Source organism: Hyperoodon ampullatus (assembly GCF_949752795.1).
Source record: "Hyperoodon ampullatus genome assembly, chromosome: 11".
Taxonomy (NCBI): Eukaryota; Metazoa; Chordata; class Mammalia; order Artiodactyla; family Ziphiidae; genus Hyperoodon; species Hyperoodon ampullatus.
This window is the reverse complement of record NC_136924.1, coordinates 62330759-62474937: the sequence shown is the minus strand read 5'-3', so window position 1 is coordinate 62474937 and position 144179 is coordinate 62330759. Positions and strand designations below refer to the sequence as shown.

At 39.2% G+C, this 144179-nt stretch overlaps 1 protein-coding gene across 1 annotated transcript; it reads left to right on the top strand.

Annotated features, from left to right (window-relative positions):
- Positions 1 to 78885: 78885 nt before the first annotated feature.
- On the top strand, positions 78886 to 125465 carry LRIG3 (leucine rich repeats and immunoglobulin like domains 3; the record flags this gene model as incomplete). The annotated part of the gene is made up of 19 exons (XM_079715418.1): positions 78886 to 79121; positions 84834 to 84905; positions 85125 to 85199; positions 105704 to 105835; positions 106611 to 106754; positions 107791 to 107934; positions 108245 to 108388; positions 108795 to 108938; positions 109888 to 109968; positions 111203 to 111274; positions 113693 to 113764; positions 114282 to 114445; positions 116527 to 116847; positions 118653 to 118934; positions 119916 to 120368; positions 121150 to 121308; positions 123164 to 123307; positions 123398 to 123673; positions 124929 to 125465. The coding sequence occupies 19 exons, from the start codon at positions 78886 to 78888 to the stop codon at positions 125171 to 125173; spliced, it is 3360 nt and encodes a 1119-aa protein (XP_079571544.1). The 3' UTR covers positions 125174 to 125465.
- Between the last annotated feature and the right edge of the window lie 18714 nt (positions 125466 to 144179).

Genomic DNA, 144179 nt, shown 5'->3' with positions numbered 1-144179 from the left:
AGAAACTAATTCCTTTCTATTTCATTGTCCGTCATTAAAGCATTTATTAAAGTGTGCTATTTATTAGAGTTAGTTGTGTTTGAACTATCTCCCAACTGAACCGTAAATCATCTTTACCATTTCTAACAGGGCCTTGCACATTGGTGCCCAATAAACATTTGCGTAATTGAATACATTAGTGCACAGAAGTACCTTTATGTATTTTATGATTTTAAAACATTGATTATGTGACTGCCATCACAGGGAAAAAAAGATGATTAAGACAATATATGCCAATATATTTTGAGATCAAAGATAAGCGTTAATATATAATATTAGTATGTTGTGATTTTTATTATTCCCATTATCTTAATCAACAAAACAAAACTGCTTCTAGCTTCTATGGAATTACCTTGCTTTGAAAGTACTTAACTCTTTTTAGCAAACTAATGTCTTTATTCTTTTTGGTACTCGTTTTACAATTCTGCATATTATAATATTGCTATAAACTGAATGCTTGTGTCCCCCTAAAATTCATATGTTGAAATCTAATCCCCAATGTGATGGTATTTGGAGGTGGGACCTTTGGGAGATGACTAGGTCATGAGGGCAGAGTCCTTATGAATGGGATTAGTGTCCTCTAAAAGAGACCCAAAATAATCCCTCACCCCTTCTGCCATGTAAGGACACAGTCAGAAGATGGCCATCTATGAACCAGGAAGTAGGCCCTTACCAGACACCAAATCTGCCAGCATCTTGAGCTTCGACTTTTCAGCCTCCTCATTGAGACATAAATGTTTTGTGCTAAGCCACCCAGTATTCTGTTAGACCAAGACAAGTATACAAAATGTTTGTATCACCCATTCTAAATACTTAATATCTGGAATTTTAAGTGATATGAAACCTTACTTTATATTTCCATGAATATTATAAAGCTCTCCCATCATGATTTCTTTATAGTATAATCATTTTCAGCACATATGCAAACAAAGGTAACACTTTGAAACCTTTATGCTATTTGATTGAATATTTTGTTGTAAAGAAGCAATTTCATTAGAACTTTGAATGGATTTATTTGCTGTAAAGTTATCTTTCTACATCTTTGGTACATTTTAAGGAGATACTGTCATGTTCAAATTATTATTAACTTCATCCTTAACTACAGATTACAGATGAAATGCTTGTATAGATTCATCTCAGAGAAAGAGAGACCTGCCCCCCCCCAATTTTGTTAATTACCAGTTCAGCCAGATGTCTAAATAAACATGTGTGTCTTGAGACATTGCCCAAGGAGCAAGATAACCTGGTCTGTGTAGAACTGTAGGAGTGTATGCTCTTATCAACAAATGACACTGCATATGGACCTGCTTAGAACTTGTCTCTGAGAATACATGGGAAGAATTATTTTTTTGGAAATAAAATACAAAAGAAGAAAAAGACAGCAGTAGAAGTAGTCTGAAATTTAGATTCCAAGTCATTCTGGACTTGAACAGAACAAACCAAGACCTTTACCACGACACAGTAAGTAGGAAGTTAGTACGGACTACAGGTTAGTGTAGATGATTCAGAGCCCTCAGTGGGAAATAATGGCTAAATCCAACCAGGAGACAGGAAGCTGGGTGTCTCTACTGAAGACTGTTAGTACCATTCAGGAGAGCCCTTTGGAGAATTTGAGCTTAGAAACCATAAAACCAGGCAATCCTCAGGTGTAGGTGCTATTCAAAATTTTGACTTCTTTGCATTACTCTTAGGCAGTTTATGTCTGTTCAGTCCTTTCCAAAGAAGGCTCTTGACTGAAACTGAATCAAAATTCTCACACTGCATTCTTCAGTTCACCCTTCTCTGACCTTCACTGTGAAGACTTTTAAAACTTAAAGCCTGAAAAGTTTTACCTCTCCTGAGGCATGGTTATGCTTCCTCTGATCTGATAATGAAAATTAACTGATCAAGACTCCCTTTTCCCTCAGAGCCAAACCTGAGACTGAATAATAGTGACTATTTAAAATCTAATCAACTGCATATCTCTTTCCTACCCTGCACTTGACTTCCTACTTCTGCTTATGTTTCCCTTCCTCCTTATTTTCTATGTCTACTTTATCATTATTATGAATATGTATTCCCACTGTAAGGATTCAAATCCTTTGTGCATCAAGGTGGTGAATATGTAAGGAACTAAATGAATATTTATGATCTGTCTCCTTAATACCTTGATCCACCTATTAATTTCTTTATCCTCTGTCCCAAGGCAACCTCTCCTCAGTAAATGGCTCCACTGTCTACCCAGATCTCGTGCCAAAAACCTAAGAATTATCCATAATTCTCTTTTCACCATCCGTCACATACAATTCATCAGTAAATTCTACTGGCTCTTCCTCTTAATTACATCCTGTTTGATTTTTTTGGATTTTCCCCCCTCCATCTCTATCACTTCTGCCCTGGAATACCAGCTCTCTTCTGGAGTGCAAAAAGAAATCACTAATGATTCTCTATTGTTCCCCTCTTATTCCACTACAATTACAATTTTAAGACTCTATAGTTTTAGAGCAGTTTTAGGTTCATGGCAAAATTGAGAGGAAGGTACAGAGGTCCCCATATACCTCCTACCTCCACATGCATAGCCTCCCCCATTACCGACACCCCCACTAGAGTGGTACAGGATGAGCCTACATTAACACATCATCATCACCCAAAGGCCATAGTTTACATTAGGGGTCACTTTTGGTGTTGCAGATTCATTGAGTTTGGACACATGTATAATGACACATATCCACCATTAGTATCATACAGAGTATTCTCACTGCCCCCCAAACCCTCTCCTCTCCACCTATCCATCCCTCGCTCCACTCCTAACTCCTGGCAACCACTGATCTTTTTACTTCTCCACAGTTTTGCCTATTCCAGATTGTCATATGGCTGAAATCATAGAATATGCATCCTTTTCAGATTAGCTTCTTTCACTTGGTAATACGTATTTAAGTCACCTCCATGTCTTTTCATGGTTTGATAGCTCATTTCTGTTTGGCACTGAATTATAAACCACCGTCACCACAGTTTATTTATCCATCCTACCTACTGAAGGACACCTTGGTTGCTCCCAAGTTTTGGCAATTATGAATAAAGCTGCTATAAACATCTGTGTGCAGGTTTTTGTATGGACATAAGTTTCCAACTCCTTTGGGTAAAAATACCAAGGAATGTGATGGCTAGATAGTATGGTAAGAGTATGTTTAGTTTTGTGAGAAACTGTCAAACTGTCTTCCGAAGTGGCTGTGGTCTTTTGCATTCCCACCAGCAATGAATGAGAGTTCCCGTTGCTCCATACATAATTACTTTTTTAATAGAGTGATCTTTTAAAATATAAAGCAGATATTTCTCTCTGAGAACATCCTTCTGAGGGGTTCTATTGCACTTTAAATAAATTCAAAACTTCTTTCTCTGGCCAACAAGGTACCACATAATCTGGCCACTGCCTATGTCTGTCCTTCCAATCACAGTGGTCTCCAAGCATGTGGGCCATCCTTCTTCTTCCTCAGGCATGCCAAGCTTACTCTCATGTTTCCGCCTGCTGTTGCTTCTGGCCAGATCACTATGCCCCAGAATGTCTCGCAGCTGCCTCCATCTTTCAGGTCCCGCCAACCTACCTCAAGTTCTATCTTCTCAGAGATGCTTCCCCTCACCACACCACTCTTCCCCCTCCCCCTGGCATCATTAACAAGCTCACATTGCTATCTCCCATCACTTATCACCTCTTTCCTCAGTTTTACTTTTTTCCATTGTACTTATCTCCATCTATGTCATTATATTTGTTCATTACTTATTTATCTTCTGCCTTCCAATATGTTTCTTGAAAACAAGGGCATTGTCTTTCATGAGTATTGTTTCATCTCCATGTCTAAAAACACATATACTAGGTGCTCAATAAATATTCATTGAGCTAATGAATATTTAATGTTTCTTAAATATAAAGCTCAACTACTTGAACTAGGCCAATGAGAAATAATAGAGAATAGTAAGACACACTGCCTTCTAAGAGCTAAGATCTCTTTGGAGGGACAAGCTCACAACACAAATAGAAATACAAGGACAATCTAGGGAGGGTCAACACTGTGCTACTGTAAATGAGCATGGCAAGTTCAGTGCACAGTGGAGGAAAGCAGCCTGTCTCAAACTTACGGTGGCCCAGAAATTGCTGCTCCTTGAATGCTAGGCTGAAAAGCATGGAGATTAATCTTTAAGCTATCTATCCTGTGCCAATGGTAGACAGGCTACATGTGTCAAAATCCTGGTTCTGCCTTTCACTTTCTGGGTGCATGTCTCTGTTTCTTATTTTCCGTATTTATAAAACAGGAATAATGATAACTAACTCATTCTCTCAACATGTTCACTCATTCATTAATCTAGAAATAGTTTAGTCTTTCACTTCAAAAGACAAGGGTTCTTGGGGCTTCCCTGGTAGCGCAGTGGTTAAGAATCCACCTGCCAATGCAGGGGACACAGGTTTGATCCCTGGTCTGGGAAGATCCCACGTGCCCATGGAGCAACCAAGCCCCTGCGCCACAACTACTGAGCCTGCACTCTAGAGCCCACGAGCCACAACTACTGAAGCCCACGTGCCTAGAGCCCATGCTCCACAAGAGAAGCCACTGCAATGAGAAGCCCACACACCGCAACGAAGAGTAGCCCCTGCTCGCTGCAACTAGAGAAAAGCCCACGTGCAGCAACAAAGACCCAATGCAGCCAAAAATAAAATAAAAATTAAAAAGACAAGGGTTCTATTCTCATTGAACTTCCTTTCTAATAGGTTAATTTTATAATAAATATCACATGTGTTTATTATGTAAGATAATGCATGGAAGTGCTTGGCACAGTATCTGGCACCAAATAACCACTCAGAAATTTAGCTATTATCATTTTTATTAGGCATTAGGTAACATTGTAGGTTTCGGAGCAGGAAAAAAGTTAAAAGCAGTGTTTTAGAAAGAAGAGTCTATTTACAAGAAATAGAAATTATTAGAAAGGATTGAAATCAGAGGCAGAGAAACCAGTTATGATTTCTATAATTTGTATGGCCTCCTACCATTCTGCCTAAAGTAAGTATAACTCAAAACCACATCTTCAGTTTTACTGGGATTCTGATCATCTTCCTTGGGGCAATTCAGTTGCCTCAATCTTGCCAATAATAGATTCTGGCAATGAACTTCATCTTGGTAGCACACTTAGAACCAAGAGTAGATAATAAATATAGCAAAAACCATGTTATATCATGGCATGCTCTCAATTTTTATTTATGAACTAATCACAGCTGTCTAATATACTGGGTAGTATGCTGTGCCTTCTTCCCAAATTAAATAAGTTCTGATATCTGAGAGTTCAAAAGTGAGCAGAGAAGAAAAATACACAAGCATATTCTTGGAAAGTGGTGGAATTTTAATATGAAAGTTCCAAAGAAGAGCAAATGGCCATCAGAGAAGACTTCATGGAGTGGATAATGGGATATCCAAGTAGGGGTTTACCAGTCATAAGTGGAAGAAGAAATAATAGCATTCTTTATTGATAATAATGATTATCACTAACATTCATTGAGCACTTACTATGTGTCAGTTACTATTCGGAGTGTTTTATAAGGATAAACTGACAATCCTAATAATAAACCATGAAATGGCTACTAGTGTTATTCCTGTTTTGCAGATGAGGAAACTAAATCCAAGACTTATTAAAAAACTTGCCTATGGACACATAGCTCTGAAGCAATAAAGGACGTATTTGAATCTGAGGAATCTAATTCTAGACCCCATGCTCATAATCATCATGTGCTCTTTCTCTATAGCATATATTGCATTGCACTAATTTCCTATCTAATTAATGTTCTTTAGCAAAAAGATGTGTATACACATCATGTATACACTAATGTGTATAAAACTGATGACTAATAAGAACCTGCAGTATAAAAAAACAAACAAACAAAACAACTAATGCTAAATTTTCTTTGGGTTATTTGTATGGAAATATGTTAATATAAACGTTTCAGACATGAAATTTCTAAAAATCTTACATGTTCTGGTATAATGTTATAAGTCATAATTCTAGTTATTACTTTAAAATGTATATCTCATAAATAAATAAATTTCCTTGTCAATTGCATTATTATGAACTTTCATCAAATATTTAACTGTGGTCATTTTTAAGTCTTTTGTCATTTACAGCTCTGGGTGTACTCTGATGCTTTTGCAAATGTGTTCCTATAAAAGGGTTTCATCTTCAAGGAATTCATGGAAAAGACTCTGACGAGTACAGGTTTCTGGTAACTGACTATACTGCTGAACTGAATAAATAAGCATTTTCAAAACTCCAATGGAAAACTGGTGAACTCATAAAAGTGCTAACAAAAGATCAAGATGAAAAAAAAATTAATTACGTGGGACTGAGTGAACTGATGAGGATGATTATAATTTTTGTGACTTTCTGTTTGCATAAAAAAAAATCCCACAAGGACTCAGAGGCAAAAAATATACAAATCAATTTTCACTGCAAAGTAAAGGAGCTGTTACAGTGGAGGATTACTGGACTGAATGTCAATTTTATGACATAGTATGAGTGTGTTTCGTGTTTGGTAATTGCAATCATTGTTGCTTTTGTTGTGGTCATCCATTTACAATGCTTGGTGCCAGTCTATTTATCTCTTGTAAAAATAAAATACAGTGTGTGTGTGTGTGAAAAAAAATTCACAAGCTAATTCTGAAATACAGAATTGTGTATGGAATTGTAAAGGACTCCAAATAACCAAAACAATCTTTCAAAAGAACAAATTTGGAAGACGAACTTTCTGACTTCCAAACTTACTACAAAGCAACATTAGTTGAAACAGTGTGGGACTGGCATAAAGAAAAACACATAATATTGAGAGTCCAGAAATAAACCCATGTATGTATGGGTCAGCTAATTTTTCACAAGTGTACCAAATCATTCAACTGGGAAAGAAGAGTTGTTTCCAAAAAAAATGGTTCTTGGACAACTGATATCCACATGCAAAAGAATGAAGTTGAAACCTTACCTTACACCATATACAAGAATTAATTCAAAATTGATCAAAAACCTAAATCTAAGAGCTAAAATGATAAATCTCTTAAAAACAATCTAGGGGTATTCTTCATGACCTCCGATTTGACAATGATTTTCTAGGTATGACTCCAAAAGCATAAGCAACAGAAACACATAGTGGAATTTCAACAAAATTGAGAACTGCTGTGCTTCAAGAGATATTCTAGAGAAAGTGAAAAGACACCCACAGAAAGGCAGAAAGTATCTGCAAGTATATATCTGATAAAGGGTTTGTACCTAGAATATACGAAAAACTCTTCAACTCAGTAATAAAAGACTAAAAATAAAATAATAACATTGGATTTTTACCCAATTTAAGAATGGGCAAAAGATCTGAATAAACATTTTTCCAAAGAAATATGCAAATGGCCAGGTAAGCAACTGAAAAGACGTTCATCGTAATTAGTCATGAGGGAAATGCAAATCAAAACCACAGTGAGAGGGGCTTCCCTTCCCTGGTGGCGCAGTGGTTGAGAGTCCGCCTGCCGATGCAGGGGACACGGGTTCGTGCCCTGGTCCGGGAAGATACCACATGCCACGGAGCGGCTGGGCCCGTGAGCCATGGCCGCTGAGCCTGCGCGTCCAGAGCCTGTGCTCCGCAACGGGAGAGGCCAAAACAGTGAGAGGCCTGCGTACCACAAAAAAAGAACAAAACAAAACAAAAAACCACAGTGAGATACCACTTCACATCCTCTAGGATGGCTGTAATCAAAAATTCGGAAAATAACAAGTGTTTGGAGGATATGGAAAAACTGGAACCCTCATAACAATGCTAGTGGGAATGTAAAATGGTGTAGCCATTTTGGAAAACAGTCTGATAATTCCTCAAACAATGAAAAACATAGAGTTATTATATGATCCAGCAATTCCAATCCTAGGTGTATACCCAAATGCAAACCATATGTCCACACAAAAACTTGTACAGCAATGTTACCAGCATTATTCTTAAGTATTCAACAGGTGGAAACAACCCAAATGTCCATCAGCTGATGAATGAATAAACACTGTGTCTATCCATACAATGGAACATTATTCGGCCAGAAAAAGAAATAAAGTACTGACATATGCTACAACATGGATGAGCCTTGGAAACATTATGCTACATAAAAGAAGACAGTCACAAAAGACCATTAATATGAAATGTCCAGAGTAGTCAAATGTATCAAGACAGAAAGTAGCTTAGTGGTTGCTTAGGGCTGGGGGAGATGAAGGTTGATAGCTCAAGAGTATCAGATTTCTTTCTGAGGTGATAAAAACTGTTCTAAAGTTGACTGCAGTGGTGGTTGCACATATATATCATTTACATAGACTTTAAATCGTACAGTTAAATGGGTGAATTACATGTTATGTGAATTACAATAAAGCTGTTAAAAAAAAAAACAGAAGTTAAAAGGGAGAAATAAACAACCCTATCTCTCTAGCCACCTCCACTGTGGATGGTTCCTCAAACACTGATTTCCCACATGTTGTGAGAGCAGAGGGTATAATCTCCTTACCTCTTCCTTGGTCATGGGACAGAAACATAAAAGGCTTTTGTGCCACAATCAATTAGATTTGGAACAAGATATCCATCCCTGGGAATCACCTGTTACTTCATCTATCAATGTCACCAAAGTATTGGTGACCTGAAAGAGCAAGGTCAGGTAAGTAAACACTGGAAGAATTTGGGAGATGCCCAGTTTTATCAATAGTTTTCCTTTTCAAATTGGTACAAAGCAGAAGTTAGAAATGCATAGTCATTCACAGTAGACGTGTCACCTGACTGTCCATATTGGATTGTCAGAAATGAGAAGGGGATTTAAGGCAAACTATGGATATTTTGTTTTATTGGGGGAAGTAAACCCTCTAACAATCAAGGAATAAAACCAATCTTTCAGACTAGTAAAATATAATTTCTGTTATTAAAAAATGGTGCTTCTTTATCTTTCTTCCAAGAGGGCACCAAAAAAAGGATAATATTTTTTACAGCTCAAGCCAAGTACAAAGACTTCCTTAATATTGCACAAAACTCCTGGAATATAATAAGGATTTCCTAGTAACTAAACTAATTTTTATACCTATCCTAATATGGCTGTCCAATATGTAATTCACTGATTTTAGAGTAAAATAATCAAGTAAATGTTAACTCCAAAAAGTAGTTAAACCTTGCCTGTTTCCAATCATTCCATTTCCATGCAAGACATCATTTTGTAACACATTTTGTAGGCCAATTTACATGTTCATGCATGTGTTAAAATAGCAGTTTAGCAGAGTGGTTACGAGAATAGATTCCTGAGGTCGACTGCCAGCATTTGAATCTTAGCTCCTCCATAGTCATGTGACTCTGAGTTAGTCACTTAGCCATCCTGTACTTCAGTTTTCTCTTCTGTAAACTGGTGAAAATATAAGTATGAACCACATAGAGTGGTTGTGAAGATTAACCGAGTGAACGCATGTGGAGTTTGTGGAACAGAGGCTGGCACACAGTGATTCTCAGTACGTGTCTACTAGCACTCCCCAATTTTGTTTTCACACATTATATCATTTGATGTTCAAATTAGCCAAGATATTTAAGTAGGACAGATATAAGCAGTCCTAGTTTTTCTTTATGCACTATATCCTTGTAGACTGTATTTTATGTTTGTATGTGTGTGTGTTATAATCCTGATTACACACATGCCCTGTATCCTGATTATGAATTTCACGGTGCTCTGCACAGCATAAGCATTCATTAAGTATGCTATGATAGCAAAACAGATGAAAAAGATACTTACGAGTTCATGCATCCATTTGTTGGACATTGATAGAAACTTGCAAATAAGTGGATAAAAAATAACAACAGGGCTTCCCTGGTGGCGAGGTGGTTGGGAGTCCGCCTGCCGATGCAGGGGACACGAGTTCGTATCCCGGTCCAGGAAGATCCCACATGCCGCGGAGCGGCTGGGCCCGTGAGCCATGGCCGCTGAGCCTGCGCGTCCGGAGCCTGTGCTCCGCAACGGGAGAGGCCGCGGCAGTGAGAGGCCCGCGTACCGCAAAAAAAAAAATAATAATAACAACAGGGCTTCCCTCGTGGCGCAGTGGTTGGGAGTCCGCCTGCCGATGCAGGGGACGAGGGTTCATGCTCCGGTCCGGGAAGATCCCACATGCCCCGGAGCGGCTGGGCCCGTGAGCCATGGCCGCTGAGCCTGCGCGTCCGGAGCCTGTGCTCCGCAATGGGAGGGGCCACAACAGTGAGAGGCCTGCGTACCGCAAAAAAAAAAAAAAAGAAAGAAATCTGCTGAAGTTTGACTTATTGGAAAGGAAATATAATCAAAGGTACTGAAATTTCGATAGGGAGATTAAAAAGTAGTAGCTTCTCAAATAAATATTCTTAGTTTTTGGCTTAAAGGATACAGGAAACAGGGAATTCCCTTGCAGTCCAGTGGTTAGGACTCTGTGCTTTCACTGCCGAAGGCACAGGTTCAATCCCTGGTTGGGGAACTAAGCTCCCACATGCCTCTCTGTGTGGCCAAAACTTTTTTTTAAAAAAAAAAAAAAAGGATTCAGGAAACAATTGCAAGACAGTTTGAGGCCATCGCTGGTTTCTATTTTACTCAGAGCTGATCTAAAAATATCATAAGTATTTGTGACATCTTTAAACAGATTTTTTTAAACCCAGCGTAGGGAAAGCAACAAAGAAAACTAGAATTATGGATGAACTTCTGAGGAGCTCCGATGGAGGCTGACATTCCACCTCTCACATGTGGTGATCATCTGGAGGCTCATGTGCTCCTTCGCCAGGAGAAGGAGCTTCTGGCATGAGATATCTGCCGGCTGGTGTTAAGCAGCTGCCAGGCAAGCCTCCAAGTGGTTGCCTGCCTCGCTTGAGTGAACCTTTTAAAATATTTATATGTACATGCTAATAAAAACCAAACAATGTACCCAGGTACTTTTTTTTTTTTTTTTTTTCCGGTACGCGGGCCTCTCACTGTTGTGGCCTCTCCCGTTGCGGAGCACAGGCTCCGGATGCGCAGGCTCCGGATGCGCAGGCTCCGGATGCGCAGGCTCAGCGGCCATGGCTCACGGGCCCAGCCACTCCGCGGCATATGGGATCCTCCCGGACCGGGGCACGAACCTGTATCCCCTGCATTGGCAGGCGGACTCTCAACCACTGCGCCACCAGGGAGGCCCCCTGGTACTTTTAAAAGTCACGAAAATACTGTGCCACTGTGCTCAGGGAATTGCTGAATTTTACTTTTGAAAACCCAGTGCTTCACAGGAGTCATGCTGAAAGAATTTGTGTATGTAGAAATATGAAAGTCAGATTGATCTGCAGTGGTAAACTACTAACATGGTCTCAAATGTCTAGAATGCAGTTGTGAATGTAGATCTATGTGGGAAAGGTCATTTAGCCTACACAGAACCATCTCAGCTTCCAGGACAAAGCGGAGCGGTGTGCTTCAAAGAAGTCCTTAGGCTAGAGATGATTTACCCTGGCATTCAATTCACCCAACATTTATTGGATGGATACTCAGTGTCTTGAAGCAACTGGGGTTATAAAGCTGATCCAACAGCAAGGCAGGTGGCATAGTGGGTGGAAAAAACATTAGCTTTGGAGTCAAGTTCCAAATCCCCACTGTGCGGTTCACAGGCTCTGCTGTCCTGGCAACTCGGCCTCTCCTAGTGTCAATGTCTTCATCCGTGCGCTCGTCATCACGTCAACCTCACAGGCTGTTCTGAGTATTATCGAATGAGGCTGTGCATGTAAAGCACCTAGCCAGGCCTTGCATGCAGCAGCATGTCTCAATAAATGTGTCTTTCTTCCTTTCCCTCTCCAATTCTCAACCCCTCCTTGATAGTAACTTTGGTTTTATGTAGGTCCTACCGTACATAAAACCCCCAACACCGCCTGAGCAAGACTCATGCCATCTCTCCTGGTCCCCGAGGCAGAGGACTACATGACACGTTCAATACCTCTGGACTGAGCATAAAGAGGGGGCCCCTGAGACAAGGCTGGTTACACAGTTGTTGAGATTTGTAGGTTACGTTCAGCATTTTATATTCTTTCATTGTAGTAATAGGAGACACAAGAGTTTTAAATAGGCTTTCACTGGAGACTGAACTTTGGGGACAGGTGGGGATGCAAGGAGACTTTTGCAGTAGTTCAGTAAAGAGACAGTGGGATTCTAGATTGGGGGGACAGGGCAGGTGTCAGTGGAGAGAAAAATCATTGGATGAATTTAAGGGAAAACGCAGGTAAAATGGTGAACTGGAGACTGATTAGATATGCAGTAGAGGGAGAGAAAGAAAAAAATCAATGTCACAAACATAATTGCAAGAGCTTAGAATAGCATCTGGCACATAATGAACATTCAATAAATGTTAGTTACTATTATTACTATACTTAATATACAATATGTCAAAATACACTAAAGCACACATAAATATGATTTTTTGTTAGTACAAAATCATGAAAGGATTTTTATAGTTTTGGTTGGTTTTTATATATATTTGGTTGGTTTTTTATTTTATAGTTTGGTTATAGTTATAGGTTGGCTAGGCATCTCAGTGAATTTACGATTTGTTATATTTTTATTATAAGCAACTTGCATATTCAGGAATTCTTACAAAAAGGGAAATCTAAGCTACAGATCATTTCCAAATATGAAAATTTTGTGAATGCTAATTTCAACAATTAATGAAGTTGACTTAATATTATGTTCTGAAGACATTTAATTATACATTTATCAATGTTAGTTTTATGGTTTCCTTTTTCAGATTTTGGAGCATATCATTTGTTTTTAGGACTCAAATATTTTCAAAGGGCCTTAAAAAAGCTCTCAGGCCCTAAGTCACATGCCTGTTATACCTAATTAACAGAATGGACCTGAACCAGTGGACAACTGAGAAAGAACAAAGTGAAGCCAGGATCATAATACATCAGATTCTGCTAAAGGGGACAATTTGGAGAAAATGACATCACTTGATCTAATTTTTCTCAACTTTTATTAAATGGTTCCCAGGCTATCTCCTCCTTAACTTGGGGAGTTTACTAAATGTCATTGTAGTTTAATACATACCATTTACCCTTTTATCTTACTTATGTGTAAATAAGAGCTTATCAAATTATGCCTTTCATCAGACTGTTTAGGATCAAAGTCACTGCATATTAATGATTATCCTTGTGAAAGTATGAGGTTTTCAAAAGGCAGCAAACACTACCTCCACAGGATAGCATTTTTGACCTTAAAAGGACATTAAATATCATATAATTCAAAAAGGAGAAGTGAGTTGCCCAAAATCATGTAGCAGCTACTGACATGACCAGGGAAGTCAGTCACTCTGGAAACACTCTGACTAGTTCTTACCAGAGTTCTTACTTGAGTTCTTACTAGTTCCTTAAGAGACAGATGAATGCTGGTCAGTGACTTGTAGCCTAGAATCTCCATATCAGCTCACAAAGCACTCAGAGTGTTCATACTCTGGTCCCATATGTAAAGGTAAAACCTTTAGAACTCACTCTGAGAACAAATTAGGGAGATTTAAAATGATTGAAACAATCTGGCAGGAAATTGGTTATTTACTACGAATTCTACTCAAGGAACTTGAATGCATTTAAGAATTTGCCTGCAATGTACAATGGCAGAAGAAACAAAAACAAAAAACACTCTACCTTTTCCATCTCTTCCAGTGGAAATCGTTATAGTTAGTGGGATTTTCCCAAGTGATTCACTTAATGGCTCGCAAGAAATGACCAACTGAAACTTGATTCATATAAAGAGTAACTTTTATTCCAGACAATTCCTACCTGTTACTGCTAGTGGGAAATATCATGAGAAAAGTGAATGCTATACTGATTTTCCAGAGGGTAACACTGGTCATACTAAAATGTTGGAAAGTGAAGCACTACTTTTCAGTAGTGCTGTGATAAAGGAATTCTAACTACCAGAATAATTATTCCTTTTCATTGAAGCTACTACTAATTGAGAGCTTACTATGTACAAAACAAAATCATTTAAACTTCATGACACCCCAATAATTAAATATTACTGTACCGCTTTTACAGATGAAGAAACTGAGTTTCAGAGAATTTAAACAACTTATCCAAAGTTACAGGACCACTAGGCTTCAAACCCACGTCTGTGTGACAGCGCGGCCTTGATGTTAAGAAGTATGCAACTCTACATTTGAATTACAAGGTATTAGCCAGTTGTTAGGCATTTCTAAAACCATCCCTGTAATTGGTTACAAGAGCCTAAAGATGGAGCTGGAGTTCTGACAAGAGGTAGAGATCTGAAAGTCATTGGTGTGTGGATGGTAATCAAAGGAGAGGATACACTGTTTCAGTCTTTTGAGGTTTAAATTTGAGACCATCTCATTCCAAAAATATTTAGGGAATATCTTTTCAGGCCAGGCACTGTTCTAGATGCTCGTGATACATCAGTGAACAAAGGAGACAAAAAGATCTCTGCCTTCCTGGAGTTTACATTCTTATGGGGGGTGGAGGGAACAGAGATAAAAACATAATAAATAAGTAAATTATATAGTATGTTAAAAGGTGATAAGTGAAATGGTGCTAAGGTGACTACCCGAGGAAGAAGAGAAGCAGAGAGAGCACCGGCCCTTACTAAGACTCCTGAGAAAATTCCTATCATCTGCTTAGTGGACACATCAGTAAATGGAAAGTGAGTTTCCTATCAGCTTTAGTACTATTAATATATCTGAGGTGATCCAGAGAGTCTGGGTAAAAATTAAAGTTTTGTAAATGGCTGACTAATAACTCTGGAAGCAGGCCATTGCCCCTATGTACCCCAGGGATGCTACCAGAAACTAGGAAATCCCACAACCCAGGCAAATACAATCACAACTACAACTCTGGTTGTAACTAGCCCAGTGCCCTAATTGAAACAAACAAACAAAATTATGGCATCTGTGTTGGATGGTCTCATCACCATCTATCCACCCAAGTTTCTCCTTGCTCTGACCAAAATCACACAGTAAGAACCATTGCTCAGGAATAGACCCAGAGCTTCTCAGACTCCCAGGGTCATTATAGTTTCTCACTCCAGATTTTTCCCACCCATTCAGCAGCAATGCAAAGCAGGCAGGATGAGCCTTTCTTGTGTATGAAGTAAACAGAGCAACAATGAAGTGTGACTTCAGGGGAAGGAAATGGTTTCCTGCCTACATGAAACAACACATCTATGGAGGAACAACATCTACAAGTAGTAAAATACTCAACTGTAAAATGAAAACATTAATTAAAGCAGACAAAGGTTCATATCATATACAACCCTACAAATCTTATCTTTGATTATTTTACCTGACTTAAATTTAAAATGTATGTGCCCAGACAGTCTCAAAGATATGTCCATACTACGTTACAAGGATTTAAATAGCTGTATCTTGAAATTTATTCTTTTTAATGTGAATCTGCATGGTAGAGTGAATACCTCTTGTTGTTTTGTTGCTTTTTTTAAATCATAGTAAACAACACATTGACATAAAATTTACCATCTTAACCATTTTCAAGTATACAGTACAGTAGTGTTAACTACATGCACAGGATCTCTCGAACTTTTTCAATCTCGCAAAACAGAAACTCTATACTATTGAACAACTCTTTTCACCCTCTCCCCCAATGCCTAGCAACCACCGTTCTACTTTCTGTTTCCATGAGTTTGACTCTTTAGATCCCTCATATAAGTGGAATCATGCAGTATTAGTTTCTCGTGAGGGTCTTTTTTTTTTTTTTTTTTTTTGAGGTACGCGGGCCTCTCACTGTTGTGGCCTCTCCCATTGTGGAGCACAGGCTCCGAACGTGCAGGCTCAGCGGCCATGGCTCACGGGACCAGCCGCTCTGCGGCAAGTGGGATCTTCCCGGACCGGGGCACGAACCCGTGTCCCCTGCATCGGCAGGCGGACTCCCAACCACTGCACCACCAGCGAAGCCCGTGAGGGTCTTATTTCACTTAGCATAATGTCGTCAAGGTTCATCCATGTTATAGCATATAAGAAGATTTTCTTCTTTTAAAGGCTAAATAATATTCTATTTTTTTAAATAAGTAAGTTTTCTATAATAGGATACAGGCTAAAATATTTAAACTTTCCACAGGAAATTATAATTATGCAGGAAAAAAGAGACTTCTAATAGTCTAGGAAGGTATTCTTCAGTGGTTTCCCACATCACTTCCTAAACCAAAAGTCTTACTCTGTGTTAAGTTTAAAAATATAAGCATTTCAAACGATATTTTGACATGTCACTCTGGCTGCCCGAGTGTGAAAGAGGTAGGCATGCAGAATGGGAGCAGGGTAACTGAGCTTCTCTTGCTTATTAAGTTTCAATTAGGATGACACACTAATTTATTAGTATTTGAGTAAATCTCTTTCCATGGGAAACACATGACACAAAGTATTATAAATATTAAGTCATGTAGACAAAAACTAAGATAAAACAAAGCTGTTTCCTTTCACACTTAGGATTTACTGAAATCCAATTTTTTCAATGCCTAAATTGTTTTCTCCTTTAAAGCCAGCTAGAAATGTTGACTTTATATAAATGTAAGAAATTGCTATGTTAATTTTGATCAAATATGTAAAGCTATCAAAATCTTTATTATTTCAAATACTTTTTAAAAGACTAGGTGTACATTATTAATAAATGCATAAAGAATTAATATAAGCAGATATAATAATCCTAGAAGAATTCAATATGTGGTCAGGAAGTACTGGCTAGAGACTCCATAATTTTGGTTTCAAATTGCTGTATTTTTCACTCTTCTATTCTATAATACTTTCAATTAACTACATGTGTGGAACATTGATCACAAGTGTCAACCTGCTCCCTCATAAACTTTTTGTCAGAGTAACTAATAAGTAAAAATCAGGCAGAGAAAAGAACTTTCATTGCTTAATTCTTGCCTTTCTTTTCCATACTCCAGCTCTTCCCAGACAGATGGTGTACTTCACTCCTTGATGCCTTCTCAGACTTCTCCTTTCAAAATATTCTTCTCTGCCCTGCTCTTACCAAACCTGAGTTCATTACTCAAAACTCAGTTCAAAAGGTACCTCTTCGGGGAGCCTTTCTCGACTCCCTGAAGCAAAATTAGTCTCTATTTTAGTACTAACACTTTTTATTATAATGATTTATTTGAAAATCTATCACCCCATCACACACATAATTCTCAAGGATAGAGACTATGCCTCATTCATTTTTATAGTTCCGGCATTTATTACAGTACCTAGCACATGCATAATAGGTGCTCAGTACATGTTTGTTAAAGTCTTATTATACACACACACACACACACACACACAGATTCTGATCATTGTTAACACACTGCACTGTCTCCACTTATTTCACCACCTGCAATATGGATTAGTAAATTTTTACAGTGAGCTTTTTAGAAAATTGTACCAGTATTTAAAAATATTCATTAACATACATTAACTGATCTGGGGGGAAAGTACTTTAGGAGAAACTTTGCATCTTTAAAAATATACATAGATGATGCCAACAATTATGCATTTGATAAATATAACTCTTGGGCACTAGGCACTCACAGAGTTCTCTCTTGTATATTATAAAACTTTCCCTAAGCTCTTTAAATTGTAGCTAATTAATATTACTTATCTTTAAAATGTGATGATGATAGTAATGATAAGGCTGATGGCATTTATTTCATTCAAGAAGTGACCCAAATAATTACAGACAAGGGTAGGTAATGCTAATACAAAGAAGGGCATTTTGTAACAAAACTACTTCAAAGTCCAAAGGAGTTCCAATTTTTAACAGTTAATGGTTAGTGTGGTTAAAAGAAATAGTTCAAAATAAATAGTGCCAACCAATGAGAGCTCCCCAAGTTTGCAACGCATTCACTGTTTCCAGACGCCACAGTTTCTTGTCTCTTTTGATCTGATAGGAGTTAACCTCCTCCACCATTTAGTTTTTCCCACTTCCAACATCCTAGCGAATTGGTCAGAAAGAGTAAAAATAAAAACAAAAACACAACTGACCCCCCATGAAACATTAACATATTACCAAAACCATGCACTGAAAATAAAAAGACCTCAAACTTGGAGCTGGAAAGGGGCTGAGAGAGAATGTTCTTAATACTCCTCTCTTTCCTGAAATCTGCAGACAGCACTTTTACTTCCTAGCTAATGCAATACAGAAAAGCTAAGAATTAGCCCAGCTTCATTTCTTTAACTTGCAGACAAGGAGCTTGATTTCTAGCAATGATTTTATTTTAAGAAAGAACCATTGCAAGAAAACAATTTGGAATTTTCACGGGGATCATAAAATTACATTCCATCTTCTTTGTCCCTTTTCTCCTCTTCTTCCCCTCTCTCTCCCTGTCCCTTCTTCATTTCCTTTCTCTATGTTTGAAAGAAATCTAACCACCCTTGACCTTGCTTGTTTCAACAAGACCATTTCTAAATTTTCCTTTGATGGATCTAAGTAAAAGAAAATGCATTACCAGCTGTGTTTCCCCACTATTTAGCAGAACTACCTCACTGCCACAGTTCTGGGATGCCAGTAGTGAAGTCTCACCAGTGACTGCCAACACCCCTGAAATACCAATACAGTAAACTAGCAGGCATCAAAGGGATTCCTAAATCACGCTGAGGACAGTTTTATTACCCATAAAGTAGAAAACCCACACAGAAGAGAAGCTGTCCTGGCTTTACTGTTTATTGGCCAGGTGGAACTGATTAAGAATGTGAGAATCTGTGGTACCAATAATCATGGGCTTCTTGTGTTCAACATAAGAAAGGGTTTCACATAACCCAGCAATAGCAGGGCATTAGTGCTCAAGAAATCCAAACTTGGAGCTATTTATACTCAGGACTGGGCTAGACAGGCTGGCTCAGAGAAAATAATCTTAAGAGACGAGTGTAGAAGACACAGGAATGACTCTCAGAAACCACAAAGAAAGCACAGCAGATTACAATTCCTTTGCAAATGATTGTAAAGATTACCCCAAGTGAAATCAGCAAAGGCTATATTAAAATGGATGGGTAGCTTATAACCAGGCCTGGCTTTATTTAAAATCCTCTTTACAAAGGAGGCCAAAAATTGCATTCCCTGCAGGAGATACTTTCTTGTCTGCAGGCTGCTTTACCAGATGTTGAAATGGGGAAGGATGCTACTGAAGAAGTTAGATCAGGGAGAGAGCAGCCTTTCATCTCTAATCCTTTCATAGAGAAAAACAGCCCTGTTTTATGGAAATCCTAAAGGAGAAGAATCCAGAAAGATAAAACAAATATAATAGGTGGTCTGTATTCATAGTATGAATATTCTTTACATTGCAAAATGTTTTGCGGCAGCATTGCTTTTAATGTGTCCCTAGTACATTTTACAAATGGTTTTATAATTTTTTTAAAAAACCAATATGCCTTTATGTTTCCAAAGGCATCTATTGCATAATCTAAATATACTGTGTGAAGATTATGCCTAAAACCTATATAGTGCATTTACCATACAAAACCAAATGATGACTACTGAAGGCCAAAAAATTACAATAAAGTTTGATGATTTTTCATGGAATAATAAGTAACTAAGATATGAAGACAACAAGACAGATTTACAGATTCAGGTAGAAGTTTGCTTTTAATGAAATCATTCAGTCTATATCAGATAAAAATTCTCACCAGGAATTGAATTTTCAAAACTCTCATAATTTCACAGTTATTCCATAAAAACTTTATAACTTGATTCTTGAATTATAAATGATTATCAAAGAAAATAAACTTTACCCTAAATATGTGGAATGTAAGTCACTAAAAATAGCTCTTTTACTAAAGAAACTAACACTAAAACTTTAAAGAAGGGAAATATGAGCACATATGTGCAGACAAAAGTGCACATGTTCATAAATCATGTATCAGTCATCAATAAAATAAATGTGGAAGCACAGCAAGTAAAATTAGAGCTTGGAATTTGATTACTATGGTATATACTGTGCCAAAAGAAAAATGAAACAGCCAAACATAACTGTATCAGTATGCATGAGAAACCATCCATTCCCAGTACATCTGTGATTACTTAGAGCATAATTCTTTGTGATTCTGAGTATCAAAGATCATCAAAAGCTCTACAACAAAGCAAGAACCTTTCATGCACTTGGTACATTCTCAGTGGTGAGTCCTAAGTCTGGCTTAACATTGAGAGTTGAATTTCAGAATATCTAAATTCTGTTCCATTTTAAGACTAGAAGCAACTTATTTCATTCAACGATTGCTTTCAACTTGAAGGATTAGGATATTCCTAGAACGAAGCGGCCTTCTGCTCCCTTTATGTTATTTTTTCACTATACACATGTAGAGGATTAGACATGAAGTCATGCAACAGCTGTCTGGTCATGCGTGTGCTTTGGTCCCAAGGAAATTCATCACCCACTTGCATTGCAGCGGTTAATCTGCAGCGGACACATGTTGTCTAATCAGGTTCAAGACAACCAAATGAAGAGCTTAAAGGATAGAGATTATTTTACTCATTAACTTCTAGACTTCTAACTCAATCTAAAAAAAGGGTTTTTTTGTTTTGATTTTGATTTTAAATAACTCTCAAGATTTTCTGAGCTATATTGCAATTTGTCAATATCTTATAAATCTTGAAGCTTCATTTAGAAAGTTGATTTCAGAAAGGAAAATTTCTACAACTGTGCAAATGTGTTGCAGACCTGCTCAGAGAATTGGGGGGTCATGAGACAAGACAGCAAAATAGGAGGCAAAATCTCCTATGGAAGAAGAGTTCTGTTTGCTGAGTGAAGGTCTAAACTGATCACAAGTCAAAACATGGGCAAGTCAGGAGAGGCACCCTGCCCGCAGGGAAGAGAACACTCAGGAACTTGAACATCTGACCACTCTGCAGCCAGTGAGGAGGGCCTCCTACACCAACCTGCCTGACAATGAATGAGCGTCTCCCCCGGACCCAGGCTGAGCAAGGCCTCACAACCGTCCTGCTTCCTACATGCCCACATATGGACTGACATGTATGCATTCAGTCCTGCATTTCCCAGTGCCTTTATGTGTTTTCACCTGCTTGAAAGGATCTGAGCTTCTAGAAGACTCCCCCCTCAAGAGCTGGGAAAAGGTCTACCTTCATCCTGTGTGACCCCACCCCCAAACCCAATTCATTCTCCATGGGATGATTTTACAAAGTACAAATTTGATCACATTCTCCTGCTATTTGCCAGTTTTCAAAAAAAATTTTTTTTTTTTTTTTTGCGGTACGCGGGCCTCTTACTGTTGTGGCCTCTCGCATGCGGAGCACAGGCTCCGGACGCGCAGGCTCAGCGGCCATGGCTCACGGGCCCAGCCCTCCACGGCATGTGGGATCTTCCCAGACTGCGGCACGAACCCACGCCCCCTGCATCGGCAGGCGGACTCTCAACCGCTGCGCCACCAGGGAAGCTCAAAACAAAAAATTTTTTAAAAAACAAATTTTTCTCAGCAAAGCCTTCCATCTTTGCCCTGTTAGATTGACTTAGGTGTCCTGGGCATAACTCTAAAATATTGGTTATAATTTCTTATTATTTTTGTTAATACTGTTATTCATATTATTATCATTCTTATCATTTCCACCTTCCTCTGCTAAAGTATCAGCTCTGTGAAGTCACTGCTTTTTCAGTGTTACTTCCCTAGTACAGTGTCTGGCATTCAAAAATCGTTGAGTGAATGAATGAAATGTACTGCTCTTGGTTATTATGGCTCATTTCTGTTTATAGAAGCTATATTTTGGAAGTGGAATATTTGCCCTGGAAAACTAAAGAACAATACTTTATAGACTATTTGATTTCAGGTTTACATCTAATATAGATAATATGCTATATTGCACGTGAGCATTGTGTGTGGGTGCGTGTCATACTCAGACTCAGGACTGCTGGGACTTTGCCATCTGTAAACGCCCAGCACACCAGAGCCTGCCCCTTCTTGCCACTGTGGTCTATGAACTCAGTACAGTAACGTAACCTTGATGTGGGGTTACTCAGGCAAAGGAAGCTGCTAGGATTGCCACAAATTACCCCTGGTGGGTGAATGTTCACATTTTTGAGGTCTTGACACTAGTAAGAAATAAAGAGCATTAGAAGAATGGCATAAAGACACCCTTGCTTAAATAGTTGAAAGGTTCAAAACATCGAGTTGGGGGCAGATGCAAATTATTATTGGCATTTGTCAGCTTTGCATTTCAGCTTTCCTTTTCCTCATTACAATTTTGAACTAAATTTATTTTTCTTTGGCTTCTTCCCTACACCCTCCCAGACCCTTTTTTGTAGAACAAATCTATTTCCATATGGTGCCTGTAGCCAGGACAGGAAGACCATCGGCTTCCCTCGGCTTTCTGTGTTCTCCTGATTGATACAAACTACCCCAGTGAACTGGATTCCCTTGACCTTTAACTTCCCTCTTCCTGGTCTCCGAAATGGAATCACTTACAGATGAAGCAAGGCTGAAAAATTGCAAACATTTGGGTGCGAAGGTGATTGAGGCTCCCTCCAGAGTAGCTCTGTGCATTGTGTTTTCTTGTCATTGATTTGATTTGCAAGCCCTTGATCTGGCCTGAAAATTACAAAAGGAAGCCAGGGAACTTAAGGTTAAAAATGGAATTTTTTGTTTTTAGAAAAGGAAAAAATTGCTATTACATCAAAGTGTTTTATTTCTGAAAATTAATTCACAAGCAACTTCATGTATAGACTTTAGATTCCAGGTCTCAAAACACCTAGATATATATGTGTATATACACACTCACACATACACACATATATATATATGTGTGTGTGTGTGTGTGTGTATGCATGAGTGCATGCATAGAATTTTCTCTAATTATCATAAGGTCCTTACAATACACATGTTATTATTAAATGAAGAGGTTAAGAAATTTTCCCATGGTCACACAAGTAAACCAGCAATTGTCAGAGCTAAACTTTGAAGTTTGGTCTCCCTAATTCCAAAGTTGATGTTCTTTCCACACACCATTCACTCATAAGTACTATATATTATACAAGCCCAAGAAGGGCTTCCGTGGTGGCGCAGTGGTTGAGAGTCCGCCTGCCGATGCAGGGGACACGGGTTCGTGCCCCGGTCCGGGAGGATCCCACATGCCGCAGAGCGGCTGGGCCCGTGAACCATGGCTGCTGAGCCTGCGCGTCCGGAGCCTGTGCTCCGCAGTGGGAGAGGCCACAACAGTGAGAGGCCCGCATACCGAAAAAAAAAAAAAAAAAAAAAGGCCAAGCAAAGTGAGATATTATAGGAGAAAGAAAGACAAATAAAATAGAAACAAGCTACAGTCAACATAAAGATGAGGAAGTCATTGATGTTTATGATAAATCAAGGCACAAAAAAATCTTTTCATTTACAAGTTTTTAACCTTCAGCAAGTCAGTTATAAAACTCAAAGAAAGAAATAAGGAAGGGACTATTATCATCTCACATATATCAACTTACCCTGGACATCAACTGGCCCTTCATAACTGTGTTGTCTGTGATTGCCTATTCTTAAAACTTAAATTACTTGAGATTTTACCATAATTAAGCATCTCCAACATTGTATATAACCTGGGCCTGGTATAAATTATAATGAACATATATGTCATATTATTTTGTGTATCAAATACTAAATATTCCAATGAATACAATGTTGTGCATCTCTCTCACAGGTGCATTGAGGACTTCCCAAATTAAACAGTGGGCCCTCCAATAAATAAGAGAGGGCATAACATTTCCAACCACAAAAATCAGGTCTCTGCTAACACAGAAAAGTTATGAATTGAAACACTTATCTGGAAAACTCAAGTTGCAAATTCAACTATGACAGAAATTGAGAGCCTGAGGCAAAATACGTCATAGAGACTAAGTTCAAACCCATCTCAACCAGTGTGTAATAGGTCAGATGCTCAAGACCTTCAGGGTTCACATGGATTCTCAATAGAGAAATCTCCATGTGGCCACTTTCCCAGTCACCATCAATTACTCCAAATGAACAACTATCTATACATACTCTTTCCAAGTAATTACAACCACCTGATTAACTTAGGCACAGAAAAAAAAGCCAAGACACTTAAGAAGTCAGAGAAGAATCATCTAAGACTAGAGACCATGGCTATGTGAATCCCCCAAGACTAAAGCTCTGAATACTGACCCCCTGAGATCCATGGGGTAGAAATATATGGCCTGCGATGGCTCAGAACTCTAGGAGTCACACTGAATGTTCCCAAATCACCCATTTGGCCACAAACAACCACTAGTGAAGGGAGGAAATGAAGAGATTCTCCACCTTCGCATTTCCAAAAATTCATTTTTGAAAGCAAGGATTCCCCTCAGAGATGTACCAATAAACTTAACGGCAAATACATGTTATGACCTTAATCATGTGGCATTATCTTATGTTCAAGCTTCCCCCAAATACTTAGTTTTATGTTAGCACTGGTTCGCCTTAAATGAAAAGCCTCCTGAGAGGACATGGAATACGCACCCATCATAGTCCCGTGGGAAGACCCCCTAGTGAAGAAAGCATATGTTTCTTTCCTGGCATCTCCTGCCAGCAAGGGCTACAGGGCAGGACATATCCTGAAAGGACTTTCTTCTTCGTCGCTCTCTGGGTCCCCTATGAAGTTGACTTGCCAGTATATGTATCTACTGACATCAAAGAAGATCTAAAGTAGAGCTTTGCCAAAAGGAACAATTTTGTGAAATTAAAAATGTAAAGACAAACCTTCATGAATGCATCATTGCCTAGTTCCAGAGCCACTGTTTCAGAAAATGAGAATCAGGAAAACCAAGTGAGAACAGAACAAGACAGCAGCCCCACTCAAGCTCATGATCAAGAAGCAAACTCAACAAAACCTGAGCCTTATGATCAAAACCCACTGTTGGTTCAAAAACTCGGGAACTTCTCAGGCAAAATCTGAAACTGGCTGCTACAAAGGGAGGGCAAGGAGAGACCCAGGGAGGGCAAGGCAGACCACTCTAGATCAGTAGGTGGCAGTTTTAATGAGCAAGGGAACTTACATAGGAGACCTGTCTTTGAACACCACAAAATGAGTAGATCTCTGCATCTGTCCACCAGAATCTTAAAGTTCATATGGAGGCCTGACCAGGATTCAGTCACATATTCAGTCCAGATGGTCTCAGCAACACCTTACTTTCTCAAGACTGTATCCTTGAAACCACCTCCTGGTGTGGGAATGGTAGGTGGAACATACCTTCCAAGGACAGGGGAGTAAGTTGAGGAGTCTCTGATTGCCCAGGTCCAGCTCTTGGGTCAACCAGTGGTCATGTCCTCTCAATGGCCTCCTCCAACACCAATTCCCTTCATCAAATCAAGGTGACGGTTCAGCTTCTCCACAGAGGTCCTGAGGGGGCAGTCAGGTTCCATCTAGCTCTTATTTCAATGGGTGCTTCCAACAGTGTGTCTTCTGCTCAAACTGGTGAGATTGGAGTTGAAAATACTAGCATGGATCTCTCTAGCCACACTTGTTTTATCTGTGTATTTTCTTATTACTAAGCACAGTGCTGAGAATAGAGTAAGTGCTTAATACATGTTTGCAGAACATAATTGAGCCTAAGATTTGAAAACAACTTGAGAGATGTGCATTCCCACTATTCACACAATTAGGGAATCCAGTCTACACCATCCCTGGTGAGTTTTCATTCACCATCTATTAATACTTCAAGGAATAGGGCTATCATTTCTTGTCCAAGTAATTCACTGTATTATTATCATGATGGGGGAAATTTCACGCATGAAAGTTATAAAATGCCTCCTCCAATTTTCACTCACTTCTCCCAGTATTGACTATATAAAGCAACACAGAACACAACCATTTCTGCATGACAACCTGTCACACATTTCAAGACAGCTACCCAGTCTACCCCAAATTTCTATTTTCTGGGCTAGACATACCCTATACCTTCAGCTATTCCCTTATGACACAGGTTCCTGTAAGTCGAGAATGGAACTTTTCAGGACTTAAGATCTCCAGACAGATCTGAAAAGTAGGACACTGGTTATAAAGTAGTAGATGAAGAAGTTCCTGAAGTCTGGCTTGCCCCAAAACATCTCCTCACATCTGAAATTCTGACCATTAGACATTCCTTCTCTAGGGGAACTACCCCCTGGATACCTGTTAAAATAAAAATACTCAATGGAATCAAAACACACTTTCCATCATTATTCAGTAGTCCCTTTGCTTGGATTCCTTTATCACATAGCAAAGCATTCCCTTGAAAGGGAAAAAACAGAGCTCTGTTTGAATAGGAAACTGTTTGATATTTGATAAGAGAACAGGAGAAGCCATACAAGCTGGTGTGTCTCTATTGTTATACAGTTAGTTTGATTCCAACTTTGTGGGGGGTTTTGGTGGGGTATTTTTTAATTTATTTTTCATGGAAAGGCATTTTATTTTAAATATAGCAGTGTGTTTTAATCAATCATGCTGTAACGAACATTCTTTCATATAGACGTGTATATCTCTGGTTCCATAAAATACATTACTACAAACTGAATTTACTGGAAAATGCATAAAGATTAAATTTTAAACTTTTTAATAAATGAGTAATACATGAAATGATTCTCCTTGAGAAGAAGGAGGTGGGGGGAGAGAGAAGGCAAGAAGGAAAGGAAGAGAGACAGGGAGGAAGGGAGGTTCTAGTCTGATGAAGCTGAAATCCCCTTGGCCACATACCTTCCCAATCCAAGGCACATCCCCTAAAACAGCCACTGTTACCAGTTTGATGTAAATCCTTCCAAACTTTTTTTTTCCTCTACATTTGCATACAAATATGAAATCACAGAGAATAGATATGCATTTTAAACAAATATTATATATTATTATTTATTCTTAAATGTACTCCACTCATCTGCTATATCATACATGTAGTTGCACGTCTACACTACTCTACAATTCCTTTATGTTTAGACATTCCTCTACTGATAAAACCAAAGGAGTTTCTCAGTCTTTCAAACAATGGTTCAGAGAATATCTTTGCAGAGGCTTCTTTGTGCTCATTTCTCTGATGTCTACTGAGAAGCATACTGGTGGCTCAAAAGGTTATGTGCATTTTATTTATTTATTTTTTCTTGAGAGTTATGTTTTATTCAGGGGGAATTTTTAGGACTTCAAGCCCGGGAGGCAGCACCTCAAGTAACCCTGAGAGAACTGCTCTGAGGAGGCCAGGAGGGGAGCCACATTGCTCTCTCAGCTGTGCTGTGTGTTACTGCCTATTTCCCCATACACGGGTCCAAATGTGCTTTTAACAAATATTTAAAGCTTGCCCATCTGGTGGTTATGAAGTAGCACCTAATTTTTGTTTTGTATTTTTCTTGATTATTAATGAAGTAAAACATTTCTCTTTACATTTATTATCTATCTGTACTTCCTTGTTTATACATTGACTGTTAAATACCTGCCCGTTTTTCTGTTAGTTGGTCTTTTTCTTATTGAAATTTGGAAGTTTTTAAAATGTGAAATATAGGTACCAATCTTTTGTTATATGTGGTAATTCTCCAGTGTTTCATTTGTTTTTTAAACTTTGTTTAGGGTCTATTTTTCAAGTTGATTTTCAGTTTGCTAATGCAAGCTTTCCCTACCTCAAGGTAGGGAAAATTACTCCATATTTTTTTCTTGCAAGTTTTTAATACACTTGACTTTTATTCTTTAACTGTGGGAAGTAGAAACACATATTTTTTCAAAATATACAGTTGTCCCACAACATTTTCCCATTAATTTGAAAGGCCACATTTATCATATCAAATTATGACTTACCCATAGTCCATTTCTGGGATTCAATTGTATCCCACTAATTCATTTGTCTAACCCCACACTGTTTTAATTACCATTAACTCTTTTTATATGTTATCTTGCCTATAGATAAGGCAAGTGCCTCTTTTGTTTTCTTCTTAAAAAAATGCCTATTCTTGGATATTTTCTCTTTCATATCAGATTTAGTTTGTTAATCTGCATGAAAAATAATTTTGAAATTATAATATAAATAGTATTTAGTTACTAATTTTGGGAGACTTCACAATTTTTTCATGATTTAGTCTTCTTATCCATGATCTTTATGTCTCTATGTTTATTTAGCTCTACTTCCCTAAGCCTTGGTGAAATTTACTTTAATTAATTAACTGATTTAATTGTATTCATTTATTTTCCATTTTAATACCTGATAATACCATTAATACCTAGTTGGCTATTTACTACTACTACTACCCCATTACTACTCCTTTTCAAAAATTTTCTACCTCCTCTTGCTTATTTTATTAAATAATATTTAGCATACTCTTACCTAGTTCTAAAGTAAAAACCATACTTTGTCTTCCTCATTATGAAAAGGCACATCTATTTCAAGCAGAGGTGAAAAAAAGGGACACATTGAGGGGAGTACATTCCAGCAAAAAGGAAAAGCTTCTGCAGAAACAGAAAAATAGGAAGCCACACGGTATGTTTGATGATTAAACTGTGATGTTAGGAGAACATGTTGAGGGGTGGCAGGTAGTGACAGGAGGTCAATCGAGAAATGGAAGAGGGGATCAACTCATGGAGAGCTCATGTGTTCCAGGATTATAGTATAGGATTTGATTCTACCGTATTTACCTAACTGTGTGATACACAAATTTAAACCTAGAGTTCCATCACTAGCATCTAATTACCATATATATATATATATATATATATATATATATACATAATAGAAGTATAGTTGATTTTACAGTGCTGTGCCAATCTCTGCTGTACAGCAAAGGGACTCAGTTTTACACATATAGACATTCTTTTTTTAATATTCTTTTCCATTATGGTTTACCCCAGGAGATTGGATTCCTGTGCTATACTGTAGGACCTTGAGCAAACAGAAGCTCAGAATTTAGGTAACTTTACAAGGTCAAGTGCTGACAAATGATGGAGCTGGGCTTGGAACCTAGGTTTGTCTTATAAGAAAGGCCTAGAAGCAACTATTTACCTGTGACTACCAGAGTCGTGTCAAAGGGACCCAGGGGCCAACTTGAGGCAGCTCCACTGGCCAGAGATGGGGTGATCTGAGCACCAATTAGCACAACTCAATGGACTTGAAACAATATCAAATATATGTGAATCCATGAGATCATAAAGACACAATAAAAACTTGGTTTTATGCCTTTAAAAAAATAAATAAATAAATAGATAAATAAATAAAATGTAATAGTTTGTATCTACCAACCCCAAATTCCGAGTCCATCCCTCTCCCTCCCCCTTCCCCTTGGCAACCACAACTCTATGTCTGTGAGTCTATTTCTGTTTTGCAGATAGGTTCATTTGTATCATGTTTTAGAGTCTACATATAAGTGATATCATATGGTATTTGTCTTTCTCTTTCTGACTTACTTCACTTAGTATGATAATCTCTAGTTACATCCATGTTGCTGCAAATGGCATTATTTTGTTCCTTTTATGGCTGAGTAGTATTCCATTGTATATATGTACCACATCTTCTTTATGCATTCCTCTGTCGATGGACATTTAGGTGGTTTCCATGTCTTGGCTATTTGTGAATAGTGCTGCTATGAACATAGGGGTACATGCCTCTTTTTGAATTATAGCTTTGTCCAGGTATACGCCCAGGAGTGTGATTGCTGGATCATATGGCAGCTCTATTTTTAGTTTTCTGAGGAACCTTCATACTGTTTTCCAGAGTGGCTGCACCAATTTACATTCCCACCAACAGTGTAGGAGGGTTCCCTTTTCTCCACACCCTCTCCAGCATTTGTTATTTGTAGACTTTTTAATGATGGTCATTCTGACCAGCGTGAGGTGGAACCTCATTACAATTTTGTCAAATCACCATATATTTTAGTTGCGATTTCAAATATAGAGACTCCTAGCACAGCTGTGGGATGCATGCTCATGGCCAGGCAAGTCATGTTCTAGGTGAAGAAATCTATCTTAGGAAGGGTGTGTAAAATCAGCCAATGAGCACCATCAGAGAATAAAGAGTGAGTCAAGTCAGGTGGATAGACTTTTCCCTTCTTTGCGGAAATTAGAGAAATAAATGCCCTATAGATTAGCAAATTTAAACAGAGCAGCAAAAGCAAATCAGTTTTTTAAATGGGGGAGGGTGAAGAATAGGAAGACTGGGGAACAGGGCAGAGGTTTCTGAGAACGAAGGGTCAGTCAGAAATGCTAAATGTTCCCAGGTAGCCCCCTGCTCTTCCTCTTTCCTTTACCCCTCCCTTAGGTAATTTCTTCCTCCTGTGTGTAGCCTTCCTTTTCTCTGGCCTCCCGTAGCTATTTGCCCTGTCATTGTTCAAGCAAAGAATCTTTATTTACTTCCCTCCTCTAAGAAAACATTCCTGGCCCATTATTATGGGGCTGTATCCTCTGCTGGAAGGTAAGAAGTGGTCCTCTATTCATGAGAGGAAGAGATCCTACTATAAAATGATTCAGTTCTCTGCTGCTCTGGAGCTCTACTGGAGCTCTCCCAGATCAAATGCCCACTTTCAAGGACTCCAGAAGACAATTTTGGTCAGGGAGGCTTTTAGCATTTCTGGAATCAAAATGAGCCACTCAGCAGAATGGTCCTGGTAGAAATTTTTGAGCAGAAACATTGTCAAGAGAAAAAAAAAAAAAAAGCTGAAACCTAAGACACTGTCTTCCCTAATGCAGGACATCTGGTTACCTTATCCTAAGGTAGTCAGTGCATCAGAAAAATATAAAATGCAACACACTGATGGCCAAGTTAACTCTGCCATATGAAGCTTAAGCCTGGAATTTCCTGTATTTGTATTTCAATTATAATTCATTTTCTGGATTGATTCTCCTCATTCTTCCTGAAAAGAGGTTAGGGAGAGGGTTGTCGGGGAGGAGAGAGGGAGAACAGAAAGGAGAGAGAGAGGAAAAGAGGGAAGGAGATGGGAGAAAAAGAGAAAGTGTTCAAAAGATTTGTGAAGCTGACATTTAAATGATCATTCCCTCCCACACAGGAGAAAAAAAAAAGTCCTTAGCCTGAGGAAGAGAGATTTTAAGCAGACATTTAAGGAATCCCAGCATTCAAAAGAGGTGTGAAGCTTATATGTGTTTTGATTATAGCAAACATCATAAAACACTTAAATGAATACGCTCATAAATAAGACTATTAAGTCACCATCCATCAAGTTTATCTTCAGGGTCTTTTCCCGTCAAATGCCAGAAGAGTAGTTTTAGTGGCTCCTTAGTCACACACATTTTGGATCAAAATTCCACAACTCTTAGGGATCCAATTTTGAAAACAGTAGTAAAAAACCTTAGCAAAAAGGGATGACATCTCAATCCTAATCTACTTTTGTGCAGAAGGTTGTTCTTAATGTTCCAACGTAGACAGGCATGTCTGTGAAATCGCTGGGTTTGCATGACTGAACCTAGGAAGCAGGCATTTTTCTGTGTGTTTATGACTCTGTGGTCCTGAGTTTGCTGCCTGGTCTTCCTCTTTCTTCATTCACATCCTGGGTATAATCAGTGCTATGCTAGAGCTTGCTCGTCTCAGCTCCTGAGAGCTGACTGCACACCTCCCTCCTCAGTTCCACGTACAGGAACCCTGTTAGTCTGCAATTGGTCGTGGTGGGAATATTGACACCATGGACATGGCAGAACACTACAAAAATCACAGCTTTTCTCCAGAGAGCCAGCTGTTAAACATTTACCGCAAAACAAAGTGTAAAGTACAGTATCCATATTGTCAGTGTGCTGACAGGCTTTAGAGACATTGTTAAAAAGTGTTTGATTTTGCTATTTTCTATGTAGATTGTAAATATTCTGACTGTTTACCAAAGCAGTCTACATGTTTATTTGAACAGGGTTCATTATACACCATTAAAACCATTATAGAAAATCATTAATAAAGAGTTTGATTCCCTGTTACTTTGAAAAACAATGAACTTTCAGGTTGGGATTGATCCCAGGCTAGAATTTTTTTTTTTTTTTTTTTTTTTTTTTTTTTTTGCGGTACACAGGCCTCTCACTGTTGTGGCCTCTCCCGTTGCGGAGCACAGGCTCCGGACACACAGGCTCAGCGGCCATGGCTCACGGGCCCAGCCGCTCTGCGGCATGTGGGATCTTCCCGGACCGGGGCACGAACCCGTGTCCCTTGCATCGGCAGGCGGACTCTCAACCACTGTGCCACCAGGGAAGCCCCCAGGCTAGAATTTAACTGAAGTGACAGGTGCTTATTCATGACACATCAAGCCCATCACAAAGCTCCATTTGCCTCTCAGTATAATTCACTGAAGGTGTCATGAAGGTCCCTCAAAAGTAATCTCATCTTGGACCTTAAAGGGTTAATCAGAGCTGGCAAAAATTCCAGAAGGAAGGAGCTAGGACATTTGCAGTACAGTTCGGAGTCTGGGTAATTTGCTCCTCCCTCTTTGGTCCGCAAGGATGACAGAATGAGCCAGACCACACTGATGTGAACCACCTTTGTGCGAAGCTAGATGACACTCCTTTTCTGATCCGGGCCAATCTGTCAAGAGGGCCTCCCAGAAGGAATTGTGTACTTGCAAAACCACAACCCCTGAACTTGAGTCTGTTTCTATTAGAGAATTCTTTCCCAGACATTATGTCACTCTATTTTTCTTTTAATGTTGTTTATGAACAGGTCTGCAACTAGAGTACAGGAAATGTGTTGATTATACTTATCACAATGAAACTGTTTTTCCAAACACTTTACAGTTTTCATGCCAGTAAAATAACTTGGAACATCTTGAGTAGATAGACATTTTATTCATTAAAGTGTATATGTATTCATTTATGATGTAATTTTCTATTTCAAATATTCAGATCTCATAACAAAACTATTCTCTCCTTGGGGATTGAAGCAGTGGTTTTATCTGGTTAAGAAATACAAAAACAAAAATGTATCCATTTTTCGAAGAAATGATTAAGCACTGTGAAACATTGACAAGTTTTTTTCCAAGCTGCAAAAATGTATACCCAAGCATTTCCTGAATTTTCAAAGGAATATCGGCACAATACATTTACAAACAGTGTATTAGCAATACAGAATCAATGGCTTTATAGATATGAAGGATGAAGTCCCCCCCCAACAAAATCAAAGAGCTACAGAAATTAGAAACTAGAGTCTTAAAAATCATGTCTGATTCTCTAATAGAACAGAAGAAGCAGCCAAATGGTGAGATTAAATGATTTATTGGGGGTCATACGTGTGGTAAGGTAGCTGCAGCCTTGGCACTAAACCAGGCATTCTGATTTCCAAGAGCATTCTCTGTGGTACCACAGTCTTTCCAAACTTTGCAGTCAGCGTTCCAACAGAGCATTTGCAATGTGACAGTTGTGCCTCCACTTCTCTAGTTTGTTTGATGTCTTCATTTTTAAACTACATACTGTAATGAAGCACCTTTACTAGGCATATGTTGAAATAAAGTATTAACTCTTCTGGGTTAACCATGTTACATCCCGTTTTGCCAAGCGTAGGCATTGTATTTCTGGACATATGTTCCAAGTCCAGTATAAGTCAATCCATGTCAGTAATGATTATAATCCACAGTTAGAGAAATTAAGGCAAAATAAGTTACTTAACATATCCAAACCACAGAGTCATAGTTAGAGTCAGGTCACTGCTTTCTTTCAAATTAGATTGCTTTCTAATTAACTACACATCAATTTAATTTTTTGTAACACAGAGGAAAACCACAAGAGCAACCCAGTGGCTTCAATTACCCAGAGCAAACACTCACTTACAGATGCCTCTTCAGGGCTGTAATGTTGGGAAAAGTCCCCAGTGTAATGGAGATATTCTGAATTCAGCCCCCATGTAGGAAAACCCTAGTACTCTCTACAGTGGAGGTTGCTATTTGGAAAGTTGATTGTTTCTATTCTTGGAGCTCTACCCAAATCTCATATTCGTCTTGTATGTGTGACTTTTTATTTGTTCACTTATTAGTTTTTGACTTTTAGAATTGAAAGGGGTCTTGAAGATCTTGTCTAATACAGGGATTCCTTCAGCATTGCAAACAATCATCTAGCTTTTGCTTAAATGTCTCCACTGGGAGGGAACACATGGATTCCACTGTCAGAAATCTTATAAAAGCCCTATTGCAATGCAACGAGAAGGGCTGTATCACATCTGTGGTATACTTCCCCCAAATTAGTAACATTGGTCTAATCATAAAAAAAAAATCAGATAAACCCCAAAATGAAGGGACATTCTAAAAAACACCTGACCACTAGTTTTTGTCTGTTTTTTGTTTGTTTTGGGTTTTTTTTTTTATTCTTCCATTCAGTGAAAGTTTATTGAGTGCCTACCATGAGCCTGTCACTCTTTTGGGTGTTTGGATATAACAATGAGAAAAATCCCTGCTTTTATGAAACTTGCATTCTAGTAGGGGGAGGGAGATAATAAGCCAAACAAGTAAGTAAGTTGTGTAGTTCATTCGAAAGTTTTACATATGGAGAAAAGTAAAGCAGAGAAGGGAAAAGGAAACAGTTTATAATTTTAAAAGTTTTTAAAACTTTTTAAAAAAAAGTTTTTAAAAGTGTCAAAGTCACAAAAGACAAGGAAAGCCCTAGAATCTGTCACACAGTGGAGGAGCAATGATGACTAAAGGCAATGTGGTATTGTGGACTGGACAGTGGAATAAAATAATACATTAGTGGAAAAACTGGGGAAACCAAAACGTCAATTTCCTAGTTGTGATAAATATACCATGGTTCCATAAAATGTTTATGTTAGGTATTACATTACATAAGCTACTGACATTAGAGGAAGCTGGGTGAAGGGTATATAGGGAGCCTCTGTATTCGCTTTGCAAATCTTCTCTAAGTATAAATTTATTTTAGAACAAAGTTAAGTAAAAAATATCCTACAAAGATATTATTTCCATTTAATGGTGAAGAAACAGTTTGATTAAGTAGTGAGAGTTAAAGAGCAAGTTTTTAACTTGAGCCTGTTCATTACCTTTCTGTGTGCCTTAATCAACCTTTTGTTGAGAGGGTCCATAAGAATGAGTGCTCAGTCTTCTTTTGAACTCAGCCTCCGCCACTCACAAACCTAGACAAATTTCCTCAGCTATAAAAGGTCAGGGTTATCGGCACAGCTTTCACGCTCAATAACTGTTAGCCTCCTACTGAATACCCACTGAAGGCACAGAAACCAACTTAGCTAATATCCAAGCAACCACTTTAACAGGAGTCCTCAAACCTAGCTGAGCAACAAAATCAGTTGGAGAACGTTTGGAAAATATAAATTCCCAGGCCCCATTGCATTTTTATAAATCTCCTCAGGTGATTCAAATGTGCAGCCAAATTTGGGAGCCACTGCTCTTTAGTGTTTAGAGGTTCACCAAGGGGGAGTTCTTTATGCAGTGTTCCTTGAAAGTCAAGAATTTAAAGCTAAGCCTCTGAATAAAGCACCAATAGATCCTTTATAATAGGTAACATTATACACAGTTCTACCTTCCCTGTGGGAGCATTGGAAATGGGGCATTTGTACGTCATTTAAGGCAAGGTATAACTGCAAAAACTTAATCTCCTAGCCAGCCCTAAATGCAATTACATATTTATGTGTTCTCATTGTAATCATATTGTATTTAATCCTCTTGCTTTCATTTGTCAGTTTACTAGAGCAAGGAACATGCCCTTTCGTTTAGCTTGAGTTTGCTCATTCAATTATTCAGCTGTCATTTTTCAGAAAATAGTCATGACAAATTTGGGCCAGGTGGGTAAACCTACCCTGGGACAGAGGACAGTAAGAAAACACTGAACAAAGACAAAGAATAAAGAGGGGACATTGAATAATGATTTACATTTTCACCTAGGGGGCAAGCCTCTTGGTTAATGAAGACAATATATAATTAAAATATCCCCAAATATAAGTGTGTGTGTGTACGTGTTCATGTGTGCGTGTGTATGTATACACACATACACACACGTGTACATATGTATATGCAAATGTATACATGTATATAAAAACATAGATAAAGCCAAGTACATGGTTTTCTTTTGGAGTCCAGGGAAGGATAGATAGCAAGATTAAAAAAAAATTTTTAAGAGAAACTACCAGGGGCAAGAAGAGAACAGCGTGGTGAGTAAATAAGATTGAGATTTGGGGATAGGATTGATTAGGCCAGGATTAAAGATAGAAGTGAAGCACTGAACAAGAAAATAGTGAAGAGCAGGCAGGTTACCAAAGGAAGCTACCGCATTTCAGTTACTGAATCACACGACCACCACTTGAGATCAACTCACTTCACTGGTTCTGGCTTCTGCTTTGGGAATAAAGATGTGTGCAGAAGACTCATCCTGCTTTTATTTCATAATGATCTTGAAATTCTCATATTCATGCTGAATACTATTTTAGAACAGAATTTGATTTTATTTTATATTTGTCTTACAAAGAATTGTGATTAAAAACAACTAAGCATTTGTACATGCGTTGCAATCTTTGGCCTAATTTCTCTTCTTGCTGTATCCCCCTTAAAAAGCTGTTCTGAAAACACAGCTTATTCAAAATCAATGGGCAATCTGCAGGTGGATTAGCTCCAGGGGTTGCATACAGAGATAAGGCCATGGCTTATTAATGAGCAAAGGTCAGGCTTGAGTTAAGAGAATGGCTTCCCCATTGCTTAGCCCCCTGCCTTCTCTCATCACGTCATAAAAGCTTCTAAAATGTAGGCATTCCCATTAATTAACTCTTAAAGAAGATTTGGAGTTTATTTGTAGATGTGGGTTTTTTTTCAAAATTGACTTGTACTCATTATAATTTGGAAAAGTGTGACTTTAAAATGTCTTCAGAGCAATAGTTCTACTTCTAGAAATCTATCCCAAGAAAAGGATCAGAAATGCTAAGATCTATGGAAAAATAACTTTATCATTGCATTGTTTATAATATCAAAAATCTACAAACAATCTAAATGCCTCACTTAAGGGGAACAATTACATATAATATGATAGTCATATAATGATGTCTAAGTGACTAAATTATGTTTATGAAGAATTATTAACATAGGAAATCCTTATGATTATAAGTTTGTAGAAAAAGCAAAATGTTACATTATTTCTAAAGAATGATTTAAATTAAATATAAATGAGCATGTATATGAAGCAGCAGAGGGTGATAGTTAAATGTTCAGACTCTGGGGTTAGACTGTTTGAATCTGTATTCAAACGCCCCACCACTTTACTCTGTGTGCTTTTAGGCAAGTTACATAACCTCTCTGTATTTCAGTCCCCTGTACGCTGGAGACTAACCTACCTATCCCATAATATCTTTGTGAGGATCAGATGAAGAAAATTATATAAAGCACATAGAATGTATATAAAGCACTACTCTGTGTACTTTATATAAATTTCCTCATTTAATAAACTCAAAATAAACTATGAATTTATCGGTTCATAATCCTCAGTAAATGTTACCTGTTGTTATAATTATTGTTGCTTTTAATATTATTATTATTTTATTATTATTAATAACTTTCTTTAATCAAGGAGAAAAGAAGACCCAAATTGTTATAATGGTTATCTCTACACTGTAGGTTTAATATGGGACTGTTAGTTTCTATTTATATCTTTCTGTTTTTTATAAATTTAGGAAGAGATTCATGCAAGGCTTTTAAAATGAAAGAAAAATGAAATCACCTGATGTAGACATGAAAAAAATATTGCTATGACAATTTTCAAACCTTGAAATGCTGAAGTGTATGCACTATAGTGATTACCACTTCAAATAAGGAACACATGTCACACACTGAACTTCTAACACATTAGTGTTACTTCCAAGTTACTGACTTCAGCTTCTTAGAATAAGAAGGGTTTCCCCAACTGCTGAGCTATAATTTAAGCCTGTTCCTGCCCACATAATTGTTAAAGTTAGACCAACCTACTGCTAATTGATGCACTTTATTTATGTCTTGTCTTTGAAGAAATACCCTTAAATGTAACATAGTCACCAATGGGGATTGCTTTGTTTTGTTTAGTTGTGCTCCGGCTCTACCATCAAAAATATCATTCAAATGAAAGACAGAAATCCATGGAAGAGAAAAGAACTTCTGAAATAAGATGGCATCAACCCAAACTAAATAAGTAGGATTATTGCCACAGAAGAGCTGAAAAACTACCATGGGATTTAGATACCAATAATGACACATCTTAATTTGCTTTACATGCTGTCACCCTCCAGAGTGTAAATAAGATTTGATAAGACCTATAAGCTTTCCAAATCTCTGAGTTATTTGTCCCTTCAGTCCAACCACCTAACACTGTCTGAAGAGCTCAGATTTCCACTCTGGGAATCCCACGTCATGTTTAATTCAATTGACGCATGCAGAACCTCCTCTTCTCAGAAAAGCTTAAAGGTTCAATTTCAAAAGAATCTCTTCATATGTTTTATATTTAAATGTATAAAACTAGAAACAACCAAATTCAGGGGCAAATAACATACCAGTTCTAAGACAGGTTTGCTTGTTTCCATTTTTATTTTTTATTACTCATGTACTACTCAGGACATGGTACATCATACCATGCAAATGTGAAAGCTGAAGAAGTCCTCCAAACCAATTCTCTTGGCAAAGGGGATAATTACAAAATAAACCAATTACAGCAGTTGAGGTCAAAGGAAACACTATTTTATTTATTTGGCAACCCAATCCTGTCACGTATGTAAGTAGCAAAACTTTCAAACAGACCCAGATTAGATCATCTGCAGGAATAAGAGGATGAGCCTACTGTTTGAGGGCAAATACAATAAAGTATGGATGTACTTTTAAAGAAAAAGAAGTGAAAGCGGGAAAAAGCATCCCTGTGCTTAATAATGGAAAGTTCTAACTGTATGCCACAGGATGAAGCACCAGATCTCAAGGCAGGAAGCCTCACCTGTAGCTCCTGTTCTGTCATCACAAGTTACTAAGTTACTTCATCCCTTCAGATCTTAGTTTTTTCCTTCATTCTGGAAATGACGGTTTGACGCAATATATGCAAAATATGTAATGTATGCTTAATTTTTTCTCATTTTCTGCCTCATGAACTAAAACAAAAAAGCAGCTAGATGAATTTTTACAAAATTTGGAGTGCTCTGACTTAACATATAAGCTCCATGGACTATTTATGTTGGGGGTCTAATGTCATCTCAAAAGTAAGAGTCTCCATGCCAAAGGATGGAGAGGAAAGAAATTGTGATTTCAAAGTCAAAAGGGCAGATGATCCACATTTCAGGAGTTGATTAATAATGGAGCTGCTCTTACTTGGGTAACTCCAATAGCTAGCTCAAGGCTGAAGAGTGGTCGGGACTTATTCATTTGAAGATTGCTAATTATTTTTCTGGAACAATGACAGTCTAGTTGTAACATAGATTTAGGTTGGCATGGAGAGAGAGGGCAAGAATTATTGCTTTAATGTGTGTTTGCAAAGCACTTCATGGTGGGCTTCTCAGAACAGTAGGTATCCCTATTCTTTCCATGGCAACTCCACTTCCACTTGACCCCCTGAGACCTTCTCTAGGACCTACTTTATCCATCATCTCCATATTGAAGTATTTTCAGCCATTCTTTCCTCTCTGGCTCATTTTCTACATTCTAAAAACATGCGGTGCATCTTTTCCTGAGTCTAAAAGACTCAGCACCTTATATGTACCAACATTCTTAAGAGGGTGGTCTGTCTTCACTGTTGTCATTCCATCTTCCACATTCACTACTCAACCCAGTGCAACAGCACTTTTGATCCTATACCCTGACCAAAGTACCAATGACCCTCCCACAGCCAAATCAGTGGCCCCCTCTCATACTTTGTCCTGATCGTCTCTGCAGCATTGGATGCTCTCTGACCTATTCTTTCTGGGATACAACACCCACTGCCAGGGTTTTCAACCACCATCTCCACACTGACCCTGACCTCACTCATGAGCTCCAATCAGATCTACCTGCTGACTGGCTGTTTCTTCCCAGATATACCATAGACATTTGAGACTCAAAATCTAGATCCACGAATTTTCACTAAATCTGCTAATCCTCTATTCCATTAATCAGTTGGTGACACCACCATTCACTCAGTCACTCAAACCTGGAGTTACCTGGAAGTCACCCTCATTTCCTGTCTTAATCACCTCTCTAACTCAGATTTACACCTAAATACTTTTTACTTTCAGTGTCTGAGTCCATTCCTAATGCCCTCAGTAACTCACAGAAGACACGTAGTACTAGCCTCTGAAACAGACTCCACGCCCACAGTCTCAGCTGCTCCATTCCTCCCATCTGAGTTTCTCAAGGTTCTTTCTTTGGCTCTGTTTTCTCTCTGGGATCTTTTCCTGGACAATTTCATACACTCTCAGAATTGCAGTAATTATGCATCAGTAGCTCCCCTATGATAATCGCTACTCCGAACCTCTGACCCAAACACTGGTATAAAATTACCAGTTGTCTGGTGGATAGTCAGCATATAATAAACTTAACAAAAACTTAACAAATATTCTTCCCCCCCAAATCTCCTCCTCTTTCTCCTGCATTCGGTATTAGGGTTAATTGCAACACTCTACAATGTCTAAACTGAACTCAATTATCTTCCTCTCCACCTGCTCCTCTTATCTTGAAGAGTGCATTTCACTCTTCAGAAAAGCTAGGAATCAACATCCTCAGCTCCTTCTGCTTCATCATCAGCCACAGCCACAGGTCAAGAAACCCCATGGATCTCAAGCCTTGAATGTCTCTTTCAAATACATTCTTACTTTCCTGTTTTGGTTTCCTATTTATTCATTCTTTTCTATTATGACAATAATTTACATTATTTAAGACTCATAATTAGAGAAAAATTAGTAAGTAATTAGCATTTAGCATATTTCTGGGTTTTTTTAAGAGTGCCTTTTAAAATATAGCCATAATTATAATGTATGTGCAACTTATATTTGCCTATACCATTAATATTCTCATCATTTTTCTTTGTGATACTATATAGACTTTAAGTTATCTTAAACGGCTGCATTAATTAACCTAGTGCACTTTCCCACATTTATTTCACAGCCTCCCCCAAACGAAATCTTTGGGGACATCTTTATTCTTATATCCTTGCTGACCCTTCATAGGCACTTGGAAATTTGACAGATGTTCATAAGCAAATGTCTAGTAAGCAGGTGGAACTTTCAAAGAATGCTTTCTTCAGCTTACCTAAATTATAACAGGCAATATTTATTCACGGGGTTTTCTTTGCATTTGTTTCAATGATCTATTGCTTTTTTATTGAAACATAATTGATTTACAATATTGTGTTAGTTTCAGGTGTACAGCAAAGTGATTCAGTTATATGTATCTTTTTCAGATTATTTTCCATTATAGGTTATTACAAGATACTGAATATAGTCTCCTGTGTTATACAGTAAATCCTTGTTGCTTATGTATTTTATGTATAGTAGTTTGTATCTGTTAACCTCAGATTTCTAACTTATCCCTCCCTCTCTTTCCCCTTTGGTAGCCATAAGTTTGTTTTCCATGTCTATGAGTCTGTTTCTGTTTTGCACATACGGATTCATTTGTATTATTTTTTAGATTCCACATATAAGTGATAACATATTTGTCTTTCTCTGACTTACTTCACTTGGTACGATAATCTCTAGGTCCATCCATGTTGCTGCAAATGGCAATGTTTCATTTTTTTTTATAGCTGAGTAATATTCCATTGTGTGTGTGTGTGTGTGTGTGTGTGTGTGTGTGTGTATACATCTCAAACCAGTCATCTGTTGATGGGCATTTGGGTTACTTCTGTGTCTTGGCTATTGTAAATAGTGCTGCTATGAATATTGGAGTGCACATATCTTTTCGAATTAGAGCTTTCTTCTTTTCCAGATGTATACCCAGAAGTGGGGTTGCTGGATCATACGGTAGTTCTATTTTTAGTTTTTTAAGAAACTCCATACTGTTTTCCATAGTGACTGTATCAATTTACATTCCTACCAACAGTGTACAAGGGTTCCCTTTTCTCCACACCCTCTCTAGCATTTATTATTTGTAGAATTTTTATGATAGATAACAGCCAATATTTCTTATCAGATCTTTCATATTTATCATTGGTCACACAGAAGGCATAGGTATTATTACTAGATCCTCAAATCAAACACTTAATCCTGGTCTCACAGTAGAATCTCCTACAGTGGGAGTCACTTAGTCTTACCTTACCCCAGAACCACAGTAAGGGGTTTAAAATATGGGCTCTGGAATCAGAGACCTAAGTTCAAAACCTAGTTCATTTATTTATTTAGCTTGTGACTTTGATCCAATTTATTTAGCTTCCCTTGGACTCAGCTTCCTCCTTATAACATTGTGATAACAACAGTAATTACTACACAGTGTTGTCAGGAGGATCGAGAATCAAGAGATGGCATAAGGTATGTGAAGTTCTTAGTCAAGTGTCTAGTGTATCACAAGCACCGAAGAGTACTGGTCATTATAATCACTTCTCAATCTTGTGGAATAAAGTTTACACTCTGCCATTTGTGTTCTTATTGCTGTGGAGTTAATAAGACTGAGGCTAGCCCTCATTTTTCACTTTATTTACTAACACACTCTTGGGTTTTCCTGCCAGTCATATACCTCCATCCTTCATCATTGAGAGACAGCTAACGGCCTGAGCAAACAGAGATTCCAATTCAGTCCGTGGCTTATCATATCTTGTGTCACCCATCAGAGAGCGCTGTGGGCACTGTAACCACTTGCTTCACTTTGATGATGATGCATATACTACCAAACTGACATTGAGATTGGCTCCTGTCTACACAACTCTCGAAAAGCAAAACATTTGTTCAGATCATTTATTTTTTTAACAAGTTACAAGAATTTACTTTGGATTTTACCAAACTGAAAAATGTTTTTAATTGCTATGATTGAATGTAGCCATGCTTTTAATCTATGTAAACGGTGCTTTGGTCACTACATATTTGTCCTAGTTGTAAAGGAAGTTGTGAAATACTATTACTAAATTTTTCTAATGAATGAGTTCCTAGTCAAGAATATCTCTGATATTCCCTGTGTATTTATTTGATCTTTTCTTTTTTCATTACTTACTTAAATTGACATATTAAAACCTATATAAGAAGAACAAGTGAATGAAAACAAATTATAGTTAGAAGTGACCAACCTACTTCTCCCCCCAACCCACCTCCCCAGTTGCAAAGACTAGCTACACCTTTAGGAAAATCTAACTTTTACTCTTATGTAAAATATACCGAAACCACTTCCAAATAAGGCACTGTTTTGGTGATTAGTAACTTACTATTAAAATATTACAAATATGACAATTAACAGACCACCTGCTTGATCAGCTTGAGAAAATTACTAGAAAGAGTTTTCAGGTTTTCATAAAGAAGCCAAGTTTCCATTTTCTTTCTCTTTATTTTCTTTTAAAGTATTTCTGAAGTTAATTTCTTACAGTAGCTGTATATGGCCCCAAGCGTTAAACAGTCTAATTCAAAAGTCAAGTAAGATTGAAATAGTATATCCATAAAATATAATTAATAATTGAAAGGCAATATTTCACGTTTCACCTTGAAGGTTGTGTGTTTTTCTCCCAAGGCAATGCATATTTTTAAAATCCTAAAGTAATCCCCTTTCATGTAAAGATATGACTTTATTGCTCTTACTATTAAATGAGAAAAAAAAGTTTTGAGCCATTAAAAGTTGAATGTACCCAATAAAAAATACAGCAGGAAATTCAACTATTATCAGTGCAATTTGAGTTGTATAGGCAGTTAATGTAAATCATTCACTCCAAACAGTGACTGTTGTCCTTCCTGTGCAAGGGCTCTCACCTTCCTTCCTTTTACCCACTCTATTTTTTTTTATTATAACCGAGTTTCCCACAGAAATGAGAAGCTCAGAACTCAGAATTTCAACGCACGTAAGCCCAGCTTTTACCCATTTCTCTCTTGCAGATGGCTAGGAGTGAGACGGGTATGTTCAACTTTTTTTCTCTAAGGATACACTCCAAAGCACAGAAGTGTGAGATACGTTTTGTGAAATCACAGCTACACTTATTCAGTGAATTTGCCCTTTCCAAAGTCATTGAGAGAAAAGTAACTGTATCAAAGTATGAGCTAAAATAAATCCAGTTGTATCACCCCGCATTTTTTCAAAGTGTTGGAGGAAAAGAGCAACACCAGCAAAGCAGCAAAGACAGGCAGCTGATGGTTCCACTTGTAAAAACATTATTATTGATATAAACAGGTCAAGATAATGTTAGGAAAAAAAATTTACCAGATATTTCTTTAAAAGACACAATGTCTCCTATGTTTTATATCATTATAGTTCTGTTGTCTGTCATTTACCAAGTTTTTCTCATGTGCTATGCAATGTAGTAAGCACATGAAAACACTACGTCAAGTCCCACAAAAATTATCTGAAATAGATATCATTACGCCCATTTTACAGATTGGAAACTGAGTTTTAAAACCATTAAAAACGTTGCCAAAGATCACGCAGGGTTTGAACTCACAATCTTAACAGCCACGGTAAGTTGATCACATTTCTTCCTACCTTTTCATGTTCAAAGTAGCTACTATTTATATGGTGCCAACTGTTTGGTCATTATTCATTAAATAATATTACTATGAGTTATTCTTTCATCACTATGTCAAAATAAATGCTGTTTAACTTTTCTTGGGAATTTTTACAATAAATATTTGTTTTGTTTCTTCTGTTTTGTGTTTGTTCCAGTAAACATTTCATTTAGGCTCTTCTGGGGCAAAATTACTTGGTTAGATCACTCAAAAGTTCTTCATTAGTTTTTTTCCTCATTTTCTTAACATCTTCAACAAGCACTCAGAAAATATAAAAGATGTAAACAACATCAACAATGAAAAAAGTTTGCTAGCCTTATCCATGCTTCCCAAGCTTCCCACCTCTACCCAAGATCTTTACATGTGTATCTTAAAAGTTTCTTAAATTTACTTCTTTCTCTCAAATTACATGACCAAGGCTCCTTATGCATGGAGTACTCTAACAATCTCTTAACTAGTCTGCCTAATTCTTCTTTACATCCCTCTGGTTAGTACTGAATACCTGTACCAGAGTCATTGTTCTAAAACATTAGTTAACTTGATACAACTCAACAACAGAAAAACAAACAGCCTGATTAAAAAATGGGCAGTGGAGCTGAATAGATATTTTCCAAAGAAAACATAGAGACCAATAGGCACATGAAAAGATGTCCAACATCACTAATTATTAGGGAAATGCAAATCAAAACCACAATAAGATACCACCTACACCTGTTAGAAAGGCTATTATCAAGAAGGCAAGAAATAATGTGTTGGCCAGGATGTGAGAATATAAATTAGTGCAGCCACTATGGAAAATAGTACAGAGATTCCTCAAAAAATTAAGAATAGAACTACCATATTATCCAGCTATCCCACTTATGGGTATTTATACAAAGAATACAGAAACACTAATACAAAAAGATATATTCATTCCTCTGTTCATTGAGGCATTTATTCACAACAGCAAGATATGGAAACAACCTAAGTGCCAGTTCATGGATGAATGGATAAAGAAGAGGTGGAATATAAACACAATGGAATACTACTCAGCCATAAAAAAGATGGAATTCTGCCACTTTTGACAACATGGATGGACCTTGAGGTTATCATGCTAAGTGAAATAAGTCAGATGGAGAAAGACAGATATTGTATGATTTTACTCATATGTGGAATATAAAAAACAAACAAAAAACCAAAATAAATGAACAAACCAAACAAAAACAAACATGTAGATACAAAGAGCAGAGTAGTGGTTACCAGCAGGGAAGAGGCAGAGGGGAAGGTGAAATGGGTAAAAAAGGATCAACTTTATGATAATGGATGGAAACTAAATTTGGGGGAATAAGCACACTGTAGAGTATATAGAAGTAGAAATACAATGTTGTACACATGAAACTTATATAACATTATAAAGCAATGTTACCTCAATAAAAAATAAATTTAAAAATCTAATTGCCTTGATCACACACTGTCGTTGAATTGATATATTATTAGAAAATATCACATAGATAAAGGAACATAAAATATATATTTAGTATTTAAAGAATAAAATGAAAGACACCTCCAAGGATCTACCAACTGCATTAAGGAGAACAGCACCAGTACCTTAGAAACCCTTGTGTGACCTTCCCAGATTACATTCTGTCCCGCCCGCAAGAAGGGAACATAGTCCTGCATTTTATATTAATCATTCTATGGCTTCTCAATTTAGTTTTGCCACCTAGCATGACATTCTAAAAATATGTATATTTTTAGTGTTGCCTCTTTTACTCCTCAGTGACCTTTTTTCTCAGCACTATGTTTTTGACATACATCCACGTTACCGCCTTTAGCCATGGTTCATCCATATTCTCTGTTATATAGTATTTCTTTTACTGAATATTTAAAAATTCATCTCCATGTTATTGGTGATACATATTTGAGATGATTCTAGCATTTTGCTGTCATGAATATCCTGTTATGAACACTTTTGCACAGGCCATTGGTGTACACGTGCCGGAGTTCCTCTACAGTAACGTATGTAGGAGTGGACTGTGCATGGATTCTTCTGGTAGATAATTACAAAAGGTTTACACAAATTTACACTCCCATGTGATTTCTCTTTCCTTTACATCAAGGACCAGCAATCTACAGCCCATAAGACAAAGCAAGCCTGCTGGGTTTGGGGTTTTTTTTTTTATTTGTAAATAAAGTTTATTGGAAACAGCCACCAATTGGTTACATATTGTCTGCAATTGCTTTTGTGATACAATGGCAAAGTTGAGTCCTTACAAGAGAACTCCTTGCCTGCAAAGTCTAAAATATTTACCTTCCAACCCTTTGCAGAAAAAGTTTGCCAACCCGTATTCTATATCCTTGTAAATACTTGGTATTTTCTGACTTTTAAAATCTTTGCCAATTTGGTGCCTATGAAATACCTCATTGTGATGAGGTATCACCTCACACCAGTTAGAACGGGCATCATTAGAAAATCTACAAACAACAAATGCTGGAGGGGGTGTGGAGAAAAGGGAACCCTCTTGCACTGTTGGTAGAAATGTAAATTGATACAGCCACTGTGGAGATCAGTATGGAGGTTCCTTAAAAAACTAAAAATAGAATTACCATATGACCCAGCAATCCCACTACTGGGCATATACCCAGAGAAAACCATAATTCAAAAAGACACATGCATCCCAATGTTCAATGCAGCACTATTTACAATAGTCAGGTCATGGAAGCAACCTAAATGCCCATCAACAGACAAATGGATAAAGAAGTTGTGGTACACATATACAATGGAATATTACTCAGCCATAAAAAGGAATGAAATTGGGTCATTTGTTGAGAAGTGGATGGATCTAGAGACTGTCATACAGAGTGAAGTAAGTCAGAAAGAGAAAAACAAATATCATATATTAACACATTTTTGTGGAAACCAGAAAAATGGTACAGATGAACTGGTTTGCAGGGCAGAAATTGAGACACAGATGTAGAGAACAAACATATGGACACCAAGCAGGGAAAGCCGCGGGGCAGTGGGGATGGTGGTGTGCTGAATTGGGCAATTGGGATTGACATGTATACACTCATGTGTATAAAATTGATGACTAATAAGAACATGCTGTATAAAAAAAATAAATTAAATTAAATTAAAAAATTTTTTAAAAATTACCAACAAAATAGTAGCAAACTGAAAAAAAAAAGAAATACCTCATTGTGGTTTAACATGTAAATATACCAAGTTGAATTTGATTTAATTACAAATGGTGTTTATCATCTTTTCATATGCTTATGAGCTTTTCCTGTTTCCTTATCTGTGAAATGTTTCTTCATCTCTTTTGCCAACTTTTGTATTAGTTTTTGTTGAGTTTTCCCTCTGCCTTTTTGCCCATAGGAGTTCTTTATACATACTAGTCAGTAATAATTTTTTAGTGAAATATGTTGGAAATATTTTGTCCCAGCCCTTGGCTTATCTTTTACTCTTTTTATTTATGGTTATCTTTTGCTAGAAAGAAGTACTTAATTTAAATTAACATTAAATACCTTAAGAGACACTTCCATATCCAAACACTAGAATATAAAGATACTCTGTTATATTGCCTTCTCAAAGTATTTGTTTTAAATATTGCATTTCACTTAATCCACCTGGAATTAAAATTTGTGTGAGATGAGATAGGGCTCCAACTTTATTTTTTCCACAGGGATTATCACTGTTCCCAGCATCATTTATTACATTGTTCTTCCTTTTCCTATTGATTTACAATGCCTGTTCTTCTAAAATTCAAATTCCAAATAGCAAAGGATCTGTCCAGTGTCTTTATTTGTTCCTATTGGTCTAACTGTCTTTTTCTATGACAACACACACTCTCCCAACATCTGGTTGAGCAAGTAACACCACATTGATCATCTCTGCTCTTCCATATACATTTCAGAATTACTTTATTCAAGCCCATGAAAAACCAAGTTAGAATTACTTTAAATTTTTAGGTAAAATTTGAGAGAATTCACTTTTTCATAATGTAAGACCTGAGAACATAGTATACATGTATCTGTTTAGGTCTTATTAATATCATACAACAAAATGTTATAATTTTCTCCATAAAAGGCATGCATATTTTGACAAGTTTTTTTGGTGGTGGTGATTAGCGATTGTTGTTGATTTGGGGGATACTAGAAAAAATGTATTTTTCTGTTTTATTTTAATTACATTTCATGATTGTTGTAGGTACATGGATATAGAATTGAGTCTGTGTTTTTATTTCAGTATCAAATAAACTTGCAAAACTCTCTCATTGATTTCACATTGGTTAGAAGTAATGACAGTAGGCATCTTTGGCTTGTTCTGGGTTATGAAAAGAATGCTTCTTACATTTCACGTTGAGTATGACACTTACTGTACACTTTTGTATAAGACCTTTTTCAGGTTAAGAAAGTTCAATTTTATTCCAAGCTTGCTAAGGCATTTTATCATGAATGAATGCTGAATTCTGTCAAACTTGTTTTTAACTGTTTTTATTAATATAATTAAATACTTTTCTCCTTTAATCTGTTAATACAGTAAATTATATTAATTAATTTCTACTATTAAACCAACCTTATATTATTGGATAAACAATCTAGCTCATTAATTTTGAGCCTACTTCTGATGAAAGTATTTAAGGAGATAAAACTCATTCCAAAGTTTACTTTAGTTTCTACCAAAAGTTTTACTATATAATATTTTTGTTACCATTTACTTCTACTTATAATTTTAATTAGGTTTTTTAAAATCTATGAGTTCTTTGAAATTGTGTTTTTAAGTGTTTTATGTGTTTTAAGAGTTTGAAACTTAGATTCAAACTTGTTATCAATTTCTAAGTTCACTGGATTGTGTTTAAGAAATATAAGCTATATGATACCAATCTTTTGACATTTGTTGAGAGTAACTTTATGCTTTAGAATGTAGTCAGTTTTCATAAGGTTCCTGGTATGCTTGAAAAAAAAATTTTTTTTCAGTTATAGAATACAATGTTCTCTGATAATGTTAAACAGATCAAACTTGTTAATCATACTTTTCAAATCTATTTCCTTGCTGATGTTTTCGTTTGCTTGATCTATAAGTTACTGAGAGATGTATTATAACATCTCCTAGTACAATCTGAGACTACATTATTAGGTGCATATAAAAGATAACTATTATATCTTAGGATTGATTTAAAGTCTTCATCCCTAGGAATGCCTCTTGACTTAAAGTTTACTTTTTATGATAATAAAATAACCATACCAACTTTGTTTTGTTTACCACTGAATGATAAACTTTTTCTGTCCTTTGACTTTAAAAATTTATCCAAAAGTTTTAAGTATATATCCTATGAGAAGAATATCGCTGGAAGGTTTTTGTTTTAAAATTCAACCTAGGGCTTCCCTGGCGCAGTGGTTGGGAATCTGCCTGCTAGTGCAGGAGATGTGGGTTCAAGCCCTGGTCCAGGAAGATCCCACATGCCGCAGAGCAACTAAGCCTGTGCGCCACAACTACTGAGCCTGTGCTCTAGAACCCGTGAGCCACAACTACTGAGCCCATGTGCCACAACTACTGAAGCCTGCATGCCTAGAGACCGTAGAGCCCGTGCTCTGCAACAAGAGAATCCACCGCAATAAGAAGCCACACCCTGCAACAAACAGTAGCCCCTGTTCTCAGCAACTAGAGGAAGCCCGCGCACAGCAACAGAGACCCAACGCAGCCAAAAATAAATAAATTTATTTTTTAAAAAATCCAATCTGACTTTTTTTTTGAGTTTTTAAAAAAAATTTTATTGGAGTATAGTTGATTTACAATGTTGTGTTAGTTTCAGGTGTACAGCAAAGTGAATCAGTTATACATATATATACATCCACTCTTTTTTAGATTCTTTTCCCATATAGGTTATTACAGAGTAGTGAGTAGAGTTGCCTGTGCTATACAGTTGGTCCTTGTTAGTTATCTATTTCATATATAGAAGTGTGTATATGTCAAGCCACATCTCCCAATTTATCCCTCTCCCCCTTTTCTCCCCAGTAAGTTTGTTTTCTACATCTGTGACTCTATTTCTGCTTTGTAAATAAGTTCATTTGTACCTTTTTTTTTTAGATTCTACATAAAAGCGATAGCATATATTTGTCTTTCTCTGCCTGACTTACTTCACTCACTATGACAATCTGTAGGTTCATCCATGTTGCTGCAGATGGCATTATTTTGTTCTATTTTATGGCAGATAAATATTCCATTGTATATATGTACCACATCTTCTTTATCTACTCCTCTGTTGATGGACATTTAGGTTGCTTCCATGTCTTGGCTATTGTAAATAGTGCTGCTATGAACATTGGGATGCGTGTATCTTTTCAAATTGTTTTTCTACAGATATATGCTCAGCAGTGGGATTGCTGGATCATATGGTAGTTTTATATTTAGTTTTCTAAGGAACCTCCATACTGTTCTCCATAATGGTTATACCAGTTTACATTCCCACCAACAGTGTGGGAGGAGTCCCTTTTCTCCACACCCTCTCCAGCGTTTATTGTTTGTAGATTTTTTGATGATGGCCATTCTGACCAGTGTGAGGTGGTACCTCAATGTAGTTTTGATTTGCATTTCTCTAATGATTAATGATGTTGAGCAGCTTTTCATGTGCTTCTTGGCCATCTGTATGTCTTCTTTGGAGAATGACATTTGTCTTTTAACTGGAGAGTTTAGTTTACTTATATTGATGGTGATTACTAATACATCTGGATTATTTCTATATTCTTCCCATATGCTTTTCACTTTTTGTCCTTTTCCTGTTTCTTTTTTTAATCAAGGAAATGGGAATTATTGAAACTTTAAAAATATGAAAGGGAATTAAAAAAATTTTTATATAAGCAAGATGTACTCATTGCAGAAAATAAGAAAACACAGATAAGGAACAAGAATTTCTAAAATGCAATGAAACATTCCATATTCATTACCTTCATGTATATCTGTCGATACTTTTATTATTTTCCATATGTTCACTTAGATTGGTTATAATGAGATTTGTACACATATATAGTGTTGAAGTTTTTCAGGAGGAAAATTATACTATTAAATAATATTTAAGGACATCTCCTTAACACTATAGGATAGACTGGAGGAAAGAGATTAGCATCATAAAATGCAAAACAAAGAGGCTATTGTAGTTTTCTAAGCATAAGATAAAAGCATGGTTAAAGTGCATTTGAGCACTCAGCACCTACTTATCCTTGATAAATGTCACTAAAAGCCAAAAAAGTCATACTAAGTTTTAAAGAAAATCTTCATATCCCACGGTTATTAATGTAAGACATTAAGTCATAATTCAAGCATAATTTAAAGTCACGGAACCTTAGCTCTTTAATGATATCATAAATCTCAGCTGTGTGAAACAGAAATCAGCCCACTTTTGCAACATCTTGACAACTGATTGGAAGATGAATTAATCAAACGTCTGTTCATCTACATGTCGTCAAATTACGTTGGGGAGATAGCTTCACTCAATCAACCAATTGTTTAAATGTTGCAGAAATAGAGCTGTTGGTTTTAAAATCAGAACTGGCAGCATTTCTTTTGAAAGTTGCCAAGTCTGGGGCTATTAAAGGTTGTCCCGTCCCAAGAACTTTCCACTTGTAGCTGTCAAAGATCTTTTTTCTTAATTAAGCCAAAATAGCTGGATGTCTGAGCTACTTCCTGATTGCAAATTAAGTGTCTTTGGAAACAATTCTACGTCTTTCAGGCCTAGAGGCCAATCCATGGTGCTCTTAAGATTTATGTACTCTCTGGCGGGGAAAGCAGGAGGAGGGGATGCCACAAGGACAGAAGGCACTTTTCAGGGAGGCAAGTATTCCTGGGTGGGACTTACCAGAGGAGGAGATGTGTCCGCTGGTGGGGGTGGGGGGGCGGTGTGCTGTCATGAACGGTTTCTGGAAACTGCAAGGTCAGCCTTGTTCCCACACTATGAGGACCTTTAAGAAAGGCAACCAATATCCTTACCCTGCAAAGTTCATGTCTTCATCCTGAACACCCACACTGATCTGTCCTGTGCTCAACAGCCTCGTTCTTCCAAGTCAGAGTTCTGGGTAGTTCCCTGAAAATGGCCACATACTACCTTTTAGACCTGACACTTAGCATCATTTTCATTTTCCCACCTTAAGTTTCTTCATTTTCCTTTTATTCATTTCAACACACACACACACACATTCTTCTGAGTACATAAAATGTGCTAGGTGCTAGGCACTTGGCTAGATTCAGGAGATATTGTGATAAATCATCTAGAAATAATTTGTGCATTCTCCGAACTCGTGAATACATGAGCTCAGAACACAGATGGCAAATGCATTATTCACATTCACTCTTGAGCCTTCAACCATCCTGGATAACCATCACCCCCAGACAACCCCAACCCAGGAGTCTTTATTTTTGAAATGACTCAAATAAATAGTTCTTCTGAAAATGTGGCCAAGTAGGACCCAGACAGAGAGATGTCTTGGGCAAAGGCTGCAATCTGCTCTGAGTCACGTCACATCTGATCTGGACATACAGGTGAAGGACAGCACATAAAAGGGATAATTCACTTTCTCTATGCTAAATACAGTTGCCTGTTTTTGGTTGCTGGGTGTTGTTTTCCATTTCCCATTTTGAGAAACTCTCTTTCTTCAATGAAAATTCAGTGGTGAATCATTGAGACCCCACAAGGAGAGAACTGTGCTCCGTGGAGGACACCTGTGGAGAGGGCCACCATGGCAGTTCCCGCAGAGTGGGTCTGCTGGGCACACAGCCATCCCCCCCAGGCTGGCTCTGACCCAGGTTACGGTAATGCTAAAGATCTGCTTTAATCCAACCAAAATAAGAGCAGGCAGTCTTAAAGCTTTTAAAGAAAAAAAAAATCTAGTTCTACCTTTGACCCAGGCTATTTTTCTTCAAATATTTAAAGTTCAAAGGCACTGTGTGCTTATACTTTTATTTCAAACCAGAAAGTCACTCTTACTGTATTTGATTACCCTCTTATTTTAATTTGCACACTTGCTTAATAATAAAGTATGTGCTGGACTTTAGCCTAATATATCATGTGTATAATAATATCGGAACGCTTTTTCTTACTTATTAAACTAGGAAATACATAAAATGCTGACCTTGTGGGTAAATGACTTTTGCATCCATTTTTAATCATTATTATGTTGCTAAAGAGTTGCATGGGTAAGGTTTTAACATGGCTCCTGGGAGACTTATACCAGTCTTTATGGAACACATTGCTCACAGCTGTGGTGAAATATCCATCACTAAAAATCACAACACTTTTGATTCCACATCAATGACATCACTGGTATAATTTAACCTTAATTCACATGTGGGAAGCAGTTGTCTACCAATGCGAAATTATCCTCAAACTGATTCTAAGGATGAGGGAGAATTGCAACATAAAGCAATCTTATGATTTTATTTGCAATCACCGTTAATGTCATTTTCCAAATGTTTTGGATAAGATTCTCAAAGGCCATACTTCTCCCCCTATGACAGCAGATGATAATCTCAAGACACTTCTTAAAGTATTAATAGCAATACAGTTTTCCATAAGACCACTGTACTGCCCAAGATTCCTCAGTTTTTTAATTACCCATGTTCTAAAGGGTTTTTTGTCCCATAAAGACTTTCTGTTTAGAAATGTGACAGTGAGGCTGTTAGTGTCTAAAACCTAAACTGGTATCCTCTGAGAATCTTGATGTGGAATCTGAAATTGTACCAGGAAGAATACCAATAACAGGTGGATTTTTATAGGCTATTTGGGTTCTCACTGATATAGAATAAGAAAGAGAGAAACAAATGGAAAAGGCCCATTATAAAGTCTCTGTTGTCTTATCTCTGATATTGACTTGTTTCATGATAACTTGAATGTCACCCTATATCCTTCTGTTGGGCGGCATCAGATTATCCTACAGGATGAAATAAGCCCCAAATTCCTTTTCAGTTAATGAGAACTAGCCTTCTCCTTGACTTCCTTCTTCCAAATAGGAGAAAATAAATGTGTTCCAATGGGAGAATATGATCAAGGAGGCAGAGGGGAGGACCATGTAAGGGCACTCATCTGCAAAGAGCACATTCTGCTCCAGGGAAATATTTGCAACCAGAAACGCAAAGCTTCTAATAGGCACTCATTTAGACATTCAACCAGGTACACACACCTCAGATTATGTGACAGCTTTGGGGATGCAGACCTTCAATGAAGTCTGACTGATTATTAAGCCATGCCAGACCTTGCTCTAACATGGAGTTTCAGTGGTCAACAGAACCAAGCTGAGAGCCAGAGGGCTTGCCTTCTGGTGGAGGACGTAAGCAGTAATATATATATACATATAGAATATATGTACAATGTAATTTCAGAAAGTGATACTACAAACATGAAAAATAGGTCTGGTAAGGACTAGAGATTGCCCGGGGGCAGGGAGGGGAAGGAAGCTATTCTGAATGTGTAGTAAGAAAAGTTTCTCTGGCAGGTGAAATTTGAGCGGAGACCTTAGTGAGGCAAGAACGAGCTAGAGGGTGAACGAGCTACAAGGAAGCACAGTCTAGGTCCAGTGAACAGCAGCAGAAACCGTCCTCAGGTGAGAAAAACCTTGGTATGTTCCAGAAATAAAAGGAAGGGGAACAAGGGTGGTGTTGCCAGTGGGAGAGTGGTTCAATATCAGCGGAGTGGTGGGAGATGAGGTTGGGGAAGAAAGCAGATCCTGTGGGGCCTCGTGGACCACGGGGAAAACTTTGGATTTTATTCCAAGTGTGAGAAAAACTACGGGAAGATTTTGAGCAAGAGAGGAGAGGGATCTGGTTTATCTTTAAAAAGAAGATTTGGGCTGCTTGGTGAAGAACTGATTATGGGGATGCAAGAGAGGCATCAGAGATTGGGTAATAGGCTCTTCCATGAATCCAGGGGAGAGAGGATTATGGCTGGAACAGGCGAGTGGGGGTAGAGGTGCTGAGACTAGTGAGAATCAGCACACATTCTGAAAACACAGCTGACAGGACTTGCTGATGAGCGAGGTAAGTTGTAAGATGTCAGGGAAAGAGAAGAGTTGAGGAGTCCGTGGCTGCGGGACAGGCAGTGCTACCAGCTCAGATGGCTGTTCACGGATCACTGTCAGTCTGTCTAGAGCCTCAAAGGTTCAACGAGCTCCCATCATGGGGAAGAAGCCAGTACACACACACACACACACACACACACACATACACAGAGTCACACATCCTCTGATGAGTGTTATAATAGAAATATATTCAAGAATTTCCTGATCTCTGGATCTTCCATAACTTTTATTTAAGCACTTCTTTTGTCTTAGACAACTGAATACTGTGGCCTGTTGGGATATCTGATATTTCAGTCCTGGCTAACTGTACACATTTCTTCGTACAGCAGCACATATTGTTCTCTATCATCTAAGTATCTATTGCTTGGCACCACAAAATGTATTCTTCTCATCCATGTAAACATATGGGCAAGTATCCCTCTTTTTTCCAAATTTCCATATTGGTCCCAGGCAACCTCAATCACTCACGATAGAATCATAGTGTCTTTTTCTTTGCTCTTTATGATTCGTCTACATTTGACAGAGCAGGGTGGGAAGAGAGAGGAGTTTCAGGCACTCATGGTAAGGGTTTCATCACCCACGGAAAGAAACCATAAGAAATGCTATGTGGTAATACAGGAAAATTAGTCCCCAACAATTCCAGAGGAGCATTTTGCAGACAGATTCTCAAACTGTGGAGGGTGTGTTAAAATGCAGATCCTCAGAACCTATCTGTAGAATTTTTGATTCAGTAAGTTGGGAAAAGGGCCAAATAGTCATTATGCGGGTAAGCCTCCCCTGTAACTAACTGATGCTAGAGTTATACTGACCACCCTTGGAGAAACACTAGTATCTATTAATTGTTTCATTGTATCCTATGCCTTCTAAGGGGTAGACAGAGGAATCACATTCAATATAAAGTTTTAGAGCTACGGATAATAAAAGATGATAGATAGTTTAAAGATTCTATGAACTAAACCTCCTTCTATTCTTTCAAATATCAGAGTTTCAAGAAGATGATTGCTCTTAATTTCAGATCTAGTCACATATAAAACACATCTGAGTTCCCAAATATGGATTGTCTTAGGCTATTCCAGTAATTTTTAATGGAGTCAAGCAGGCTACATTTGAGTGATTTTATAAAAGCTGATTTTTTTTTAAAATTATGTTTTTGCCTAGGGCAAAACTTTTAGGAAGAGCTTTTGTGACTGCAGTCAGTATGTTCACATTATGCATAATTTTTTTTCTAACATTCTCATCTTAGATCACAAGAAGTCAAGTATAATTACTAACAAGATGGAGAATTCTACCCTCATCTTGAGACATTAACATCTACTCTCACTAACAATATAGGAAAAGATTCAAAGTTACAAGGAAAAAATATGGTACATTTTATTGTTCTCTTCCCAAGCATATGAATTTCAGTGAATAATCACAAACTTCAGGAAAATGATTATCAACTTCTAATGCTATAGAATCCTTTTGGAACAGATCCGCCAGCATTTAATATAATTATAATTATCCATATTTCCATTAACTTCCTAGGTGTACTTTCACTAGGTGAAATAAAGGTTTTGTACAAATTTCTGTTTTTAAGATACTCCTTGGCTTTTAAAAATTTAACCACTACATTAAATAATTTAATGTTCTAGGACAAACTGTTCAGCTAAACTTTATTTTTAATAACATATTTAAGAAATAGCTGAAAAATATCAATACACTTCTAAATTAATTATTTTTGTGTAGAGTCTCATAAAATCATAGATGAGAGCTCCTAATCCATTAAAAATTAATTCACAATTTTTAACACAGGGTAGCTTGTATCTCTAGCATTTTCTCTTATAATATTAGAAAATATAGATTTTTATCGGAATTACAGCAAGTTCATTTTCATGATGTCTATTATATTATTCATAATAAAATTACCTGTCATGGTGACAGATGGCTTAATAAGTATAAGTTAAGATAATGAAAGCTACTATCTTATAACTTGAGTTGGGTCTTTGAATGAGAGAAAGACTCTAATTCAAACATCACTGAAGGGACCTGGACAAAGTCCCCTAAAGAAGGGAAGCCTTTGAGTTGCTCCTGGAGCAATGGATTTGAAGGGTAGTCTTTTTCAAAAAGTTGTCTGGGAAACTAGAATTCAAAACTAGCCAATCTGGGACACTTTAAAAGAGTTAAAAAAGCATAAAAATTAGCATTAGCTAATAAACCAAAAACTAAAAGAGAACTCTGCTATCATAGGCAAAGTGTCTCAACAACTGAAATATAATCTCTAGTATTAATATTTCATTTCTCTGGCCTTCTTGGATCACATGTATCCCATTCATGGTTCCCCTAGTTAGGTACAGCCTTAGACAAAATTGTAAAGAAAGCAAAGCCTGTTTCCCTTTCTACATCTTTTTGTCTCTTCTGACTATCAACCACCAAGGTTCTTCTGCAAGCCATATTTAGTTTCACAGAACACCGACCCTAAATGCCAACGCCACCTTATGCAACATTCCTGGAAGTGGGGGTGTACTGACATTACAGAAGAGAACTTTAGGGAGACAGTCATGCCTGAGCATAGACAGTTAATCTCTAATGGTGAGATTTCAAGCACCACTCTGATACCCTGGCAGGGACACCAACTTTTATAAATCAGAACCTAAAGTGACTAATCCAGACATCTGCATAAGACAAATATGTTCTCCCAAACTTGGATCAATGAAGACAGGAGGGAAGAAGGACGGAAGGAAAGGAGAGGGAGTGACTGCAATCGATCATCTTCAAGAATTACCAGGCAGGTTTCTTTGCTTCCCTTATTGATCCCAGTCTGCTGACTGGATCCCCCTTCTCTTGAGCACTAAGGAAGACCCTGGAAACCCTTGCTTCTTCTGACACTAGTGGAAAGCAGTGAGCACAGTGGTTAAGAGAGTACACTGTGGAGTCACACTGCCTGGGTTCGAATCCCAGCTCTACCACAAACAAACTCCTTAGCATCTCCATACCTCAGTTTCCTAATCTGCTAACACAGGGATGATATCTTACATGGTGGATGCAAGAAATAACTGAGTTAATACATACTGAATATTTAGAGAATAATAAGAATGGTGAGAGCTTGACAAATACTGAATATCCTCATTTGTGGAGGTGCAAGCTTCTGTTACTTCCACTCCATATTACAAGGCAAATAAACAGAAGGAAGACATTTCTGTTCCTCACAAGGGTGCTAGAGGAACAGTAGTATGTGGGAGAGAGAATTAAGAAGAACTGCAGAAGAGATTGGTTCAAGATGGCAGAGTAGAAGGACATGCTCTCACTCCCTCTTGCGAGAGCACCGGAATCACAACTAACTGCTGAACAATCATCAACAGGAAGACACTGGAACTCACCAAAAAGACACCCCACATCCAAACACAAAGGAGAAGTCACAGTCAGACGGTAGGAGGGGCACAATGACAATAAAACCAAATCCCATAACTGCTAGGTGGGTGACTCACAAACTGGAGAACACTTATACCACAGAAGTCCACCCACTAGAGTGCAGGTTATGAGCCCCATGCCAGGCTTCTGACCCTGGAGTTCCAGCAACAGGAGGAGGAATTCCTAGAGAAGCAGACTTTGAAGGCTAATGAGATTTCACTACAGGACTTTGACAGGATGGGGGGAAACAGAGACTCCACTCTTGGACGGCACACACAAACTAGTGTGCGCATCGGGACCGAGGAGAAGGAGTGGTGACCCCCTAGAAGACTGAACCAGACTTACCTGCTAGTGTTGGAGGGTCTCCTGCAGAGGCGGGGGGTGGCTGTGTCTCACCGTGAGGACAAGGACACTGGCAGCAGAAGTTCTGGGAAGTACTCCTTGGTGTGAGCTCTCCCAGAGTCCACCATTAGCCCCACCAAAGAGCCCAGGTAGGCTGCAGTGTTGGGCCGCCTGAGGCCAAACAATCAACAGGGATGGAACCCAGCCCTACCCATCAGCAGAAAAGCGGATTAAAGTTTTACTGAGCTCTGCCCACCAGAGCAACAGCCAGCTCTACCCACCACCAGTCTCTCCCATCAGGAAACTTGCACAAGCCTCTTAGATAGCCTCATTCACCAGAGGGAAGACAGCAGAAGCAAGAAGAACTACAATCCCACAGCCTGTGGAACAAAAACCACATTCACAGAAAGATAGACAACATGAAAAGGCAGAGGGCTACATACCAGATGAAGGAACAAGATAAAACCCCAGAAAAACAACTAAATGAAGTGGAGGTAGGCAACCTTCCAGAAAAACGATTCAGAATAATGATAGTGAAGATAATCCAGGACCTCGGAAAAAGAATGGAGGCAAAGATCGAGAAGATGCAAGAAATGTTTAACAAATATCTAGAAGAATTAAAGAACAAACAAACAGAAATGAACAATACAATAACTGACATGAAAACTACACTAGAAGGAATCAATAGCAGAATAACTGAGGCAGAAGAATGGATAAGTGACCTGGAAGACAGAATGGTGGAATTCACTGCTGTGGAACAGAATAAAGAAGAAAGAATGAAAAGAAATGAAGACAGCCTAAGAGACCTCTGGGACAACATTAAAGGCAACAACATCCGCATTATAGGGGTCCCAGAAGGAGAAGAGAGAGAGAAAGGACCCGAGAGAATATTTGAAGAGATTATAGTCAAAAACTTCCCTAACATGGAAAGGGAAATAGCCACCCAAGTCCAAGAACCGCAGCAAGTCCCTTACAGGATAAACCAAAGGGGAAACACGCCGAGACACACAGTAATCAAATTGGCAAAAATTAAGGACAAGGAAAAATTATTGAAAGCAGCAAGGGAAAAATGATAAATAACATACAAAGGAACTCCCATAAGGTTAACAGCTGATTTTTCAGCAGAAACTCTACAAGCCAGAGGGCAGTGGCATGATATACTTAAAGTGATGAAAGGGAAGAAACTACAACCAAGATTGCTCTACCTGGCAAGGATCTCATTCAGATTTGATGGAGAAATCAAAACATTTACAGACAAGCAAAAGCTAAGAGAATTCAGCACCATCAAACCAGCTCTACAACAAATGCTAAAGGAACTTCTCTAAATAGGAAGCACAAGAGAAGATAAGGACCTAGAAAAACAAATGCAAAACAATTAAGAAAATGGTCATAGGAACATATATATCGATAATTACCTTAAACGTGAATGGCTTAAATGCTCCAACCAAAAGACACAGGCTTGCTGAATGGATACAAAAACAAGACCCATATATATGCTGTCTACAAAAGACCCACTTCAGACCTAGGGACACATACAGACTGAAAGTGAGGGGATGGAAAAAGATATTCCATGCAAATGGAAATCAAAAGAAAGCTGGAGTAGCAATACTCATATCAGATAAAATAGACTTTAAAATAAAGAATGTTACAAGAGACAAAGAAGGACACTACATAATGATCAAGGGATCAATCCAAGAAGAAGATATAACAATTATAAACATATATGCACCCAACATAGGAGCACCTCAATACATAAGGCAAATGCTAACAGCTATAAAACAGGAAATCAACAATCACACAATAATAGTGGGGGATTTAACACCTCACTTACACCAATGGACAGAACATCCAGACAGAAAGTTAATAAGGAAACAGAAGCTTTAATTGACACAATAGACCACATAGATTTAATTGATATTTACAGGACATTCCATCCAAAAACAACAGATTACGCTTTCTTCTCAAGTGAACACGGAACATTCTCCAGGAGAGATCACATCTTGGCTCACAAATCAAGCCTCAGTAAACTTAAGAAAACTGAAATCATATCAAGCATCTTTTCTGACCACAATGTTATGAGATTAGAAACAAATTACAGGGAAAAAAATGTAAAAAACACAAACACATGGAGGTTAAACAATACGTTATTAAATAACCAAGACATCACTGAAGAAATCAAAGAGGAAATCAAAAAATACCTAGAGACAAATGACAATGAAAACACGACGATCCAAAACCTATGGGATGCAGCAAAAGCAGTTCTAAGAGGGAAGTTTATAGCTATACAAGCCTACCCCAAGAAACAAGAAAAATCTCAAATAAACAATCTAACTTTACACCTAAAGGAACTAGAGAAAGAAGAGCAAATAAAACCCAAAGTTAGTAAAAGGAAAGAAATCATAAAAATCAGAGCAGAGATAAATGAAATAGAAACAAAGAAAACTATAGCAAAGATCAATAAAACTAAAAGCTGGTTCTTTGAGAAGATAAACAAAATTGATAAACCATTAGCCAGACTCATCAAGAAAAAGAGGGAGAGGACTCAAGTTAATAAAATTAGAAATGAAAAAGGAGAAGTTACAACAGACACCACAGAAATACAAAGCATCCTAAGAGACTATTACAAGCAACTGCATGCCTAAAAAATGGACAAACTGGAAGAAATGGACAAATTCTTAGAAAGGTATAACCTTCCAAGACTGAACCAGGAAGAAATAGAAAATATGAACAGACCAATCACAAGTAATGAAATTGAAACTGTGATTTAAAATCTTCCAACAAACAAAAGTCCAGGACCAGGTCGCTTCAGAGGTGAATTCCATCAAACATTTAGAGAAGAGCTAACACCCATCCTTCTCAAACTCTTCCAAAAAAATTGCAGAGGAAGGAACACTCCCAAACTGATTCTATGAGGCGACAATCACCCTGATAGCGAAACCAGACAAAGATACTACAGGAAAAGAAAATTATATACCAATATCACTCATGAATATAGATGCAAAAATCCTCAACAAAATACTAGCAAACAGAATCCAACAACATATTAAAAGGATCATACACCACGATCAAGTGGGGTTTATCCCAGGGATGCAAGGATTCTTCAATATATGCAAATCAATCCATGTGATACACCATAATAACAAATTGAAGGATAAATACCATATTATCATCTCATTAGATGAAGAAAAAGCTTTTGACAAAATTCAACACCTATTTATGATAAAAGCTCTCCAGAAAGTGGACATAGAGGGAACCTACCTCAACATAATAAAGGCCATATATGACAAACCCACAGCAAACATCATTCTCAATGGTGAAAAACTGAAAGCATTAACTCTAAGATCAGGAACAAGACAGGGATGTCCACTCTCACCACTATTATTCAACATAGTTTTGGAAGTCCTAGCCACGGCAATCAGAGAAGAAAAAGAAATAAAAGAATACAAATTGGAAAAGAAGAAGTAAAACTGTCACTGTCTGCAGAAGACATGATACTATACATAGAGAATCCTCAAAATGCCACCAGAAAACTACTAGAGCTAATCAATGAATTTGGTAAAATTGCAGGATACAAAATTAATGCACAGAAATCTCTTGCATTCCTATACTAATGATGAAAAATCTGAAAGAGAAATTAAGGAAACACTTCCATTTACCACTGCAACAAAAAGAATAAAATACCTAGGAATAAACCTACCTAGGGAGACAAAAGACCTGTATGCAGAAAACGATAAGACGCTGATGAAAGAAATTAAAGATGATACCAACAGATGGAGAGATATACCATGTTCTTGGATTGGAAGAATCAATATTGTGAAAATGACTATACTACCCAAAGCCATCTACAGATTCAATGCACTCCCTATCAAATTACCAATGGCATTTTTTCTGAACTAGAACAAAAAATCTTAAAATTTGCATGGGGACACAAAAGACCCTGAATAACCAAAGCAGTCTTGAGGGAAAAAAACGGAGCTGGAGGAATCAGACTCCCTGACTTCAGACTATACTACAAAGCTACAGTAATCAAGACAATATGGTACTGGCACAAAAACAGAAACATAGATCAATGGAACAAGATAGCAAGGCCAGAGATAAACCCAGGCACCTATGGTCAAGTAATTTATGACAAAGGAGGCAAGGATATACAATGGAGAAAAGACAGTCTCTTCATAAGTGGTGCTGGGAAAACTGGACAGCTACATGTAAAAGAATGAAATTAGAACACTCCCTAACACCATAGACAAAAATAAACTCAAAATAGATTCTAGACTTAAATGTAAGACTGGACACTATAAAACTCTTAGAGGAAAACATAGGAAGAACACCTTTTGACATAAATCACAGCAAGATCTTTTTTGATCCGCCTCCTAGAGTAATGGAAATAAAAACAAAAATAAACAAATGGGACCTAATGAAACTTCCAAGCTTTTGCACAGCAAAGGAAACCATAAACAAGACGAAAAGACAACCCTCAGAATGGGAGAAAATATTTGCAAAGGAATCAATGGACAAAGGATTAATCTCCAAAATATATAAACAGCTCATTAAGCTCAATATTAAAGAAACAAACAACCCAATCCAAAAATGGGCAGCAGACCTAAATAGACATTTCTCCAAAGAAGACATACAGATGGCCAAGAATCACATGAAACGCTGCTCAACATCACTATTAGAGAAATGCAAATCAAAAGTACAATGAGGTATCACCTCACACCGGTTAGAATGGGCATCATCAGAAAATCTACAAACAACAAATGCTGGAGGGTGTGTGGAGAAAAGGGAACCCTCTTGCACTATTGTTGGGAATGTCAATTGATACAGCCACTATGGAGAACAGTATGGAAGTTCCTTAAAAAACTAAAAATAGAATTACCATATGATCCAGCAATCCCACTACTGGTCATATACCCAGAGAAAACCATAATTCAAAAAGATACATGCACCCAGTGTTCATTGCAGCACTATTTACAATAGCAAGGTCATGGAAGCAACCTAAATGCCCATCAGCAGACGAATGGATAAAGAAGTTGTGGTACATATATACAATGGAATATTACTCAGCCATAAAAATGAATGAAATTGGGTCATTTTTAGAGACGAGGATGGATCTAGAGACTGTCATACAGAGTAAAGTAAGTCAGGAACCACTACTTCCGAGGAAGATGGCGGAAGAATAAGACACGAAGATCACCTTCCTCCCCACAGATACACCAGAAATACAGCTACACGTGGAACAACTCCTACAGAACACCTACTGTACGCTGGCAGAAGACCTCAGACCTCCCAAAAGGCAAGAAACTCCCCACGTACCTGGGTAGGGCAAAGCGGAGAGATTGCCACACAGAGGATCGGTGCCAACCGGCACTCACCAGCCCGAGAGGCTTGTCTGCTCGCCCACCGGGGCGGGCAGCGCTGGGAGCTGAGGCTCGGGCTTCAGTCGGAGCACAGGGAGAGGACTGGGGTTGGCGGCGTGAACACAGCCTGAAGGGGCTAGTGCGCCACAGCTAGCCAGGAGGGAGTCCAGGAAAAAGTTTGGACTTGCCGAAGAGGCAAGAGACTTTTTCTTCCCTCTTTGTTTCCTGGTGTGCGAGGAGAGGGGATTAAGAGCGCTACTTGGAGGAGCTCCAGAGACGGGCGTGAGCCGCGGCTGAAGGTGCGGACCCCAGAGGCAGGCGTGGGACGCTGGGGCTGCTGCCGCCGCCACGAGGCCTGTGTGCGAGCGCAGGTCGCTGTCCACGCCCCCCTTCCAGGGAGCCTGTGCAGCCTGTCACTGCCGGGGTCCAGGGATCCAGGGACGGCTTCCCTGGGAGAACGCACGGCACGCCTCGGGCTGGTGCAACGTCACGCAGGCCTCTGGCGCTGCAGGCTCCACCCGCACTCCGTGCCCCTCCCTGGCCCCCGGCCTGAGTGAGCCAGAGTCCCCGAAGAGGCTGCTCCTTTAACCCTGTCCTGTCTGAGCGAAGAACAGATGCCCTCCGGTGACCTACATGCAGAGGTGGGGCCAAATCCAAAGCTGAGACCCGGAAGCTGTGAGAACAAAGAAGAGAAAGGGAAATCTCTCCCAGCAGCCTCAGAAGCAGCGGATTAAAGCTCCACAATCAACTTGATGTACCCTGCATCTGTGGAATACATGAATAGACAACGAATCATCCCAAATTGAGGAGCCAGGAGTCAGTGCTGTGCCTCTGAGGTGGGAGAGCCAACCTCAGGACACTGGTCCACAAGAGACCTCCCAGCTCCACATAATATCAAACAGTGAAAATCTTCCAGGGATCTCCATCTCAACACCAGCACCCAGCTTCACTCAACGACCAGTAAGCTACAGTACTGGACACCCTATGCCAAACAACTAGCAAGACAGGAACACAACGCCACCCATTAGCAGAGAGGCTGCCTAAAATCATAAAAAGTCCACAGACACCCCAAAATACACCACCAGACGTGGACCTGTCCACCAGAAAGACAAGATCCAGCCTCACCCACCAGAACACAGGCACTAGTCCCCTCCACCAGGAAGCCTACACAACCCACTGAACCAACCTTAGCCACTGGGGACAGACACCAAAAACAACGGGAACTACGAACCTGCAGCCTGCAAAAAGGAGACCCCAAACACAGTAACATAAGCAAAATGAGAAGACAGAAAAACACACAGCAGGAGAAGGAGCAAGATAAAAACCCACCAGACCTAACAAATGAAGAGGTAATAGGGAGTCTACCTGAAAAAGAATTCAGAATAATGATAGTAAAGATGATCCAATATTCTATTTCCAAGATCCAAAATCTTGGAAATAGAATAGACAAAATGCAAGAAACAGTTAACACGGACATAGAAGAAATAAAGATGAATCAAGCATCGATTAAAAACACAATAAATGAAATGAAAAATACTCTAGATGGGATCAATAGCAGAATAACTGAGGCAGAAGAACGGATAAGTGAGGTGGAAGATAAAATAGTGGAAATAACTGCTGCAGAGCAAAATAAAGAAAAAAGAATGAAAAGAACAGAGGACAGTCTCAGAGACCTCTGGGACAACATTAAACGCACCAACATTCGAATTATAGGGGTTCCAGAAGAAGAAGAGAAAAAGAAAGGGACTGAGAAAATATTTAAAGAGATTATAGTTGAAAACTTCCCTAATATAGGAAAGGAAATAGTTAATCAAGTCCAGGAGGCACAGAGAGTCCCATACAGAATAAATCCAAGGAGAAATACTCCAAGACACATATTAATCAAACTGTCAAAAATTAAACACAAAGAAATCATATTAAAAGCAGCAAGGGAAAAACAACAAATAACACACAAGGGAATCCCCATCAGGTTAATGCTGATCTCTCAGCAGAAACTCTACAAGCCAGAAGGGAGTGGAAGGACATAATTAAAGTGGTGAAGGAGAAAAACCTGCAACCAGACTACTCTACCCAGCAAGGATCTCATTCAGATTTGATGGAGAAATTAGAACGTTTACAGACAAACAAAAGCTGAGAGAGTTCAGCACCACCAAACCAGCTTTACAACAAATGCTAAAGGAACTTCTCTAGGCAAGAAACACAACAGAAGGAAAATACCTACAATAATGAACCCAAAGCAATTAAGGAAATGGGAATAGGAACATACATATCAATAATTACCTTAAATGTAAATGGACTAAATGCTCCCACCAAAAGACACAGATTGGCTGAATGGATACAAAAACAAGACCCATATATATGCTGTCTACAAGAGACCCACTTCAGACCTAGAGACACATACAGATTGAAAGTAAGGGGATGGAAAAAGATATTCCATGCAAATGGAAATCAAAAGAAAGCTGGAGTAGCAATTCTCATATCAGACAAAATAGACTTTAAAATAAAGACTATTAGAAGAGACAATGAAGGACACTACATAACGATAAAGGGATCGATCCAAGAAGAAGATATAACAATTGTAAATATTTATGCACCCAACATAGGAGCACCTCAATACATAAGGCAAATACTAACAGCCATAAAAGGGGAAATCGACAGTAACACACTCATAGTAGGGGACTTTAACACCCCACTTTCACCAATGGACAGATCCTCCAAAATGAAAATAAATAAGGAAACACAAGCTTTAAATGACACATTAAACAAGATGGACTTAATTGATATTTATAGGACACTCCATCCAAAAACAACAGAATACACATTTTTCTCAAGTGCTCATGGAACATTCTCCAGGATAGGTCATATCTTGGGTCACAAATCAAGCCTTGGTAAATTTAAGAATATTGAAATTGTATCAAGTATCTTTTCTGACCACAATGCTATAAGACTAGACATCGATTACAGGAAAAGATCTGTAAAAAATACAAACACATGGAGGCTAAACAATACACTACTCAATAACGAAGTGATCACTGAAGAAATCAAAGAGGAAATAAAAAAATACCTAGAAACAAATGACAATGGAGACACGACGACCCAAAACCTATGGGACGCAGCAAAAGCAGTTCTAAGGGGGAAGTTTATAGCAATACAATCCCACCTTAAGAAACAGGAAACATCTCGAGTAAACAACCTGACCCTGCACCTAAAGCAATTAGAGAAAGAAGAACATAAAACCCCCAAAGTTAGCAGAAGGAAAGAAATCATAAAAATCAGATCAGAAATAAATGAAAAAGAAATGAAGGAAACGATAGCAAAGATCAATAAAACTAAAAGCTGGTTCTTTGAGAAGATAAACAAAATTGATAAACCATTAGCCAGACTCATCAAGAAAAAAAGGGAGAAGACTCAAATCAATAGAATTAGAAATGAAAAAGGAGAAGTAACAACTGACACTGCAGAAATACAAAAGATCATGAGAGATTACTACAAGCAACTCTATGCCAATAAAATAGACAACGTGGAAGAAATGGACAAATTCTTAGAAATGCACAACCTGCCAAGACTGAATCAGGAAGAAATAGAAAATAGGAATAGACCAATCACAAGCACTGAAATTGAAACTGTGATTAAAAATCTTCCAACAAACAAAAGCCCAGGACCAGATGGCCTCACAGGCGAATTCTATCAAACATTTAGAGAGGAGCTAACACCTATCCTTCTCAAACTCTTCCAAAATATAGCAGAGGGAGGAGCACTCCCAAACTCATTCTACGAGGCCACCATCACCTTGATACCAAAACCAGGCAAGGATGTCACAAAGAAAACTACAGGCCAATATCACTGATGAACATAGATGCAAAAATCCTCAACAAAATACTAGCAAACAGAATCCAACAGCACATTAAAAGGATCATACACCATGATCAAGTGGGGTTTATTCCAGGAATGCAAGGATTCTTCAATATACGCAACATTAATCAATGTGATACACCATATTAACAAGTTGAAGGAGAAAAACCATATGACCATCTCAACAGATGCAGAGAAAGCTTTCGACAAAATTCAACACCCATTTATGATAAAAACCCTGCAGAAAGTAGGCATAGAGGGAACTTTCCTCAACATAATAAAGGCCATATATGACAAACCCACAGCCAACATCGTCCTCAATGGTGAAAAACTGAAACCATTTCCACTAAGATCAGGAACAAGACAAGGCTGCCCACTCTCACCACTCTTATTCAACTTAGTTTTGGAAGTTTTAGCCACAGCAATCAGAGAAGAAAAGGAAATAAAAGGAATCCAAATCAGAAAAGAAGAAGTAAAGCTGTCACTGTTTGCAGATGACGTGATACTATACATAGAGAATCCTAAAGATGCTACCAGAAAACTACTAGAGCTAATCAATGAATTTGATAAAGTAGCAGGATACAAAATTAATGCACAGAAATCTCTGGCATTCCTATATACTAATGATGAAAAATCTGAAAGTGAAATCAAGAAAACACTCCCATTTACCATTGCAACAAAAAGAATAAAATATCTAGGAATAAACCTACCTAAGGAGACAAAAGACCTGTATGCAGAAAATTATAAGACACTGATGAAAGAAATTAAAGATGATACAAATAGATGGAGAGATATACCATGCTCCTGGATTGGAAGAATCAATATTGTGAAAATGAATCTACTACCCAAAGCAATCTACAGATTCAATGCAATCCCTATCAAACTACCACTGGCATTTTTCACAGAACTAGAACAAAAAATTTCAAAATTTGTTTGGTAAAACAAAAGACCCCGAATAGCCAAAGAAATCTTGAGAACGAAAAATGGAGCTGGAGGAATCAGGCTCCCTGACTTCAGACTATACTACAAAGCTACAGTAATCAAGACAGTGTGGTACTGGCACAAAAACAGAAAGATAGATCAATGGAACAGGATAGAAAGCCCAGAGATAAAACCACGCACATATGGTCAACTTATCTTTGATAAAGGAGGCAGGAATGTACAGTGGAGAAAGGACAGCCTCTTCAATAAGTGGTGCTGGGAAAACTGGACAGGGACATGTAAAAGTATGAGATTAGATCATTCCCTAACACCATACACAAAAATAAGCTCAAAATGGATTAAAGACCTAAATGTAAGGCCAGAAACTATCAAACTCTTAGAGGAAAACATAGGCAGAACACTCTATGACATAAATCACAGCAAGATCCTTTTTGACCCACCTCCTAGAGAAATGGAAATAAAAACAAAGATAAACAAATGGGACCTAAGGAAACTTCAAAGCTTTTGCACAGCAAAGGAAACCATAAACAAGACCAAAAGACAACCCTCAGAATGGGAGAAAATATTTGCAAATGAAGCAACTGACAAAGGATTAATCTCCAAAATTTATAAGCAGCTCATGCAGCTCAATAGCAAAAAAACAAACAACTCAATCCAAAAATGGGCAGAAGACTTAAATAGGCATTTCTCCAAAGAAGATATACAGACTGCCAACAAACACATGAAAGAATGCTCAACATCATTAATCATTAGAGAAATGCAAATCAAAACTACAATGAGATATCATCTCACACCAGTCAGAATGGCCATCATCAAGAAATCTAGAAACAATAAATGCTGGAGAGGGTGTGGAGAAAAGGGAACTCTCTTGCACTGCTGGTGGGAATGTGAATTGGTACAGCCACTATGGAGAACAGTATGGAGGTTTCTTAAAAAACTAAAAATAGAACTACCATATGACCCAGCAATCCCACTACTAGGCATATACCCTGAGAAAACCATAATTCAAAAAGAGACATGTACCAAAATGTTCATTGCAGCTCTATTCACAATAGCCCGGAGATGGAAACAACCTAAGTGTCCATCATCGGATGAATGGATAAAGAAGATGTGGCACATATATACAATGGAATATTACTCAGCCATAAAAAGAAACGAAACTGAGCTATTTGTAATGAGGTGGATAGACCTAGAGTCTGTCATACAAAGTGAAGTAACTCAGAAAGAGAAAGACAAATACCATATGCTAACACATATATATGGAATTTAAGAAAAAAAATGTCATGAAGAACCTAGGGGTAAAACAGGAGTAAAGACACAGACCTACTTGAGAATGGACTTGAGGATATGGGGAGGGGGAAGGGTAAGCTGTGACAAAGCGAAAGAGAGGCATGGACATATATACAGTACCAAACGTAAGGTAGTTAGATAGTGGGAAGCAGCCACAAAGCACAGGGAGATCAGCTCGGTGCTTTGTGACCGCCTGCAGGGGTGGGATAGGGAGGGTGGGAGGGAGAGAGACGCAAGAGGGAAGGGATGGGGGAACAGATGTATACGTATGACTGATTCACTTTGTTATAAAGCAGAAAATAATAAAATAAATAAATAAATAAATAAATAAAGTAAGTCAGAAAGAGAAAAACAAATATCGTATATTAATGCATATATGTGGAATCTAGAAAAATGGTACTGATGAACTGGTTTGCAGGGCAGAAATTGAGACACAGATGTAGAGAAGAAACATGGACACCAATGGGGGAAAGTGGCAGGGGTGGGGTGGTGGGATGAACTGTGAGATTGGGATTGACATATATACACTAATATGTATAAAATGGATAACTAATAAGAACGTGCTGTATAAGTAAATAAATAAAATAAAATTCAAAAAAAATTTTTAAACTGCAATTAGAAGACCTAAATAGACATTTCTGCAAAGAAGATGTACAGATGGCCAAGAGGCTCATGAAAAGATGCTCAACATCGCTAATTATTTGAGAAATGCAAATCAAAACTACAATGAGGTATCACCTCACACCAGTCAGAATGGTCATCACCAAAAAGTCTACAAACAATAAATCCTGGAGAGGGTGTGGAGAAAAGGGAACCCTCATGCACTGTGGGTAGGAATGTAAACTGATACAACCACTATGGAGAACCGTATGGAGGTTCCTTAAAAAACTAAAAATAGAGCTATCATCTGATCCAGCAATCCCACTCCTGGGCATATATCGAGAAAAAAACACAGTTCTAAAGGATACGTGCATCCCAGTGTTCACTGTAGCGCTGTTTACAGTAGCCACGACATGGAAGCAACCTAAATGTCCATTGACAGATGAATGGATAAAGAAGATGTGGTACACATATACAGTGGAATATTACTCAGCCATTAAAAAGAATGAAATAATGCCATTTGCAGCACCATGGATGGACCTGGAGATTATCATACTAAGTGAAGTAAGTCAGACAAAGCCACACTCATATGATATCGCTTATATGGGGAATCTAAAAAAAAATAATGCAAATGAACTTATTTACAAAAGAGAAACAGGCTCAAAGACTTAGAGAACGAACTTATGGATATTGGGGGCAGGTGGGGGGGGTAGGTAGGGGGAGGGATAGATTGGGAGTTTGGGAATGACATATACACACTGCTATATTTAAAATAACCTACAAGGACCCTACTGTGTAGCACAGGGCACTCTGCTCAATATTATGTAACAACCTGAATGGGAAAAGAATTTGAAAAAGAATAGATACAAGTATATGTATAACTGAATCACTTTGCTGTACACCTGAAACTAACATAACATTGTTAATCAACTATATTCCAATATAAAAATTTTAAAAATAATAAATTTTAATAAAAGAACTGCAATTATTTAATCTGCAAAGAGGAAAGCTAAGGACTATTTCTGGTAATAGCTTCTGCTTTGCCCAGAGGAAGCAGAAAAGCTCAAATGGCAGCAAGAGAGCAGAAGGAATTCATTTATGTGGGCTCTAAAGATAAATGCTCAGACTGAAAAAGTTGTTCAAGTCTGAAATCACTGCCATGGGAGTGGAGGAGGCTGCCTGCTGCAGACATGGTTGTGCTGGGGGCAAGGAGATAAGCAAGGTGCCCTTGAAAGCTTCTTCATGCCCTGTGTCAGTAGTTCCCTGGAAATCTTCTTGTATGTATGTTTAAACATAATAGAAGTGTGTACATCTCTGGGCTACAAACTTAAGATTTTAGCAGTAAAGTATTTGTTCTGCCTTCAGTGTAATAGGAGCACAATGTCATGTTGAAAGGGACCCCATAAAGCCGAAAATCCTTCTACATTCTCTATTTGAAAATACTTACACAGAACAATATTGGGAATTCTGTAGCTTGACAGTGATCCTTAGATTTAGGGACAGATACAGAGTTTTGAATTCAGGGAACTTGATTTTGAGAATATTCATGACAAAGTCACCTTAATAATTTGATAGTCAGGCCTGGGTGAATATCCAATGTGTAAGAGAATGAAACTATAAATAAATGCAGTAAGTAACTCATTTATAAGCCCTCTTCTGGTTCAGAAATGCAAATTAATTCTTAGTATATAGGCCAATTGTTCATCTAAGAAGTGGGAGAAAAATATTCTTCAGAAAAGTTCCCAGGAGGGATATGGGAATATTTTTAGTAAATATGCCTAATCATTCTTTTTGACCTCATGGCACAAATCATAACAAATTGAGTTATATAGTAACTTTCTGATATGGCATAACAAAATTCCTATTAAAATATCTCAGGATCTGTACAGTATGCTGTCATAACACACAAATGAAGGGTTTTATATGAAAGTTAAAAAATGTTTTTGGTTTGTTTTCCATCTTAGCATTAATTCTTTCCCTCCTGCTACTTAGGACAAATAGTTGAGGGTTTATTTAATTCCAACATTCTTTTGGTCAATAATCCCAGCAGGAGAATGTTTCTGTAGTTAACTCGCTTTATCTCCCTGAATAATGAAAAGAAAACAGCAATTTGAGAGTTAAGTAATAGTAACTAGAATCTATCAGGAACTTTACAGTGTACTGATGTAACATTCTTCACCCTGTTTTACAGGTAAAGAAAATCAAGCATAGAGTTGTTCAGTCAGCCAAAGTTACCGGGCTTCTGACCTCAGTGTCAGACTTGGGACCACCTTGCAGCCCCTGTAACAAATTCTCAAGCATTCGGATTTCTGCATTTCTGACAGGGTGGGCTATTATCTATGTGTTGAGATTCCCAGGGGAGTCTTAGTATTGCTGCTGGCTAGAGGAAGACATGGAACAGGATAGGAAGAAGAGAAAATATCCTGAGGTCCTTAAAGGAGTGGAGAAATTTGAAGACCACACACAGAAACGCTCTGTTCCTGGGGAAGGCCACTCACCACTGAGAAAAATCTGAGGGTCACAGCTGCTGTCAGCCTTCACCCATTTCCCACCTCCACCACAGGGCTCCCAGCAGCTCTAGCCTCCACTGAGGTGATTTCCAGGGAACCCAGTTTTGTCCACCATATGAGTTTTCCTCAGGGCACGTATTATTCCTAGAGGGTGACTTGAGAAATGAGTAAAATAAAAGCTAGCACATGTTTAATTTATAGTTAAGTGAACATGCAGATAACATTGTTTTCAATTCAAGCAATTTCGCACAACTGGCCAACTTGAGAGAAACAGATGCGTGGCTATCTTCATTTTTCTAAATATTTTCTAAAGAGTTCAGACATGTTCATTGCAGGGTTTTTGCAAAGTAAGATTCTATTCTCCTGCTCTTTAAGTGAAGCATGGCAACTTTTTTGTGAGAAAAGGAGGCTCTCTATTTCTTCTAAAATGCCTTAATGAATGGGAAAGATATGGTTAGGTTACAGAGTACAGCAACATTTGCTTTTGGCATCAGTATCTGGGGATTTTTGTGCTTTTCTTCCTCCTTTGCCTTATCTCTTTTCCCTTTTCACAGTTCACACTTACACAAACTGTGTCATTCATTGTAATGATAAAGCAAGTACTGAGTGTTTAGCTTTCATTCTTGTCCTTGGATGTTAAAACTGACAGCTTAGCACCTCTATTACTTTTTATCGGTGAGTCATTGCCCTTGCCAGCACTCAAGATAAGAAAGTCTCACACTTGCCAGAGGGAGAAAAAAAAAAAAAAAAAAACACAGGAAAACTGAAAAGAGCACTGGGGCTGAGTTGCACTAGCCACAGAATGGAGGGTAGGAGGCTGTTTTGAAAATGGATGGACCTTGCCATTCTCCAGGACAAAGTTATAAATGAGAAACTGTCCAGTGTGATTTAGGTCATTTCCACTGGAGAGTCAATTTTCAACTACCCAGTTAACCTGTATAAACCTCTAAGGAGTAGAGAAATTCAACACTTGATCACATTTTAATCCAAACGTTAAAAGACCTACATTCAAAATGAATCTGATCACCTCACACTAAATCCTTGTTTATGAAAGATGAGCCACAAGAGCTGAGAATTTCCATTTGATACTACTGCACCCTGTGTGTGTGTGTGTGTGTGTGTGTGTGTGTGTGTGTGTGCGCATGCACGCGTGCACGTATGTAGTTATTGTGAATGACTACACCATGAGAGGATCAGAGAATTCAGTGACACATTAAGGCTGTTTTGGGGGTCACTGTTATTCACTGATAAATTTGGGGAGATTAAACAAAATTGTATGTTCCTTTTTTCCCTCTAATACAGACCATCTTTCCTGGCACTGTGTCTTCATCCCTATTGTTTAGGTACTAAAAGAAACTGCACAGGGCTGTGAGAGACCTCAAAGACATGCAGTGCTCACCTGCTCAGGGAGACATGCCATGGAGGTTCTGCCCTGTAGTTTGTGAAGGGTTTGGGAAATCTGTGAAAATATTACATTGATTTAAAGTTCCTATGTTGGACTAGTTCGTCTTTCTATTGACTGAATGGTTCAGGATATACTGAGATGGAGAATAGCTATATTTAATGTGTGGCAACGACTTTCTGTATCATCATAGTTTGCTTTCTCAAAAACTATGTGAAGTTCTGAGTAAGCACAAGCCACACCCATAAAACATCCTCAAAACATCCTCTGCTAATTGATTCCCAATTATGATGACTTTAAAGTGGAACAAGAACTTAAAGATGCTTGCAAAGCAAGGTGTGTGAAGAAATCTAGATTTCTAATTTCTCCCCAGTTTTTACAACTGTCTCACCCAAATCTAATCTGATAGCAGTGCCTGTTAGTGATTACCTGTAAAGAATCTTTCCCAAGTTTCAAATTCATTACCATAGAAATGAAGTTACTTCTGGTAGATGCAATATTTAATTGTGTAATTATAGATCTAAACAAGTCTGGAACTCCAGTGGGTACGAGCAAACATGCAAAGAGAGGACTGGGGAGGGGCCGGTAGCCACTAGATTTCAGCTAGTCTTAGGCATTAGTCCATAAATCTTAGAAAGGGAACAGAGAATAACAGCTAATCCAGTAAACTGATAAATGGAAATCAGATAAGAGAGTGTTTATTGTATTCCCAACTTACAGATGAAGAAACTGAGGTACTGAAAATTTAAGTAACTTAATCAACATCACGTAACTGGTAAAACCCGTAAAGGATATATAGGATACATGGTTATATGGAAAGTCATTATCGCACATTAAGCATTATTTAGGAAGTACTAGAGTGAAAATGGCCAATTACATTCCAGTGAATACCGGATGTGCTGGGACTGCATTCGAGGGATAGCTAAAACAGGATTCAGGAAAACCTTCTCCAAAAGAGGGGATGCTTAAGTCAAAGGGCCAACCAATCAGACAAAAGAGGGGCAGAGAGTGATCTGGACAGAGGGACCCGCATGTGAAGGAAGGCCAAAGGCAAAGAGCACAGCATGGGAAGAAAACTGCAGATAGGTCCTGGAGTAAAAGAGAGATGAGCAAATAAAATGACTTAAAGAGGTAAGTAGAGGCCAAGCACACAAAAACACTGCATAAGTCACTCTAAAGAATTTAAGCTTTACTTTGAGGACAATGGGAGCCCGAGAAAGGAATTAGGCAGTTGAGTCACAGAAGCAGATTTGAGCTTCTGGGATATCACTTGACTGCACTGTGGAGAAAGGACCGGAATGCCAGACAGGAAAGAGGCTGTGTCAGTAATCCAAGCAAGAAGCTGATAGGGGGCTGAGTTTGCATAATGTCTATAGAGATAGGAGATATGTTTAGTTGCTAGCTTCATTAGGACTTGCTAATTGATTGATTGTAGAGGTGGTGGTGAGAATGAGGAAATGTGAATTAGGCTTCTGGGGCAGTAGTCATCTGAATGGAGGCAGGTATCATTGCTTGAGATAGTGAACTCAGGAGGAAAAGGAGTAAGTTTCAGGGGTGGTGAAATTTAATTCTAGATGTGTTGTTACATTTGAACATTCAATTTGAGACAACCTACAGGTGGTTGAAATACATGGGTCTAGAGTTTAGGAGAAAGATCTGGGCTACAAATATAGATGTGGTAAATATCAGAATATGGATGTAAATGGAATTCACAAAAGAAGATGAAATAATATAAGGAGCGTACAGAATGGGGAAAGAAAATGAGCCAACCGTCCCCCCAAATGGTACCCAATTTATGATTATCTGTCACATGCGTGACACGTCAATGAGCAGGCCACCATACTCGTGGCACCATGCCTACACCTAATGGCACATGTATAATGGCATCTTTCTTCTTTTTAAAAACTCCAATGCACTAAGCCTGATTTTCCTTATATGAAATAGATGAGAGAGACTGGGCTGGAAAATCCATACCATGACCATGACACTCCCAAGCAGGCAAAATAATAACTCAAAACTCAAGTACCCTCATTATAAATATTTTCTAATTGTACATCATCAAAAAAAAAAGGTGGTGGGGTTGATGTTAACAGTAGCTGGAAAGAAGAGGATGGGGTATCATATCTAAAGTGGTGTGCCTCAACTTCACAGTTGAGTCTTTTCCCGCCCTCGTGAATGGTGTGTTCCTACAGGTAATTTGCCACAGTGGAAATCAATGGGCATGAGTTGGAGTTAAAGTCTCAACTCTCCAAGCGATCTCCACTCCTCAATAATGAGCAGTTTAAGCAGCCCAAAGGAGGCTTTGGCAAACAACATGCAAGAAACAATGTGCAGAGGTGAAAGTATAAAAATAAGTTTTCAGTTTTTGCCACAAACAAGTGTAGCTCCTCACCCAGAGGAGGAGGGTGTTCCCAGATGATCTCTGAGGTCTCCATCATTTCCTGTGGCCTCAGTCACCTGCAAGAGTAAGCCAAGGCACAGACTTCACTGGCAAGTCCTGTAGGCCTGAATCCTCCCCTGGCGGAGGGATCCAGCAAGTACTACTTCTAGCCTGGTAGCATCTCAATCAGGATTTGTCATCACTCAAGGCACAGGTGGACCATGGTGCATATATTAATTTTTCCTGCAAGGTCCTTGTTTTCATTTGGCTTTGAAATATTATGGTGACTACTTTTATTATTTTTACCTATTGCGTGCGATCTATGATTGCCATCGCGGTATATTAGAAGGTCATTTCCCATAATTTCCCCCCAGCTCTATCCAATGCACTAACGCTGGCTATTTGTAACTCAATATACCATTTCCAATACCATGACTTTTTCATTTTATTACTCTTTTTACTTTTGGAGCTGACATACGGAAAAAACGCGACCAGTGTTAATGTTAAAAAAAACAACAACTGTATTTTTATTTAAACCATTGTTTCCTCTGTGAATAATACGATAATTTATACTTATTTTAAAATTTGGAATGCAAGGTTTCCTAATAACAGAACTAACTTCACTCCCCTGAAGTGCCCCCAAATATCTCCAACTCCGAGAGCTGGCCTAATATTTGCTCACTTGGTTGCTCACTCCCTTTTTCTCTTCAACTCCATTTGATATATGTTTCCCAGGACGTAGTGGAGACTTCTGGCCCGAGAGGCTGGAAAATGTAACTCCGAATTTCCTACAATCTCAGCTCCGCTTTCTCAGCGCTCCAACCCGGGGCGGGAGCCTTGTTATTGTCACGTGGCCACGGGGGCGAAGCGCCCGGCGGGCCAATGGGCTCGTGCGGGCCTTGGCAGCCCCGCCCCTCGGCTCCGCCGCGCGGGGAGTTGGCGCTCCGCCGCGGGGAGGAGGCGAAAAAGTTTCTTTTGCGGGCGAGGAGAGGCCTTGGCGCGCGGACGCTGCTCCCACTGCAACTCTGCCGCAGCTGGCCGTTCTTTTCGGTTTCCCTCTCGCTTCCCCGGGGCATGAAAGAGCTTTACTGCCAGGACTAAAAGAAGGGGGTTTACCTGGGAGCGTTAGAGGAGGGCGCGCGCGCACGGCCCCGAGCGCGGGCGTCCACTCCCGACTGGAAGTTGGTGCAGGGCCCCGAGCGCGCGCCGGCGCGGATCCTGGGCCAGAGCGAGGGACTGCAGGACCGCGATGGGCGCGCCGAGGCTCCGCGCGCCCGCGGCGGCTCTGGGATTGCTGCTGTGCGCGGTGCTGGGATGCGCGGGCCCGGCCGAGGGCGGCGGCCGCGGGGCCCTGGGGCCGTCTTCTGGGGTCGGCGCAGAGCACCGCTGCCCCGTTCCGTGCCGCTGCCTCGGGGACCTTCTGGACTGCAGTCGCCAGCGGCTGTCGGGTCTGCCCGAGCCGCTCCCGCCCTGGGTCGCTCGGCTGTAAGTATTCTTCCTGAGGGCGGAGGGGGAGCCACTCGAGATTCGGGACTGCGGGCGAGGGGCCAGGATGCTCGGCGCGCAGCAGCTTTTTCCAGGGCACCTCCTCTTGGCCCAGACCTCCAGCGGCTCTCCGCGGAGATGGAAAAGGAGCCGACCGGGCCTCAGTCTCCCTCCATCCCCCAGCGCCTGGCGGGCCGCGCAGGTGGGCCCTGAGAGCGCCCCACCCGGCCGCAGGTGGGCGAGGGGATGCAGCCGCTGACAACTCCCAGGGGCAGAATCGACGTCCTGCCCCTGGAGCTCGCCAAGGGGGCTCAGATGCACGCCCTGCCAGGCCGGGGCGGGAGAGTTGGTAACCTGCTGCCGCCCTGAGTTCGCAGTTCTCAGTTTGAGAGGATGATCCCGCGGCTCAATAGTTTCTAACAGGTTCATGCCACTTTTCGCGTTCCCAACTAGTAATCGAACATGCTCCTTTCGTTTGGGAAGCCCCCGCTACAGAGTTCGGCCACTGTCCAAGCTGTGGTGGACATCCTTTTGTTGTTCTTTACCCTGGGCTTAATTTCGCGTTAGTAAATTCCCCTCTTCGACCAAACTGTAAGAGGTTGGCAAGAGTGATCAATGGATAAGGAAGGGAAGGAGCTAGAGTTGTTTCAGAACCGAGAGCGTGATTTTTGTAGCTTCCCAGCAGGTCCAGAAGGTTTGGGAGAGAGCTCTGGGTGCTGTTATGCAAGTTTTTGGATGCTAGTTGTGAAGTCCGAAAACCTGAAATCACTGCCAACTGCCAGAACGAGGAAGAAAATGTAGTTTAGTTCCAAATGTCATCTTATTCTCTCCCACTCTCGTTTTGTTAAAATTGGAAGATTGGTGCAAAATGTAAACAGTCAAAACTTGTGTTTCTTTTTTTCAAAGTAGCTGTCCTGTTAAAATAACAAAAGTGCAGTCCATCCTTAATCCTTAGATTTGGCTGTAGCAGAATTGCAGTGGAAATCTGAAACTCTGGAAACAACTCTAGTCGACTGCCCTAACATCCAAATAATAGTGGTAGGAAGTTTGGTCAGGTAGTTTAAGAAATTGTGTTTTTAAATCACTGTGCTCATCAAAGTCTTTATTTGTGAATTGTAGAATCGTGGACCATCAAAAGCATATTCTTTGTGTTAATATGCCCCAGTTTAATAAAAAAAAGTAGAAGTAGAGAGTTTTAGATTGATATGTAATCTCTTATCATGGGATGTCTTGTTTAGTAGTTTTTATTACAGTTGAAGAAGGAGATAAGGGCTTTAACCTAAAGCAGGAAGACTTTCAATTAGTTGTGGCTAATTCTGTTCAATTGCCTCTTGTGGAGGTCATGTTGCCTTATTCATGAGATGTGAATGGCTCTATTGACATCATATGGAACTGAACATTTGAATGACTGGAGGTGAACATGTATGAATAACAGAGGGATGAGAAAGAGAAAGAATACAGTGCTTCCTGGGGTGTGTTTAGAAATGCTCGAATCATTCACCAGATCTAACTTATATTCAGTAGTTTCTCAATGTTAAGTGGCCTATCGGATCATGCCAGTGTGCAGTATATTTTTGTGTGTGAATGTCTCTTTTAAAAATTGGATGTCTTAAAAAAAACTGTATTGCTTTTGATTAGAAGTTGAGTTAAACCAAAAGGGGTTTGATACCTATTCAAACATTGTCTTAAAAGTAGCTGACCTAATTAGGATTTTGTTTTGCAGATAATTTGGTGGCACACTAAAAACAAATTACAGTTTACTTGGTTAGCACAATCTTTAATTACATTTCCGCCAGCAGTAAATTGTCTTAATACAAGTCCACATTCCTTAAATGTATGCGAAAATAAGTTCCACTTGTACAAATAAGCAGTACGCCTGTTGTCAGAAACCCTGCTGTGATCACTCATTGGACAGCTCTGTCATTCTTGTACTTGTGTGACTTTGTAGTTGTCACCAAACCATGTGGTCCAAATTCTTTATTGTAAATGTTTCTTTTGTTTGTGCCTGAAGCTCTAGAGGTCTCCTTTCTCCACCTTTGAAAGGAGCAGAAAAATACGTGGAATTGAGCTTTAACTTCTCTTTAACATGGTATTTGGAGCAGGAGGCATAAGATAGCTGCTTCTTACATTTTACATAATTTGAAAAGCTCTTAAGTAGACTGTTCCCAGAGTTCAGAAATAAGTAGAAAAATGCATATTGTTCTTCCCTATATCTTAACTTCCTTTTCCTCAGGTAATTAAGAAAGTAAAAGTTCTCCTTAGGAATACTTCATGAGAGCACTTCAGAAAAAGTTTGGTGTCTAGCTTTTGTTTCATTTGTTGAATTGGTAAGTTAAAAACTTAATCTGTTTAATGTACGTGTGTATGTATTTTTTTTCCAGTTTATTCCGTTGTAATTTATGGCCATAGGAATCCCATGTGTGAAAAGTTGAATTGTTTGAGCTGAAAAATAGTCATATTGTAGTTAGTTCTCTTTTCAAAAAGGAACTTTTAATCCTTTAATGAAAGTGGCTCTTAAAACACTCACTATTTGCAGCGTTCCTTACAACTGCCTTTAAAAGCAGACTTGAGTTTACATCTAGAGTGTGTGCTTACAAAGAGTTGGGAACCCAAAGAGGAGTGCTAGTTAGAATATGTTTACTTAGCCAAAAGAGGGAAAAGTTGCCCAATTATCAAGAAGAGATTCAAGTATTATTAAAATCTCAATGGAATTTCAGAACTATTTGTCTTCTCACATAGAAAGCTTTAAGTTAGCTGGGCTCAGGCAAAAAAAAGTCTGAAAGGTACTTTCTGCTGGTGTGGCTTCTTTAGTGTCTGCCTGTTATAAATCCTCTGGTTCATACCAAAATTGGGGCTCGGGTTAGGGGTATTAGTCCTTATGGTTTTCACAGCTGTTTTTCTATATTTTCCAGACTAAAACTTGAACATAGCGGGCTGATTTATGAGTCACTTTGGATCAGTGTCTTAAAACAGCTACAGCTTGGCTTTTTGTTTTTCAGCTTTCCAGATTTCTGCTGAATTAGCAGCTCTGCAGGCCCCAGTGGGATTGATTAAGAAGCTGTGCTGGATTTGCATTTTAAAATTTGACTTGGAAGTCAGATTTCCAAATGCTAAAAGGAAGAAAATGAGAGCTGGAACCAAATGTTGTATATTAATTATTTTCCATATATATTTATTCGCTTGTTAATATGCAGGAAAAGAGACTTCTCTCTGTTGTGTAGAGTTTGGTTTGCAAGTGTTTGGCCGGCTGAGTTGTGGGTAAATAGTTCACACCTCCCTGCCTCGCCACCTTTCCCATTTATTAACCTCATTACAAAAAGGTTTTTAGGAAAGGTTTCTGGGGAAGGTGTTCATTACTGGAACTCTAAAAACAAAGAATCTGCCTTCCTTATTGAATGTAATGGGGTTTAAGAAAACATCGACATTGTACAAGTTGAATTTGTTTTTAATGGTCTAGCCATAAAAAACAATACAAGGAGATTTAGGAAAATGTGGCATCCTTTAATCATTTCTGAAACATAAACTGTATTAAATCTAAATTTAGGTGCATTAAAAGTTTCATGGCTTTAAGTATTTAGCAGTAAAAGTCACTTCAGGGATGATTTTTTTTTTCTCCCCCATATAATGTGGTTTTAATAGTACACACAGCTCTGGAATGGAAGTGTGTCACAGTAACTGAAATACTTAAGGTTGCCAGCTCCTGCTTCTGGATCAGAAGTGAGGGGTCCCCAGCATGTGCCCTGTTCTCTGAAGGCGCAGTTTCTCATTTTACAGGTCTTTTGTTGGAGATTTCATCCTGTTACTGGTCAGAAAAAAAAAAAAAAAGTTAAAGCACGCAATCTTTTTATTTTTTTCCCTCACGGGATTGCCCTGAGAAATAATCCTTAAAATGAAATGAAAAGTGGAATTTTTGTTTTTTCTAATCAAAAAGAAAATCACCTGTGTGAGCTGGAAATGCCAGATGGGTGCCCCCTTTCCACTGAACACTTGAAACAATAGGGGATGCAGTTGTAGGCTTAGTGCAACGTTCTTTAGTTGAGTGGGTCCAAATGAGCCTTTCTGTTGATTCAGGCTACCTCCCAGGTGAAGACCTCTTTTCCACGGTTGTTTTTTAAAGCCTGTGGGAAATCTGTGACTGTCTGGGGTGCTAAAAGCACACAGGTTTTGTCTGAATCCTAACGTGAGCCGTGGGGCCCATGGTTTCCTTGATGAACTCCAGATGGATGCGAGCTGGGCCGTGAGGGAAAGTGTCTGGTTCCAGCGTGGGGAGCATGCACAGCAGTGGTTGTAATTGCAGGATTTTTATAGTTTAAAGACTGTGCCAGATTTTTTTTCATGTTATAACTCTACCGGAACAAATCTGCTCATGTCTGTTACTGTCTGGTAGGTCTTTAGGCAAACATGTTTCAAATAAAACCTTTTGCAAAAATTTTTTTTTCCTTTTAGGTGAAATAGAGAAATCCAGGTTTATTGTCAAAACAAAAATTCAAAGACTGAAAGGATCTCTGATTTCTAATTGTTACCCTAATGGATGTGCACAAAGTAACACTGCGCTTCTCTGGATGTGATTTCTCTGCCTTTTTTTTTTGTTGCGGGAGGCATACTTATGTATTGGTATATAGCAAATGGTTCCTGCTTTTCTCCAATCAAGTCTGGTTATCTCTAACTTCGGTTATTAAAAAATCTTCACTTTTAAACACTGAAGGAATTAATCTAGGAAGGGTGGGTGTGCCTCTTTCAGTGGAAGAGCTTTCAGCCATCCTGTTTGGCAGCCTGGTTTTCAGTAGCTGTTCAGCCATTTCATTTTCCTTAAACCAGTTTGAAGGCACTTAGTCAGTGTATTGACCAATATAACCAAGTATTTGCCGGATTTTGTTTCACATTTTCATCCTCAATGCTGACCTGACATCCTAGCCTGGAATACTGCATACGTAGGAGTTTGGTTGATGTCCTATGGAAATGTTTACTAAGTTATATTGAGTCTCTGAGTTAGAGGCAGGTTTATTTTAATAATTGAAAAGAAATCTGATCACGGATTTCTGAACAGTCTACTTAACTTTGTTAGGTGGTTGATGTGGTTTAAATTATACATTATATTGAGATACTGAGATTTGGAGAATTCAGGAAAGCAGAGAGTTTGGGTTGTTTCCTACCTGCTCACCACACACACACACACACACACACACACACACAGAGCAGTACTTTAAATAATTTGGTGCCTTAACCCAGGGAAACAAATATGTGTGAAAAGGAATTTCTACTTTATTTGTCTGTAATAAGGACTCTGATGCTTAGTTTTGTGATAATAAGGTTTCTTTAGAGGTTTTAGTTTCAGCAACCTGACTAATTAGCCACTTTTCATAAGCTATGACTTCATCATATCAAGTTGGAAGTGAGGAGTTGGTAGTGGATGGGGAGGGTGAAGCCAAACAACCAGTTCACAAAGGATCTGTTCACCCTGGACCAAAAACCATCTCCTAAAACATTTGCGGGCTTGGAGCATTTGAATCTGCCAGCCTCCTGAACTAACTTTGTCCTCAGAGTTTGTATTTTGGAGTTTGCCCTCTCGTTTATGGACAGGATGGACCAATTATTTCTTATGCTGTCCCTAGTGTTGAGAGGAGTTCATAAATCCACTCTGTCTTGCACATCATTAAGCATTATTAGTGATTTTTGGAAACTACTTATAATTTTATTTTTGTTTTTTCATAGGGACTTAAGTCACAACAGATTGTCTTTCATCAAGGCAAGTTCCATGAGCCACCTTCACAGCCTTCGAGAAGTGTGAGTTCAGCTATTTTCTGCTTGAGGTTTGAATCAAATGTACTACCCATCACAGTATTTAATTGTAAAGAACTTTTGGGTTACAGAGAATTATTTAAAACTTTTAACTTGGGAGGGATCTTTAAATAATTTTATAAAGTTTTCACCTCTGTGGATTACAGATTGCATAATCTGCTTCTCTCTCTCTCTCTCTCTCTCTCTCTTTTTTGGCATTTATAGGAAACTGAACAGCAATGAATTGGAGACCATTCCAAATCTAGGACCAGTCTCAGCAAATATCACACTTCTCTCCTTGTAAGTGAACGTTAGGAGGGTTTTGAATGTATGTTTGCAGGGACCGGGGTGGGGGCAGTTCCATATGGGCTAGAGTACAGATCTTACAAGCAAAATAATCTTCCTTTAAACTGGTTGACTTGTTTCCTAGCCTCTCTCTCTCGCTCCTAAATTTTAAGTATCATTGTAACAAGAACACTTACACTATGCTGTTATTGCTGCTGTGGCCTTCAAGACTCAGAGAAGCCGCCTTCACCCCATAGGGACATGTATTTGATTATGGTGACTAGGACTTAAATTCTGGTATCACTCAATGGTTGGCATGGGATCTGTGGATTCGGTATTACATAGTTCCTAGTGGAGAATGATCAGAGTTACTCGGGAGGAGAAATGGAGTTGGTAATGAAGCATTGAGGTATCCTCTTTTAAGTGTGGCGCCTGCAGTAGAAATCAAGGTCCAGAAACATCAAATCAAAATATCGATTTGATACAGTTAAAATTCAATAGGTCATTGAAGTTAGAAATATCATTGCATGTTATTTTGCAGTTCTGAGTTTTCAGATAAGAGTAAAATTGTGTTAAATTTTGTGTATTATTAGGGCAGATCACGTGTTTATATTCATGCAGTGGAGATGTTTTGGAATAATGTTAACTTTTGGCCTTTAAAGACAGCATTTAGGATGAGCATGGTTTGATTTCTAAAATTAAATAGTCTACCACCTTAATCTTGAATAATTTAAAAATATATTTAAGCCACTGACGTTTAAAATGTTTTCCTCCTTTAAACAATTTAAGAAAAAAAGCACCATTGTTAGTTGTATCTGGGAAAGGTGTTAGGAGAGTTGAAATTGTACAGTAAATTTCAGGAAAGCTGTTCAATTAATTACAGTGATCACTACCCGATTGCTTACATCTGGTGATTTATAGAGGTTTGTTTTTACTGAGGGCCCAGGTCAGCTAAGTCACGGGTACAGCCGCTGTGTCTGCTTTCCTCTGTTTGAATGAGAACTAAGTGACATTTGATACTGATGTGGTTTTTCCAAAGATCAGAAACAGAAAGGAATAAAAGAAAAAGCAGTTGGTATTTGACAAATAAACACTGAATTTTAAAAAGGTTTTTATGCTAGCATTAATACCTGTTTTGGCTTTCCCAATTGCTTAAAATTTTGGAGTCTGAATGGAATACTGCTTTTGGTATCTTTAACATCTTTAGCTATTCTCATTTGACCACTGGGGCCTATTTAAATCCCAGGGAATGCCACTTCCTTTCCCTGCTGTCCTTGTCCTGTGTATTGGCAGATACTGTCAGCACGTTCAGGGGGTCTTGAGGGTCACTGCATGATTCATGGCTGAGAGGGTCTGCAGTAGAGTTTGGGAATCTGGGTGGGATGAGGAAAACAGTCTTCTCTTTGGCATGGTATAGAGGTGAAAGCGTAAGAACTTGTAAGGAAATTCGAAAGTTTGATCAGAAGTAAATAACCTCGTGATTTTTACACTTTAAAGCTGTAGTTTGTAATTAGAAAACTAGAAACCTTCAGTATCTGAGCTCTTCTCCATATTTTTGTTTGTGTTTCACTTTAGTGAGTGCTGAATAAACTTTACTGAACTCGAATAATCTCACTTTCTTCCCCTTAATTTGTCGTAGTACATCTAACCAGGGATTGCTTTGTTCCTCTTATAGATCCTCTTATAGATCCTATTTATTGCCTAGATCACATAGACTCTGCAAAGAGTAATTTATGTCACAGGCCTGCTAATTCCATGTGCATAGTAAACATTGTTTTTATATCTGTGAAATATCTTGAAAAATTTACTTCTCTGGCTGTTCTTTTCTGTAAATGTTTTGTTTCTTCTGTAGGCTTCTTTGGATTTCGTGATACATAGTCATTGTTTCTAAAGCACTGTTAATTTCTGTCTTGTGTAGGGTAGACTGTTTTTGTTTATATAGAAGCACTTGAAAATAACCAGAGCCAAAAGTCAGTACTTAAATACATTTCTGAAATTTCAAAAAAAAAAAAATTGTTAAACCACATAACATGGCTCAGATTAGAAATTTGCTATAACACCACAATTAAATCCGATATCTTTCCAAGTAGTTCCCAAGACTATCTGACTTCTGTCAAGATTTCTTTTTTATACCATTGCTGCTCTGTGCGGTGAGGGCCCCTGCCAAGCTGGACAGCCTGGATGCAGGGAAGACTGTACCTGGTAAGACCCTCCTCTTCTCTCAGCTGCAGGAGCCAACAACTAATATTGGGTCAGTTGTCACCCATGGCCAGAGATGAATTCACTTAGGGACCAGTTCTGATAATGTCAGGGAAGCCTGGTAAAATGCCAGCATCTTGGAATGAAGGTTGGATGAGCATTCAGCTTCCCCATTAACAAAGCTCATCTCTGACCATGGGAATTTTCAGGAGGTAAAAGACCTGAATAGATTTGTTTTCCTTTGAATCCCACACAGCAGTAGCTCAGAAGTCAACTGGCACGCTGTGGGCAAAACATGGTTTGTGTTTTGTGTTTATTTTTCTTAATTTCCTAGCTACACATGGCAGGATGGTATATTTAAAGGGAAGAAGTGGAATAATTTTTGGAATGAACATATCTTATACTAAAACTGTTGACCTGGCATAAGCGAGTTGATTTTACCAGATGTGATAGTTCTGGCTTCTTGCATGTTGCATGAGCTGCCCAACTTTGGACATTTTTGAAACCTGTGACCTGAGTTAGGGCAGGTTTGAATCCATAAGTTATGTAACGTTACTGTTGAACAAAGGCCTTATTGGTCATAAAATAGAGCTAGTTGGGTCTTGTCTTGACACTGATCGTTTATATGGTATCGTCCAACATGCAGGTGCTTTGCCTGGTATCTTAGACTTGAAAAGGTTTACATGAAGGAATGTCAAAGGGATACATAGACTACTGGTTAAAATGTAGATTTCCTGACCCCATCCCTAGAGATTCTGAATTAATGTGTTTGGGTGGGGCCCAAGTAAATCCATTTTAACACATCTACTTGAGATTCTGATCAGATATTACACACATATTTCTGAATTACTGAAGAGGCCAATTTGTCATAACCAGATAAGAATTTTTTCGTTATTATCTCGAAGGTAGAGCATTTCTCCCAAGTCCATCCTTTTCTTAATACCCTGTCATTTTTTCAGAGATGACAGTGTCATCCTTCTAGAGGTTATTACAAATATTGGTCACTTTTGCCAGTGGGACTCCAACAGGTATGCTCCACCGCCATTGAAGTGATTTAAAGCAGAGTGAGGTGATTCGTTTTGCTATTGGAAAATGTCATTCTGGCTTTAGTGTGGAGAATGGCCTGGCAGTGGCAGGAGGGGGCTTAGAGGGGCCAGCTGATGAGGAAGCCACCACAGTAGACCTGATGCGATGGTGGCCCTGTTGTCCCACAGTGCAGCTTCCGTCGAGTCAGTAGAACAATGATTAAAAGCAAAGCTCAAGTTGCATGGCTTGCCATTAATAGCTGGCTCTTCTCTTTGGTAGTTTGTGCCCTTGGGCAAGGTACAGTCTGTGCTTCCTACTGTATAAAATGAGAATAATAATAGCACACACCTCATCAGGTTGTTGTGAGGATTGGGAGAGAGAATATAGTGAAACCTGCCTGGCATAGGCTGAGTAATCAGTGGACATGAGCCACAGGCATGGGGATGACGGTCATTCATTCAACGAAAATTTATCAAAGTAACAAACAGTGCCAGGTTCTATTTAGAGTGCTGGGGACACCACAATGAACAAAGCAGACAAAAAACTCCCTCTTACTGTGAAGCTTCTGTCCGTGTGAGGGGTGAGAGAAAAATAAGTAAACAAACTTTAAAAGAAAAGGTAACTTCAGTTCTTGATAATGGCTGTGAAGGAAAAGAAAGGAGGGCGAAGAGATGGAGAGCTCAGTCAGCTGCCCTTTAGGATGGTCAGGAAGGCTGCTTTTTGAAGACTTACCAAATCCTGCTATGTGTTCTTGAAGACTTACCAAATCCTGCTATGTGTTCGGTGCTATTCTAAGGCCAAAGTTCAACAGTGAACAAAACAGACAGAAATCCCTGCCTTCGTGGGGCTGATCTTCTCATGGAAGGAAAAAGACAGAGAGTAAAATAAATAAGAGATGGGACTTCTCTGGTGGTCCAGTGGTTAAGAATCCGCCTTCCAATGCAGGGGACGCAGGTTTGATCCCTGGTTGGGGAACTAAGATCCCACATGCCGCGGGGCAGCTAAGCCCATGCGCCTCAACTGTAGAGCCCGCATGCCGCAAACTACAGAGCCCACGCACTCTGGAGCCCGTGCGCCACAACTAGAGAGAAGCCTGTTCACCGCAATGAAGATCCCACGTGCTGCAACTAAAGACCTGACACAGCCCCCCCCCAAAAAAAGAGAAAGAAAGCGAGATGTGATCAGAAGGAACTAAGTGCTAGAGTATGTGTGGTGGAAGAGGGGGAGCAGTTTACAGTTTTAAATGGGGCTGAGGCGGGGGCCCACTGGGAATGTGACACTTGAATTAGGGCCTGCAGGTGAGGGAGGGAGTCATGAGGAGCATCCTGGGGGTGGGGGTCATCTCCGTAAGCCTCCCCTGTCCTGTCCAGGCCCATCTTGCCTTGTATATCCAACTGTTACATGGCCATGAGATGACTTTGTTCATATTTTTCTCCCCTTACTATGAGGCCTCTGGGGCTGACTCTTGTTTTCCCTAGTACTTAATGCAGGTTATATGGCGTACAATCGGTGCTTAATTAGTATATGAATTGAATTAAGGAATATTTATGGAACAACCACATGCATTTAACATTATTCAGACAGATCTCCTCCTAGAGACTTAGTCTATAGAAGAGGCTAAAAATTTATTACAGTGGAGAAAATGCCTACCTATGTCTTAACCTGTGTTCAGCTGTGCATGCTTGGCAATAAGCAAAATAAAAAATTATAGCAACAGCAATGCTAATAATTAAAAGAAAGAAAGGAAGAACACAAGAGAAGTAATTTAAGTAGCAAAAGGATTTGGCTCACCATTCTACCCAGCGAGCGCATGCCCTGGAATGTGTGTGAAATGAAAGTCTGCAGGAAGTAAAAGCCCCCTTTCCCATTTGCCTTCTGAAGTTTGGATATCTCAGACAACTGAGGATGACTTTGGTCTTCAGAGATAGATATATTTCCTAGCCCCTGTGCCCAATGTGCATGGGAACTACTTCATCAGGTCCTGAACTAAAAATTCAAAATACAAAACAACGACAACAACAAAACATGAAATGGATCTGTCCTAACACCAAAGGAAAAACTGGCCCTACAGGAATCATTGAGAGAGAGAGAGAGAACACATGTGTGCATAAAAAACCTTTGCTGGTGTTTTAAGGGTTTTTCAAGGGTGTATCAATGATAGATGATCTTCCCCCCTCCACGGGCTTTAGAACCTGAGTCTGCCTGAGATGTGGCGCCATCACATCATGTGTCCTCCTGCATGGGAGATGCTTTGGGGATGCAGGAAGTTATGAGAGTCCTGCCTTCCATCAGAGGTCTGATCTGATTTATATGCTATGGAGAACAGTCCTGGGTAGTAGGGAGTATTAGCAATTCCTGTAGCATGAACAGTAGTCATTGTAGAATTTGGAGAAGGGTGGTGACCTTTCTTTCTTCAGTTTTGAAACTCCTACAAGTGCAGTACCTGTGGTTCTCCCATGGCATTTGTCATACCGCTCACTCCAGGGTTGGACTCTTGTCTTACTGAGCTCTCTGTCGCCTCAGGAGCCCAGTCCAGTCTCTGGCACTTAAGAGGTTCTCATCAAATATCTGAGCAGATGAGAGATCTCGGGCCCTTGTGTAGAAGTAGAGAGACCTGAGCTGGAAATGGGGCCCCCAGGTTTTTGTCTTGTTTCACGCTAATGACCTGTCTGACCTCAGGCAGAGCTAATGAACTCTGCTTTGTTTATCTGTAGGAACAGTGTAAGATGTCTGCCCGTCTATCTCATATGGTTCCGGTGAAGGATCAAATGGCATATTGTACATGAAAGGGCTCCGGATGGCGTGAGCGACCACAGCTGCTGCTGATACAGTTGCAGTGGGCTGGGGGGAGGCACAGAGACTAGGGGTGGGGGGGGTGCGCACAGTGGATTCTCGAACAGGAGGGTCACCGGAGGAGGGCAGGATTTAGAAACATGAGGGAGGGAGGAAGAACTTGGCATTTGGGGTGAGTTATCAGGAAAACTTTTGCTCTCTTCAAATAGTTCCAAAAAAATCAGTGAGCACTCAATTATAATTAATAAATGAACACCGTTTCTAACCTGAGGGTTTATATAACTATAAGGTGGATTTGGAGCTGTTAAAAGTGCCCCCAGAACACCACCTACTATGTGCTGAGTGCTGGAGAACAAAGAAAAAGAGCACTCGGCCTCTGCCTCCCAGGGGCTTTGAATAAATATAATGGGCAGGCAGACAATAAAGAATAAAGAGATACTCCAAGGAGGAGATGCCCTGGATAATAGAGAGAAGCAGAGGAGGGCTGTCCTTTCAATGTGTGTAGAGTGAGAGGGTGAGTGAGGTCTAGACTGGGAAGGAGATTTGGTTACACTGACAGGGATCAGCTTAGGTGTTTTACAGGTTTTGGGGGAGTCATTGACTTTTTTTTAAGCAGAGGAATGAAATAACTACATTTCAAGTAAGCACCAAATCTGCTTCTCTCCTTTTTCTCAAGTCGTCATTAAACAGTGCTCGTATTCAAAGTCAAGTGCCATAGACCACTCAATAATGTGCCTTTGATAATTAACAGTTACGACTTGCCAAATACCTGTTATCCATCCACCTTCAGAACTGTTCTGTGCTCTGAGCCTTGCTGTATGTTAGGGCCACACCTCCTTTTCCCACAAAAGGCAATTGGCCATTGCGTGGGAGTCATGTGAGTGTGGGCTTCTGTATGCTGAAAGGATAGAGTTGAACTAATGACTAGAAGTCAGGTCTGCAGTGTTCTGTTATCTGTGTACTGAACCCGGCACCGTGTCAAGTGGGAATTCCATCCAGAAGCATGCATTCTCATTACAGTCCCCGAATCAGACTAATGAGAAATCAGTTTGGGAGACTTAAGAGGCTGTTGCCTGGTTGCTTGGCACAGAATTTATTTAAATGATTCACCAAATTCTGCTTATAACTTTTAAAATACATTGTTATTTTAATAGCTCACAGCTCAGAAATAAAGCTGCATGTGGGAAAGGCAAGCGTTTTTATATGTTCTCAAGTGATGGTATAGCTAAGTAATTTTATAACCATGAGGTAAAGCTCAAAGGTAAAAACAAAGGTTTTTTTTTTTTAAACCAAAGCCTATATAAATCAGTATTTGAAAAGCAGTCACCAGTTTATCATGTAAATTAAGGAAATTAGGGAGACGCTTCACTCAAAATGACAACTTAAGTTTCTGGGGAATCAGGGTTCTGATGAAGTGGACACAAACTGTATCCCATCTTTACCCACATGTGGGTGTAGACGAGCCCAAGGAATTTGACCACCTTAACTGAAAAATTCATCCCCAACTGTGTGCTCTACAGATGAGGATACATGGACTAGCGTCTTCCTATGTGAAGGACATTGCATTCGAGGGCCACCACCTTCACCAGTACAAGCAAGCCAGACATTACTGTGTTTAATATCAGTAAGCTCATGAAGCCCAAGTCTTACAGAACAAACACATAAACACCTTAATATGATAAGTTGTAATCTTTTATTGGATTTTAAAATGTGTATATGTGATTTGCACATAAGAGAGCTCACTGTGCACAGGGCCGTATATGTAATACTCTCTAAGTTTACCTTCACATTTAATTATAAACTGGTCCCCAAAATACACATTTGCTAGGTTTTTGAATTCTCAAGTTACAGTGGCTGTATTTGAAACATAAATTTGTGATCGTGTCATGGCTCTTTAAACCCTTCCAGAATTTCCCATTGCTCTTAGATCAGGAGCAAAAATCCTTCTCAAGATAGACAATTCTCTGCGTGACCTGAGTCCTCTTTTCCTGTTAGCCTTCTCTAGAATCATTCCTCACTTCTAGGAATGTGCCAGCTTGTTCCTGCCTCAAGTCCCTTTGCCTAGAATACTCACCCTTCCCCAGCTTTTGCTAAGTCAGACTTACACATTTTCGAATCTCCTTTATTTACAATGTCTATGTTGTTATCATAAATGCAATCCCATTTTCAGTTGTATATTTGTGATTCTTTAATGTCCACTTCCACCACCAGAATGAAACTTTATAAAAGCTGAGATCATGTCTGTTTTTGTCCCCGTTGTAATTCTGTCATGTAGCTCAGCGCCTGACATATGGTGGCCACTCAGTCCATGTTTGCTAAATGAATGACTGAGTCAGTTTCCCAGTCCAGATTAATACATAGTTAATTGCAGAAGAGACTAGTCAGTTAAACTTTTTGTTCCTGCCTCTCTGTACACACTTAAAATTATTTTCATTAATAAAACTTTGTTCCAAGGCGGCAACATTCTTAGATTTGACTTGGTGACCCATTGGGCACCTTTCTTCAATGATGGCTCTTGGAGTCCATAAAATTGACCCACAGTCCCTCGAACTTGACCTTCCAGTATAACTTGCCACAAGAACTCCTGTTTTACCAGTGTTTATCCTGAACCTACAGCATTTTCTCATCCTTTCCCTCAACTTCACGTTAGCCTTTTGTTGGCTGCTTTGAAGTATCAAATACAGCTCCTGCCAGAGACTTCTCTCTGCTTATGAGGCTTGTGCTTCCAAGACAGACAAAACAATAATGTTATAGCAGTTGCTTTTCATGACTGGGAGGCAAGATTCAACATGTGTCTCTGTCCTGGCCTAGTTACTTTTCCTGCTTCTCTCCCTTCTTTTACTGTCTGTGCTGTCCCCCCTAGCCTAGAGGTATGGGATCTAGTTGTTGGTTAGAGAGACCAGAACAATGAAACAGGGCTCTAACCAGCACCTCCCCTTCTCTGTCTGGCTGCAAGTTGCTTAAGCACTAAATTCAAAACATGAAAGAAAAGACAGTTATAAATATTAGCACCTCCTTGCTAGCACTTAAAGTCACCTGCCTGGCTGTCTCCCTTCCTCTCCAGAAAGCTTTAGCTGGTAGATAGAGCAGTCTCTAGAGTGAGGCTGAAGGCAGCATGAAATATTAAGGTAATATTCACTGCAAGTACCATTCAGCACAGGCTAAACATGGTATACATTCTTGGACTGTCAGTTGTACAATGCACAAACCATTTTAAATTTTTTATAACAAAGCAAACATACGGAGTTAGAATCAAAACGAGTGTAATTTTTTTTGAAAAAAATAAGATGCTTTTGTACTTCATCACCAGTGGCCATGTCATCCTGCATAAGGTATTGGCCTGGGAATAGAGGGCAGTACTCTTTAAAGATGAATGCATGTTTACAGAATCAGGACACTCATCACTTCATCATATAAATCCCTCTTTTCTCTTATTCTCCTCCTCCTATCAGTCTTGCTTTCACTTCCTCACCTCTGTCCTCATACAAGTATCAAGGAAAGGGTGAAGGGAATTAGAAATGGCTTACTATATTATATAACTGGTCAGAACCCATGTTGTGTTAGTTTTGAGTGTCTGCATGCAATCCTTGTAACTTTGAATTGGAAGAGGCATTTCTCACTGAAGAGAGCTCTCTGGAAGAGAGGTTATGCAACCTCCCCTTGAGCCCTTGCGGGGACAAAAGCTCACTCCTGGATGAGGCCCTGTTCCATTTGGAATAGTTCTAATTGCTGGGAGTCTTTATCCGTTAAGCTGGGCTCTGCCTTTCTGTAGTTTCTGCCTATTGTCCTAGGTCTGTGCACCGGGGAGAACAACTTCAGTCTATTTTCCGCATCATAACATAATACTGACAAGTCTTAACCTGTAAGGTATTCTTAAAGCTTTCTCTTCTCCTGGCTCAAGTTCCAGTTCCCATTTTCTATATGATGTGGGGTCTAGACCAGTGCGGTCCAGTAGAGCTTTCTGCGATAATGGAAATGTGTGCAGTCCACTGAGGTAGCCGCTGGACACATGGGGATTGAACACATGAAATGTGGCTGGTGTGATGGAGGAATTAAATTTTAAATTGCATTTAAATTTAAAGAGCCACATGTGGCCGGTGGCTATTATGCTGGACAGTGCAGGTCTAGACTCTGAAAGTCCTCCTGTCACACTCGTCCTTTAGCATGACACTAAACTCCAGTGCCCAGAGCAAGATATTGAGATGTGGTCTAATGCAGAATATGGTGGACTGTGTCTCTTGACCAGAATATGGGATGTTAATGAAGCATAACATTATGTTAGCTTTTTAAGAACCATGTTGTATTATTGGCACATACCAAGTTGCGGTCAGCCGAGATCCCCAAGTCTATTGTCATTCTCGCATGAATTGCTTCCAAATAGGCCTTTTAAAATGATTGATTAAAAATTCAAAACACCGCCTTTCCCCAGCGTAATTTCTCTAGTTGCTTCTAGACCATCATTTTAGTATATTGAGAGGTTTGGGATCATATCATCTAATGGATGAGTTGCACTTGATTATTCACATCTCTATTCATATTCATACAAACGTTGACAACACAAGGCCACAGGCAGCCTCAGTAGCAGACCACTTAGCATCTTCCCTAAAGGTCCATGCCAGTCTCTGAATAAAGACTAGGGTTGCAAACTCACTTGTCTATGTGATCATCACCACCGCATGTTCTGTGTCTTATTCACAAGGACAAGTTAAGTACTTGGTGAGATCAAGACATTCTGTGTTTGTGATGTTCCTAGTCCATTGGTCTGTGGACCATATCAGAAAAATAAAATGACATTAATTTAGCCTGATGTGTTCATACAGGATTAATCCCCTGTATGAGAACTGTTTATTCATTTGAGGTTCAGAATAATGATGCCATGTTTTCTGGTTCATAGTGTCATCTTAAGGTAAAATTTACATAGGTTAATTTTTTGTTAGACTAAGTTGAATGATGTTTCAATTTTAAAAATAACAATAACTTGTGAAGGAAGGTTTTTAGAGAAAAACTGGTCTTATTCACTGATCAGATTCCCATTAAAGACGTCCTATAAGGCATGGTGGACTGAGCACATTTGTTTCACTCTGCTCCATCCTAGAACCCCCTTAAAATGAAAAAGGACTAAAGTGCACACAGACAGGAACAAAGAGAAAACAGGAGAGGAGACAGTCCAAATGAAAGATCTCATTGAAATCTTTCAAGCAAGCACACAAGTTGTAAATGATTTAGAGAGAGTGGAGTGAATCCCAAAAGGAGCAAACGCTTTTTTGCTGCAGAAGCTCAGGATGCTTCAGGAATTCAAAGTCGGTAAAGATAGGAATGCAGAGTAGGACTGAAAATGGGGGATTGGTGAAAACTCTTTTATAAGAAGCCGACCTCCAGGTTCCCCCTCCAAAACTTAAGGCCCAGTGACCGACCCTCCCTGATGGAGGCAGAAAACTAGAAGTTTACTCTCTAGAGAGTTGAAACGAAGTCTCTGGAATTTGGGGCATAGGCCCAGCTGGGCAAGGGGTGGGGATTGAGGGCAGCATCTTCTGTAGTCAGGGAAATTAAGTCTGATCTGAATATGAGGGTGACAGTCCTCCCCTCAGCTTATGTTCCTGTTCACCTTCCCAGACACTAGCAGTCAAGCTTATCCCCACCAGCCTGGAGGTTGGAGGATCTGAGCGATCAGACAGATGCATGTGGATCCATCATGAAACAGACCACCTGTGGTGAGACTCACCAGTCAGCAAGTCCTTACCTCACAGCCCTCAGCAAGCTTTCCGGGGCTGCTTTTTACTAAATATGAGTGGATAGCCAGTGATCACTGTCTCTTGAAAGGGTTTGTAAGAATAAAGTCAGAGTCTGAAATACATAGGAAGAGGGAATCAGAGACAATGGAAGGAGAAGGGAACTTCAAAACAATATCTCTAGAGAGAAGAGAGATGTTATATCCACAAAATAAGAAAAGAGTAGTAAATAATAATAATAAAAGGAATATTTCAGAAAATAAGCAAGGGACTCTTAAAAGTTAAAAATATAATAACAGGGGCTTCCCTGGTGGCGCAGTGGTTAAGAATCTGCCTGACGGTGCGGCGGACAGGGGTTCGAGCCCTGGTCCGGGAAGATCCCACATGCCGCAGAGCCACTAAGCCCGTGCACCACAACTACTGAGCCTGCACGCCTAGAGCCCGTGCTTCACAACAAGAGAAGCGACTGCAATGAGAAGCCCGCGCACCACAACGAAGAGTAGCCCAGCCCCCGCTCGCTGCAACTAGAGAAAAGCCCACGCGCAGCAACGAAGACCCAACGCAGCCAAAACAACCACAACAACAAAATATATATATATATATAAAACAGACACTTTAAAAAGGTAATAGAAGTATTGGAAGACAGTTGCAAAGCTCTCAGAAAGAAGAAGTAAAAGATAAAAAGATGGAAAACTGGAGAGGAAAAAATAAGAAAAGTAGAGGATCAACTTGGAAATCTAATTGGAATTCCATGCAGAGACATCTATGGAAATAGAAAAGAGGAAATTATCAAAGAGGCAAAAAAATTTCCCAGAGCCACGGAACACACATTTCTAGGTTGAAAGACCCTACTGAGTGCCAGCAAATGAAAAAAAAAAAAAAAAAACAACCTACACTGAGGGACATTACTCTTTTAGAACATCAGGGTTAAAGAGAAGCTCTGAGAGGAGGAAAAATAAAATACAAAGCAGGTCATCTGTAAGGATAAATAGTGGTTCTCCCCTCCCCAGTGTGAGCCTCACAGCATCAGCAGCACCTGGGAACTTGGTAGAAATGCAGATTCTCAGGTCGCACCCAGGCCTACTGAGACGGAAACCCCCAGTGTGGGGCTCAACAATCTGTGTTCCAAGAAGCCCCCCACCCCCAGTTCTGATGTCTGTTGCAATTTAAGAAACACTGGAGTTGAGAAGCAGAATGGCCACTGGCTCCTCAAACTTACATCCTTGAGTGTTGTGATAGGGTGAAACAGTCTTCAAAACCCTAAGGAACATGGTTTCTAATCTCAGCTCGGGTACACGCCCAACTGTCAATCCCATAAGGACATTTCCAAGTATGAAAAAAAGAAAAAAACGTACCTCTACAGATGGCTTCTTAGAAAGCTCATGGAGGATATGCCCCAGGAAAATGAGGTAGTAAACCAAGGAAGACTGGGCAGCCAGGCAGTGGGACTCCCCTAGGAAAGAAATCCCCCAAAAGTGAGGCCAGGATCTGTAAGAGGCTGCAGTTTTATATTATGATTATGTGAAGCCTCTGCAGCAAATCTGGTCATTTGCTGAATTGTCATCCAAATCCACAACTCCTTAGAGCTGGAAGAGGACATTTCCTTCCATTTCCTCCCATTGACAGTGAGAAAATCAAGGTTTACAAAGTATGGTAGATTAAGACATACAACTGGGAACAGAATCAAAATCTACTTGCTGGGGAGCTGTGGTGTGAACTGCTGCTTCAAAGAGATCCTACTTTTGACAGGTTGATTGATGCATGGAATCCCAGTTTTATGTTTACTTTTTCTGGCTGGCAGCTGTGGTGGTCATGCCACTTTCTGATGGATGTATGCATCTTGAACCACGGTTGAGGTACATCCTTATGGGCCAATCTAAAGCTTGATCTAGAGTTTCAAGACTAATTAAGACTATTTGGTCACTTCAGCATCTTGAATCCATTCATTTAATCCTGAGTGTTTTGGGAACCAAGTATGAATCAGAGATTTTCTTCAATCACAAGTAAATCACAAACTTGTGGAGAGACTCAGACTCACAGCTTAACCATAGCAGTGGTTTGACCTGTGAAAATGGCTGTGGAAGACCCTGCCTCAAAAGAGAGGTAGGGAAAATTTTTTTAATTTTACTAAATAAAAGTAGAGTTAATTTTTATTGTATATAATTCAATTATTTCAGATTAAAATAATTGTTCAGTAAGTGTCTTGTTTAGGATCCTGTTGTCTTCTAGGACCTACCCTTAAATTTCTGTTTACATAAAAGGGCTAAATAGGATTTATATTTGGAGATCAAAAAAGGTTTCTTATGTGGTGTAAATGAGTTTCCAACTTATGTTTCTTTCTTCAAGCTTACATGTATTATAATTGGCACATAACTAGGGCCCTGATTATTGAAGGGTCTCTGTATTTTAAAACATTGTGGGCAACTTTATCATGTTCACGATCCAAAAGATAATTATATTTTATGTTGACCTAACTTCTGGCTGAAAGAACGGATTCTTTGCTCCTTACGGTGGCTCCTTTGCTGCTTAATATAACTGCTTCTTCATCAAGAATCTTTCTCCCTGCAGAAGCTTCCTCAGTTGGCTTTATCCTTAGATGCCACAGGACCAGTGGACCAGTCTAAACATGTGTTCTTTTAATGAAACTTCTTAATTATCTTTTTAGAAAAAAAAAAAAGATGAGCAGAGACAGTTTATTTTTATCTGCATGGGAGAGGTTCTTGGCTTGCTCGGTCTCTCTGCTAAAAGAAGCCTAATATTATGGGGTGTTAGTTATTCCAGCCAAGGTAGTTTTCAAGGAAGCTTTTTTTTGGTGGGGAGGGGCGGGTAGGGAGGGGAGAGGAGTTATTGTTGGAAATATAAGTGATCTTTAATGTGTTTGCAAAATGTCGTGTTTTCTTTACCAACTTGTAATACCTTTATAAATGGTGTTAAACCAGTTGCTTACAAGTTATATATAGCAATCAGTACTTCCTTAGGGCCAGGCCAACTGTCCCAGTCAGTACAGTTAATGTGCTTGCTCTATGGTTGTATGGAGTGACCATGGATTCAGCAATTATTTGGCTGCAGTCACTGAATTGGATTTCAGGGATGTGGTCAGAGTAACGCATTCTAAGAAAGGGGGGCATTGCAACATGTTAAAAAAATGGTTTCAGATTAAATTTCACTGCACATACCCTCTCTAAAAGGAAAATGCCACACACGCATACCTTCTCTAAATAGCCAAGTTTGCACGTCTTTACACATCAAGCTGCAATGCCTTTATGTTGTGCAGTAGGTAGGAGACACCTGAAACTATTGACAGATATTTCTTATTCACCAAGAAGCTACACTTTAATTGGTTGCAGGAATTCCAATGCGAAAAAACCTGATATTCTGGTTCCTCACAAAGAATATTCCACTCTGGGACTCTCTTCTCTGACTCCAGAAATAAACTCATACCATTTATATCCACTTAGGTGTGCATGAAGTTCTTTTGAGACTGTCATGCTTTCTGGAGATCACAGTGAGTCACAAAGAACCAATCATCATCGTACCAAGTGGTCAATAACCTCATAGATTATATTTTACTGTTATTAATCTAGTCCGGGTTTCCATTTATTGCAGGTGTTCCGAGTATCAGAACAAATGCACACATTTCTTATATATAAGAATAACACATTTGTCCATGTTCCTAGTGATTACAGACATGAAAATGCCAGAACTGGGCTATTCTGGTCAGCAGCATCTCACACCTGAGCAAGAGAGGAGGACCCTACTCTGCTTTCGAAGGGGACCCCCTGCTTTAGAGGGCCTCTCGTACAAGCAGACAGAACACAGGGGTAGTGAGTAGTGCGGATGGGAACTCCAGTAGTGCTGAACTGGGTCCCAGTGTCCAGAGGCTGCAGAGCTGAAAACCTGAGCCTGTATGTCAGGGGAGGGGGAAAGCACGGCCTGTGCCCTGGAAACCAGAGGAAGAACGGGGCTTCACCCCCAAAACGGGTGTCCAGGCAGACCATCGCCATTGTCCCTCCATCCCTCCTCTGTCCTCTGGACTTCCTCTTGCCTATCCCCCACCCAGTCTTTCTCCCCACGGCTGCCAGAGCAGTCTTTTCAAAATGCACAAAGAATATTGTCACCCCGCCGTTCGAAATCCTCTGTCCTCCTCCCTCTACTTGATCTTGAGACAAAGGCCAAATGCCTAACATGGTTTACAGGGTCCCACCTGACCTACTCTGTTCTCCTCCCAGCACCTCACTCGTCAACTTCCTCTTTCTCCAGTTTCCACTCATTTCCTCAAGGGAAAGAAGCCTTGCCTTGCTCTCACTTGCTTCTGCTTGGAACTCTAGACTCCTCCTTGCCCACGGGAAGTTTTGCTGATGCCCACACCCCTCCCATCACTTTTTTTTTTTTTTAACATCTTTATTGGAGTATAATTGCTTTACAATGGTGGGTTAGTTTCTGCTTTATAACAAAGTGAATCAGTTATACATATACATATGTCCCCATATCTCTTCCTTCTTGCATCTCCCTCCCTCCCACCCTCCCTATCCCACCCCTCTAGGTGGTCACAAAGCACCGAGCTGATCTCCCTGTGCTACCATCACTTTCTAGGAGACTGTCCTTTCTTCTTCCACTTATCCCTCTTGTGTCCACTCCCTTTTGCCTGCCTGTTCTCCCCCACTAGAATTTCAGTGCTGTGAGGTCAGGGACCATATCCATCTTGTTCGTTGTCAGATCTTCAGGACTCTCAGAGCAAATATCATCATGTAAATATCATAAGTCGGGTTTGCTTCTGCTTAAAGGTATTTGGCAAAGGCTGAAAGGTGAAATTAGTGACGAAGTGAAACCATTATTGTTGGGCCTGAGAAGCCAAGGCTGACATACCTGGGCCTCCTGTTATTCCCATGGCCTCTGAGATGCCTGAGGGAACCATCTGCATTCCAGCTGACCAGGCCCCCAAGTCTGTGTTTGTCTATAAGGGACTGGTTATACTTGACCTCAGCAATGATTTGAACATGGAACGCCTTGTACTATCAACAAACATAGATGACCAAAATATTCGTGGTCGTTAAGATGGATTTGCACAAGGCTGAAACGCCTTCCTATGCTCAGAGTACAGATTTTTGAACAATGGAAAGATGACATTTCCACATTAACTTAAGTAATGGAAAAAGATTGTTTTGTTTTGTTTTTTGTTGAAGCATTGCACATTTCCTGCCAAAAATATTAATTCACTGCAGTGCTTTAATATGTTCATCAATTTTGGCATTTATCCATATTTGGAGAAAAATTGAAGCTGGAGTTGTTGAATTGAATCTTTGTCTCCTAGAAGTGGTTACTTGTGACCCACTCTATTATGAAGTATGTTTATTTTGAGGGTTTTAGGTGATAAAAAGATTTTTTTCATCTAGTTTTTTAAGGTAGTTGTCTTTTTTTTAAACCCTTCTTGTTTGACATAAAGCAAGTTTTTTTTTTCTTTTTTTTTAAACTCGTACATATTAGGTGGTTATTTGCCAGTTAGTCTGAGAGCTAATATGAAACAGGTATTTGGATTTAATTCAGTTCCATTAGAACAGAGTTAAAATTTTGTGATACAGGGACCATTATCCCGGCAGTTGGAAGGGATTTTTGTGCTGGGAAGCAGTGCTGACAAAGACGCACTGTGCAGGCTCCGTTTATAACTGAGCACTTTCACACTGCAATTTAGGAGGTGTGCAGCTCAGGAAATTGCTTGCTTTGGCTGGAGCATACTTTAACTGCAAGGAAAATTTTATTCATCACTCAAGTAATTGGCAGTTTTAATACCTTGTTCATAATTACCTTATAAACAAATGAATACACAAACCAAAGATTGTATGGCCTGTTATCTAACTTGTAGCCTTATTTGAGCAACGTGATAGACACCTGTGGGTCTCCCTCTCCCTCCCACCAGAAACCAGTTTGCTCCATTTATTGAGAAAACCCATGGCTGTTTCTTCTTGTTGTTAAATGCAAGCGTAGCTGTACTAGCTAGCCCCAGACAACCTGGGGACCAAAACCAGATGCAGAATTTGATGGGCGGCAGTGCTGCGGACCGGACGGAGAGGGAAGGAGATGAGAGGGGGGGTGCTTCAGAATTACTCTGCTGCTTGTTGGGGGGGGGCTTCCTGGTAATGCAAACATTTGGGTTGTGTTTTTAAGAGAACATTTTTGTCCCCTAAAGTGTGGTTTCCTTTAACCCACACACCCTGACCCTGAGGCCCTGTGGCTTGTCTCTTGGACTGAATCCATCTCCAGGATGTAGAAATTGACTAATTGTCTCACTTGCATTACCCTGTACCTCACAGCTAGATCAAGGGTTTACACACTGAGGAATCCAGATGTGGGAAATGGTCAGAATCAGAGGTCATGGCTGACTTGACTCTAAACAAAGTCTGTAAAACTTCATGGGAATCTGAGGGGCTTGATAGTTGTGACTTGTACATGGGACTGCTAACCGCCCCCCCTTCTTTAATGTTACTATTATCACAGAGTTCAGCTGTTAGGGTATACATCACCCCTGCTTGTTACCTTGTATAGGATTACTTTAAAAATGGGGTTAGATTTTTGGATGACTTGGGTCAAAAAAGACGATTCCCCGACAGTCCTTAGAAGTAACATAGGGAAGATTTTTCACAATATTTTGAGAAGTTTTGTTAGTTCATTGTTATTGAAATAGATTTAAAATGTACAACCTGGTTTCTCCACTTACTGGGGAAAGCAGCACCTGGCATTTGCACACATTCAGGAAGCTGGTCTTCTACACTGTTGGGTGCCAAACACATGCAAACTCTTGGTGACCCTCTTTTCCTCCTGAGGTGCAAGCACAGACTGGGGGGAACTCAGTTTCCAGGGCATCCTTAGTGTTGGCATGATGACGGCTCAGTGAGCTGGTGTGGATTCCCACAGCAGTTTGGAACCGGTAGCTCAGCATTTTTGCAAGAGTGGGAAGTTGTGAGACTTTCTGGAGGTGCATCTTCACCTCCAGAAAGTAAGAACTTAATTGCCCAAATTAAGTTGTTTGAATGTTTGAAACTGTGTTCTATGAAACAGCCTTCAGGGATTGCTTTGGGACCAATAGGGACTTACTCTGTGAGGTGGCCTGGGGGGAGTGCTTGAACTAGTTAGGTTAAAAGCTCTAGTTTCCTAATTTAAACAGCAGAGAAATGTTATTTTAATTAAATGGCATAATATATGAAAAATGCGTAGCATAGGGCTTGGCATCCAATGCCCTCAGCGTTATTAGATTCCATATACATTCCAAGACAGGGATAGATATATATCCCTGCTTTAAAGGAGCTCACAGTATGACAGAAAAGACCAACAGCGTAGAAAGTGCTGTGTCACACACAGCAGAGGATCTTGTGAAAACACATAAGAGGTGCTCCTAACTCAGGAACCTTCTGTGATGGTGAGAGGCCTGAGAGTTACAATAATGCAAAAGAACTTAATGAACTCAAAACACTATACAAATGCAGTTATTGGTAAGAAAGATACACATATGAAATATCTTTCTAAGTATTCCCCTTAAGTGAGGGTTTACCTAAAAATGGCAGTACGTGACTTATATGACATACAGAGTTCTACTTAGAGCCTTCGATTGTTTCATTGTTCCTTGAGCTGTAAAGCGAAGACCCTGCTTTGTAGGTGAACTCTGCCATCATCCCAGCCTTTCTCCCTTGACATGTCATTTTTCCCCTGCCTAATAATGGTCTAAAAAGTCCAAGCTACCTGGTCTAATATGACAATTAAGATGGCTTGCACATCAGTTTGGTTCCAGTTTTCTAGCAAGATTGTTGTTTAATGCTGAATCTCCCCCTTGGAAACTGTTGTATTGATGACCTTCTAAAAGCTTTGACTTGGCCTCTTTTTGTTTTATTTTGTTTATCTTTTTTCATTCGTGGTCTAGTATAGTGCTCACCAGTAGAGCTTTCCACGATAGTGCAGATGTTGTGTATGTGTACTGGCCCATTTGACAGATACCAGGCACCTATTCAGGATCTGACATGTGGCTACTATGACTAAGGAACTGAACTTTAACATTTAATTTTAATTTAAGTATAAAGAGCCACATGTGACTACAATATTGGACATCATGGTCTGGTGTTTAAGATAGTTAATGTCAAACTTTTAAAAAATCTAATTGCTCCCAGAGATTATTTAGACTGGTGTGCTCTTATTTTTATAATATTCAAAGCCTTGGAGCATATCCACTGGTTTTGAAGACTATGGCAATGCATTGAAACTTGCTATTTCCAAAGAAAAAGAGATTTCTCTAGGATGGCTTTTAAAAAGCCCAATCTGATGAGTATTTTAAGTTCATTGGCACCTGTAGTGTGTATGCTTTCCAAGAGAAGAATTAGAAATGAATTAGGACTCAAGAAGAAAGAACAGGGAACGAACACACCAGTGCCTGGAATGCCAACTTGGTGCTAGTCATTTCATATCCCATTTCATAAAATGATAAGGAAGAAAGACTGTTAACAAAATAACAGAAAGAAAAATCAGTTTAAGTGCATCGCATTTCGATAACCACAGCTGTTAAACACACCCAGATTTATATAGGAAAGCTTTTCATAATTCTAAAATTATGATTCATTATTTAATGCAACATTAAAGTGACTAAAGAGTTGCTGTTTAACTTTTTAACGTGCTGTGTAGAACAATCAGTTTTCCAAATTTCTGAAGAACGAGTTAGAAATAGAAAATATTTTTCACCTTTCAGATTGTTGTACCATTAACCCTGTTGTCTGTGCTATTCTTTAAATCCAGAGCTGGAAACAAAATTGTGGAAATATTACCTGAACATCTGAGACAGTTTCAATCCCTCGAAACTTTGGACCTGAGTGGCAATAATATTTCAGAGCTTAAAACTGCACTTCCACCCCTGCAACTCAAATATCTGTAAGTCAAGTTGTTTTTAACGGTTTTCACCTGTGATGAAAATTTTGTGCTATTTTAAAAAAGGAAACAACTTTAAGATAGGGGCCAGAACTCTGACCATTTCTTACTGCTGATGGATCAAAAATGTAACTTTCTTATTGACTGGTAATTTTCTGTAAGCCTGAATAACCACAATCTTCATTTTATTCTTACACTATTGGATTACAAAAATTGAGACATCCTTTGACTATTATAGAAAAACCAAGTGCTTCTGTAAAAAAATAATCAAAATTAAATGCCTGGTGTATTTCATTAATAAATGAATTTCACAAAAATTGGGTAATGTTTGTTATCTTCAAATATTTTAGTCACTTTTTCCCCCAGAGGTATGTGTGAATCATACTCGATATTGGCCTGCAAGGGCCTAAAGAGTTAATTTTTGTGTGTGTGTGTGTGTGTGTGTGTGTGTGATACGCAGGCCTCTCACTGCTGCGGCCCCTCCTGTTGCGGAGCACAGGCTCCAGACGCGCAGGCCCAGCGGCCATGGCTCACGGGCCCAGCTGCTCCGCGGCATGTGGGATCTTCCTGGACCGGGGCACGAACCCGTGTCCCCTGCATTGACAGGCGAACTCTCAACCACTGCACCACCAGGGAAGCCCAAGAGTTAATTATTTTAAGTGTCCATTGTTACAAGTGATGGGTAGGTTCTCTGGAGAGTCTTTTATATACAGAGAATACATGCACTTTAACTTCCCAAAGAACCAGAAAGAGAAGCTCATCTTCAGACTTTCAACAGGTATATCAACAGCAACCGAGTGACATCCATGGAACCTGGGTATTTTGACAGTTTGGCCAACACACTCCTGGTGCTGAAGCTGAACAGGAACCGAATTTCAGCTCTCCCACCCAAGATGTTTAGACTGCCTCAACTGCAACACCTGTAAGTGAAATGTCCTCTTAGATTCTGTTTCCTCACCTCCTCTAAACCCTTGGCACCTACCCCCTAAAATCCACAATGTGGCAGAAGGAGTTTAGAAGCAAGGATGTAGCCACCTTTCCTCTGAGAGCTGGAGTTGTAGAATCACTGAATCAGAAAGAGCCTTGAAAGTCACCCGGTACAGGCTTCTGCCTGACAAGGCAGGTTGGATTGTTCCCGAAAGAGTGAGCAGTGTAATCATTGAACAACCTCCATACAAAGCCATCATGATGGCACTGAAGACATCATGGTGACTCTCCACAGCTGTGGATCCTGAGAACAGTACCAATGACTGCAGGGCCCCTCATAGCTTAAGGAGCTGTAAAGCACTGTCTCATTAATAACGGTGGAATAATCTGTGAACAGGCTCCTACAGTGTAGTGGTTTTCAGCCTTGGCTGCACATTACAGATACTTGGGGAGCTTTTAAAAATCCCAGTGCCCAGGCCACACCCTAGACCAATTACATTGGAACCTCTGGGGGTAAGATCCAGGCTTCAGTAATTTTTTAAAACTCCCCAGGTGATTCCAGGGTGCAACCAAGGTTGAGAATGACTGCCTTAAAGAGGAAGCATTAAACACAGTACAAATTGTGACAGAGAGGAATCAGCTTTTGTAAGCAGTTGAACAGGATAAACTTGATGGCCCTGCTCCTGAATAGACCTTGTGTTTTAATGTGATATTCAGTACTCCCATTCTGGATACTTTAAAGACCAATATTAATGTGTTTACTTCTATACTGAATGGACAACAGTTTAGAAATTGAAGTGCAGTCTGGTGTCAGTATTTGATTATCCCAAAAATACATCACATGTTTCAGAAGGAAATTTACTCACTGCTAGTAAATCAAAATTCTTCTCAATAAAAATGCTTAGAAATTTAAAACATTCTGTGTAATTTAACACAGGCTGGTTTAACTATATTGCAGTAATGTCACATTTTATTACTGCTTCCAGAGTTGGTCATATAAGCTAACTGTTTAACTATAACATCCAATGTAGTGAACTGAACCGAAACAAGATCAAAAACGTTGATGGGCTCACGTTCCAAGGGCTTGGTGCTCTGAAGTCTCTGAAAATGCAAAGAAATGGAGTGACAAAACTTATGGATGGAGCTTTCTGGGGGCTGAGCAACATGGAAATCTTGTAAGTGCGGGTGATCAATTCCTACTCAGGTGGTATGATCATGGAATGCTCAGTGAGCATTCAGCAGCTTTTATTTGAAATCCTATGTTAAAATCTCATCATTTACAATCTTATAATTTAATATTAAGTTTTGTTTCAGGTAATGTGACTGAGAATTTAATAAGCATAGTATTTTCTGCTGATGTCTTTGTATAACAAAAGCTACACATCTCATAACAATAGGAATATGTAATAGGTTGTAATATGTCCCCTTTGAAGAGTCTAGATAATGAACTTGGGATCCTGCTTTTGATTCTTATTGTAAATGTAGGCAGCTGGACCATAACAACCTAACAGAGATTACCAAAGGCTGGCTTTACGGCTTGCTGATGCTGCAGGAACTTCATCTCAGCCAAAATGCCATCAACAGGATCAGCCCTGATGCCTGGGAGTTCTGCCAGAAACTCAGTGAGCTGTGAGTTGCCTTTTATTCTCCTCAGGTTTGAGAGCAGGAATCATGCCAGAGCATGAGCTTCTTACCACTGATCTGTGAAATTTTCATAACAAAGTTTCCAAGGTGACAGTTTTTTTCACAGGCAACCTAGTCATAGTTTTGTGATAAGTTGAAGCCAGCTCTGCTGTTTCAATTCTGTGGCACATGGGCTAAAGCCATGGTGGTGATTCTCAAAGAGAATTTTTTTTTTAATTACTGGGATTAGAAATAATGTTTACCTGAGTATTATTAAGAAGGCAGAGTTTTAAAATAAGGATAATTGTGGCCATATATATTACCTGTTTCTGTTTTTTTTTTAAACAAATCATTGCATTGAACTGGAAGATAAAAGCTATCGTTTGTTTTTTTGTTCCTTTTTTCTTTACAGGGACTTAACTTTCAATCACTTATCAAGGTTGGATGATTCAAGCTTCCTGGGCCTAAGCTTGCTAAATACACTGCACATTGGGAATAACAAAGTCAGCTACATTGCTGATTGTGCCTTCCGGGGGCTTTCCAGTTTAAAGACTTTGTAAGTTACACATTTTGCTCTTCCTCCATGAACCTAATTGGTTCCTAAATGTGCCCACTTTTCTCCAAGCACATTTCCTTTGTTATGAAGGAAATGTGTACAGCCTCAGAAGTAGTGTCTTAATCTTTCCCAGATCAGTTTGATTAAGATCGGTCCATTTCATCCATGTGTGCTTCTTAAAGGGATTAAAAAGGACAGTGATCAGATTGGTTTGGTGATTACAGTCAGCCTTCTCAGGATCTCCAGGAAGTTGGTAACTGCTCTAGAGGAAAACAATTTTAAATCCACTAATTTTTCTTCGTAAAAATGCAGATTAAAAATTACACAGAGCAAAAAAGATATACAAAGTGCAGCAAAGGAAGACGCCTGTTTATCAGACCAGTTATATCCAAACTTGATCTCGGTCCCAAGAGAAAGAAGAGAGAGTTGGATTAAATGGCCTTTGAAAAATCTTCCAAATGTTAATTTTAACGTTGTGCAATGGGCTTTTGACTTTTGCACTGCCAGAAAGTTTTGCTGTGTTCACTGTTTGAAGCATTACATGAGTGAAAGACATGCTGTGTGCTTTGGCGAGCTGTTCCTTGTGTGGTTGGAGCAGTGGTTTTAAAGTTTAATGTATTTTTCAGACTATTCAAGTCTTTCAGAATTTAGTCATCTTGATACAGGAGTTAATAGGGCCGGAATCACCTCTCCTCATCTCGGACAAAAGTATAAAATGCTGCTGAGGGAGGAGGGCAGGAGGTAAGATCTACGTTAGGGAGAGAAACAGTTTTCTGTTGTTTTGAAAGGGGCAGAGAGAGATGATACGGGGAGTTATGTGGAATTATTCCAAATCACATGCCACCTGGGTGGTGATCTTCGCTTTCTAAGCATATGTCTAACAAGAATGCCTGTATCTTTTGTTAAGTACCTCGTACCACTTTCCGTAACTCTCCCTTTTTTGAACCAGGGATCTGAAGAATAATGAAATTTCTTGGACCATTGAGGACATGAATGGTGCCTTCTCTGGGCTTGACAAACTGAGGCGGCTGTGAGTATGATTTGCTTCATAATTAGCATTGCTTTTTGACCTAAACATTTTGGGGTTTTGGGGTTTTTTTTTTGGCTACACTGCACAGCTTTCAGGATCTTAGTTCCCCAACCAGAGATTGAACCCCGGGGCCACGCCGAGTCCTGACCACTGGACCGCCAGGGAACTCCCTAAACACTTTGTCTTAATTGAGCTCAGTTCCACACACAAGTTGACATCTTTAAAAAGTTTTAAAATAGGTGCTTAATCTGGTTGCTACCCTTTGTCATCTCCCCAAATGACTACTGTTATACAAGATGTGTATTGATTAGATTTTCTTCCTTGGGTATAGTGGTTTTACTCAACACTTACGTTAGTGCAGCTGACTTTAGTATCCAGATAAGAATTTTAAGTTGTTTTGAGTGCTTAGACCCTTGGGATTACTACTGTGTAAAGGTTAGTGCCCCAAGTTCAGCATTTTGAAACGTGCAGTGTTGCACTTCCCTCACAGGAATGTTTAAATGAAGTGATCCAGTGACCAATGACAACACTGCAGTGGGTTCCAAGCAATACAGTTTCTATTTAGTCACAGAATGGCCTTGAAGATGGCTAAATTCTGTGTTTTAAGCAAGCAATCTTCAAATTGACTTCCATTTAGTCCTAAACTTCTGTGGGTGATGAAGGTATCCATGGGGTGGGTGGGTAAGGAGAAAGTCTCCAGTATTACCTGCTTTATTTATTAGTGTTCTGAGACATTTTACTTGGAATAAAGTTTCTACCTCTTTGAAAAATCACTGCTTTGATTTAACCGTCAGAGTAACTTCTCGAATACCTATTTTTGCTGGGTTCTCTGTGGAATGCAACCATGCTGAACCGTATTACTGAAATAGATGGCACGGATACATTTTTTTTTTTTTTGCGATATGCGGGCCTCTCACTGTTGTAGCCTCTCCTGTTGTGGAGCACAGGCTCAGGACGTGCAGGCTCAGCGGCCATGGCTCAAGGGCCCAGCCACTCCACAGCATGTGGGATCTTCCCAGACCGGGGCACGAACCCGTGTCCCCTGCATCGGCAGGCGGACCCTCAACCACTGTGCCACCAGGGAAGCCCCAACGGATACATTTTTTTAAGGATATCTTGTTTAATTGAAGAAAATAGAATATTCACAAATGATTTAAAAAGCAATTCTTTTCAGGAGAGTTGCACTCCAAAATGGCTTTTACTAACTGTTCCATTATAATTTTTTTTTTTTAAGGATACTCCAGGGAAACCGGATTCGATCCATTACCAAAAAAGCCTTCACTGGTTTGGATGCATTAGAACATCTGTGAGTAGCAGGAATTTAGTTACTCTAAAGGCAGTCTGAAATGGTTATCTACTTATATGTCATGAAAGGTAACACAAACTAATACATAATTTTGTTGGTATCCTCTCAGTACAATAAAATATACACATCTAGGGGCTTCCCTGGTGGCGCAGTGGTTGAGAGTCTGCCTGCCGATGCAGGAGACGCGGGTTCGTGCCCCGGTCCGGGAGGATCCCACATGCCGCTCAGCGGCTGGACCCGTGAGCCATGGCCGCTGGGCCTGCACGTCCGGAGCCTGTGCTCCGCAGCGGGGGAGGCCACGACAGTGGGAGGCCCGTATACCGCAAAAAAAAAAAAAAAAAAAAAAAAAAAAAAAAAAACACATCTATCCGTCCTTTGTCTACCTACCTACCTACTTATCTGTATATCTATATGAAAGTATAAGTGTACAGGTGTGTATTTCTTTTGCCTTTAAGAGCATTGCTATACATCACTTTTGGGTTTTCTCTTAGTTATTTCTCTCAAGCAGTGGTATATTTAATTTTTTAAAAAACTACCATTTATCACACACCCACTGCACATCAGGCATCATGCTAGGTATTTATTTATATTTTCTCATTTAATCCTCACGAGAAAACTATTTAATAGCTATTATTATCTTAATTTTTAAGTTCAGATGTAGTGGCTCTGAGGGTTCATTGATTCCATCGGACAGTTAAGAAGGCAATGCACATCTTGACGCTCAAAAAAGACGATCCCTCCAGGCCTGGAGAGGGACAGGAGAGTTTTAACACTACTTTGAGAATTTTGTTTATCGTTACTGTTGTTTAATTATAAAGCATACAACCTGTTTTTCCTCCTGTATTCTTTTTCTCACTCTCTTTTGCAACTAACCTGTAAGTTAGCAGCTGGCCGAAGCAGGGCTCCAACCAGGGCAGCCCCTGCTGTCATAGCAGCTCTTGCCTTCACATCTTCTGCCCCCAGTAACCCCTGGCACACGTTTCTGAAATGACACTTAGGCACTCGAATAGTTTCAGGCACGAGGAGCACAAGCTAACCAGCTTTGATAGGAGTCAAAGCCTGCATGAGCACAGAGCCAACCAGCTTCTGATAACCATGGGTGCACGTATATGTGTTCAGTGGGAGTCTGAAGCAGCATCAAGTGTGTCCACCCTGACTATTAAGGAATGCTTATAGCCAAAAGTTGTATTATCTGTTAACCCAGACAAAAGAAGTTATCATGTAAAATACACGTTTGCTTGGTACCATCATTGGTGCTGTGTGTTTAGCTGTTAATCTGTGCACCACCATCTTGCCCTCTTCGCAATGACCCGTTGGTTGCAGGGAGCTCTGGATCGCCAGCCACGCCGACAGTGTAGCAGGGCAGGTTGTAGGGGACAACTCTGCAAAGCGTCATCTGGAAAGGCGGGCCAGTATGGCTGGGCTTACTGAAACACATTATTTTCAGAGGGAAGCTAGCCAAAAGGGTTTGTCATCTGACCCATTCCATTTCTGGGAAAGTGGAGTTAGTGGATCCATGGAGCATTAGCCTCTGCTTCAGTTTCCTAAACCTTCATGACTCTCTCAGCCTCTTTCTCTGCCCACGTTTGGGACCTCGATTCTGTCTTCTGTTGCCACTTGTCTCATTCAAAATCCCTTTTCTCCACTCTGACCCTTTTAAAGGAAAACAGAGTAGTAATCACTGTGGAGAGGACTTTAATCCAGAGCGCTCATAAGCACCAGTTAAAAATAAAGCCAGCCCAGAATATTCTCTCATTTTATAAATGTCCTGCCTGAAGTGTTTGTTGATTTGTTTGTTTTAGTGAGAACCTCTTGTCTGAACACCTACCTGTCTCCCCGTGAGTGAGTTGTGTGTGACAGAATAGGCTAGTGACTGAGAGCATAGGTTTGGAAATTGAAAATAATTGAGTTCAAATCTTATCTGCCCCTTTCATGCCAAGCCAAGGTAGTTATACCATCTGCTTTTGGGTTGATGTGAGGATTAAATGTAATAATGTGTAAACGTAAATCACTTAACATGGTTGCGTATCATAGAAGGTATCTATACGTGATGGTTTTTTAAAAGCATAATTTTGAGGAATTTTATTTGTGCATTTAAAAGTTACTGATGGTTGCGAATTTGAATAATAAGAAGTGTAATAAAATACCATGGCAGAACAGCTTAGGCCCTTAAGAGTCAAAAAACCTGTATGTGGTGGTATGAAATCTCTCTCACTGTAACAGAACCTGCCTCTGATGCAGATATCCTTGTTCTTGAATCCAAGCTTCCTAATGAGTTCTAGTCACCCCCATTTGTGCATCTCAGCACAGAGAGTATTTTTGTGGTGAATGGCTTGGGCAGTGTTGGCCCACCCTTTGCCTGAAGGCACATAGTGACCATAATTCCCTCGAATGTATTTGATTTGGTTGCTTTTTCAGAGACCTGAGTGACAACGCAATCATGTCATTACAAGGCAATGCATTCTCACAAATGAAGAAACTTCAGCAACTGTAAGCTTTTCTTTTCCTTCCAAGAGTTTCACATAAAGCATCGAGGGGGAAACTGACGTGGGGTGGATCATCCTGGATTATGTATCTATAGAAAGTGTCTGGCACATTCATCACATCACTTAACTTTTGTTACCAGAAAGCAAGAGGAGTTGGTTTTTTGTTCCCTTTGTTGAAAAGAGGAGTTACTTTTTCTTTCTGTTACAAATTGGCGGTTGAAATTTGTGGGACCCAATACGGTACAGTGCCTCATCATAGTAACCAATTTTCCGTAGTAAGGTATTTTCATTGTGTCAGCACTTCTGTCTCTGCTGGTCAGTAAGAACACCACCAACACAAAAAAAAACAGTGCTAGTTCCATATCTTGCAGTTTAAGATAGACTATAGAATATTTAGTCCATGGGATGTGTGTATTTGGTTTCCCCATTCATTGCTTTGTTAATATTTACTTGAGTTTAGTTTATACTTGTAGAAATCTGCATTTCATACAAAACAAATTGAATGTAATTACTCTCCTCAGGCACTTAAATACATCAAGCCTTTTGTGCGATTGCCAACTAAAATGGCTCCCACAGTGGGTGGCGGAAAACAACTTTCAGAGCTTTGTAAATGCCAGTTGTGCCCATCCTCAGTTGCTGAAGGGAAGAAGTATTTTTGCTGTTAGCCCAGATGGCTTTGTGTGTGGTGAGTGGAACTATGGCCTTTGACTTTTTTATTCATTCTTCTTTTTTTTTTCTCCCATTTGTCCAAATAATGGACTTCAATAAATTTATGTTCCCTTAATAAAGCTCTTATTTCTGCTGAGGTAGATGAGAATGGATCTGTAGCTTGCTGATGATCACAGTTTTACTGATGGAAAGAAAAATTTTTTCTATAATTTTTTCTATAATTTATAAAATTGGCATCAGAGTGGTTTGGTAGAAAGAGAATGATGTTGGATCTTGGGAGAACTGAAGGATAGTCACAGCCCTTCTACTTAACTGTGATTCCCTAAATCTCAGTCTTCGCATCTATGAAATGGGAGTGCTGCTCTCTGCTCTCCCCAGTTCCAGGGGTTGTTGAGAGGCTCTTGTGAGCTCAGTGAAGAGACTGACTTAAATCCTGTGCAGATGCTGTTTCTGGTGAGTAGAAAGAGAAAATTATTAGCTAGTGATTTATAGTCTGCTAAAAATTTTACTATTAGTGGGTAAAACATTACAAGTAACAGAAAGTTTGAGTTTATTGTAAATAAATTTAAGGTCCATTGTCTTAGCATCTAAGCATCTCAGCATTAGAAATTTGCTTACCCATCTTCAGATAGCTAGTTAGCAGATCTGGATCAATAACCCAAGTTTTCATCTCTCTGGTGCCGTCTTCCGTCTGCTGCACTACACTGCTGTTTACTATTTGCTGCCATGGAGACCTTTGTAAAACTAAATGTGCGTACAGAACATGAAATCAAAATTTGTTTGAATTTTAGTATGTGTGTTAAGATACTGCAGAATCTAATTCTACATTGGCCTTTAAAATTTTATTTAAAACTGCTTTGCCTATGATTGTTTAGCTAAGTACAAGAAAACCATATTTTTTTTAGGTTGTAGCATTAAGTGGTGCCAACAGTTTCTGGAAATAAAACATCTGATGTAGCTTTTGGATCTAAATAAGCATTTGGCATTCATCTGTAAGGGCCTGAGCTATTCCTTTTCCATGGTCTTGATTTCTCAGTTCTGTAGTCTTTGAGATTTGAACTCTCTATTACTTTGAGACACACACACACACACACACACACACACACTCATATCTATATAGTACCCATAGATTTTTTACCAGATGAGAATTTTAGAATAATCACACAGAAGAAGAAACTATCTTGATTACAGCATGCAGGCGTGGCATTGGAAATTACCTGCATTGCAGTTGTCAGAGGGTCCCCCATACCCCATTCATAAACACACACACACGTTATTTTTTCCAGAGCACCCAAATAATACATTTTGGCTGCTTTAAGATGCTTCCTTCTGGGTTTAGACCATCTCTGAGAAACTGAAGTTCAAAAAGGTAACTTTTCCAAAAAGTAACAGAGAACTAAAAATAACTGTTTGGAATGAAAGAGTTGCTTAGCTGTAATTATAATGTAGCTCTGACAGTGTGGCACAGCGACCTGATGGACTGTCCACTCTAAACTCCAGGCTGGAGCCGGGGGCTCACAGGGAGCTTGAGAAATGCTTTTCCTTTCACTACAGGATTGTTTTTTCCTGCTCTACCTAAAAATGACTGGTCTTTTTAATGAGTTCTATTTTTGGTAAGTGGGGTGTTAATTTGCTGTCTTTAGTGGTATTGATTATCATTACTGATGGTTGATTTCTTAATTTTTCCGCTTATTTATGAAGAATATGGGGGGAAAATGCAGTTCCTAATAGTAGCATTTAAAGATGATCCATGAGCCTGGAAGTGTCTTAACCGATTTCTTCTTGTATTTATGTTAAAAAAAAAAAAAAAAAAAAGCACAAGAGGTCTGCAATAAACTGTATTCCAAAATATCAGTCTCCTCCCAGTTATTGATGGATAAATAGGGCTCAGTCTCGAGTTGAAATGAATGAATTACTTTATAAACTCTCTCCCAGTCTGTTATTTTCAACACTGGGACTGCTGGTCCATCTGTGAAACATACACAGAGGGTAAAAACCTAAACCACTGTTTGTTTTGAGTTTCTTGGTGTTCAGATCTGAGTGGCATTTGGACTCAAGCTTAAAACTGTTTTGTTTCCTCCTCTCCATTTTGAACAGATGATTTTCCTAAACCCCAGATCACAGTTCAGCCAGAAACACAGTCGGCAATAAAAGGTTCCAATTTGAGTTTTATCTGCTCAGCTGCCAGCAGCAGTGATTCCCCAATGACTTTTGCTTGGAAAAAAGACAATGAACTACTGCATGATGCTGAAATGGAAAATTATGCACACCTCCGGGCCCAGGGTGGGGAAGTGATGGAGTACACCACCATTCTTCGGCTCCGCAGTGTGGAATTTACCAGTGAAGGGAAATACCAGTGTGTCATCTCCAATCACTTCGGGTCATCCTACTCTGTCAAAGCCAAGCTCACAGTAAATAGTATGTGATCTGACTTTTCCTTTTGCGTTTAAAGATATGTTTTAGCAACAGAAAGCACCTGGTTTCCTCTCTTTTTCTTACTGCTAACCCTATCTTCTGCTCTTACAGTTCTCCACCTAAGCCTTCTCACTCCACAAGATTAATAGTCTTGGTTAAGCAAGCAGTTTTTGTGTTGAAGACCCCATACTTAGCATGGTGGGTAACCAAGATGAACCAGACACTTTTTGCTCTCTGAGAGTTCACAATGTACTGGTCTGATGTGGGAAGCCATGAAGTATGGAGTTAAAGGATATCACCTTTTTTTTTAAATGAAGTATAGTTGACTTAACAATACTGTGTTAGTTTCAGGTGTACAGCAAAGTGGTTCAGTTACATGTAAATTTTTCAGATAATTTTCCATTATAGGTTATTACAAGATATTGAATATAGTTCCCTGTGTTAAACAGTAAATTCTTGTTGCTTATCTATTTTATGTAAAATAGTTTGTATCTGTTGATCCCATACTCCTAGTTTATCTCTCCCTCTCTCCCTTTCCCCTTTGGTAACTGTAAGTTTGTTTTCTGTGTCTGTGAGTCTGTTTGTTTTTTATGTATATATTAGTTTATTTTTTAGATGCCAGATATAAGTGATAATATTTGTCTTTCTCTGTCTGACTTCACTTAGTATGAAATTCTCTAGGTCCACCCATGTTGCTGCAAATGGTAATATTTCATTCTTTTCTATGGCAGAGTAAATATTCCATTGTATATATGTACCACATCTTCTTAAACCAGTTGTCTATTGATGGGCACTTAGGTTGCTTCCATGTCTTGGCTATTGTAAATAGTGCTGCTATGAACATTGGGGTGCATATATCTTTTTGAATTAGAGTTTTCATCTTTTCCAGATATATGCCCAGGAGTGGAATTGCTGGGTCATATGGTAGCTCTATTTTTAATTTTTGGGGGAAACTTCCATACTGTTTTCCATAGTGGCTGCACCAATTTACATTCCCACCAACAGAAAGCACACCACCCTTAGCTCAGAGATCTGGGTTTGAAGCCTGCCACTCCTGCTTACAGCTGTGGAACTCTCAGCAAGTTACCTAACCTCTCTGTGCCTCCTTTTCCACATCTTTCAGTTAGGAGTAATAGTACCTACCTTATAGAGGTATGATAATTGTTAAATAAAATAATTTGTGTAAAGAACTTAGCAGAATGCCTAGAATAGAGTAAGTGCTCAGTAAATGCAATAAGTGTTAGCTGCTGTTCATAAAAGTATCTCATCCTGTGCTTTGTGTGGCAGGTAGACAGTTTTACAGTTTATCATTTAATTGTTTGTATCTTTCATGGTAGAAAATATGATTCATTAATGCATTCATTCAATAAATGGTTGCTGAGGCCTGACACATAGAACAAAAAATTGTGGGACAAAACACGTCTAAAGTCATAGAATGTTAGAGCCAGGAGGGACTTAAAAAAAAAAAAAAGATGGTGTGGTCAGGGTAACAAAGAGATAAACTGATTTGCCTAAAGTCTCACAGATAATTATTGAGGAAACTAAAAAGCGACTGGAAAATAGCAGAAAAACCATCAGTCTGAAGCTCAGGTGACCTGTTTCATCCTGACTCCATCATTTCTGTACCTGTGTAACCTTGAGGGAATACCTTAATCACTCCATCTCATCTTGCGGTTGGAAATAACCCCTGCCTTACTATGTCAGGGACATTCATAAGTATCAAAAAAAAAAAAAAAAAAAAAAGGGAATGAAAATGAACCTCTCAGACTCCAGAATGCTAATTGCCCATGTTGTGTCTCTGATTTCAGTGCTTCCTTCGTTCACCAAAACCCCCATGGACCTCACCATCCGCGCAGGGGCCATGGCACGCTTGGAGTGCGCTGCCCTGGGACACCCGGCCCCACAGATAGCCTGGCAAAAGGACGGGGGCACAGACTTCCCGGCCGCGAGGGAGAGACGCATGCATGTAATGCCCGAGGATGACGTGTTCTTTATCGTGGACGTGAAGATAGAGGACATTGGGGTGTATAGCTGCACCGCTCAAAACAGTGCAGGAAGCATTTCTGCAAATGCAACTCTGACTGTCCTCGGTAAGTGGATATTTTCAGATTTTGTGATATACATTAGTCTTAAATATACCAGCTCACCCAAAGGCCCTAAGAAGCTGTGAGAAGTTGTGTCTGAAGTTGAGAGGGTGAGAGATGATCCATAGGACACTGCCCTTTCCTGGAGGGGACAATGGCTTCTCAGAAGCTTTGAAGTCGTGAGTGTATTACCCCTTCAGGCCTGTGGCCAGTGAAATGAATCTGCTCCCTCCCATGTGAGGAGGGGGAAAAGTAAATGCTTTGATGCTTTCCCTTTTGCAGGAGTCACCTTTCTCTGCTGTTTCCATCATGCAGTCTACCAGAAATCTTAACAATATAAAGAATATAAGAAAATAAGTGTATAAACAAATTGAAAGGGCCCTAACTTTTTTCTCAGCCTGCCATAACCGCTGTGGAAATCTGAGTTCATCTTTTATCATTTACCTAAACAGATGCTTTTTAAAAATGTGAGCATGTTAATCATTTGTGTATCTTTGAAAGAGTAAATCAGAGTAACCTATGAATACCAAATAATAAAAGTAAATTACTTTCAGAATTTTAACATAGGCTGGGATATCTAGCACTAGGAAGTTTCCCTTTAAAAATGTGAACATTCTGATTTTTTTCATCCATCAACACACAGTTGTGCTTGAAATTATTTTTATACATTTCCTAATTCTAAAAAATGTCTAAAATGTTTTGCTTTGCCCCATTTCCACCATTCCCCAGCCTTGCCAAAAGTGAGACAGACTGAGAGAAAGGAATAGTAAATATTATCCTTAACTGATGTTATAAGTAAATGACAGCCAAATGATGAAATGAAATCCCAGATGCTGTATACATGTTTAGGGTCTTAAAGAAGCATGGGCATGAGGTTGTGGGAGAATACAGTTTTCAGCTCCCATCTGAATAAATTTAAGCACGAGGTCTCATGCTGTGTGAACCCTAATTTCATGTCGGAGATTAAAATATAACTTGTCATTTCAGAGACGCCATCATTTTTGCGGCCCCTGTTAGATCGAACTGTAACCAAGGGGGAAACGGCCGTCCTGCAGTGCATTGCGGGAGGGAGCCCTCCTCCCAGATTGAACTGGACCAAGGATGACAGCCCTTTGGTGGTCACTGAAAGGCACTTTTTTGCAGCAGGCAACCAGCTGCTAATCATTGTGGACTCTGATGTCAGGGACGCCGGGAAGTACACATGTGAAATGTCTAATACCCTGGGCACCGAGAGAGGCCACGTGCGCCTCAGCGTGATCCCCACCCCCACCTGCGACTCCCCTCAGATGACCGCCTCATCACTGGACGATGATGGATGGGCCACCGTGGGCATCGTGATCATTGCGGTGGTTTGCTGTGTGGTGGGCACGTCGCTCGTGTGGGTGGTCATCATATACCACACACGGCGGAGGAACGAAGATTGCAGCATCACCAACACAGGTGTGTCAACAGAAGCCTGGCACAGGGTGCAGGAGTCGTGTGTGTGCTTATGGCCCCGCCGTGATTTCCTTCTGAGTGTGTGTCTCACAGTCTCAGGCCGTGTCACAAGGGTGACTCATTTGTTTCAAGCTGCAGAACTACGGTTAGCTAAAAATAACACCCTGGCCCAGAGTAAAGCTGATGGTTAAAGATGAGTGCTTTCTGTCAAAACCTCATCAGAGTATCCTGTTGGCTATGAGAGACGATCCAAATCACAGCATAAACCAGTCTGACCCTGTCACAAGCTGGTGATGGAGGACCAGGAACAGCCCTTCAGTCATGAGGCTTACACCCTGCCGTCGTTTTTCGTTTTGTCATGTGTGAGCATTTGTGCATGTGTGTGTACAGGCATCTAGGGAAGATTCTAGTTATTGGGGGGAGAGGGGCTTTGACTTATATGTGCAAAACTCCTACATCAGTGAATAATATTAAGTTGGGAATATGGCAGAAATCAAGCTTAATTCAAAACCTTAGATATGCTCTCATGAAAATTACCTTTACTTTTGTCAGCATTTGTTGTTTTTGAAATTTGGGAGGAATATCCCACAGGCCATAAAGTAGAAAGTCAGCTCAGGCACCCCAGAGCAGCAGAGCCCTGGTTTGCCTTACATCAAGATGGTTTTGCAAGAGTCGATTGATTTGATTTGAACCAAAAACCAAACGGAATGTACCGTTCATCAGGGAAGCCCGTGTGGCGTTTACGATCATTCTTGGTTAATGGAATGCTGTTGTTTGATTCCAGATGAGACCAACTTGCCGGCTGACACCCCGAGTTATTTGTCATCTCAGGGAACATTAGCTGACAGACAGGATGGGTACGTCTCCTCAGAAAGTGGAAGCCACCACCAGTTCGTCACTTCTTCAGGAGGTGGATTTTTCTTACCACAACACGGCAGTAATGGTACGTGCTTAAAATGAACGTGGGCTGTAGTTGTTTTGAAATAACCCAATGGAAAGTTCAAATATAATATTAATTTTCACAAGAAATTGATACCCCCATATATGGAGGGCCCTGGCCCAAAATCACTAGCAAAGCTGAAATTAAATAGTTATGCCCTTCTCTTAAATACTAGAAGAATCTTTGTTTCTAGCAACAACAGAAGACAAGTAGGTTAAATAAAATTTAATTCCTCCAGGCGATGTAATACTTCCTTTACGTTGTAAATGTTCTTTGGCCCTGAGTGTTCTTCTTACTTAAATGACATTAACTGGTTTCATGTGTGGTCTTAAAAAAAAGTCAAAGGATTTAAAAGCATTCTGTTAGAGACATCTAATACTGACTCTCACTTTAAGAACTGTATTGTTTAAAGAATAATAAGGAGGCAGCGTAATACAAGGGCATCAGCTTGGTTCAAAACCCACTTCTGACGCTCCCTGTGTAACCTTGGGCAGCTATATTCCTTCCCAACTTAACAATATTAAGTTGTTGTGAGCATTAAATACAATGATAACGGAAAATGACACATATTAAGGGCTCAGTAACTAGCAGCTAGTGACACTATTCTCAAACATCTTACCATCTTTTCCCACAAGTGTTGATTGAATGTCTGCTCTGTGATGGACTCCGTAGTTGGGAGGGAAGAATATTTGTTTTCAGTTTCACAGTTTAGTCAGTGGTGAGACAAAAAATTCCACAAATAATTACAAAGTGCTTGGCAAGGCAGTGATAGAGGGTATGGAGGGAGAAGATCTGAGCAAAAAAGCTGTAGTCCTGGGCTTCCCTGGTGGCGCAGTGGTTGAGAGTCCACCTGCCAACGCGGGGGACGCGGGTTCGTGCCCCGGTCTGGGAAGATCCCACATGCCACCGAGCGGCTAGGCCCGTGAGCCATGGCCGCTGAGCCTGTGTGTCCGGAGCCTGTGCTCCGCAATGGGAGAGGCCACAGCAGTGAGAGGCCCACGCACTGCAAAAAAAAAAGCTGTAGTCCCTGTTAGACTCATTTGGCTGCAAAGATCAGAGGCCCAAGCTCATTCAGCTGGAGCAGGGTTTACTGAAAAGATGCTTACAAAAGTCTAAAGGGACAGAAGAGCACAGTAGTGCCATGTCGCCTGGATGCTGGGGCTGGAGATTGGTCCCCCCTCAGAGCAGCCCTAGAGGCCACTAGCATTACTGAGTCACATTCTGCACACTTGCTTCTCGCTGAGACCACCACCCACCCTCTGACTGCCCAGGCACATGGTCCATCGTGGCATCTCTCACCCTCATGATGTCTCTTGTCCTTCAGCTGCTGTGTCTGCTACTAACCAGCATATCATTTCTGGGTCATTTAGCTCAGATACTCATGGATACGTTTTTTTGTTTGTTTGTTTGTTTGTTTGGCCGGGCTCATCTTTGATCTGGCCATTAAGCGGTCATTGGTTAAATGCCAATGCCTTATCCTGGTCATCAGTGACTTTCTGGAGGAAGCAGGCACTGCTGGCGGCATCATGTGGTTCAGACCATGGCTGCTTCAGCTGCAGTGTCCATACACAGATCAGTGTCTCTTGGAAACTAGGTGGGGCCAGCAATGAAGTTAGCTCCAGTTCAATGGTTAATCAAGTCCTCCTTTAGTAAGATATCACACATTTACTCAGTTACTAATCCGTAGGCATCAATAAATTTTGAAAAAACTGTACCATAAATTTCTGCAGTGTTTCCTTTGTATAATAGTCTATCTAAACTTTTCATCTATAAATATGGAAACTGTCAGAAGTGGAGAGAGACTGTTGAATGATACTTGAACAAAATTGATTCAGTGACTAAGATGTGGTTTTTAAAGGGACATACCACATTGACAACAGCAGTGAAGCCGATGTGGAAGCTGCCACAGACCCGTTCCTTTGTCCCTTTCTGGGACCCTCAGGCCCTGTGTATTTGAAGGGGAGCGTGTATGGCTCAGATCCTTTTGAAGCCTATCATACAGGTATGTGGTTTTCTTATCTGAGTTCCGTTTCCTGGAGAGACCTCCAGAAGCGTTAACTCTGTCTCCTGATATTGTCCCCAAATTTAAAAGGTTGTGGTCCTGACCCAAGAACAGCCTTAATGGAACACTTTGAGCCCAGTTACATAAAGAAGAAGGAGGGCTACCCGTGTCCTCATCCTTCAGAAGAATCCTGCGAGCAGAGTGTCAGTGATACAGGATGGCCTTCCCATGTGAGGAAGTTACTCAGCTCTTCTTACTCTCAACACGAAGGACCTGGAATGAGCAACTTATGTCTGAACAAGTCTTTGGCAGATTTTAGTCCAAGTCCAGAGCCAGCATCAGTTACTTTGAGTAAATCTTTCATGGGTAAGTTTATTAAATTATTAGACACCTTGACTCAGGACCCACATTCCAAGTTGCATGCGGGAGAGCCATGAGAGCTTTGAATGCCAGACTGGTGAAATATAGTTTTTGGTGTTGTTTTTTTTTGTTTGTTTTTCTTTTTAATGATGCTGTCGTGACATTGTATTTGAATCTTTGTTTATAAAAGCAAAGGCAGATGTGGGGATTTTACTTGATTATGTATTTACTCCAGCGCTAAGCCTTAGGAACTTTCTGGGCAGCTCTGTGTGTGGCATCATCTAGAAGACAAGAGTTTTGGAAGTGACTGAGGAGTACAGTTTGTCAGTCATGTGGAAAAAGTGGTTTTGGGCTACAACAGCCTTTGGGGTGGAGTTGTGTGCACAGCATGACTGTGGTTTGGGATGTCTGGTGGTTTATAACTGAACTCACAGTCAAAGGGCAGACGGCGTCCTACCTGGCAGCAGCTGCTCGTCAGCCAAGCTGGACTACTTCCTGCGAAGGAGGCTGTCAGAGCCCTAAAGCCGTCGGTAGTGCTGGTGGACACTGGCTGGCGCTGAGGTTCATTTGTGGATTTTTTAGTCTAGTGCATGGGGACGATGAGATGGAAGAACTGAGATCATCTTTTCACTGCATGGAAATATGGAAAAATGAACCACAACTTTTTTTTTTAATAGAATTTTAAAATGTTTTACCCAGCTTTAAGAAATTTCATGTTCTGTCATGGTATAATTATTCATATTCCTTTTTGAAAAAATGAAAATAATATCTTTTACATGACTGAGGCAATAATTTGAGTCAATGGAATAATAATTTGCTACTAAGAAAGAAAGGGCAAGACATACGGGTTGTTTTGAGAGAAATGTACTATACTCAGGAACAGTTGTACGTTACTATCCAAATGCGCTTTGTGGAGAATTGGGGGCTCTCAATTAATACAGCTAGGACTCAGGAGAACTTCTGTTGGGGAACTTCATTGCTCAATGATGAACGTTACTATAAGTCCTGAGATGTGGTAAAGAAGGGCTGCTTGTATTCAGTGGATGTGTGTGTAAGAGGGGCACACGTGCCCTCAGGTCCATTCTGTAAGGTCTTTCTCCATAGCATAGATATACAACCATACACCTGAGTCCCATAATGTGGACTTGTAGAACGTCCGTGGGGTATTCACATTCATGGGAGCAGATGCTCCTTCATTTGAAATGCATTTTGCTGATTGCTCCAAAAGGCCCCACGTGCTCAAGGGGATTCTTTCTTTCAGGAACATTTGGAAAGCCTCTGAGAAGACCTCACTTGGATGCCTTTTCAAGCTCTGGACAGTCATCAGATTGTCAGCCAAGAACCTTTCACTTGAAAGCTTGTTCTTCCCCGAACTTGGACTGTGAGTCAGAGGAAGATGGGAAAGAAAGGACAGATTTTCAGCAAGAAAATCACGCATGTACCTATAAACAGACCTTAGAAAACCACAGGACTTCAAATTTTCAGTCTTATGACTTGGACACATAGACTGAATGAGACCAAGGAAGAGTTCTAACATACTACCTCAAGTGGACTTTTATTTAAAAGAGAGAGAATCCTATGTTTTTAGGTGGAGCTATGAATTTTAAGAGGATAAAATGTCTTATTTATACCGACGGACCAAAATTACAAAAAGTTATAAAAATTTTATACTGGGAGTAACTTTCATATAAGAATACCTTTTAAAACTATTTTACTATTTTATAACTTCGCTTTATGCAGAAAATATCTTATGTAAATTAATGGTATAAATCCATGACTATTTTATGTATTTTTATAATGCCAGATTCCTTTTTATTGAAAATGAGTACTAAAGCATTTTAAACAATAACTGTCTTGTACGTTTTTTGAATAGAGGTCACTTCATTTTATTTTGCACATTACATTTAATAAATGTGTCATTTTGATCCCAAGCCCCATCTATACAATAACAATCTTTATTGTTTTCAACACACTTTAGGCTTAATGATTTCATATTATCATGTCTCACGTTGGTGAAAATTACATTCAGCACGTTAAAATATGAGCAAATGATCATTCTTCGTACCTCCCAGGGTGGTTGTAATATAGACTCAAACCAGATTAGTGTATGTGAAAGCACATTGTAAATGAGAGGGAGCTACAGAGATCTGAGGTACATTAATTTATTTCTAACTCTACAAATGAAAAGATGTGTTGTTGTAGTCCGGTGTACGGTAGTACAACCACCATTGCTGAAATCACTGCTCACGCCACGTTTCCTTAATTATAATAATGCTTTATGTCGTCTAATGCTTTGTGCTTTTCCAAATAGTTTCACATCCACCATCACTTTAATTATAACAAGAGCGGTTTATTTCGCATTTCTATAGTTAAAATGTCTAGAGCAGATGTGGTGTTCATCTTCTGTTCCAGGTTATAATGGGATGCTGGTGGAATTCTTTGCTGTGCTTGGTTTTCTGCTGAATGAACAGTTCTTACAGAAAAGGTACTCTTAAGCTATTCTGCAATATTCTTGAAGAATTAAAATATTTTCCTAATTTGGTCACCACAACTCTACTTGTTAAAAACTGAGTATCAAATCTGTTACTTAAACATATACAATTATTTAAAATACTTGTTTTAAGCAGTATTTAGGTGAAAATATCATTACATGACTGGCCTATATACACATACAAAAAAGAATATAGTCATTTCCAAAATTAAGTGACATAGTTTGAAGTAATTGAATGAAACAAATATTAAGTTTAATAATTCAGATGGTGAAACTTTTTTTTCCCTTATTAGCACTGAAGAAGTTAATATAGTACATTAAACTTTAAAATCTACTAACCTGTTGAAGGTGTGAATTTATGTCATTGTCAGTTCTTTGAACTAAATTAAAAGCATGTATTAGAAAAGCAGATTCTTCTCAGAGGGTATGTTGGAAGTAAAGTTTTCCTATTTAGTGAGTTTAGAGCTTTGTTGTTTGTGAGCCAGAAGCCTGGAACCCAGATTGCAGTAAGATTTTCCTCCTTTAATTTAGACACCAGAATCCAAGACAGGAAGTTGATCCTTCCTTGGACCACCAGTGACTAAGAGCAGAGAAGTGATTTTGTATGGTTTGGCTTTATCATATTGCTAGATCTTCCAAATCGTGTTAATTTGTCTTCATTATTGCCAGATGTGATCCAGGCATTGATAAGGGGTCTATGCAAGGATTATGAACTTCTTTTAAAGGATTTAATTTTTCCGGACTTAAGCACAAAGGTTTAAATCATTAACACCTGAAATTCAAAAGTTAGATTCACTCTACATTAACATGATTTTTGTTTTACTCTTCTTGTGTGCTGAAACTTATGGATGACATATAATCTTAGCTGTCTGGAGAAACAGCGGGAGCTTAATTTCCCTTTGACATTTGCAGGAAAAGAATATCTATAATTTTGAGACTCCATATTGAATTAACAAAGTGAATCTAGTAGGTTAAAATATCCTAAAATAACATAGACTTAATTAAAAATGTAGATAAATATCAAATCACTTGGCTTATTTATGAGAAGGAATGCTTACAATTTTCAGTTTGATCTTTCTGTGCTTTCTGGTACAAGACTATTCTTTTACAGTGTATCTTAATAGATGTTCACACAACTTTTGTATATTTTCTCTCAGTTCCACTATTGACACTAAATGATGGAATAGTTTAATCTTATCTGTTTTTTTAAGATATTGGGGAATAAATATTCCTTAATTGTGGTAGGCAACATTTTATGAAAATTAAATTTCTGTGAAACATCACCATTTATTTTCAGTTAGAAAATAACCAAGAAAGAAAGAAAACCAAAAAAAGAAAGAAACCGGAAGTTATTTCTCAGAATAAAGCCAATGGTAGTTACCATTTTAAAAACTTGATAGAAAAAAGAAGGGATGATTTGGTATTTGTACACACTTGAGGAGTTTAGTCCTCTTGATTTAATGTGATAGGGAGTACTTTATAACCAATATTACAATAGATGTGCTACCCTGGTATTTTTCAAAGAGAATGAGAACCAACTGTCATTGCAAAATGCCTGCTCTGTCTCTCCTGCTCTTGGAATCTGCAGTGATTGGAATTGTGTAATGGGATAATTTAGAACTCACTATTTTTTAAGACAGCATTCTTTTAACACATTGAAAAACACAATGTCCTGCCAAAGAAGCTATTAAAGTCTTCAAAGAGGGGTACGGTTTCTTCATGAATTGAATAGCTTCAATATTCCAGAAATATCCCATTACCGGAATTTATCATTTCTGTGGGGCATTTCTTAAACTAACGTATAGAGAGTACTGAACAGTCTCGAGAGGTTGCAGATTTGACCTAAAATGGCTCAGAGGTACTTTAGTAGGTATTTTCTTTTAAAAGAGAAGAGGATTTGCCCACAATATTTATACTGAATTATCCCAATATTTGGGGCCATTTGGTTTTTGGGTTTTGTTTTGAGAAATCTGATACTGGTAGGGTGTCTTTTAATAAAGATGTTTGATTTTACCTGAGGCATACAATCAAAATGAAACATACATAAAAGTCTATTATAGATTGAAAGATATACAGTTTATCGAATACATTCTTACCATTGCAAAAATTTCAAGTTCTTTTCCCATTTGTATTCTGTTTAGTATCAAGGATCTGAATTCTATATCCTGAATTCCATATCCTCCCATACAATGATTGATACCTATGAACACAGAAATTATATCTACTATTCACCTGTAGCTTTTTATTAGAATTATTTTTTTAATTAAAGAATTTTTAAGAATACATTTCAAAGCATAAGGCAAAGCAATTCACGACTGTTACAATTTCATTCTTGGATTTCTTCTACAACTATTTTTTTCTTCTGTCTTTATTGGGTTTCATGGTTGATTTGGCCTTTAAAGAACAAGTTTAACTTTTTTCTTAAATCATGTTTGAATATAACACCTAGTGCCTTCATTGTTTGACAATACATTGAGAGTACTGTCATTGTTTTGGTGGTTATTGTGATATCTCTGCATATGGCTCTTTTCCCCCACTGATTACAGAGTGGGAGAAAAATAATAGTACAGAGTAAAACTACATATAACAGATATGCATCCACACTTTTTAATGTATCATCTAGAGCTATCTCTTTAAAAAAATTTTTTGAATTGAAGTATACTTGATTTACAATGTTGTGTTAGTTTCAGGTGTACAGCAAAGTGATTTGGTTATACAGATATGTATTTATGTACACATATATATATATTCTTTTTCAGATTCTTTTCCCATATAGGTTATTACCAAATATTGAGTATAGTTCCCTGTGCTATACAGTAGGTCCTTGTTATCTATTTTATATATAATAGTTGTGTATATGTTAATCCTAAATGCCTAATTTCTCCCCCCCAGCCCCCCGCATATGGCTTTATTTTGACCTATCTACAGCTCAGAGTTGGAATTTGGTAACAACACACCATCAGTTGTCAAACTTTTTTATGTATTTATTTTGCATAGGTGATGTGAAATGATTAAAATGATCCTTGTCCCAATTACCAGTGGGACAGGAAACAGGTTCATAAATAAATTCTTATCATACAATGTGTTAAATGCTATGGGTTAGTAGGGAGCCTGTCACTGGCACCGATTTTGTCTAATTCTAACTGAACTACCTCGATGTGTTACATGCGCTCACTCAGCATGTCCTAGAACAAGCTGATTACCTGGTTTTTCCACCTGCGTCCCCAAACGATTCCAGATCTGGCACTCCCTTTTTTGTTTAATCATCAGTCATCACCATTCCTGTTGTTTTGCCCCTGAATTTTCTCAGAGCTGTTTATATCTTCCGCCTTATCCCATTGCCATAGCCAACTTCAGACCCTTATCTGTCTCTTGCTGTGGTATCTTCTTGTCCCTTGTCTCTCTCCCTCTGTTTCACTGTTACCAGAATTATGTTTCTAAAATAGATCTAAATGGGTCACTTTTCTGTTTAAAACCTCCGATGGCTAAACTTTCAATCCTAGTTACAGTGTACAAGACCTTTTACACACTGATCCCAGCCCACCCTTCAAGCCATGTCCCCTCCCCCCCCAACTCCCAACATTTGTACACACAATACCTGTGACCAGCCCCTATGCCCCTCTGTGGCTTTATTTTGACATATATACAGCTCAGAGTTGGAATTTGGTAACAACACTGTCAGTTGTCCCTGTGCATATTTTATCTTTGGTTCAACATTTTTTGAGTGACTACTACACTAGGTGCTGTCTTAACTGCTTGAGCTGTAATACCATTAAAACGAATATTCTTCCCCCCAAAAGCTCCTAGACAGATGACAGAATTACTACCCTGAAATGTTTTTTCTCTTATCTGGCAGAATCCAGCTCCTTTTTCAAAAACCAAGCCTTTCCTTTTACCCCAAGCACAACAACTTCTTCCCTTAGGACTTTCTATGAACCACTGTGAGAAAAACCACAGGGAAGCTGTTAATTACAGAGCCAGCTGTGATGTCATTGTATAAGAAATACTAAGAACAGTTAACTTGTATGTCAATAGGACATTTTCTAGGAAGAAATAAAGTAAGTTAAAAGATCAGTGGATTTTTTTTTAAAAAATCACCAGATGTTTTGGTCTATCACTCATCAGGAAAATCAACTCACATTCAGTCTATTAAAGGTCTACTAAAGGTAAACAGGTGACTAGGTGTGTCATAATAAAAGATATTAATATGATCAATTAATTAGTGGATGTGATTTGCCTTTCTTATGACACAGCTGATCACTACTCAAAAAAACAATAAAAATAAAAAGTGCTGTTACCCACGCAGCATAGTTCTTTTGAGTGGCCTTATAATTCACATATGTTACATGGATGCTAATATCTAAGAAACTACGCTAATAATAATAACAGCAGTGTAGGAAAAGAAAAGCCATTAAATCTGTGCAAAAACTCCTTGTGATCAAAAGTTAGAATTTTCTCCATAATATTTAAAATTTATAGTTATACATTTATAACGTAAAAACTTTATTATTGACATTTATTTTTTTAAATCTGAAAACGACTAGCCCCTAGACCTCCCCTTATTTTCCTCATTGAACCATAATTATAATTGAAGCAATAGTTTTCAGGCATTATGCATTAGGCCTCACAGGGCAGTGTGATACCTAAGAAAAGGGAAACAAATGAGGTGAGCCCTATGATACCAGGTGAGACCCATGTACTAGGCTGTAGCACAGGAGGAAAATGGGGCCAGCCATCTATCTGAGTCAAGGGGGCAGAGCTGGGAGTCTGGGAAGGCCAAGGCCACTAGGGCACTACAAAAGAGAGAACTGCACAGATAGAGAATCCCAGAGATCTGCAGAGGGTCCGCCTCAAGTCTTTGGCTGAGTACCAATCAGAACCTGCATGTAAGGCAACTACCAAAGACCAGGGAAAGAGGAACCTGTAAAGGATTAGAACGAACAATTCTCGGCACTCCCAGAGGGGCCCACCAACCAGAGTGGAAAACCTCATGGTTCAAACGGGTAACAGGGAGAGTACTAAGGACATTGCCTCAGCAGGTGGGGCAAAATTAAGCCTGGGCTGAAGACTGCTCTTGTTCGACCTAAAAAAGCTTCAAAAGCAAGCCTTGAAAGGATCAACCTGTTTTCAAGTAACTTAGCTGTCTTTCAGAGCAAAGCTCAAGAATATTTATAGGAATTCAGAAATATCCAGCACTCAACATGGTCAAATTCACACTATTTGATACACAATAAAACATGGAAAGAAGCAGGCAAACATGACTCGTAATAAGGGGGAAATATCCATGGCTAGAAACATATCTAGAAATGACACAGATAATAAAATTAGTAGATAGGATGTTTAAAAACTCATTGTAACTATATTCCATACATAAATAACATATTTAACCTTGTTATAGAAGAAAAGACTGTTTTTACAAACTCAGTGGATACAGTAGAAGGAGAGTTTGTTTCTCCTAGGAGAGGGGTCAGAGATTTTCCATAGGAGGGCATATTTGAGCTGAGCCCAAAGAAGTGGCAAAAAAGGGATTGGAATTCCAGGCTCTGGAAACTGTAACCAATATCAAGAGAGGTGAATGTATAAGGCTATTCAGGGACCAGTGAGTAGCCTTGGGTTAGAGAATGTGATTTATGTCGGGGGGACTAATGAGATGTAACTGAAAAGAGAAGTTGCCACGCCTCCATCTTAATCTCTTTGTCCTCAACCTATGGTTATATGAGTCCTATAAAGCAATATTCATCTTTCCTTAACCTCACCTCTAGGTAATCCTCTCTCTTATTTTTCCTCAAACTTCTCAAAAGCATAATTCCTCTTCAACTTGGGAGTTAGGAATTTGCTCGAATTTAACTGAATTTGCTTTTGCCAAGATCACCAAAAGAGCTCATCAATATTCCTTATTGACTGGACTAATACACTGTTGCATGCTCCTTCCTTTCTGAATCTCTACATTCTTCTAGTTCTACTGGTGTTTTGCCGATCATTTTTTTCTTGTTCTCCTTCACTGAAGCTTCTTCCATGACCCACTTCTTAAAAAGCAATGCTGCTCAGGGCTTAACCTGATTGGAGTGCCTAACGTCCATCTATTTATTCTATACCAAGTTAATTTTTATTTGCTTGGTGTAATCTTCTCCAATACTGTCATTTTCAATCTTTCTGTGCAATTTTTAAAGTACAATTTACTTATTTGAGGTACCTAAAGTAATCAAGTTCATAGAAGCAGTAAGTAGAATAGTGGTTACCATGGGCAGGGAGAGGGGGACAATGGGAGTCGTTGTTCAATAGGTATAGAGTTTCAAATTTACAAGATGGAAAGATTCTGGAGATCCGTTTCACAACAATGTGAATACACTTAACACTATTGAATATGTACCTGAAATTTTTCCCTACATGGTGTTCTTTAGTTTTTTGTGGTTGTTGTTGTTTGTTTGTTTTTTTTTTTATTGGAGTATAATTGCTTTACAATGTTGTGTCAGTTTCTGCTGTACAATGAAGTGAATCAGCTATATGTATACCTATATCCCCTCCCTCTTGGACCTCCCTCCCACCTACCCCCTACCCCACCCATTTAGGTCATCACAGAGCACCAAGCTGAGCTTCCTGTGCAATACAGCAGGTTCCCACTAGCTATCTGTTTTACACATGGTAGTGTATATATGTCAATCCTGATCTCCCAATTCGTCCCACCCTCCCCTTCCACCCCTGTGTCCACATGTCTGTTCTCTACGTCTATGTCTCTTTTCCTGCCCTGCAAATAGGCTCATCTGTACCATTTTTCTAGATTCCACGTATATGCGTTAATATACGATATTTGTTTTTCTCTTTCTGGCTTACTTCACTCTGTATGACAGACTCCAATCACTGTGGTGTTCTTTAGTTTTTAATAGAGGAGTTCAAGCTGTTATCATTTCGCATCACTACTATACTTGGAATTATTTCTGCCATTTTATTTTGTTCTGTTTCCCATCCTTTTTCTTTGCTTTCTTCATTTCTCCCCTTCCTGACTTCTATTACATTACTGAAATTTTCCTTGTTTACTTTTCTTTCCTCTATTTTTTTTTATTCTCTAGGAAGTTACCACTAAAATTTTGACATGTATTTCTCTCTCTCTCTCTTTTTCTGTCTCTTCCTTCTTTTTTCCTAACAAAAGGTGAAACTTTTCTGTCCTTCTCTCAAACCAGGTAATAACTTAAACACATATTTCCTACACACTGAGTTCCCACCACATCCTACTACCCCCACCATCACTACTGACGTTTCTGGAATTTTTTTGCATGAAATATAGATTGCCCAACACATTTTACCACCCCTTTAATCATTTTTGTTTTCATATTTAATTTCATTAAGTTTGGTTCACTTTTTTTATGATGGACTCTATTATTTGGGAATTCTTTTAACCTGCTGAAAGCTACATTTTCATGGCTTTTGTGGGTCTAAAGATATCTTCATATTGTCCTCACTCTTGAATTATGGTTTAGCTTAGTGTAAATTGTTAAATTGATGGTAGTTGTCCCTTAACATTTCAAAAATATTACTCCATTGTCTTCCAGTATCATTTGTTGAAATCAGTTCTAAGTGTAATTTTCTTTTTGCTGCTAATTCATCTTTTCTCTCTGGTAGCTTTTAATACTTTTATCTTTCATGCTTTTCAATTTCACAGACATGGGTCTAGATGTGGGTTTATTTTTATTTAACATATCTGACACTAAGGATGTACTTTTAATCTGAAAATGCATGTCCTCAATTCTTAAAAATTAGTTTCTAGAAAACTGCTTATCTGTCTTTGTTTGTTTTTGTTGAATTCTCAAACTTCTTTAAGATGTGTTTTGAAGCCTCAAATAATCTTTTGCATTTTTCTTTTACTCTCCTCTGTGTTCTTTCTAGGAACAAGCTCAGTAGTATCTGAATCCTCTAATTCTTTAATGACATTCTAGAAGGTTCTCTTTTTTAAAGTCAAGGACTCTATACATGATCGCTGGTTGTTTCTGTTTTTAGTCATTTCTTCTTGAGTTATATCTGCTAGTTTGTGTTTCACAATTTTTTTTCTGGGTCTTACATTTTTGTGTCTCTGAGAATCTTAAAACAAAATGATTTCAGAATCATGTATAGATTGTTCCATATAGATTGTTCCATTATTTTTATTTTTTCAAGACTGACACAGTCTTCCACTTGTAGATCTTGTTGGCTATCTCTTTTAATGTTAGTTTTAATTATGTGCTTTGGGATTTTTCTGTTTGCAGGTTTATAATTCTTCTTTGCTTATTTAAGGACCACTTTCCCTCTGTAGTCATCTTACAATTGTCTTGGGGGCACTGCTGGACCCCTAGTCCAGAAGGAAGTTTAATATTGGAAGCTAAACATGATCTGGGGCACTTTTCAGATTCAATCACAAGAGCTGACCGGCAGCTTGGGGTAAGTCCAGCCTGTCTCCTTCAAACACTACAAGTGAACAGATTGACAAAACGCCTTAGACCTGGTCAGTAGTCACTGATTTTTCTACAACATTTCACAGGCAGAAACCCTGTCCCCATGTCCAGTTTCATGCAGTGAGCCTGGCTTCATTCCCTTTGACACCTGGGAAACTTTTGACTCTTGGTCAAACTTCTGGTTCTATCTGCTAGTTTTCTGACTTAAAGCTTAATAGAACCATGACTTTAGCCTCTGTTACTGCTGTGTGTTGCTATTTTTTTGTTACTTGAGTTGGTCCATAGATATTTTCATGTCATTTTTGAGAGTCACTATGTCATATATGTGTGCGTGCACACACACACACAAATATATATATTTTATTATATATATATATATATATATATATATATATATATATATATATATATATATAAAATCACCATACATACATAGGTGTTTATACTTGCTGGGTGAAGATTGAAGCAAGAAATCATGTCATCCTGCCTGACCAGGAAAAAGATCCTCTAACTGAAATTGAAAGTGATTCTGAGGGAGAAACTGAAGAAGATACCAAAGTTGTAGCTTCTGTGATTAGATAGATGGTAGCACTGTTAACCAAGATACAGAACATGGTAAGGTTGGAGAGAGAGGGGAATGAATTTTATTTTACACAATTTGAAGAACTTATTAGCAAAGCAAGTGAAAATTTCAGGAGGCTGTTAGGAAGAGAGCATACAGCTCAGGAGAGTGAAAAATGCTCCTGATGGATAGATGTGAATCATTATCACGTAAGTTAGTCTAAGCCCTGAGAAGTTATGAGACCAAGAAAGTTTGTAGGGTGAGTAGCTAAGAGCCAAAAGTATAGGGGACAGATCAATGAAGTGGAATTAGCGATGAAGCCTGGAAAGAGTTTTCAGAAAGGTAAAAGAAAAATAAAGAATAAAAAGGAGACTTAAAATGTATTAATTGCCTAGTATTCATTCATTTATTTAACAAACATGTATTGAGCACTTCTTATATGTCAAGCATTATTCCACTTGCAGGGAATACAAGGACAAACAAAATAAATGGAAGTTGCTGCCTTCACTGAACTTAATGTGGAGGATAGACAATAAGCAAAATGAGTTAAATACATAGTATGTTACACAGTGACAAATGCTAAAAAGAAAAATGAAACAAAAAAATGGGTTTAGAGGTATCAGGGATGGGGCTAAACATTTTATATGGGGTGGCCAAAGAAAATTCACTGTCATTTGAGTGGTCTTAAAAAAGTGAGGGATCCATCCATTTAGGTCACCGCAGAGCACTGAGTAGAGTTCCCTGTGCTCTATAGTAGGTTCTCACTAGTTATCTATTTTATACATAACTGATTCACTTTGCTGTACAGTAGAAACTAACACAACATTGTAAAGCAACTATACTCCAATTAAAAATAAAGTGAGGGGTCCAGCCACGTTGATATCTGGGGGCAGAGCAGTCCACACAGAGTGGAAAAACTGCAAGTGCAAGGGTGTTGAAGCAGGAGCATTCAACTGGGGTAGTGGGGGGGAGGAGACAAGGGAGAAAAGAGTAGGAGATGCTGCTGGAGAGGTAACACAGGGGTCAGATCATGGGGCCATAGGGGCCATTGCAAGGATTTTGGCCTTTTCTCCGTGCAGCAGGCATAGACCTTGAAGGGCTTTGATCTGAGGAAAGACTTCTATGTTAACAGGTTCATCTCTTGGCTGTGTTGACAATAGACTAAAGAGGGCACATTGGAAGTAAAGAGACTAATGATGTGACCATTTTATTAATCCAGGCAAGATGTGATAGTCCTTTGGGCTAAAGTTATAGTTGTGAAGGTAGTGAGGATTATATTGTTTATATATTTTGAATCTAGAGTTAACAGGATTATTGATGGGTTGGATGTGAGGTGTGAGAGAAAAAGTGGAATCAAGGATGACCATAAGGGCTCTAGTCTGAGCAACTGAGGGATGGAGTTGTCTTATCTCAGATGGGGAAGACTGTGGGAAGATCAGGTTAGAGAATATCAGCTCGGTTTTGGACAGATCCATGAATTCTTAGTGACATCCAAGTGGAAATGTCAAGTTGGTAGTTGAAAATGAGTCTTGGTTGGCTTTACAAATTCAGGACTCATTAGCATAAAGATGGTATTTAAAGTCTTTGGACCAAATCAGCTCACCTAGTGAATGAGCATAGCCAGAGGAGTCCAAGGCTGAGCTCTGGGTTTCTCCAACAATGAGGACTGGGAGATGAGGAAAATCCATCTACACTGACTGAGAAGCCAGTAGTTAAGTAGGAGAGAAACAAGCAAAGATAGTCTCTTTGGAAGCCAAGGTGGGGGAAAAAAGTGTGTCAAGGAGAAGGGAATAGTGGACCATGTCAAATCTGCTAATTCAGATCAAGAAAGAGCAGGACCGAGAACTTATCATTGGATTTAGCAATGTGGAGATCGTTTGTGACCTTGACAGTAACCTGTTTTGGTGGAGTCATGGGTGTGAAAACTTGATTAGAGTGGGTTCAAGGGAGAGTGGAAAGAAAGAATTTAGGTACAGAAAGTATAAATGATTATTTCAAGGTGTTCTACTGTAACAGAAAAGAGAAATAGAGCAGCCACTGCAAGAGAAAAGGCAGGCAAAGAGAGGTTTGTTTGTTTGTTTGTTTGATTTTGTTTTGTAAGATGGTCAGTAAAATCCCAGTATGTTTTTAGGCTAATGAGAAAAATCTAGTGGAGAATTAAAAATTGCTAATGCATGAGAAAGAGAGGGAGAGAGAGAGAGAGAGAGAATTTTAGGACCAGAGTTTAGTGTACCAGTGGGCCACCTTAATCATGAAACCATGAGCATGGGTGACATCCACCCTGGTGTCAGGAGAGAAAGTTGACCATGTGGACACTGATACTGGAGGGTGGGTATATGTGGTGATGGGAGATAGTGGGAGTTCTCTTCTGTCAATAATATCTTCTAACTTCTCAGTGAACAAGGAGTTGGCTGAGATTGAAATAAAGGAGGAATATTAGAGATTGATTTGATCTAAGCAGAGTAAGAGATTGATGTAACTCAGACAATGCACTTCCACCAACGCAACGCTTTCTAAGAACCTGAAGAGATGGCTCATAAACTCTGGATTCCTCTTGGCCACATTTTAAAGCTTCATGAATGACAGGATAAGCTAACTCTTTAATGATGTAATTGTTGTATGATTAAATTACTAATTTGTGACCAGTTTAATACATATTGGTAACCATGGTCAAATTATGTATCTACCTTTCCATAATCAAGAAGTCTCAACAACTTTCTGAGGGGCAAGTTGGAAAGAAATGTATGAATGAAACCTACCTAACATTTTAGGATTCACAATTCAATTTATTTTCAGGGAGGCCATATTTTTGGAATTTTGGGGGAGCATTCACTATTGAATGAGAGATAAGTGTGTGAAGGGGGTGAGAATAAGAGAGAAACTTCCTATACAAACAAATTAGATCAAACCTCATCAGTGCTTCGTGTTTATTTTTGGAACAAGCATTGAGACTATTATATTACAAATAAAACAAGTGTTTATAATTGAATGAGACACATCAGTTTAGTGGTAAAGTCCCAGATTCAGGAATCAGACATCCCTGCCCTAACTCCAATTACCTAAGATGTGAATTATTTAATATCTCCAAACCTCAGTTTCCCTATATGCCATTGGGCGATAACACCTACTTTCTAGAGTTTCTGTGAAGATTATGTTATACAAAAGAATATGGTTCCAAGCACCTGGGTTAAATAAAGATAGCTACTATTATTACTTATTTTACTCTTACTCTATTATTGAATAACATAGAGCAAATAGGAAACCTGGTTTCATTTCTGCCAGTGAAAATCTTGGACAAATTCTTTGTAATGGGGAGACCTTCTCGTATACTTATCTCACTCTGAAATTGTAGATGTAAATGAAAAGCTATATCTTTGAGGACAGAGATTTGGGTTCTCCATTTGACCTGAAATTATACTTTGAGTGTTGCTGGGAACTATTTTTTATTTCCTCACTTTTAAAATATGGTTCATAAAATGAGTAAAGTATTTGTCACAGGAATGTTGTGGAGATCAGGGAAATGACATATCTGAAAGCACTCAGGCTACAGTGCCCTAGACACAGCTGAGTGTAAAGGGCCCAGGACCCCACCGTCGAAAATGGATTCCATGTTCTTATTGTGTTTGAGCTGATAGTTTTTGAAGGATGTTGAGGCAGGTCCTTTCATTGCTCTTGGGATCAGCAGTAAGCCTCCACTGAAGAAGAAGACCCAGATTTGACTATGAAAAGCTTTCTTCAACTGCAGTGGTCTAAAGGATGTTGTAGAATCACCTGTCTTCTGTTCTTCAGAATAGCAAAGTGACCTGCTGTCTAGAAGGTTTCAGCCCCATTTCAACATGAAGGAAGCAATATGAGAAAATAATCTCTATACATTTTTTCCTTAAGCTATACAGAATTTATACAGTGATGGGGAGAGTGGAGTGGGCTGCAGATAATTCAACAAAGGTTCACTGAGTAGTTTGTGAATAGAAATGTGCTGTTATATTCTGTTGGTGAAGGAAAGGCATGTTTTTAAAGAGACAATGATGAATAAGATGAAGGGACAAATTCCTATCCATGGCCGCTGCTACCTCAGTGTGGTCCCTGACAATGGCAGAGACCGTGACTGTAAGCCAAAGGGAGAAGTGATTGATTCTGACTGGCAACCATCTGGCAAGATTTCCCAGTGGTGGTCACATCAGAGGTGAGTCTTGAAGAATAAAGTGCTTTATTTTCCCTAAAGTAAATTAATTAGAACTTTGAAAAACAACATAGAAGTTTACAAAGAATAAAAGTGGACTGTAATACACTCCCCAGAGAACTAATTATTAACATTTAGGTGTAAATCCTGTAGCTATCTTCTGTGTGTATGCATACATATTTCCAAAATGCCCACTTTAACATTATGGGGCACAAATTCTTTTACTATGTATCAACGTAAATACTGTGTATCTTTTACTGTGTGTATCAATCTGATTTTGAGTACCTATCTTCCCGGCTATATTTATGTCTCTGTTACTTGGCTTCTGGAATCCCACCCTTGCCCTCCACCACCATACTCTAAGACATTATTTCTAATTACCATTACTTTGCAAACAGTGGTCACATTGTAGCCACATCATGCTGTGACCCAGATGAGCTATGATTCCAGCACACAGTGATCCAGGTACATGGTGACCGTTGTGTAACTAGTGACCAAGGCATGCTAGATACTCTGACTCAAGTACATGGAGACAGAGGCCCACGATAACCAAGGGCTGCTGAGCCCCATCCACATAGATACCTGCATGAGAAAGAAAGCTGTGGCCAAGATATCATACGACCAATGAACATTGGTGCCATTACAAAGATATACCATGTCAGAGGAGCTCCGTGCCAACATTCTGGGACCAAGTCGTATGGGGACCAAGGAGCACTGTGACCCAATCATGGTGTGATCCAGGTACATTCTGACCAAGATGTGCCAGGTCGAAGGAGTCTGTAACTGAAGCAAGTTGTGATCAAAGTAAATGGTACCCAAGGAGCCCTGTGACCGAGGCATGCTATGAACAAAATGTACCCAGTGTAACCCAGGCACATGGGGATCAAGGAACACTGTAACCCAGGTCTGCTGTGGCTCAGGAGTTCTATGACCCAGGCACACTGTGCCTGCCACCAGGACCCCGTTGACAAGCCAGTAGTTCTCTGGGAGCAGCAGAAAGAGGCCCCTTCCCTAGAGTTACTCTCAGCTGTGGCCACCCCACAGCCAGAGACGCAGGTAAACCTAAGTAACTCCTTTCCTTCATCATAGAGCTCATAGTCTCCATGCTCACACCATGCCTATCTCCTCTCATCCCCCACTCCTGCCATACACATCTTGCAGAAGCTTCAGGATGGCACTGTGTAAATCGTTGCAAACTCACATACCAACAGAGTCTAGGCACATAACCTAAATGTGTGATGGAGCCAGATAGGATACATTAGGGAGTGGCAGGGACTGTGGTGTCTATTAAGGATGCCAACAGCTAAAATCATGTTGCCCAAGACACTCTGGGGGCTTCGCTGTTTGGGAGCTCTTGTATAAACCATTTGTGCCCAAGGACCAAATGTTGCAGTGAACGGAATGCCGTTGGCATTCTCAATGCCCTTCCCTTTGGCTGATTTCTCCAGTTTCTCTCAACTTGGACCTAACCTCAGACCAGGTGTTTCTAAATGAGTAATATAGATTTATGTTTCTAATCCAGGAAGAGTGGAATCTAAGTATAAAAAAGAGCTATTAAAGCTAACTACTATTTTTTTTGGTAAATGAGGCTGTCAGAGGAAAACGTTCTGAAGGAGTTTCTTGGTTTCTTTATCCTCACCCCTCAGGGAAAAATGAAGCCCACCTTTTAGGGCCAGGTGTTCTTTTCAGTTAAGTGATAGCATGGCAGGGAGAGGCTAAGCTCAACCAACTGTTCACAACGTCATAAAAGTTTATACTGGTTTTGTTAACATCTGTAATTTTAAACATTTCGTGTAAAAGTAAAACAGTCAGAAAAACATGGTGTCTATGTTCAGTTTTGTTCTCAAACCTCTCCTGTCCACAGGAAACTTGGGAACTGGGTAGTCTGAAGTGGACCCAGCCTCCCCCCAACCCTCACTCCACCTCATTCCTACAGATGCTAATATAAATCAATTAGGGGCTGACACAGCAATTGGCTGCCTGACAAATGTTCCATAATAATACAGCTCAAGAGAATGTGGAATTTCTGATATGCTGGTTATAACACTTTCAATATAGCTGTAAATTCCATGCCATGTCAGCACAGGTGGAAAGCTGAGTCGTAAATAAAATGTTTCCCCAATTCCTAAAGAGCTCCCTAGATGATTAACCAAAGCAAGGTGTGATTTAATTCAACCACTTAAACTTCATCAAATTCAGACCAAAAAAGGCGGGGTGGGGCGGAAAGGGAGGGGGAGAGGAGAATGGGGTGTAGAGAATAGAGGGGAGGAAGAAAGGAAAAGAACACTGCTGGCCAAGTACTAAAATGAGGGAGGCTGCGCTGGCCGAAACAATAATGAGAGGACTCATTATTTGGAAAACAGTAAAAGAAAAGACCATGGCTAGACGTATATGCTCAGTTCCATGGGAGTAATTAAAGGAGACACACTACTTCTCCCCTTCTGTGTACACAGCATGCCATGCATTCGGTGACTTGAATTTTCCACTGTGTTTTAATGGCTAATGATGGACACATACATGATTCATGTGATTCTACCTGACCCCTCTTCCACTTTGAGAAGGCTCATGGATTTAAGCCAATCATCTTATCTGAGTGGAGGATGGAGGGAGAATGGTAGTTTTCACAAGTTTTCTCTGTGAACCTTCCCAAGGGTAGGTACTTCTTTTAGTATTTTCCATCGCTTTTAGCATAACTCTGAGTACATAGTAGACACGAAAATACTGCAGTGAAGAATGAATAAAATCAAAGGGGTGTCCTCAAAGATGCATTATATCAGGACACAAGATAAGTAGGGCAGTATTAGCAAGTTTAGTTGAACGTCTAAAATTTGAATATACTGCAAGCGTGACTTGTTCTTAAACTGGAGTCTCATTACTCTGTCAAATTTGCTTTTAATTCTTTATAGTTTTAGATGTCATTATGTCCAAGTATATTTTGATTATTTATGAGAGGAATAAAAACCTTTTAGAGATATAAGTATCAAAACATATTACTATCTGAATTGATGTTAATGCATACTCTTATTTTCAGAGAGATGCCTAAGTAGAGCGAAAGAACTCTTATTGCCAAGATAGTAATTGGTTTTATTTTTACGCTCTTCCATTTCACATTTTGTCTAGCGTCCCTGCCAAAGTTATGAATATCTATGTATGTGCATAGATGTGTGTTTGTGTAATTCTGAGTATGCTCTTAGGATACTTCTAAAGATATGAAGTATTATATGTCATTAAATTCCTATCTGATATAATAGCTATAAAGACATTACAGAGCTAAAGATAATATAGTCTATTGTCTGTGAAATGATTAATACTTTTCATATTTGTATTTCACAGTTATGCTTACTTTTCCATTCATGGGACTAAGTGTGACTTTAATTGTGGATATCAATAAGTCCCAGTGTATCTGAATTTCCTAAGTATTTATAAATTCCTTAACTCTTGACTTGCACTTGAAGAATCCTAATTCACCAAGTATTTTTATTATCAATGTCAGAGAAGACCAAATTCCTACCTAGTCAAAAGTAATTAAGTAGTTAAGAATAATTATCTCTTTGTTAATATATTTTAATCTTTCTTTCTTATTACAGGTATTATCTATATAGTCCCATGAAATATAAGGCAGGAAGAGTAAACCTTTCACCTATCTATTTCTACAAACTCAACTCCTGCTTTTCGCTCATTGTGTACTATACTCAGCAATATTTATATTCAATTGTATTATGCTTTTCCTGGTGCCCAGGTCTTAGCACATATACTATATTCCCTTTTTTAGAAGGTTAAGTCCCCTGTCTATTCTGTTGACTCCAGCTCATTCTTAATGTCTCAGCTTCAAGATCCCCTTCCCCAGGAAGATTTTACAGACTCCCTAGATAAGGCAAGTCTTCCCATTCTCCTAGATGATCATTTTAACCTCCTCTCTCCACAAGCCTCCCACACCTCCTCATCTCCTGTCCTCACTCAGAGAACTTTACTGAGAAAATAGAAGCAAACAGAATAGAATTTTCACAAACTCCACCACTACCCACCTATCTGCATCAATGTCCAAATAACTTGCCATCTCTCTTACTTTAGATGAACTATCAATTCTTCAACCAAAGGCTTGATCTTTCTGTACTATTTCCAGTTTATGCCTCACCCAGACCAGTGCACTGTCCTGTCCTCTGCCTGGAGCACCCTAGCAACAGTTTACACCATCAAAGAGCCAGGTGTATGCTACTGCCATCACTGCTGTTACAGGACAAGGGGCCCATTCTGGGCTCTGCTGTCAGTCTCCAGACTTACAGTGAGCACAACCCAATGGCAACTTCTTTTACTCCTTTGCTATGCATGCACACCTCTCGCCTCCTACCCCGGCTCTCCTCCTAAGCAAGACAACTTTGACAGATGGGAGGCATGAACTGTTGAATAAATTCTGGACTCTTTAAGGACTTAATGTCTCTGATATGGTATCTCTGAAGATGTCCCTCAAGACAGAGTGATCAGTTTGTCACAAAGGTGTAGTCAGATCAGTAAGATTCTCTTGTTTTTCTTCCTTTCCCACCATACTCTCTTTATCCACATTTCTGCTTCCTTGAGACTTCACCCTCCCAATGAAATGATACCATGTGAAGCTTTGTTTTTCTAGGGAACTTCACGAAGACAATTTTTGTTGTGCACTAGATACTCCCTTGCCTTCTCAAGGCCACTGACCCAGTAATTTCCCCTTTGTCATTATCAATTTTTCTCTCTATTCTGGATTTTTAAAATAAGGATACAGACCAGTGTTATTTCTCTCATATTAAAAATAAAAATCTGGATGCCATCTGGATGCCACGTCTTTCTCCATCTGATCCACTTTTTTCCTCTTTTTTATTTTC